At 36.6% G+C, this 144,179-nt stretch overlaps 1 pseudogene; it reads right to left on the minus strand.

Annotated features, from left to right (window-relative positions):
* Positions 1 to 45,926: 45,926 nt before the first annotated feature.
* Positions 45,927 to 48,593, minus strand: LOC130841953 (ATM interactor-like; annotated as a pseudogene).
* Between the last annotated feature and the right edge of the window lie 95,586 nt (positions 48,594 to 144,179).

Raw genomic sequence — 144,179 nt, forward strand, 5'->3', positions numbered from 1 at the left:
TCTCAGATAGTCACATGGGGAAGATAACTTTTTGGATGTTGATTTTTCCACATGCATTATTTGATATGACCATCCTTACCCTACTTGTAGTTTACTATTTATTTACTAAGAGAAAAAAACCCTACTTTTCAAGGATAAAATGGATCAAAAAAGTATTATCTACTGTGCCAGTTAATTATGCCAACTCATTGAAATAAGATCAGGAATTATGTCCCTAGTGGCATCTCTAGTCACCTTTGATTTAGGATTTTACTGACATTCCTAAAACTCTGTAGCATGTGAAATAATAGAATCCTTAACAGTGATTGGAATAATCAATTACTCTTCTTGGTGATTTCATTTTCTTCTTTAAGTATTATTTTTATGTAAGTTTTCTAACAATCAATCCAAAATTATTAGGTTTGGGAGTGTTCCTCCCTCTGCAGTTTTTTGGAAGAGTTTGAGAATAGGTGTTAGCTCTTCCTCTAAATATTTGATAGAATTTGCCTGTGAAGCCATCTGGTGCTGTATTTTGTTTGTTGGAAGACTTTTAGTCACCATTTCAATTTCATTACTTGTGATTGGTCTGTTTATATTTTCTATTTCTTCCCAGTTCAATCTTGGAAGGCTGTACCTTTCCATTTCTTCCAGGATGTCCATTTTATTGACATATATTTGCTTATAGTAGTCTCTTATGATTCTTTGTATTTCTGCTGTGTCAGTTGTTATTTCTCCTTTTTCATTTCTAATTTTATTGATTTGAGTTTTCTCCCTTTTTTTCTTGTTGAATCAGCCTAAAGGTTTATCAATTTTGTTTATCCACCATCACCCTGATAACAAAATCAAATGAAGATGTCACAATAACAAAACCAGATGAAGATATCACAAAAAATAAAATTACAGACCAATATCACTGATGTACATAGACGCAAAAATCCTCAACAAAATACTAGCTAACACAATCCAACAACACATTAAAAGGATCATATACCATGATCAAGTGGGATTTATCTGAGGGATGCAAGGATTCTTCAATATAGGCAAATCAATCAATGTGATACAGCATATTGACAAATTAAAGAATAAAAACCATATGATCATCTCAACAGATGCAGAACAAGCTTTTGACAAGATTCAACACCCATTTATGATAAAAGTCTCTAGAAAGTGAGCATAGAGGGAATCTACCTCAACATAATAAAGGCCATATATGACAAACCCACAGCAAACATCACTCTCAATGGTGAAAAGCTGAAAGTATTTCCTCTAAGATCAGGAACAAGACAAGGATATCCACTTGTATGCAGAAAACTATAAAACACTGATGAAAGAAATCAAAAATAACACAAACATTTGGAGAGATATACCATGCCATTGGATTGGAAGAATCAATATTGTGAAAATGACTATACTTCCCAAAGCAATCTACAGATTCACTGTAATTCTTATCAAGATAACAAAGGCATTTTTCACAGAATTAGAATAAAAAATTTTAAAATTTGTATGGAAACGCAAAAGATCCTGAATAGCTAAAATAATCTTGAGAAAGAAAAAATGGAGCTGGAGGAATAAGGCTCCCTGACTTCAGACTATACTACAAAGCTATAGTAATCAAGACAGTATGGTTATGGCATAAAAACAGAACTAAGGATCAATGGTACAGAGGGCAGAAACAAGAGGAATTACTACTAAGCAGCATAGGGAAAGGAGACAGCATATCCTATAAATTAGACAAAATGAGAAAACAAAGAAACACCATGCAGGCAAAGGAGAAGGGAAAAAAACCACAAGACCAAATAAATGAAGAAGAAATAGGAAATTTGCCTGAAAAAGAATTCAGAAAATGACAGTGAAGATTAACCAAAATCTCAACAACAAAATAGAGAAAATACAAGAAACAGTTAATACAGACTCAGAAGAACTAAAGAGCAAACAAACAATAATGGACAACAAAATAACTGAAATTAAAAATACTCTAGATGGTATAAACAGCAGAATAAGTGAGGCAGAAGAACGAATAAGTGAGTTGGAAGATAGAATGAGGGAAATAACTGCCACAGAGCAGGAAAGAGAAAAAAGAAAAAAAAGAATGGAAGACAGTCTCAGAGACCTTGGTGATAACATTAAGTGCACCAATATTTGAATCATAGGCCTCCCAGAAAAAAAAGAAAAAAAGAAAGGCTCTGAGAAAATATTTGAAGAGGTTATAGTGGAAAACCTCCCCAACATGGAAAAGGAAATAATCAAGACCAAGAAGCACAGAGGGTCCCATACAGAATAAACCCAAAGAGTAATACACGGAGGCACATATTAATCAAAATAAAGAAAATAAAACCCAAAGAAAAAATATTAAAAGCAGCAAGAGGAAAGCAAAAAATAACATATAAGGGAAAACCCATAAGGATAACAGCTGATCTTTCTGCAGAAACTCTGCAGGTCAGAAGGGAGTGGCAGGATATACTGAAAGTCCTGAAAGAGAAAAACCTACAGCCAAGAATACTCTACCCAGCAAGAATCTCATTCAGATTTGAGGGAGAAATTAAAAGCTTTAGAGACAAGCAAAATGAAGAGAATTCAGTACCACCAAACCAGCCTTACAACAATTGCTTAAGGAACTTTTCTAAGTAGCAAACACAAGAGAAGGAAAAGACCCACAAAAACAAACCCAAAACAATTAAGAAAATGGGAATAGGAACACACATGTCAATAATCATCTTAAATGTAAATGGATTAAATGCTCCCACCAAAAGACACAGCCTGGCTGAATGGATACAAAAACAAGATCCTTCTATATGCTGCATACAAGAAACCGACTTCAGACCAAGGGACATATATAGACTGAACATAAGGGGATGGAAAAAGATATTCCATGCAAATGGAAGTCAAAAGAAAGCTGGCGTAGCAATACTCATATCAGTCAAATTAGACTTAGTAAAGACTATTACATGAGACAAGGAAGGACACTCCATAATGATCAAGGGATCCATCCAAGAAGAACATATCACAATGGTAAATATCTATGCACTCAACATAGGAGCCCCTCAATACAGAAGGCAAATGCTAACAGCTATAAAAGGGGAACTCGACAGTTACACAACAATAGTAGCAGACTTGAACACCCCACTAACGTCAATGGACAGATCATCCAAACAGAAAATAAATAAGGACACACAAGCTTTAAATGACATATTAGACCATCTCAACTTAATTGTTGTTTAGAGGACATTCCATCCAAAAACGACAGAATACACTTTCTCTTCAAGTGCACACAGAACATTTTCTCAGATAGATCACATTTTGGGTCACAAATCAAGCCTTGGTAAATTCAAGAAAATTGAAATCATACCAAGCATCTTCTCTGAGCACAATGCCACGAGACTAGATATCAATTACATGAGAAAAACTGTTAAAAATTCAAACACATGGAACCTAAAAAATACACTACTTTTTTCATTTTATTTATTTATTATTTTTTTGAGGTAAACCAAGTTCAATCATCTGTATTTTTACACATATCCCTGTATTCCCTCCCTCCCTCGACTCCTCCCCACCCTCCCCAACCCAGTCATCTAAGGCATCATCCATCCTCTCGTTGAACTCCCTTTGTTATACAGCAACTTCCCACTGGCTATCTATTTTCCAGTTGGTAGTATATATATGTCTATGCTACTCTCTCACTTTGTCTCAGCTTCCCCTTCACCCTCCGCCCCCCCAAACCGCGAGTTCTCCAGTCCATTCTCTGCATCTGTGTCCTTGTTCTTGTCTTGTCCCTGAGTTCATCAGTACCATTTTTAGATTCCGTATATATGAGTTAGCATACAATATTTGTCTTTCTCTTTCTGACTTACTTCACTTTGTATGACAGACTCTAGGTCTATCCACCTCATTACATATAGCTCCATCTCATTCCTATTTATAGCTGAGTAATATTCCATTGCATATATATGCCACATCTTCTTTATCCATTCATTTGTTGATGGGCATTTAGGTTGATTTCATGTCCTGGCTACTGTAAATAGTGCTTCAATAAACATTATGGTACATGTTTCTTTTGGGAATATGATTTTCTCTGGATATATGCCTAGCAGTGGGATTACTGGATCATATGGTAGTTCTATTTTTAGATTTTTAAGGAACCTCCAAATTGTTTTCCATAGTGGCTTTAACAACTTACATTCCCACCAACAGTGCAGGACAGTTCCCTTTTCTCCACACCCTCTCCAACATTTGTGGTTTCCAGATTTTGTGATGATGGCCATTCAAATCAGTGTGAAGTGATACCTCATTGTGGCTTTGACTTGCAATTCTCTGATGACTAGTGATGTAGAGCATCTTTTCATGCATTTGTTGGTCATCTGTATGTCTTGTTTGGAGAAATGTCTATTTAAATCTTTTGCCCATTTGTGGATTGGGTTATTTGCTTTTTTGGTATGAAGCTGCATGAGCTGTTTGTATATTTTGGAGGTTAATCCTTTTTCCATTGTTTCATTGGCAATTATTTTTTCCCATTCTGAGGGTTGCCTTCTTGTCTTGTTTATCATTTCTTTTGCGGTGCAAAAGCTTTTAAGTTTCATTAGGTCCCATTTGTTTCTTCTTGATTTTATTTCCATGATTCAAGGAGGTGGGTCAAAAAGGATCTTGCTTTGATGGATGTCAAAGAGTGTTCTGCCTATGTTTTCCTCTAGGAGTTTTATAGTGTCTGGCCTTACATGTAGGTCTTTAATCCATTTGGAGTTTATTTTTGTGTATGGTGTTAGGAAATGTTCTAATTTCATTCTTTTACATGTAGCTGTCCAGTTTTACCAGCACCATTTATTGAAGAGGCTGTCTTTTTTCCATTGTATATTCATGCCTCCTTTGTCAAAGATAAGGTGCCCATATGTGTTTGGGCTTACTTCTGAGTTCTCTATTCTATTCCATTGATCTTCCTTTCTATTTTTGTGCCAGTACCAAACTGTCTTGATCACTGTGCTTATTCCTAGGTATTTTATTCTTTTTGTTGCAATAGTAAATGGGAGAGTTTCCTTAATTTCTCTTTCGGCTCTTCCATTGTTAGTGTATAGGAATGCAAGAGGTTTCTGTGCATTAATTTTGTATCCTGCTACTTGACTAAACTCATCAATTAGTGCTAGCAATTTTCTGGTAGAGTCTTCAGGGTTTTCTATGTATAATATCATGTCATCTGCAAAGAGTGACAATTTTCCTTCTTCTTTTCCAATTTGGATTCCTTTTATTTCTTTTTCTTCTCTGATTGCTGTGGCTAAAACTTCCAAAACTATGTTGAATAATAATGGTGAGAGTGGACACCGTTCTATTGTTCCTGTTCTTAGAGGGAATTCTTTCAGTTTTTCCCCATTTAGAATGATGTTGGCTTTTGGTTTCTCATATATGGCTCTTATTATGTTGAGGTGATTTCCTTCTATGCCCATTTTCTGGAGAGCTTTTATCATAAATGGATGTTGAACTTTGTCAAAAGATTTTTCTGCACCTATTGAGATTATCATATAGTTTTTATCCTTCAATTTGTTGATATGATGTATCACATTGATTGATTTACATTTACTGAAGAATCCTTGCATTCCAGGGATAAACATCCCTTGATCATGGTGTATGATCTTTTTAATGTGCTGTTGAATTCTGTTAGCTAGTATTTTGTTGCGGATTTTTGCATCCATATTCATCAGTGATATTGGCCTGTAATTTTCTTTTTTTGTGACATCTTTGCCTGGTTTTGGTATCAGGGTGATGGTGGCCTCATAGAATGTGTTTGGGAGTGTTCCTCCTTCTGCAATGTTTTAGAAGAGTTTGAGAAGGATAGGTGTTAGCTCTTCTCTAAATATTTGATAGAATTCGCCTGTGAATCCCTCTGGCCCTGGGCTTTTGTGTGTTGGGAGATTTTTAATCGCTGCATCAATTTCCATACTTGTTATTGGTCTGTTCATATTTTCTATTTCTTCCTGGATCAGTCTTGGAAGATTGTATTTTTCTAAGAATGTATCCACTTCTTCCAGGTTATCCAATTGATTGGCATATAGTTGCTTGTAGTAGTCTCTCATGATGTTTTGTATTTCTGAGGTGTCCGTTGTTACTTCTCCTTTTTCATTTCTAATTCTGTTGATGTGCATCTTCTACCTTTTTTTCTTGATTAGTCTGGCTAATGATGTATCGATTTTGTTAATCTTCTCAAAGAACCAGCTTTTAGTTTCATTGATCTTTGCTATTGCTTCCTTCCTTTCTTTTCCATTTATTTCTGATCTGATCTTTATTGTATCTTTCCTTCTGCTCACTTTGAGGTTTCTTTGTTCTTCTTTTTCTAATTGTTTGAGGTGTAAAGTTAGGTTGTTTATTCGATATTTTTCTAGTTTCTTGAGGTCGGACTGTATTGCTATAAACTTCCCTCTTAGAACTGCTTTTGCTGCGTCCCATAGGTTTTGGGTTGTGTTTTCATTGTCATTTGTTTCTAGATATTTTTCAATTTCCTCTTTGATTTCTTTAATGATTTTTTTTGGTTGTTTAATAGTGAATTGTTTAGCCTCCTTGTGTTTGTATTTTTTGCAGTTTTTTTCCTGTAATTGATATCTAGTCTCATGGCGTTGTGGTCTGAGAAGATGTTTAATATGATTCCAATTTTCTTGAATTTGCTGAGGTTTGATTTGTGACCCAAGATGTGATCTATCCTGGAAAATGTTCCGTGTGCACTTGAGAAGAAACTGTATTCTGTCGTTTTTGGATGGGATGTCCTACAAATATCAATTAAGTCGAGATGGTCTAATGTGTCATTTAAATTTGTGTGTCTTTATTTATTTTCTGTTTGGATGATCTGTCCATTGATGTAAGTGGGGTGTTCAAGTCTCCCACTATTATTGTGTTACTGTTGATTTCCCCTTTTATGGCTGTTAGCATTTGCCTTCTGTATCGAGGGGCTCCTGTGTTGGGGCATAGATATTTACCATTGTGATATGTTCTTCTTGGATGGATCCCTTGATCATTATGGAGTGTCCTTCCTTGTATCTTGTAATAGTCTTTACTTTTAAGTCTAATTTCTCTGATATGAGTATTGCTACGCCAGCTTTCTTTTGACTTCCATTTGCATGGAATATCTTTTCCATCCCTTTACTTTCAGTCTACGTGTATGCCTTGGTCTGAAGTGGGTATCTTGTAGGCAGCATATAGAAGGGTCTTGTTTTTGTATCCATTCAGCCAGGCTGTGTCTTTTGGTGGGAGCATTTAATCCATTGACATTTAAGGTGATTATTGACATGTGTGTTCCAATGATCATTTTCTTAATTGTTTTGGGTTTGTATTTGTAGGTGTTTTCCTGTTCTTGTGTTTCCTACTTAGAGAAGCATTTGGTGTAAGGCTGGTTTGGTGATTCTGAATTCTCTTAACTTGTGCTTGTCTGGAAAGCTTTTGATTTCTCCCTCAAATCTGAATGAGATTCTTGCTGGGTAGAGTATTCTTGGCTGTAGGTTTCTCTCTTTCAGGACTTTCAGTATATCCTGCCATTCCCTTCTGGCCTGCAGAGTTTCTGTAGAAAGGTCAGCTGTTATCCTTATGGGTTTTGCTTTCTTTGTTATTTGTTGCTTTTCTCTTGTTGCTTTTAATATTTTTTCTTTGTGTTTAATTGTCATTAGTTTGTTTAATATGTGTCTTGGTGTATTTCTCCTTGGGTTTATTCTGTATGGGACTCTCTGTGCTTCTTGGACTTGGTAAATTATTTCCTTTCCCATATTGGGTAAATTTTCCACTCTAACCTCTTTGAATATTTTCTCAGACCCTTTCTTGTTTTCTTCTTCTTCTGGGATGCCTATGATTTGAATGTTGTTATGCTTAATGTTATCACTAAGGTCTCTGAGACTGTCTTCCTTTCTTTTTATTCTTTTTTCTTTTTCCTTCTCTGTAGCAGTTATTTCCCCCATTCTATCTTCCAACTCACTTATTTGTCCTTCTGCCTCAGTCATTCTGCTGGTTATACCATGTAGAGTATTTTTAATTTCAGTTATTTTATTATCCATTGCTGTTTATTTTTCTGAGTTCTTATAAACTGTTTCATGTACCTTCTCTATTTTGTTATTGAGATTTTGTATCATCTTTACTATCATTTCTCTGAATTCTTTTTCAGGCATTTTTCCTATTTCCTCTTCCTTTCTTTGGTCTTGTGTGTTTTTTCCTGCTCCTTTGCCCACATGTTCTCTGTTTCCTCATGGTAGTCCAAACTTCTGGGGGTGCTTGTCCTGGTCTTAGAGGTGTTTATAGAAGACTGTCCAAGGCCCAGACTAGTGTCTGAGTGTTGGGTTAAATAAATATTAAGTCTAGGAAACACATACATGTATGAGACACACAGTTACTGAATCCATTATGACATAAGGCTCTGCAAAGACCTGACAGAAGAACCCCAGTATGCTATCAGATATTCAAAGAGAAACCAAACAGAAATTGAAAACCAAAACCGAACAAAACAGAAACAAAAGCAAAACAAACAAACAAATAATACCTTACATGTACAAACACTAATCCAGGGAGATATTGTAAACTAGGATCAAATATAAAAAAGAGCTAGAGTACCACCAGACAGAATGGAGATTCTCAGAATGAAATTAGAGAAGTGTACTAAGAACTAAGATAAAGACAAAAACTTAATATTAAATACCAAGGCAGTGCATCATCTGGAGAATAGAGCAAGTAGTCTGAGCAGATCAATAGAGTTGCTTATAAGTATGTTAAGATAAAATACACTAAAAATGAATGGAAGACAGGGGAACAGAAGAGCATAGTGTGACTGGAAATATGCAAATAAAAAAAAAGAATAGAAATGTATAAAAGATAGAGATGAAAGGAAGGTAGGAGACATATATTGTCCATACTACTAAAAACTTAGCTAGAAATAGAAGTATATAAAAAGGCAAAAAAAATATAGAATAAAAAATATCATTAAAAAATTATGTTATAAAACTTGTAGATCCCTTAGGACTAAGATCATAATTAATAAAGGAAAAAAAAGAGAGAAAAAAAAACAGAAGTGATCTCAGAATGGACCAGTTCAATAGGAATTGATACCAATATTTCTGTTTCCTTAGAGTCTCAGCTGTAAGTGTCCTTCTACTCACCTTGAGTTTTTTGTAATATTCTGTGACCAGCAGAGCTTCCTTTATTGTTCATCTGTAAGCATTGGTGTCTGGGGAGGGAGAGGGTACAATAGTGGCTCCTTCCCCTGGGAATGAGTGAGCAGTGGCGTGCTGTTTTTTCAGTTGGGCTTGGAGGTGCCTGTTGCAGAGGTACGCCGGTGGCTCTGGTGTAAACAGAGAGTCTCAGAGTTGGGCCTCTCTTTGGTTTTTTGTTTTCTTTTTCTCGGCAACCTCCCTGCTGCTGGTGTTCCAAGGGATTTTAAGCTAACCCTGCCCGAGGGCCTGGGGGTCCCTGTTATCCCTGAGCACCTTAGGTGGCCCACAGCGGATCTCTCCATTGCCTGCTGCAGGCACCAAAAGAGAGAGAGAGGCTATGCCCATGGCTCCTCCCGCCCACCCATGAGCCTGCAGCATCCAGCTGCCATCATGGCCGGGTAGCTCTCAGGGGCAGGCACTCCTTGCTGCAGACCTCTTCCCTCCTGTTCTCTTGGTCCGTCACCTTACTGGCAACAATTTTTCTCACCCTGAACCAGCTCTCCGGTTCCCAGGCTCCCACTCCCGGACCCTCTGTTCAGCTGTGAATCAATTTCTCAGTCCAGGAGGGCTGAGCTGTGGTGCGGACCCTCCATGTGTTTCTCACTCCCTCCCGTCTGCCACAGCTTTGCAGCCTCACGCTCTTTGAGCCATTGTAGATGCCTCCCTACTGGTTATGTTGGGATCCTTGTTGTCCTTTCTGGTGTCTGAGGTCATCTGCTGGTGTTCAGTTGGTTCCATGTGGGAATTGTTGCATCTTTTGGTGCATTCCCAATGCATCTGTGGAGAGGGATGCATTCGACATCCCTCTACTTTGCCACCATCTTTTCTTCCCCGTAAACAATACACTATTAAACAAACAAGAAATCACTGAAGAAATCAAAGAGGAAATAAAAAAATGTGCAGAAACAAATGGAAATCAAAATACAACAACCCAAAACCTATGGGATGCAGCAAAAGCAGTTCTAAGAGGGAAGTTTATAGCAATACAGTCCTACCTCAAGAAACTAGAAAAATATCAAATATACAACCTAAACTCACACCTAAAACAACTATAAAAAGAAGAACAACAAAACCCCAAAGTGAGTGGAAGGAAAGAAATCATAAAGATCAGATCAGAAATAAATGAAAAAGAAAGGAAGGAAACAATAGCAAAGATCAATGAAACTAAAAGTTGGTTCTTTGATAAGATAAAGAAAATTGATAAACCATTGGCCAGACTCATCAGGAAAAAAGGGAGAAGATGCAAATCAACAGAATTAGAAGTGAAAAAGGTGAGGTAACAACGGACACCTCAGAAATACAAAAGATCATGAGAGACTACTACAAGCAACTGTATGCCAATAAATTGGATAACCTGGAAGAAATGGATACATTCTTCGAAAAATACAATCTTCCAAGACTGAACCAGGAAGAAATAGAAAATATGAACAGCCCAATCACAAGTATGCAAATTGAGACTGTGCTTAAAAATCTCCCAACAAACAAAAGCCCAGGGCCAGAGGGATTCACAGGCAAATTCTATCAAACATTTAGAGAAGAGCTAACACCCATCCTTCTCAAACTCTTCCAAAATATTGCAGAAGGTGGAGCACTCCCAAACTCATTCTACGAGGCCACCATCACCCTGATACCAAAACCAGGCAAAGATGTCACAAAAAAAGAAAATTACAGGCCAATATCACTGATGAATATGGATGAAAAAATCCTCAACAAAATACTAGCTAACAGAATCCAACAGCACATTAAAAAGATCATACACCATGATCAAGGGGCATTTATTTCTGGAATGCAAGGATTCTTCAGTAAATGTAAATCAATCAATGTGATACATCATATCAACAAATTGAAGGATAAAAGCTATAGGATCATCTCCATAGACGCAGAAAAATCTTTTGACAAAGTTCAACATCCATTTATGATAAAAGCTCTCCAGAAAATGGGCATAGAAGGAAATTACCTCAACATAATAAGAGCCATATATGAGAAACCAAAAGCCAACATCATTCTAAATGGGGAAAAACTGAAAGAATTCCCTCTAAGAAGAGGAATAACAGAACGGTGTCCACTCTCACCATTATTATTCAACATAGTTTTGGAAATTTTAGCCACAGAATCAGAGATGAAAATGAATTAAAAGGAATCCAAGTTGGAAAAGAAGTAAAACTGTCACTCTTTGCAGATGACATGATATTATACATAGAAAACCCTAAAGACTCTACCAGAAAACTGCAAGCACTAATTGAGGAATTTAGTAAAGTAGCAGAATGCAAACTTAATGTGCAGAAATCTCTTGCATTCATATACACTAACAATGAAAAAGCAGAAAGAAAAATTAAGGAAACTCTCCCATTTACCATTGCAACATAAAGAATAAAATACCTAGGAGTAAACCTGCCTAAGGAGGCAAAAGACCTGTATGCAGAAGATTATAAGACACTGATGAAAGAAATCAAAGATGATACAAACAGATGGAGAGACATACCATGTTCTTGGATTGGAAGAATAAACATGTGAAAATGACTGTTACTACCCGAAGCAATTCACAGATTCAGTGAAATCCCTATCAAATTACCAATGACATTTTTCACAGAACTAGAACAAGAAATCTTTCGATTTGTATGGAAAGGCAAAAGACCCAGAATAGCCAAAGCAATCTTGAGAGGGAAAGACAGAGTTGTTGGAATGAGGCTTCCTGACTTCAAACTATACTACAAGGCCACAGTGATTAAGACAGTATGGTACTGGCACAAAAATAGAAAGGAAGATCAATGGAACAGAATAGAGAACTCATAGGTAAACCCAAGCACATGTGGGCAACTTTTCTTTCACAAAGGAGGCAAGAATATACAATGGAAAAAAGACAGCCTTTTCAATAAGTGGTGCTGGCAAGAATTGGACAGCAACATGGAAAAGAATGAAATTAGAACACTTCCTAACACCATACACAAGAACAAACTCAAAATGGATCAAAGACCTAAATGTAAGGCCAGACACTATAAAACTCCTAGAGGAAAACTTATGCAGAACACTCTATGATGTACATCAAAGCAAGATCCTTTTTGACCCACCTCCTAGAATCATGGAAATAAAATCAAGAATAAACAAATGGGACCTATTGAAACTTAAAAGCTTTTCTACAGTGAAAGAAACCATAAACAAGACAAGAAGAGAACCCTCAGAATGGGAGAATATTCTTGCCAATGAAGCAACGGACAAAGGATTAACCTCCAAAATATACAAGCAGCTCATGCAGCTTCATACCAAAAAAGCAAATAACCCAATCCACAAATGGGCAGAAGACCTAAATAGACATTTCTCCAAACAAGACATACAGATGGCCAACAAACACATGAAAAAATGCTCAACATCTCTAATCATTAGAGAAATGCAAACCAAAACTATGTGTTGTCACCTCTTAGCAGTCAGAATGGCCATCGTGAGAAAAATCTAGAAATAGTAAATGTTGTAGAGGGTGTGGAGAGAAGGGAACCCCCTTACACTGCTGATGGGAATGTAAGTTGGTACAGACACTATGGAAAACAGTTTGGAGGTTCCTTAAAAAACTAAAAATAGAACCAACATATGACCCATCCATCCCACTACTGGGCATATATGCTGAGAAAACCATAATTCAAAAGGACACATGTATCCCAATGTTAATTGCAACACTGTTTACAATAGCCAGGTCATGGACACAACCTAAATGTCCATCGACAGATGAATGGATAAAGAAGATATGGTACATATGTAGAATATAATATTACCCAACCATAAATAGGATTGAAATTGGGTCATTTGTTGAGATGTGGTTCAACCTAGAGTCTGTCATAGAGACTGAAGTAAGTCAGAAAGCAAAAAGTAAATATAGTATATTAATGCATATATATGGAATATGGAAAAATAGTACAGATGAACTCATTTCCAGGGCGGAAATAGAGACACAGATGTAGAGAATGGATGTGTGGACACATTGGCGGGGAGGAAGAGGAGGACGGGTTGAATTGAGAGATTGTTTGATATAGCTAGTGGGAACATGTGGTATAGCACAGGAAGCTCAGATTGGTGCTCTGTGATGACCTAGATAAGCAGGATGGGGGTGATGCTAGGGAGGTCCACGCGGGAGGGGATATGCATATACATATAGCTGATGCACTTTGTTGTACAGCAGAAACTAACACCACATTGTAAAGCAATTATAATCCAATACAAATGTTATTATAAAATAAAAAAATAAAACTTGCAACTCACAAAAACAGAAACATAAAAAAATTAGGTTTTTCCAAGTTCAGACTTCCACCTTTGAATCATATTTTGGTCTTTCATTAGTGTAATGATTAATTTTACGTGTCAACTTCAGTGGGATACAGGGTGCCCAGATAGTTGGTCAAACACTATTTGTGTCTGTGAGCATTTTTGAATGAGATTAACATTTGAATCAGTAGACTGAGTAAAGCAGATTACCTTGCGTAATGTGAATGGACCACATCCAATCAATTGAAGACCTGAGTAGAACAAAGAGGATAAGTAAGAGGGAATTCCCCCTTGCCTACTTGGCCTGGGACATTGGTCTTTTCCTGCCCTTGTACATGCACTGAAACATCAGCTTTTCTTGGATCTTGAGCCTGCTAGATTTTGGACTGGAATTTACACCATTGGCTCTCCTGGATCTCCAGCTTACTGACTATAGATCTTAGGACTTCTTCCTTATAATAAATTTCTCTCTGCCTCTGTCTAGCTCTCTCTTGGAAACAAGATTATCAATCTTTCTATCTATCATCTATCATCTATCTATCTATCTATCTATCTATCTATCTATCTATCATCTATCTATGTATCATCTATCTATCTCAAATCCTTGGAAACCTCTTCAGCACCTTGATATGTGGCAGTGTGGTGTTACTTTCAGCAGTATATAGATGTTGCAAAAAGGCTGACTTGCAAAGTGATTATAATAAGTCTTTTTATACATTTTTCTGTAGAGGTCAGGAAAAATATAGTAAATTTTATAGTTTTAGAGGAATTTTAACATTGGCTAGGTTATTTTTTCTTGTATTTTAATATCCTTAGCATGTAGATTGTGTATTATCCATTTTACATATTCCATGACATACTTATTAGGTAATGAAGAAATGTTTATTAACAGAATAGATATCCTCAATTATATAATATTTTCACAAGCCTTGAGTGGGTGGTGACTCAAGGAGACATACAACATGGCCTTATGGGTACAGGTCTTTTTCACTTGGGTCCCCTGTTGGCAATTAAGGAGTGCTACTAGTTGTCACGTGATTTAGAGAAAGCACTTGCTCAGAGACTTATGCATCTGTTAACAAAGTATCAGCCACTTATTGGCATTTTAATAAACTCTATTTCTTGGTACTAGTTTCACATAAGATCATGTGATCATTTTTGTGTTGCTGAACATTTATTATAAAATACAGGAATTGAGAAAATTAGCAATAGAGAAAAATTATTGTTTTGTGGGTGAGGTGAGGTAGGCTAAAGACCCACATTGTAGGAATGTAAAGTATTAAATGTATTTATGATTACCTTCCTTTCATTTGAATATCCTATCTTCTTAGCCCTCTGAGATTCCTGCAGCAAAATTCTATAAGGAAATAAATGAAATCCCATACAGAATGACAGTAAGGAGGAATGAACTGGGTCAGGGGACTTTAGCTCTAGCCTGATAATTTCAATCTGACTCAAGTCAGTAATGAAAGTTGCTTGATGCACTATGGAAAGTTTGATGGTAGTCTAGGGCCAAATTTAATGGGCAAGTACATCTATCAGCACAACATATCACAACTGAGCAATCACATTTATGATCTCAAAAGAATTAAGAAGGCAATGAAGGCAAAATGCTTCTCAAGGAAAACAGGTAGGTTCTTCTCTGTCAAGGCTGAGATTAAAATCCTCTGAGCCAAGGTTCTATTTGCCACCTTTGGTGCTAGTGCTGCAGAAGCCAAGTTATGGACTTTTAATTTGATTAAAAACTTAAGTGCCCTCAGTTCTACTGCTTTAGATTTGTATCATGCATCATTGAGTCGTAAGATAGGAAACATCTGTTTGAATTTGCAAGAAAGTCTCAGAGACTTCTTAAGACAGCTTATAAAGACCCAGCCAAAGCAGAACAACAAGCAGGTCAAATGGTTAATATTATGACCATCTCCAGGTTCAGAAGGTTCTAGGAATGTCTTGTAATCAGGAAAGTTACCAGGCTGCTAATCATTACAGTGCAGGCACTAAGGTCATGGGAGGAAAACTGAAGCATATATCAAAGATCTCTTGTTCAGATGTAATTAGGATTGGATATCAATTATAAATAAAGCATTAATACAGATGGTGGGCAAGAGATAATGGTGAGGCTACCAGAGGACTCTTGGTTCTCAAATCAATAAGCAGGCAAATATTACAGTGTTTTCATTGTGGAATGCAGTGCAGCTGGTCAAGAGGAATGGATTACTTTTTGCAAAAATTCAAATAAAAAAGCCCTGAGTTTCCCACTTTTACTTTGTTAATCAGGAAGAGTGTGTGAGGGAGTGTCTGCTTGCCGAAACTCTCAAATGCTCTAAAGCAGTGATTCTCAACCTTGACTACATGTGAAAATCACCTGGGGAGCTTTAAAAACAGAATCTACTGCCTGGGGCACCCCCCTACCTCAGCAACTTTGATTTAATGGCTCTAGGGTACAGTCATGGTATACCCACATTGAAAAAATTTTCAGCTTTCTAAAAGCCAGATGTTTGAGAGTGAAACATAATACCATCAGGCCCAAGTATTAGCTCTGCTTATAGGCCAAGTAGGTGGCACCCAAATGGTAAGATTTCAGGTGCCCTAAAAGTCTCCTGAATCCCTTGCTATATTTCTGGCATCAGCCCTGCTACACTGCCTAAAATTACTATGTTTGAATTTGTATACCCTAGCTAAAATACAGATGTTATTTGGGAGAGGTGATGTTTATACCTTATTTTGAATTTGTTTATCAGATTAACTAGCAAAGGGAGTGTGCATTTTAACAGGGGAACAGCAGCTCTAAAACATGGAGTGCTAAGGAGGAAAGTTATGCCTTCCCTGTTTGTCTAGGCTTGAGGAGTCTCCAGGGATGTAGCACTTTTAGTTTAAAAATCAGAATTGTCCTGGGCAAACCAGTATGAGTTGGTAACCATAGGCATGGGTGGAACATTAAGACCTTTGAGGACTCTGGGCACCTGGGTAGGATTAAGGGACTCTAAAGGAGAAGTAGAGAAGAATGCGAAATGAAGGACCTGTTTCAATTACTTTACCATTTTGCTTGGAGATGATATAACAACAGTGGGCCAGGATCATTTATTAGGATATTAAATAGTATGGATTATTTATTTTTATAATTGCTAGAAGAAACACAAAGAATAAAAGAATAAGTTATATGTGTTTTGTTCTCTGTATTCTCTTCTATTTCTAGAAAGTAGTTAGGCCACTTTGTGCCTGGGAGTGGGGTGTAGTTTATGTTGCCAAAGTTACCACAAACAAATAAGCAAACAAACAGTAAAACTTCTGATATTTGGAAAGCTTTAACCCATTGGAGTGAAAAGTCCTGAGAAGAAATCTTTGAAAATGGGTAGGAGAAGCAGGAAGGTAATGAGAGAATAGACCTTGAAACTAGGGAGGTGATGGTGGATCAAAGTATTGAGAAAACTGGGGTGCTTGTGCTGTGTGTGTGTGTGTGTGTGTGTGTAGAATTCTGGGTGGCGTACCTCGGGATGCGAAATATGGGACCTGTTATTTGCTAAGATTTCTATGCCCAGTATTTTATAGAACCTACTGAGTTTTCCAACTTCAGAAGACCAATGTGAGCTTGTCAGTGGTGACTGGTATAAAACTACAATCAAAGTCTTTCTCCAATGTTCTGTGCTGTGTAATACTCTTGGGATGTCCAGTAATGAAGGAGATTTAATTTACTACTGGACCAGTAGGATGGGGGCTTAAAGTAAAATTTAATTAATTTTAAACAAAAAGTGACATTTCTAATATACACAAAAGTGTGGATAAAAATCCATACTCACTGCAATATTTGCTATTGAAAGCCTATTTTATGGCAGGTTCTTTATTATATGTACTAATAATGTTTAGAATTGATGATGTCTGTGTGTATACACACATAAGTTGTACCTAACATATATATGTGTGTATACATATATACATAAACCTATATTTATATAGTATATATTCATGTATAATATACACATTACAAATGAGGATCAGAGAGGTAAAGTTGACTTATCACACAACTTGTAGAAAGTGTAACAGCAAAGAATTTTAATCCTTGCCTTTCTAATTATAAACCTTGTCCTCTCACCACTTACCATGTTACTTCTGTATTGGTTAGACAGAATAAAAGGAAAATAAAATGCTGAAATACTTCTCTGGTTATTCATTTCCTTTCTCTAAAAAAAAATGTGTAGATACAGATTGGATGAGCAAATGTGTTGACATGTTCTATGGAGCTGGCCTCACTTCCATGCATGATTTTTTGACTACACTCCAAACCTAAGGATTGAATTTAGTCTCTGGAATAGGCAGTTCTGTGATGGAGTTGTTTGGCACAGCTGTTTTGGGGTGCGTCTATGTATAGCTGGAACAAGCCCACCTCTATTTCCAGACACTTTTAAATGTGTTTCTCATGGCTTTTGACCACAATTCATCACCAAGTAATTTTTCTCTTGGCCAGTTTTTATTTATCATTCAACTGCAGCAAGAGAAAGGAGAGCAACTCTAGAAAGTGGCAAATAGCCTGGTAATTATTTTGCTTTCATATCCTAACTGGGAGCAATTTTTAGATAAATGGTGTCTCTTTTGGCTTCCTAAGTTTACTGCATATAATTTAGACAGGGTCTGAGCAGCGAAAAATTCATGGAGATGGTCCAGCTTTAAACAAAGGTGAAACCATTAAAGATTTGAACATGAGAATGAGAATGAAAGTGGATCTGGTCACTAGTCATGTTAAGGATTCTCGCTATGGTATATCTTTACAGGAAAATTTGTTGACAATAATGTCTTCAAAAGTATCATTAGCATATGTTAGGAGTCAGACCTGAATTTGATTCAACTCCAGTACTTGCTCTGAGACTTTAGGTAAGTCACACGGACTCTCTAAGATGTTATTTTCCTCATCTTTAAATGAATATGATAATACATAACTCATGGGGTATAAATGAAATAATTTATGTAAAACAATTAGCACAGTATCTGGCATGTAACAAATGCTCAATAAATGTTAGCTATCACCATCATCATCATCATTATCATTTTTCTTCTGTGCTAAGCACATCACATTTGCTTTTTTTTCCCCCAGAGCTTTTAAAAAATGCTTAAAAGCTATGTCTATATAGCTGTGCAATTTAAACAATTTAGTCCAACTTTTTCTTAGGTATTGTGTAAACATATAGAGACAATGAAAAGCATGTGTGAGCCTGATATTATTAGAATTAAAATATTCCTCCTAATAACTTGTTAATAGGTTGGAGATAATAGGACAACTTTTCTTATAGGTCTTTAGTTTAGCTTGCCTTGCATTCTCTTTAAAACGTGTTTGATCTTTAATTCTACCTTTTTTTTGGTTCTTTTGAAACCCATACTTAACTCAACCCAAAATATTTGACCTTCATCTAATATGAGTCAGGGTCACAATAATGAATTAGACATAGTTTTTGCCTGAAGAGAGTTTTAAATCTAATAACCATGCCACTACAGTAGCATACTGTAGCTTTCATGTGGACTTAACTATGTTTATCATCTGAACAATTTGTGATGGTCAAGGTAAGCTTCAATCTCTCTCTCTCTCTTTCACTCTTTCTCTTTTGCACACTCTCTCTTTCCATTTTACTTTACTTATCTATGTGAACCCAATGTATGGGATTTTTGAATCTTTACCAGCTGGAAAGGCAATGTCAGTGAACTTTCCTGTATTTTTAATCATCAAGGACTGTTAGATGGAAGAAGGATTAGATTTCTATTTAAGTGGCTCCAAAGAGCCAAACTCAGATAGAAGAATGAGTTATCAGGGAAGCAGATTTTGGCTGGAATATGAAAACTGAAACCTTTGGAAAACTGAATGGGAACCTCAGCTCTGGAAATATTTAAATAAATGCTGAATGACCAGAGGTCTGGGTGGTTGTAGAGTTCATTATTGTATTAAGCAGGAGATTGATCTGGATGGTCTTTCTGGTTCCTCTTAGCTCTGAGGGTCTATAAGACATGTAGAATTCTCTAATGAGTTAGATTTCCATGCTGCTAACATCTCAACATTACTCTAATGGCATTACAAAAAAGTACATAGCTTGTTGGGCAGTTTAATCCCTTAAATTTATCATTTTAATCTTGCAAATTATAACTTGGATAGCTTCTTATCTAAAAGGTACACATGAATTTTTGAGAATCTAATATTGTTTTATTGTCAAAAGGACATGTGTACAACGAAGCTCAGCTCACAGGAAAAAGGAAGATAGTAATTGCATACTGCTATGTGCAAAGCACTTTTGCTTACCAAGGCACATACCCTCATCTTAGTTCTTGCCAAGGGAAGATAGTAGCCCCCACCTCATTTCTCCTGCTTTTGCTTTCTTGAATTATCTGTTTGGCCTAGCGAAGTGCCCACCTGTAGGCTCAGCTTTGTCCTAGTTCACAGTCCAATCCTGATTGAAACTTACAATCTTACAGCTCTTCTGCTGGTCTGACTCAGGACATGACATCTTAGCACTGATTTCTGGGCTCCTATTTTGTTCTTAAGTCATTCTGCATTAGTGTGTACTATGTAGACTAGAGGCCTATGTAATCTATGATTGGCCATTCTGGTGCTGACAACTGTTCTTCTCTATGGACTCTTGAGTTCCAGCTCTTCCTGGGTATCTCGATGTGTAAATTTAAACTTTTGTTTTGGATTATGTGCTGATGTTATGTTCCTTTTTAAAACATTTTTAAATTAAAAATGTTTTTATTAAAGTATAGTTGATTTACAGTGCTGTGTTAATTACTGCTGTATACTGGTCATTCAGATATATATATATATATATATATATATATATATATATATATTTAAGCTCTTTCTTGGAATATAATTGCTTTACACACTTGTACCAGCTTTTGAGGTACACCAAAGTGAATCAGCTGTATTTATACACATATCCCCATATTCCCTCCCTCCTGCGATGCCCCCCCACCCTCCCTGTCCTGGCCTTCCAAGGCATCACCCATCATCGAGTTGCTCTCCCTTTGTTATACAGCAACTTTCCACTAGCTATCTGTTTTACGGTTGGTAGTATATATATGTCTATGTTACTCTCTCACTTCGTCCCAGCTTCCCCTTCGCCCCCCGCCACCCCCCACCCTGTGTCCTTCAGTGCATTCTCTGCATCTGCATACTTATTCTTGTCCTCTCACTGGGTTCATCAGTACCAATTTTTTTTTTTTAGCTTCCATATATATGAATTAGCATACAATATTTGTCTTTCTCTTTCTGGCTTACTTCATTATGTATGAAAGACTCTACTCTCTCCATCTCATTACATTTAGCTCCATTTCATTCCATTTTATGGCTGAGTATTATTCCATTGAATATATATGCCACATCTTCTTTATCCATTCATCAGTTGATGGGCATTTAGGTTGCTTCCTTGTCCTGGCTATTGTAAATAGTGCTGCAATAATCATTATGGTACATGTTTCTTTTTGGATTATGGTTTGCTCTGGGTATAAGCCCAGGAGTGAGATTACTGGATCATATGGTAGTTCTATTTGTAGTTTTTTAAGGAACCTCCAAACTGTTTTACGTAGTGGCTGTACCAACTTACATGCCCACCAACAGTGCAGGAGAGTTCCCTTTTCTCCACACCCTCTCCAACATTTATTGTTTCTAGATTTTTTGATGATGGCCATTCTGACTGGTGTGAGGTGATACCTCATTGTGGCTTTGACTTGCATTTCTCTAATGGTTAGAGATGTTGAGCATCTTTTCATATGTTTGTTGGCCATCTGTATGTCTTCTTTGGAGAAATGTATATTTAAGTCTTCCGCCCATTTGTAGATTGGATTATTTGCTTTTTTGGTATGAAGCTGCATGAGCTGCTTGTATATATTGGAGATTAATCCTTTGTCCGTTGCTTTATTGGCAAGAATTTTCACCCATTCTGAGGGTTGTCATCTTGTCTTGTTTATGGTTTCTTTCACTGTGCAAAAGTTTTTAAGTTTCATTAGGCCCCATTTGTTTATTCTTGATTTTATTTCCATTATTCTAGGAGGTGGGTCAAAAAGGATCTTGCCTTGATGGATGTCATAGAGTGTTCTGCCCATGTTTTCCTCTAGCAGTTTTATCGTGTCTAGCCTTACATTTAGGCCTCTGATCAATTTTGAGTTTATTCTTGTGTATGGTGTTAGGAAGTGTTCTAATTTCATTCTTTTCCATGTCACTGTCCAATTTTCCCAGCACCACTTACTGAAGAGGCTGTCTTTTCCATTGTATATTCGTGCCTCCTTTGTCAAAGATAAGGTGCCCATATGTGCTTGGGCTTACCTCTAAGTTCTCTACTCTGTTCCATTGATCCATATTTCTATTTTTGTGCCAGTACCATACTGTCTTGATCACTGTGGCCTTGCAGTATAGTTTGAAGTCAGGAAGCCTCATTCCACCAACTCCATCTTTCCTTCTCAAGATTGCTTTGGCTATTCTGGGTCTTTTGCCTTTCCATGCAAATTGAAAGATTTCTTGTTCTAGTTCTGTGAAAAGTGCCGTTGGTAATTTGATAGAGATTGTGTTGAATCTGTAAATTGTTTTGGGTAGTACAATCATTTTCACAATGTTTATTCTTCCAATCCAAGAACATGGTATGTCTCTCCATCTATTTCTATCATCTTTGATTTCTTTCATCAGTGTTTTATACTCTCCTGCATACAGGTCTTTTGCCTCCTTAGGCAGGTTTATTCCTAGGAATTTTATTCTTTGTGTTGCAATGGTAAATGGGAGAGTTTCCTTAATTTCTCTTTCTGATCTTTTGTTGTTAGTGTATATGCATGCAAAAGATTTCTGTGCATTAAGTTTGCATCCTGCTACTTTACTAAATACATCGATTAATGCTAGCAGTTTTCTGGTAGAGTATTCAGGGTTTTCCATGTATAATATCATGTCATCTGTAAAGAGTGACAATTTTCCTTCTTTTCCAACTTCGATTCCTGTTATTTCTTTTTCTTCTCTGATTGCTGTGGCTAATACTTCCAAAACTATGTTGAATAATAATAGTGAGAGTGGACACCGTTCTGTTATTCCTGTTCTTAGAGGGAATTCTTTCAGTTTTTCACCATTTAGAACAATGTGGGCTTTTGGTTTCTCATATTTGGCTTTTGGTTTCTCCTATATGGCTTTTATTATGTTGAGGTAATTTCCTTCTATGCCCATTTTCTGGACAGTTTTTGTCATAAATAGATGTTGAATTTTGTAAAAAGTTTTTCAGCATCTATTGAGGTTATCATATGTTCTTTATCCTTCCATTTGTTGATATGATGTATCACATTGATGGATTTGCATATATTGAGGAATCCTTGCATTCCTGGGATAAACCCCATTTCATCATTGTGTATGATCTTTTTAATGTGCTGTTGGATGCTGTTAGCTGGTATTTTGTTGAGGATCTTTGCATCTATTTTCATCAGTGATATTGGCCTGTAATGTTCTTTTTCTGTGACATCTTTGCCTGGTTTTGGTATCAGGGTGATGGTGGCTTAGTAGAATGAGTTTGGGAGTGTTCCCCCTTCTGCAATATTTTGGAAGAGTTTGAGAAAGATGGGTATTAACTCTTCTCTAAATGTGTGGTAGAATTCACCTGTGAATCCCTCTGGCCCTGGGCTTTTGTTTGTTGGGAGATTTTTAATCACAGTCTCAATTTGCATACTTGTGATTGAGCTGTTCATATTTTCTATTTCTTCCTGATTCAGTCATGGAAGAATGTATTTTTCTAAGAATGTATCCATTTCTTCCAGGTTATCCAATTTATTGGCATACAGTTGCTTGTAGTAGTCTCTCATGATCTTTTGTATTTCTATGGTGTCTGTTGTTAATTCTCCTTTTTCATTTCTAATTCTGTTGATTTGCATCTTCTCCCTTTTTTCCTGATGAGTCTGGCCAATGGTTTATCAAATTTGTTTATCTTCTCAAAGAACCAGCTTTTATTTTCATTGATCTATGCTCTTGTTTCCTTCCTTTCTTTTTCATTTATTTCTGATCTGATCTTTATGATTTCTTTCATTCTGCTCACTTTGGGTTTCTTTGTCCTTCTTTCTCTAATTGTTTGAGGTGTAAGGTTAGGTTGTTTATTTGATATTTTTCTTCTTTCTTAAGGTAGGACTGTATTGCTATAAACTTCCCTCTTAGAACTGCTTTTGCTGCATCCCATAGGTTTTGGGTTGTTGTGTTTTGATTGTCATTTGTTTCTACATATTTTTTGATTTCCTCTTTGATTTCTTTAATGATTTCTTGGTTGTTTAAGAGTGAATTGTTTAGCCTCCATGTTTTTATATTTTTTATGTTTTGTTTCCTGTGATTGACATCTAGTCTCATGGCATTCTGGTCAGACAAGATGCTTGATATGATTTCAATTTTCTTGAATTTACCAAGGCTTGATTTGTGACCCAAGATGTGATCTATCCTGGAAAATATTCCATGTGCACTTGAGGAGAAACTGTATTCTGTCGTTTTTGGATGGAATGTCCTCTCAATATCAATTAAGTCGAGATGGTCTAATGTGTCATTTAAAGCTTGTGTGTCTTTATTTATTTTCTGTTTGGATGATCTGTCCATTGATGTAAGTGGTGACTTCAAGTCTCCTAATATTATTGTGTTACTGTTGATTTCCCCTTTTATGGCTGTTAGCATTTGCCTTCTGTATCGAGGGGCTCCTATGTTGGGGGCATAGATATTTACCATTGTGATATGGTCTTCTTGGATGGATCCCTTGATTATTATGGAGTGTCCTTCCTTGTATCTTGTAATATCTTTACTTTTAAGTCTAATTTGTCTGATGTGAGTATTGCTACTCCAGCTTTCTTTTGACCTCCATTTGCACGGAATATCTTTTTCCATCCCTTTACTTTCAGTCTACATGTATGCCTTGGTCTGAAGTGGGTTTCTTGTAGGCAGCATATAGAAGGGTCTTGTTTTTGTATCCATTCAGCCAGGCTGTGTCTTTTGGTTGGAGCATTTAATTCGTTTACATTTAAGGTGATTATTGACATGTGTGTTCCTATTCCCATTTTCTTAATTGTTTTGGGTTTGTTTTTGTGTGTGTTTTCTTTCTCTTGTGTTTCCTACTTAGAAAAGTTCCTTTAGCACTTGTTGTAAGGCTGGTTTTGTGATGCTGAATTCTCTCACCTTTTGCTTGTCTGGAAGGCTTTTGATTTCTCCATCAGATCTGAATGAGATTGTTGCTGGGTAGAGTATTCTTGGCTGTAGGTTTTTCTCTTTCAGGACTTTCCGTATATCCTGCCATTCCCTTCTGGCCTGCTGAGTTTCTGCAGAAAGATCCGCTGTTATCCTTTTGGGTTTTCCCTTTTATATTATTTGTTGCTTTTCTCTTGCTGCTTTTAATATTTTTTCTTTGTGTTTAATTGTCATTACTTTGATTATATGTGCCTCAATGTATTTCTCCTTGGGTTTATTCTGTATGGGACCCTCTGTGCTTCTTGGACTTGATTAATTATTTCCTTTCCCATGTTGGGGAAATTTTCCACTATAACCTCTTCAAATATTTTCTCAGAGCCTTTCTTTTTTTCTTCCTCTTCTGCAATGCCTATGATTCAAATATTGGTGCACTTAATGTTGTCACCAAGGTCTCTGAGATTGTCTTCCATTCTTTTTATTCTTTTTTCTTTTTCCTGCTCTGTGGCAGTTATTTCCCTCATTCTATCTTCCAACTCATTTGTTCTTCTGCCTCAGTCATTCTGCTGGTTATACCATGTAGAGTATTTTTAATTTCAGTTATTTTGTTGTCCATTACTGTTTGATTGCTATTTAGTTATTCTGAGTCCTTATTAACTGTTTCTTGTATTTTCTTTATTTTGTTATCGATATTTTGTATCATCTTTACTATCATTACTCTGAATTCTTTTTCAGACAATTTTCCTATTTCCTCTTCATTTATTTGGTCTTGTGGGTTTTTTTCCTGCTCCTTTGCCTGCATAGTGTTTCTTTGTTTTCTCATTTTGTCTAATTTACAGGATTTGCCAACTCCTTTCCCTATGCTGCCTAGTAGTAATTCCTCTTGTTTCTGCCCTCTGCCCCCTGTGGTGAGGTTTGTCCAGTGTCTTGAGTAGACTTCCTGGTGGGGGATTCTGACATCTGCTTTCCAGGTTGTGGCTCTGTGTCTTTTGTCTCTGATGAGCAGGGCCGTGTCAGGAGGTGTGTTTTTGGATATCTGTGAGGTTAATATGACTTTAGGTAGTCTGTGTGCTGATGGGAGGGTTTTGGTTCCTGTCTTGTTTGTAGTTTGGTTAGAGGTGTCCAGCACTGGCAGTTGCAGACAGTTGGATGAAGCCTAGTCTTAGACTCTGATACGAGGTTCTGTGAGAGCTCTCTGCAGTTTATCTTCCCTGTGTCTGAGGACTCCCTAGTAGTCTAGCATCCTGGATTCAGTGCTCCCTCCTCAGAACCTCCTGCTTGACTTCTGATGGAGTAGTACAGACTTCAGAGGTTGCTTATCCTGGCAATAAAGGGGTTTAAAGAAGACTGTCGAAGCCCCAGACTAATGGAAGAGCATTGAGTCAAACAAATGCTAAGTCAAGGAAACACATACATGTATAAGACACACAGATACTGAATCCAATAGAACATAAGGCACTGGAAAGACCTGATGGAAGAACCCCAGTATGCTATCAGAGAGTCAAAGAGAAAACCAAGAGAAAATCAAAACAAAAACAAAAACAAAAACAAACAAACAAACAAAATACCACACACACACAAACACAAATCCAGGGAGATTTTGAAAGCTAGGGTCAAATATAATAAAGAGCAAGAGTACAATCAGAGAGACTGAAGATTCTCAGAATGAAATCAGACAATTATACTTAGAACTATGATAAAGACAATACCTAATAATAAAAACCAAAGCAGTGTGTCATCTGGAGAACAAGGCAAGGAAACAGAGCGGACTGATAATATTGTTTATAAGTATATTAATATAAAATAAACTAAAAAAGAATAGAAGACAGGGCAACAGAAGAGCATAGTGTGACTGAAAATATGAAAAGAAAAACAAAGAAATAGAAATGTATAAAAGAGATGAAAAGAAGGTAGGAGAGATACAGTCAGCAGTACAAAAAACTTAGCTAGAAATATAAATATATAAAAAGGGTAAAAATGAAAATAGAATTAAAAAATGTTATAAAATGTGTAGATCCCTTAGGACTAAGATCATAAATAATTAAAAAAAAAAAGAAAAGCTAGAACTGACCCCAGAATGGACCAGATGAATAGAATTAACAATAATATTTGTGTTTCATTGGGGTCTCAGCTAGAATTGTCCTTCTATCTGCCTTGGACTTTTTGTATTATTCTGCAACCAGCAGAGCTTCCTTTATTGTTCATCTGTAAGTGCTGGTGTGTGGGGAGAGAGAGGGTGCAATAGTGGCTCCTTCCTCTGCAAGTGAGTGAGCAGTTGTGCCCTGCCTGGGTCATGGCGGCTTGGGCAGCTCAGGCCAAGAGAACGACTCCAACCATGGCTCCTTCCCCCCACTATGACTCCACCGGGGTGCCCTGCCTGGGTCATCGTGGCTCAGTCGGCTGTGGCAGTGCCTGTTGCAGAGAGACACCAGCAGCTCAGGTATAAACAGAATGTCTCCAGAGCTGGGCCACTCTGTAGGCTTTTGGCTCTCGGCTGCAGGCACTCTAGGCCAGCTCCACCTGGGGGCCTTTGTTATCCCTGAGTGCTTTAGCTAGGCCCACAGGGGTCCCTCCTTTGTCCAATGCAGGCACCTAGAGAGAGGCTACACCCATGGCTCCTCTCTCCTGCTTGTGAGTCAGCAGTATTGAGCCACCACTATGGCCACATAGCTTTCAATGGTAGGCACTCTCCACTGTGGATTTCTTCCCTCCTGTCCTCTCAGTCCATCTCCCCACTGCCAGCAATATTTCTCACCCTGAACCAGTTGTCCAGTTCCCATGTTCCAGCTCTCAGACACCCTGTTCAGCTGTGAATTGACGTCTCAGTCTGGACATCCTGAGCCATGGTGTGGACGCTCCATGTGTTTCTCACTCTTTCCCATCTACCACAGATCATCTGCTTCACCCCCTTTGAACAGTCCCAAATGCCTACCTTCTGACCCAGGGAAATTCGCCATTGGAGAAGGAGTTTCCCCATCAGATAAGGGACGTTTCCCTGAATTCAGCAATTTCCCCTCTGTTTCAGATCACTCCGCCCCAAGGTGTGGGACCCCTCCCTTTCCCTTATTCTCCTCCTCTTTCTCCCCTCTTTTTTCCCCCTCTGTCCTACCCAGTTATGTTGGGATCTTTGCAGTCCTTTCTGGTGTCTGAGGTCATTTGCCGGTGTTCAGCTGGTTCTCTGTGGTAATTATTGCATCTTTTGGTGTATTCCTGATGCATCTGTGGAGAGGGATGCTTTCCACATCCTTCTTCTTCACCACCATCTTCCATAGATTTTTAGATAATCTTTTCCTTTATGGTTTATCATAGGATATTGAATAAAGTCCTCTGTGTTATAAAGATGGACCTTGTTATTTATTCATTCTGTATATAAAAGCATACATCTGCTAATGCCAACCTCCCACTCCATCCCTCCCCCAAACCCCTCCCCCTTGGCAAACACCAGTCTTTTCTCTATGTCTGTGATTCTCTTTTTGTTTTGTTGATAGATTCATTTGTGTCATATTTTAGATTCCACATATAAGTGATAATATATGGTATTTTTCTTTCTCTTTCTGACTTAATTGGCTTAGTATGATAATTTCTAGTTGCATCCATGTTGCTGCAAATAACATTATTTCTTTATGGCTGAGTAGTATTTCATTGTATATATGTACCACATCTTCTTTAATCATTCATTTGTCAATGGACATTTAGGTTTTTCCATGTCTTGGCTATTATGAATAGTGCTGCTATGAACATAGGGGTGAATGTATCATTTTGAATTATAGTTTTGTCTGGATATATACCCAGGACTGGGATTGCTGGACCCTATGGTAATTCTATTTTTAGTTTTCTGAGGAACCTCCATACTGTTATCCACCGCAGCTGCACCAATTTACATTCCCACCAACAGCGTAGGAGGGTTCCCTTTTCTCCACATCCTCTCCAGCATTTGTTATTTGTAGACTGTTTAATGATGGCCATTCTGCCTGGTGTTAGGTGGTACCTCATTGTAGTTTTGATGTGCTGATGTTATGTTCTAACAGTTGCTTTAGTATATCTTCCTTTTTCTTCTGATATAATAATAGTCATAATAGTAGTTATCTTATCTTGGTGTTTACTATGAAACAGCCTCACCATACTTTTAAAATCCATATGGAAAACTGTGGAAAATTCAGAGCAAAGTTGTAAAAAAAATTTAGAGTGTTTTTTTTTTTTCTTTTCATATGAGGACAAACTACTGGGGTTGAGATTTTGTTTTAAAGACGAGGTACTTGGAATCCCTTTTTCAATTATTGCTGTAGCGAGAAATAATAGATTTTTTTGTCATTCAGAGATTAAAAAATTGGAAAAGTGGTTAAAACAGAAGCAGTAGAAACTTCTATTGAACATAATGAAAACCTTTATGGTTATCAAGGTGTAGAAAACTCACTATGAGCAACAAAAGACTACTGATTAGTCTGTTCCTGGTTTAACAATCACTTTAAAGCTGGCTATAGAAGCTTATTCAATTAAAAACAATCTTGTACAACTGGTTTTTAGATACTGTGTAGATACAGAAAAAAATGTGGGAAAGATTGATGTTATTAAAGCTAACGTGCTTTGCTGATTGACTTTAAGAAGAGCTTAGATAACTTGTCCTGGAATGTTTTGCTATCCAGCTGCCTGAAGGCTGGAAAATTGACCATCTGAAGTACAATCTAATTGTCAGATTCTCATCAGTCTCTGAAGTTTCAATTGAGAATGAAATTGTTTTTGATCAGGTAGAAACATTTGTTTCTTTTTCTCTCTCCTACAGAACTTAAAAATACACATTTTTCATGATCTTCGTGATGAACAGGCAATTGTGTGTTTTGACTTATTTCTTTTAATGATCATAATTAAATATGATTCATCATTGTATTTTCATCAATAAATCAAAGTAAATCATAAGGCAAAATCATCTGTCCTATAAAACTATGCACACATTGAGGAAATAAAAGGAGAAAAAAAAAAAAAAGAAAAGATTATCCTAGGGAGAAGGAAAAGATTCCTGTGTAACAACTCCTCACTCTCCAAAGTGATAGTAGCCATTTTCTCAACATCCACCCAGTATTAAACAGACATGAATTCAGACAGGTCTACCATCTTAGAATAAATATTTTCGACGACACTGTTAAAAGTCTAAACCTATCAGTGCATGCCATTTGTCCATAGTAAAACAGGTAGATTCAATCTCATGAAGATTGCATATTCACCTGCAGGAGAAGCCCCAGTTGCAGGAGCTCAGAGCTCAGTCAGGCAGACACAACATACTGACTAAGTTTGCAGGGCAATCTACAGGCGTGGTAAAATAAACTGTGAATGTGATGGGAGGAGAATGGTCAATAGTTCAAGATGAAGCCACATGATGCCTCAACGGGTAGATAGAGTGAAAAAACAGGACATCTGGGAGCAAACATATACTTCAGGAAAGTGTTCAGAGAAATCTGGGACCTCACTTTTCTCATCTGTAAGTGGGGCTAAATATATTACCTATGGGATAGGATATGGGAGGATTGAATGAGATGTTTAGCACACTGCCTGGCACTTGAAAAAATCCTAATAACTGTTAGTTCTTATAAGACTATGACTAGTAGAGAGTGTGAAATAATCCCTTGCTTAGTGTATTATTTTTCAACACATTTCTGAATCATTTTGCAATATTGCAGTGTTTGACTCCTACTTAGTTTACAGTCAGTTATGAATTCCAGGTCTCTTGAGCTGTGCTTATTTTTAATGAGATCTCTTCTATCCTGGATCTGTGGTTCTCTCTTTTTTTTAAATCTTCAAACTTGTTCCTAATAGTTTGTGCTTTCTCCTATTGACATTCCTGCTTCATAGGACCAGTGTATCAACATTCACTTTACGTGTTATTTCTGTGCCATAACCCTGCCAGTTTTAACATCATGTGCACATTTGATTAGCACATTCTTAATTTCTTAGTTCTGTAGATTTGACCAAAAGCCCTATCTTCTTGCCTTTGCCCACCAGTAGAGGTCCATAGATAAACTCAGAGGTCCATAGATACCAAATAAGGGGCTATCAAAGAAGATGGAATATATTAAATTGTTTTGTAACTTGAATTTTTATTTGAACTTCTTTTGGTCCCTGGAACACCCAGTTCCAATCTTACTTCCATGGCTGAATTAGATTATCCATAGATAGCTTCTGTTTCCCGGCAACCCAAGATTTATTAATGGAAATTTTACTCCTGCACCACGGGGACAACAACATTCTTTGGGATGTGACTTATCACAATTAAATTAAACCCTCTCATAAATGTACAATAAAATACAAAATAAAATTGGATGAAATTTAGCTCTTTAGTTTTAATCTGCTGGTTGAAGAATTCAAAGAAATCAATTTGGCATTTTTTCTAGTTTCTGTGAAAGGTAAATATTTTAAAAAAACTATCACTCATTGCAGATTGCTTGTGTTTAGCTTATCTTCTATAATACAAATTATTTTTATGGAGACAATTGAAAGAAATTAAGAATGAAACATTGAGTTTAGCTATAGGATGAGGCTGTCCAAAAGTTCATCAATTCATATTACATGAAGAAATTGAAAAACTAAATGGGCATCATTTGGTCTAGTCTTCATCATAATTATTCTTCAGTTGATTTAATATACTAAATAAAAATGAAAGTTAATGCCTATACTAATTAAGAAAATTTTTGTTAGCTTTTTTTGAGTATTGACATGCACTAAGATTAATTCTAAGTTTATTACATTGCATTCAAATCACTATCATATATAAAATCCATAGATCAGAAGATGTCAAAATTTAGCTATAATATGGAATAATGCAAGACACATTTGATCTCTGTTATAGAAAAGAATTTCACTGGAGAATAATAAATAATGGGTAGATTGCTTCTGAAATATTATTTAGGTTTATTAGGAGCCACAGGCAAAGAAGAGGTGGTGGCAGTCCTACTTCTCCCTTGTGTTAATGAGAAAATAATTGTTTGAGGATGTCTTTGGTTCCAAGCAAAATCCCATCAGGGAGGGCTCTGAAGATTTGTTCTTCATACTCTTTGAGAGAAGAGAGTGCTAGAAAAGACCTTAGAAAGATGTTAATCAAAATTGTTAAAGTTCCAGTATTCTAAATCTCTCTCACTGCAAGAAAAAAAAATATTCAAATAAGCTTTTCTTTTTTTTTTTTTTTTTTAATTTTTTTTTGGGGGGTACACCAAGTTCAATCAACGTTTTTATACACATATCCCTGTATTCCTTCCCTTCCTTGACGCCCCCCCTCGAGTCCCCCCCACCCTCCCTGCCCCAGTCCTCTAAGGCATCGTCCATCCTCGAGTTGGACTCCCTTTGTTATACAACAACTTCCCACTGACTATTTTACAGTTGGTAGTATATATATGTTGGTGCTACTCTCTCGCTTCTTCTCAGTTTCCCCTTCACCCCCCGCCCCCTCCCATACCTCGAGTTCTCCAGTCCATTCTCTGTATCTGCTTCCTTGTTCTTGTCACTGAGTTCATCAGTACCATTTTTAGATTCCGTATATGTGAGTTAGCATACAATATTTGTCCTTCTCTTTCTGACTTACTTCACTATGTATGACAGATTGTAGTTCTATCCACCTCATTACATATAGCTCCATCTCATCCCTTTTTATAGCTGAGTAATATTCCATTGTATATATATGCCACATCTTCTGTATCCATTCATTTGTTGATGGGCATTTCGGTTGCTTCCATGTCCTGGCTATTGTAAAGAGTGCTGCAATAAACATTATGGTACAAGTTTCTTTTGGGATTATGGTTTTCTTTGGGTATATGCCCAGCAGTGGGATTACTGGATCATATGGTAGTTCTATTTGTAGTTTTTTAAGGAACCTCCAAATTGTTTTCCATAGTGGCTGTACCAACTTACAGTCCCACCAACAGTGCAGGAGAGTTCCCTTTTCTCCACACCCTCTCCAACATTTGTGGTTTCCAGACTTTCTGATGATGGCCATTCTGATTGGTGTGAGGTGATCCCTCATTGTGGCTTTGACTTGCATTTCTCTGATGATGAGTGATGTTGAGCATCTTTTCATGTGTTTGTTGGCCATCTGTATGTCTTCTTTGGAGAAATGTCTATTTAGGTCTTCTGCCCATTTGTGGATTGGGTTATTTGCTTTTTTGGTATGAAGCTGCATGAGCTGCTTGTATATTTTGGAGGTTAATCCTTTGTCCGTTGTTTCATAGGCAATTATTTTTTCCCATTCTGAGGGTTGCCTTTTAGTCTTGTTTTTGGTTTCTTTTGCTGTGCAAAAGCTTTTAAGTTTCATGAGGTCCCATTCATTTATTCTTGATTTTATTTCCATGATTCTAGGAGGTGGGTCAAAAAGGATGTTGCTTTGATGTATGTCAAAGAGTGTTCTGCCTATGTTTTCCTCTAGGAGTTTTATAGTGTCTGGCCTTACATGTAGGTCTTTAATCCATTTGGAGTTTATTTTTGTGTATGGTGTTAGGAAGTGTTCTAATTTCATTCTTTGACATGTTGCTGTCCAATTTTCCCAGCACCACTTACTGAAGAGGCTGTCTTTTTTCCATTGTATACTCGTGCCTCCTTTGTCAAAGATAAGGTGCCCATATGTGTTTGGGCTTACTTCTGAGTTCTCTATTCTATTCCATTGATCATCCTTTCTATTTTTGTGCCAGTATGATACTGTCTTGATCACTATGGCTTTGTAATATAGTTTGAAGTCAGGAAGCCTGATTCCACCAACTCCATTTTTCCTTCTCAAGATTGCTTTGGCTATTTGGGGTCTTTTGCGTTTCCATACGAATCGTAAGATTTCTTGCTCTAGTTCTGTGAAAAATGCCATTGGTAATTTGATTGGGATTGCATTGAATCTGTAAATTGCTTTGGGTAGTACAGTCATTTTCACGATGTTGATTCTTCCAATCCAGGAACATTGTATGTCCCTCCATCTGTTTGTGTCGTCTTTGATTTCTTTCATCAATGTCTTAAAGTTTTCTGCATACAGATCTTTTGCCTCCTTAGGCAGATTTATTCCTAGGTATTTTATTCTTTTTGTTGCAATGGTGAATGGGAGAGTTTCCTTAATTTCTCTTTCTGCTCTGCCGTTGTTAGTGTATAGGAATGCAAGAGATTTCTGTGCATTAATTTTGTATCCTGCTACTTTACTAAACTCATCAATGAGTGCTAGCAGTTTTCTGGTAGAGTCTTTAGGGTTTTCTATATATAATATCATGTCATCTGCAAAGAGTGACAATTTTACTTCTTCTTTTCCAATTTGGATTCCTTTGATTTCTTTTTCTTCTCTGATCGCTGTGGCTAACACTTCTAAAACTATGTTAAATAACAGTGGTGAGAGTGGACACCCTTGTCTTGTTCCTGTTCTTAGAGGGAATCCTTCCAGTTTTTCTCCATTGAGAACAATGTTGGCTTTTGGTTTGTCATATATGGCTTTTATTATGTTGAGGTAATTTCCTTCTATGCCCATTTCCTGGAGAGCTTTTATCATAAATGGATGTTGAACTTTGTCAAAAGCTTTTTCTGCATTTATTGAAATGATCATATGGTTTTTATCCTTCAATTTGCTGATATGATGTATCACATTGATTGATTGGCATATATTGAAGAATCCTTGCATCCCAGGGATAAACCCCACTTGATCATGGTGTATGATTTTTTTAATGTGCTGTTGCAGTCTGTTAGCTAGTATTTTGTTGAGGATTTTTGCATCTATATTCATCAGGGATATTGGTATGTAGTTTTCTTTTTTTGTGACATCTTTGCCTGGTTTTGGTATCAGGGTGATGGTGGCCTCGTAGAATGAGTTTGGGAGTGCTCCACCTTCTGCAATATTTTGGAAGAGTTTGAGAAGGATAGGTGTTAGCTCTTCTCGAAATGTTTGATAGAATTCGCCTGTGAATCCATCTGGTCCTGGGCTTTTGTGTGTTGGGAGATTTTTAATCACTGCCTCAATTTCTGTACTTGTGATTGGTCTGTTCATGGTTTCTATTTCTTCCTGGTTCAGTCTTGGAAGATTGTATTTTTCTAAGAATGTATCCATTTCTTCCAGGTTATCCAATTGATTGGCATATAGTTGCTTGTAGTAGTCTCTCATGATGTTTTGTATTTCTGAGGTGTCTGTTGTTACTTCTCCTTTTTCATTTCTAATTCTGTTGATTTGCATCTTCTCCCTTTTTTTCTTGATGAGTCTGGCTAATGGTTTATCAATTTTGTTAATCTTCTCAAAGAACCAGCTTTTAGCTTTATTTATTTTTCTTATGGTTTCTTTCCTTTCTTTTTCATTTATTTCTGCTCTGATCTTTATGATTTCTTTCCTTCTGCTCACTTGGGGGTTTCTTTGTTCTTCTTTCTCTAGTTGTTTTAGGTGTAAGGTGAGGTTGTTTATTCGATCATTTTCTTTTTTCTTAAGGTAGGACTGTATTGCTATAAACTTCCCTCTTAGAACTGCTTTTGCTGCATCCCATAGGTTTTGGGTTGTTGTCTTTTCATTGTCATTTGTTTCTAGATATTTTTTGATTTCCTCTTTGATTTCTGTAGTGATTCCTTGGTTGTTTAAGAGTGAATTGTTTAGCCTCCATGTGTTTGTATTTTTTGCCGTTTTTTTCCTGTAATTGATATCTAGTCTCATGGCGTTGTGGTCTGAGAAGATGCTTGATATGATTTCAACTTTCTTGAATTTGCTGAGGTTTGATTTGTGACCCAAGATGTGATCTATCCTGGAAAATGTTCCGTGTGCACTTGAGAAGAAAGTGTAGTCTGTCCTTTTTGGATGGAATGTCCTATAAATATCAATTAAGTCGAGATGGTCTAATGTGTCATTTAAAGCTTGTGTGTCTTTATTTATTTTCTGTTTGGATGATCTGTCCATTGATGTAAGTGGGGTGTTCAAGTCTCCCACTATTATTGTGTTACTGTCGATGTCCCCTTTTATAGCTGTTAGCATTTGCCTTATGTATTGAGGGGCTCCTATATTGGGGGCATAGATATTTACCATTGTGATATGTTCTTCTTGGATGGATCCCTTGATCATTATGGAGTGCCCTTCCTTGTCTCTTTTAATAGTCTTTACTTTCAAGTCTAATTTGTCTGATATGAGTATTGCTACTCCAGCTTTCTTTTGACTTCCATTTGCATGGAATATCTTTTTCCATCCCTTCACTTTCAGTCTATATGTATCCCTTGGTCTGAAGTGGGTTTCTTGTAGGCAGCATATAGAAGGGTCTTGTTTTTGTATCCATTCAGCCAGTCTGTGTCTTTTGGTGGGAGCATTTAATCCATTTACATTTAAAGTGATTATTGACATGTGTGTTCCAATGACCATTTTCTTAATTGTTTTGGGTTTGTATTTGTAGGTGTTTTCCTGTTCTTGTGTTTCCTACTTAGAGAAGTTCCTTTAGCACTTGTTGTAAGGCTGGTTTGGTGGTGCTGAATTCTCTTCACTTTTGCTTGTCTGGAAAGCTTTTGATTTCTCCCTCAAATCTGAATGAGATTCTTGCTGGGTAGAGTATTCTTGGCTGTAGGTTTCTCTCTTTCAGGACTTTCAGTATATCCTGCCATTCCCTTCTGGCCTGCAGAGTTTCTGTAGAAAGGTCAGCTGTTATCCTGATGGGTTTTCCCTTATATGTTGTTTGTTGCTTTTCTCTTGCTGCTTTTAATATTTTTTCTTTGTTTTTAATTGTCGTTAGTTTGATTAATATGTGTCTTGGTGTATTTCTCCTTGGGTTTATTCTGTATGGGATTCTCTGTGCTTCTTGGACCTGGTGAATTATTTCCTTTCCCATGTTTGGGAATTTTTCCACTAGAACCTCTTCAAATATTTTCTCAGACCCTTTCTTTTGTTCTTCTTCTTCTGGGATGCCTATAATTCGAATGTTGGTACGTTTAAGGTTATCACTGAGGTCTCTGAGGCTGTCTTCTAGTCTTTTTATTTTTATTTTCTTTTTCCTGCTCTGTGGCGTTTATTTCCCCCATTCTATCTTCCAGCTCACTTATTCGTTCTTCTGCCTCAGTCATTCTGCTGCTTATAGCATCTAGAGTATTTTTAATTTCAGTTATTTTGTTATCCATGACTGTTTGTTTTTCTGAGTTCTTATGAACTGTTTCTTGTACTTTCTCTATTTTGTTATCGAGATTTTGAATCATTTTTACTATCATTACTCTAAATTCTTTTTCAGGCATTTTTCCTATTTCCTCCTCATTTATTTGGTCTTGTGGGTTTTTTTTCCTGCTCCTTTGCCTGCATGGTGTTTCTTTGTTTCCTCATGGTTGTCCAAGCTTTTGGGGTTGCTTGTCCTGGTGATAGAGGTGTTTATAGAAGACTGTCCAAGCCTCAGACTAATGTCCAAGTATTGGATTAAACGAATATTAAGTCTAGGAAACACATACATGTATAAGACACACAATTATTGAATCCGTTAGGACATAAGTCTCTAGAAAGACCTGACAGAACCCCAGTGTGCTATCAGATATTCAAAGAGAAACCCAGCAGAAATTGACAACTGAAACAGAACAAATCAGAGACAAAAGCAAAAGCAAACAAACAACAAATAACACCCTACACATACAAACATCAATCCAGGGAGATTTTGTAAGCTAGGATAAATATTGAAAAGAGCCAGAGTACCACCAGAGAGAATGGAGATTCTCAGAATGTAATTAGACAACTGTACTAAGAACTAAGATAAAGACAAAAGCCTAATTTTAATACCAAGGCAGTGCCTCATCTGGAGAATAGAGCAAGGAGTCTGAGCAGACTGATAGTGCTGCTTATAAGTATGTTAAGATAAACTTAAAATGGCTGGAATAAAGGGGAACAGAAGAGCCTAATGTGGTTGGAAATATGCAAAGAAAAAGAAAGGAATAGAAGTGTATAAAAGATAGGGATGAAAGGAAAGTATGAGAGATATTTTGTCCATACTACCTAAAACTTAGCTAGATATAGAAGTATATAAAAAGGCAAAAAAAAAAAAAAAAGAATAAAAAATATCATTAAAAATTATGTTATAAAATTTGTAGATCCCTTAGGGCTAAGATTGTATTTAGTAAATCAAAAAAAAAAAAAAAAAAAAAAAAAGAGAGAGAGAGAAAGAAAAAAAAAAATCCAGAACTGATCCCAGAATGGACCAGTTCAATAGGTATTGATACTACTATTTCTGTTTCCTTAGAGTCTCAGCTGTAAGTGTCCTTCTCCTTGCCTTGGGTTTTTTTTTGCGTTATTCTGTGACCAGCAGAGGTTCCTTTATTGTTCGTCTGTAAGCCTCGGTGTGTGGGGAGGGAGAGGTTACAATAGTGGCTCCTTCTCCTGGGAGTGAGTGAGCAGTGGCGCACTGTTGTTTCAGTCAGGCTTGGAGGTGCCTGTTGCCGAGGGCGCTGGTGGCTCAGGCATACACAGAAAGTCTTAGAGTTGGGCCTCTCTCTGGGTTTTTTCTTTTTGATGCTGGTTTTTTTTTCTCTTGGCAGCCTCCGTGCTGCTGGCGTTGCAAGGGGTTTTAATCTAGCCCCGCCCGAGTGCCTGAGGGTGCTTGTTATCCCTGAGCGCCTTAGGTGGCCCAGGGGCATCTCTCCACTGCCTGTTGCAGAGGCATGGAAAGAGAGGGAGAGGCTATGCGCGCGGCTCCTCCCCCCCACCCGTGAGCCTGCAGCCTCCAGCCGCCATCATGGCCGGGCAGCTCTCAGGAACGGGCACTCCTCTCCGTGGACCTCCTCCCTCCTGTCCTCTCGGTCCGTCACCCTACCGGCAACAATGTTTCTCACCCTGAACCAGCTCTCCGGTTCCCACGCTCCCGCTCCGGGACCCTCCGTTCAGCCACGGATCAATGTCTCGGTCCGGGAACGCTGAGCTGCGCTGCGGACCCTCTGTATGTTTCTCACTCCCTCCCGTCTGCCACAGCTCCGCCGCTTCACCCTCTTTGAGCCCTCATAGATGCCTCCCTACCGGCTATGTCAGGCTCCCCGCAGCCCTTTCTGGTGTCCGAGGCCGTCTGCTGGTGTTCAGCTAGTTCTCTGTGGGAATGACTGCGTCCTTCCGTGCATTCCCAATGCATCTGTGGAGAGGGATGCACTCCACGTCTCTCTACTTCGCCGCCATCTTTTTTCTGTAAGCTTCTTTCTTGATACAGAAATTGCTTGTTGAATTTGTCATTTTGGGTGCACCATAATATATTTAATTAGTCCATCTTGAGTTCCCTAAGAACCTTGATTCCACTTCATAAATCAGTCAATTGATTTTTGCAATGGGAGTGATTTTCACTTGACCCATGATTCTCAATTCATTTACATTTTGTTTAGTCTGGTGATTCTCAATATGTCAAAAGGGAGAACAATTTACACTGAAAAATATTTATATATTGAAGTAAAACTCCAATCCATCAAGACCTCTAACAGAATTTTTTTTCTTGAAATTGACTTCAGGGAAAAAGAAGTAACTAGACAATAAGCTCTCATCAGTAATTTATTCTAATAACTTCTTTGGCATATCTTGAAATCAGTTGAAATTTAGTTTAGAACCCTATATTTTTACTTACACTCCTGAACAATCATAATTAATGACCAGAATTCTGGATTTGAGGCTCTGCAGGTTGTCAATCAACAGATTTTTTTTAGATTACTATGTAAACCACTAATCAATTATTTTCCCTATTCCTTATTTATTATGCCATAAAAATGGATGAATACACACTATAAAGATGGGAAACAAAATTGTTGAAATAAAAAGGGATTTCAATAATTAGAAGGCCCCATTTTTTCTGAGCATTTTAGTTACATTTCCTTGAATCTAGAACCCTCACTGGTCAAATTACCCATCTTGCTGTTCCATAACTAGTTTAGATGAAGACTTATTCTTACTGATCAAATTTATAATCAACATGGTAATTGAGATGTAGGAACTGGACCTGGCATCCTAGGACCTAAGTTCAAATCCAAATTTTGCTATTAATCAACTGTATGACCTAGTTATGAATTTCCCCAAACCTCATTTTTCACATTTATATAATAGGGTACCTCAATGTGCAAGGCTGCTGAAAATGTTAAATGAAATAACGTAGACTGTAAAATGTCAGATATAATTTTGATTATTCACACAAATGACACTTTAAGAACTGGAGAATTGTTGTGTAGATCTTACATTCTCTGGAGTATCCAAATCACTTTGGTGCTTAATTCTTATTTTTTAAAGCATGTGAGAGTGTTCCTTTCTACTGAAAGTATTGGTACCAATTTTCCTAGACTGAAAGATAAGGGATAAATAAAGATATAAGAATACTTTGGCATTCGGCACTGATTAACAAAAAGTATAAAAGATAATGTATTTGCATGTTGCAAAGCCTCATACCTCATAAAACTGCCCTCTTGGCTAGATATCCAGATACAACATATGACGGTTTAATTCCACAAATTCAGATTCCCCATGTAGTTTATTTATTATTTTTTGCTTACTCTGGAGGGGTAGGCCAGTCTGCCTGCTTTTAATTTATATCTATCGAATATGTTATCTGGGTAAATAACATATAGACATTCTTTTCCTTTATATAGTAAGTCCATTTGGGCTTTCCAAGGGAAATTGGTTAATTTTCTGAGGAGAACAGAAACTCCCATGGCTCGCACCTACCTGTCTCTATGCAAGAGACATAAACATTTCCATCTGAGCACTATTAGCTCATTGGATAGTAGTCTAAAAGAAGTGGGGAAGACATTTATTGTCCAAATAATTTTAATCTAACCAGGGCCAGACTCTGGAGAACGTCCTGGAGGGAATAATGCTATAACATTGCTTTCACACCAAGAAGTAAAAATGCTCTTTAAATGAGCTTTTATTTTGCTTTCTCTCTGCTATAATTTTAAAGTACACTTTCACACTATTTGTTTCCACTTTTTGCAAGTAATTTATGATATTAAATTGTCAGTTATCTGCAGGAATAGAGCTAACCTGTATAATTGAAATCCACTGGTAACCATAACACTTTGTTTTTAGCTTATATCTTCAATCTTCTTTCTCTTAAATCCACTTGAAATGAAAAAGACAGAGTTGCTAATAAGCAGCAAAATGCTGTGCTTTTGCTTTCCTCCTTCCCTTCTCACCCTACTTGGAGTTATTAATGAACAAAGACATGCATTAGAAACCAGGCAGTCAGAAGGAGGAGAAATGGAGGTCACAGATAATCTGGAAAATGAACAATCAGTGCCTAGATAATGAGAAATGACTACACTCATGTTTATGTAAGATTCTTCTCATGTGACACAAGCATCTTCCATCCCACCTTCTACTCTAGGGATCTGATTTACTGTGTTCCTTAAGAAAGGGAGTTACCTAAGTAATTAGGGAGTTACCTAAAGTAGAAACTGTCTTCCTTCTTGTCTCAAAATCATCCATAGAGCCCTAGAGTGACAGAGGTGAAAGGGATATCACAAGGCATCAAGCAACTCCTTACATTTCAAGGATGAGCAATTGGGATCCAGAGAGAGAGAGAAATGACTCCTACAAGGTAACATAACTAGTTAATAGCAGAGTTGGGACTAAGAGCCAGGTTTTCTGACTCTTAAGTCTAACACATCACTCTTGTCAACCTCAATACTTAATTGCTATAAAGTAGTTACTGACAAGTTAGTTCTGTTGATTTTATCTCTTCCTTTTCTCCCTGGGATGGAAAATGCTGGACATTCTCTCCACTGACTTTCTTCTACTATGTTTGTTTCCCTATTCTTCATCCTCAATGCTATTTTTTTTATTTGTACTTTTCTGTTTATTTAATTGTATTTCAACACGTTTCATTTTTTCACCTTGGTCTCAATGCTTCATTTTTAGTTCAGGCTGTCATTACCTCCTGTGCAAACTCTTGTGTTTATCTCACAATGTATGTCTTTGCCTTCAATTCTCCTTTATTCTGTTAGCCACACTGCTATTAGAGTGAGTTTTTATAAATAAGATATAATGATAGTGTTCTTCTGATTAAAATCATTCAAAGGTTCACCATCACTTATTTCACTTACTAGAGCATGAAGTCCAAACAAATCTCATCATGGTCTAATCCTAAATACTCTTGAACCTCATCTTTCATTGCTCTTCTCAACCTCCCATCAACTCTTTTCACTGACACAGCTATACCATATGCTAACATATATATATATGGAATCTAAAAAAATGGTACTGATGAACCCATTTGAACCCAGTGGCATGGCAAGAATAAAGATGCAGATGCATGAAGAGAATGGACTTGAGGACATGGAGGGGGGCGCTAAGGGGAGGCTGGGATGAAGTGAGAGAGTAGCATTGACATATGTACGCCAACAAATGTAAAATAGATAGCTAGTGGGAAGCTGCTGTATAACACAGGGAGATCAACTGAATGATGGATGATGACTTAGAGGGGTGGGATAAGGAGGGTGGGAAGGAGTCGTGGGAGGGAGGGGATATAGCGATATATGTATAAATACAGCTGATTCACTTTTTTGTACAGCAGAAACTGGTACAATAGCATAAAGCAATTATACTCCAATAAAGATCTGAAAAAAAAAAATAGTACTCGCAGTGTCCCTAAGGTGCTGTGTTGGTTCTTGTTTCTAAGATTTTGTATATATTATTCCCTGAAGTAGTCTCCCTTCCTTTGTCTACCACCTAGTAAAATGCTCATGCTTCAAGATCCAAAGTTTTCATTTTGATGATGCCTTCTCCATCACTCCAACAAAATTAATTGCACTCTTTTTATGACATTACTGTGCCATTTACAGACTTTCAATATAGCAATGTATGATAAATATTTGTATGTAACTCCTGTATTGTAATGTAAACTTCTTGAAAGAAGGAATCTTGTCTAATTCCTGCCCCCTTACTTCTGTACACAGTGCCTGAATGTGGGGTTCAATAAATAAGCTCTTGATGTAGCCATGTCCAATATACTTTGTAGGTCACAGAGATGACCAGACACCTAATTTAATAAATATTGAGGATCCACTTTTTTTCAAGTTGGGCTCTGTCATTCTGGTTAATATAACCTTCATGTTCACTCTAAAAAGTGTCAATCAATCATACTTTCAAAAATCTCATATAGGAGGCAGAAGATAATGAATTTGTTTGGAAAGCACATTTACAAGGTAAGCCCACAGCAGAAAACTGTCCATGTAACATATTGGTTTTTAATAAAGTAAATATATAAACATTAGAGCTGCCTTTTCATTCCTTAGTATCTAAACCTTATATCACCATCAGGAGCAAATATAATTAGATATCCAAAATATGAAAAATTCTACTACATTAACACTGAAATGTAACTCAATACATTGTTTTTCTTGACACATAATTGACAAACATTAAGGGAATACACTGTTGTATATTCATACCAAAAGCTGTAAACAAACCTAATGCCAATAGCATGATTTTCTATGCTTTAACAGCTAAACATGATAGTTAAGAACTAATGCTTTGGCATTTTTGTTTGTTTGTCTGTTTGTATTTTTGTCTGAAAGTTTACATGACTGAAAATTTTTTAAGTATTGTAAATGTAAAGCCATTGCATCTGGGCAGAAATTTTAATCTGTACCACTGCTGCCTCTGTTTCTCTACTTCCTTCTCTACCTCCTCCATCTGCTTTCAACATCATTTTCTTTGTGAGTTCCAACAATTACAGAAAGAACTGTGTCTCTCATGGCTCTTTTAGTGCTAATCTTGTGTATACAGCTGAGGTTCAGGTTTGGGCATCATTCCCTAGGAATCTAGGATCTTATCTCCTTATCGCACAGAGGTTGCTGCATCTCTGGAGGACTCACAGTTTTGCGTAGGAAAATCAGAAATGCGTCCATGTACCCATTTTTTTTCAGAATCATAGCCAAAAGCACATCAATGGGGAATCAGCACCTCCAAAGAAGCAAGTTTGTCTTCTATAGTTTAGAAGGAATACATGCTCTAAGAATAACTGTTACCCACATCATTAACTCATGATGTAGTCTTCATTTTTGGAGTGGATTCCAGCTACTAACATTTGATGATGTCCCAGTGATCATTCATGTGTATTCTCAAGATGTTAAAAACCCCAAGACTCATTTATTGGAAGAATGTAACGAAGTCTTAGCACATTGCAGTGCCATGCCTATTGGATTTGTGACTCTCGTATAATATCTGTATATAAAAATAAAAAATATATATGATATACATAGATATCAATTATATTAAGATGTCTATATCTATATATCTATATCTATTATTTTCCCTTATAAGGTTATGCATTTCATATGCTGGGGTATATGCAACCATTAAGCACTGTGCACTCGGTGTTTTGTCAGTCAAATCATAGCTTGGAGCAATTTGAAAACAGATTAGGAGACAGCTCTAAGCTATACTGCAAGCAAACAAGAATGTGTTATTTGTCTAATTCCACAGCCTAGTTCTGGTTAAGGGACGAGATGGAGTTTACTTAGCCTTATTTTCTAGAAATAAATGACCTCATAGATGAAACAATAAATGAATAAATAAATGAATTAATGAATGATGATCATAATAAACTTTTATCCAGTGCCAGGGTGATAGAATAGCACAGAATGTGGGGTCATTTAACATTAACAGGGATGAAAAATAAAGATAATTAGATCTTTTGAGGGGAAAGAATAGCAGTGCCTAGCCATACTTAAGGCAAGCCCTGAGCATGATGGGGATGTTGATACAGTTTGACTTGAATTCCTCTTTCACAGTTTTCTGCATTATTTCCATATTTTCCCCAGATCTTGTATACTTGGTCTTGGGAAGTCTTCTAGTTCGCTGAAAGCTATGTGCACTGACCTTCTTTAGCACACATCAGTTCAGTGCTTTAGATATTTCCAGATTACTTTTCATTACCTACATGCTCTCAGCTCCAACATTTTGGAACCTTGCTCTGTGTTAGGGCTACTGAGATGTTTTAAACAATTAATAGCTGAATGGATAATTTTTCTTCAAAAGTAATGTTTCATTTTCAGCTGAGACCTTCCAGGCCTTAACCTTAAGTAATGATTAAAATAGTAAATATTTCAGCAAATGTGTAGCAAAAAACTTCTGTGTCTTGGCACAACTATGGATGTAAAGATATGAAGAAGACATGGTCCCTACACTTCAAGTTTAATGGAGAGATTGGTTCAAGATGGCAGAATAGAAGGATGCATGCTCACTCTCTCCTGTGAGAGCACAAGAATCACAACTAACTGCTGAACAATCATCGACAGGAAGACACTGGAGCTCACCAGAAAAGACACCCCACATCCAGAGACAAAGAAGCTGCAATGAGACAGTAAGAAGGGCACAACCAAGATAAAATCAAATCCCATAACATCTGGGTGGGTGGCTCACAAACTGGAGAACAGTTAAACCACAAAGTCCACCCACTGCAGTGAGACTTCTGAGCCCCACGTTAGGCTTCCCATCCAGCAACAGGAGGAGGAATCCCCAGAGAATCATACTTTGAAAGCCAGTGGGGTTTGATTGCAGGACTTCCACAGGACTGGGAGAAAGAGAGACTCCACTCTTGGAGGGCACACAAAAAGTAGTGTGTGCACCAGGACCCAGGGGGAGGGAACAGTGACCCCATAGAAGACTGAACCAAACCTACCTGCTGGTGTTGGAGGATCACCTGCAGAGGCAGGGGCAGCTGTGGTTCACTGCAGGGATTTGGATGCTGGTCGCAGGGGTTCTGGGAAGTGCTCATTGGCATGAGCCCTTCCAGAGACTGCCATTAGTCCCACCAAATAGTCGGTAATCTCCAGTGCTGGGTAGCCTCAGGACAAAAAAACAACAGGGTGGGAACTCAGCCCCACCCATCAGCAGACTAGTGGATTAAAGTTTTACTGAGCTCTGCCAACCAGACCAACACCAAGCTCTACCTACCACTAGTCCCTCCCATCAGGAAGCCTGCACAAGCCTCTTAGATAGCATCACCCACCAGTGGGCAGACAGCAGTAGCAAGAAGAACTATACTCCGTGATTGAAAATCTTTCAACAAACAAAAGTCCAGGACAAGATGGCTTCACAGGTGAATTCTATCAAATATTTAAAGAAGAGCTAACACCCATTCTTCTCAAACTCTTCCAAAAAATTGCAGAGGAAGGAATACTCCCAAACTCATTCTAAGAGGCCACCATCACACTGATACCAAAACCAGACAAAGATACTACATAAAAGAAAATGACAAACCAATATCACTGATGGATTTAGATGAAAAAACCTCAATACAATACAAGCAAACAGAATCCAACAACACATTCAAAGAATCATACACCATGATCAAGTGGGATTTATCCCTGGAATGCAAGGAGTCTTCAATATATGCAAATTAATCAATGTGATACATCATATTAACAAATTGAAAAATAAAAACCATATGATCATTTCAATAGATCAAAAGCTTTTTTTTTTGTTAGATCAACATCTTACACTTTATAATATACTCACAAATTTTTACACAGATTTCATGTTTACAAGTACAAAAGGCAAAGACCTCAAAGAATCGAAGTAACTGTATCATCAACTACATTCAATAGAGTTAATACTGTTGTCCCCACTCTCCATCTTCTAAATCCAGAAGGGAACCTCAAACGCCATCCCCCATGTGGACTCCACTTTCAGAAGTTGGAGACTGGGTGTAGTTCTGCACACGTCTGGGTTTCAACGGAGCTGAATTGAGATTCCACCGTGTTCCAGGCCAAATCAGCCAGAAGAAAGTCATCCATTGCTGTCTGAGTTTCATTGCTGGTGAAGAATAAGCTCCCCAAAGTCTCAAAGCCAGAATTCATGGTCTGTGTTTCTGCACTGTTCAACTGAACTTTGCTTTCTAGAGCAGGCAGGTTTTTAGCAGCAGAGATTCCTTCAGTTTGGGTGTCTGTGTCAGATGAATCAGTACTCATGGAAAAGCTGGAGTGTTTCAGAATACTCCCAAGAGGCAGATGAGGGCTACTGTCTAAAAAGAAGTTCAAGTCCGTCTGTGTCTGCGTGTCAAACATTTCAAGGCCTAAGAAGTTAGAATTTCCCCTACAACTGTAGGACTGGGCAGAGGTATCTGCAAGTAGGAAGTCAGTTTGGGTCTCTATGTCCAGTGATTCCAAGACTGGCTCAGTGGTCATGGTGCTAAGCTCACTCTCTTCAGTTTGAGTCTGGATATTTGAGGCTGAAAAGAACTCTTCAATATCAAAATCAATTGCAGGATTCTGGGTTGGGCCAGATGGGAGCTGGGTGTCAGGTCCAGTATTTGTGTCAGACAAAAGACTACGACTGTCCAGTGTCTGACCAGGCAGATTACTTGACAAGATGTTTTCTAGATCACTTAATAAATCTATGGTTTGGGTCTGATTATCTGTCATGTTCTGTGAAGAAAGCACACTATTCTGTGCACTGAAATTTATAATTGGTGGAGATTTCTCAATATCCGGATTTAAAGTTTTAGGGTGGTTCTGAGGTAACAAACCATGAGTCACAGTCTCTGCTACTAAGCTGCTGCTTATAATACTGTCTGTAGAAACACCATATGACGAATGCACACTCTCAAAAATGTCTCCACACATTACAGCTTGGTCCATCTGTACTCGATCATCTGCTGGACTCTGCATTCCACTGGTCTGAGTTTCTCTGGAGACCCCACCTGACTGAAAACTGGTATCTACAAACGCATCAGTCTGAGCAGCTATAGAGGAGGTTACCTTAGAATTGGGCAAAAAGGTTTGAGTATGAACACTAATGGGAAGGGAAACTTGAGAGCCAAACGTCAAATCAGTTTGAGAACAAGACGAAACAGAGGAATCAGGGCTAGCCCACTCTGTGGACGGTATAAAGTGTTGTGTGGTGTAAGACAGATCTGTCTGTACATTGATTGAAGAAATGCTGTTCTTTTGACATGTGTCCCCTAGTTCTTGTAATGGGTTAGATGGACTTTTACCCAAGTTCACTTGAACACCTGTGCTAATTGGCTCAACAGCAACAGGATTTACAATCTTTGAAAGAGGGAGGCTCTCCTTGAGAGAGCAAGCCTCTGAATCTAGGCCGAGGATCAGGGTTCCGATGGACAAGGGCAGTAAGTGCACAGCACCCGGAGCAGAGCCCTGATGATCAACACCCAACACCACAGGCTGGGCTGAGGCGTCGGCTGTAGGCACAAAGACAGGCACAGGAGAAAACTGCATAACAGGGAGTTTAACCAAAGCCACTTTGGGCTTTGGTAAAAGCAACTTCTGAGGATACCTTGGAGGTGCTGGAAGAGTCTGCTCTCTGGCATTTGAGCTGCAAGAGTCTTCAAAAGAAGCCACTAGCTTTATTTCTGAAGCTTCTAGTACTTGAGCGTCTGGTCTTGGGGTTGGTTGGTTGCTCAGTGATTCAACAGTCTTACCGGACAACTTCTGGTTGTGCAGGCAGTTTTCCATTTTCCTTTTCTTATGAGGTGGATCCCTGTGTTCTGCAGGGATCTCATGGCCAGTTCGGTATATGTGGGACTGCAGTGCAGTCCTGCTGGCATAGGGGCAGCCACAGGTGCACTGGAAGGTCTTGCCACAATCCTCTGCATGTCTTTTCAAGTCCCACTCAGTGCCATACGAATTGCTGCACTTACTACATTGATGCTTCTTTTCGGCATGCATTTTCATAAAGTGCTGCTTCACAAGAGAAAACTGAGAAAATGGTCTGTCAGGGCCTCTAGGGCATCCTTCCATTGGACAGCAGTAGAATTTCGGTACAGTTTTCAAATCTTTTCTTATTGTTGGATTCACTATGCCATCCTGCAGGCGGTGGCTCTTGACCAGGTGCATGTTGAGCGCGGGGCTGTTGGGCAGGATCTTGCCGCAGCCGCGCACCGTGCAAAGGATGTTGGTCCGCACGGCCCGGGACAGCTCGCTCACCGAGGGCTGGATGAGCTCCCGGGCTGGAGGCGCCGCGCCCGCGGGCTGCTGCCTCGCCCCCGTGGGTCGCGGCCGGCTGCCCCTCAGCCGCCCGGGGGGGGGGCCCGCGGGCCCGAGGCGGTGGCGGCTCCCCTCGCGGCCGCCTGGACGGCCGGGGTGCCCGAGGCCAGAGCCTCGGGCCCCGCCGCCGCCGCCTCAGAGGCCGCCATGGCTCCCCAGCAAAAGCTTTTGACAAAATTCAACACCCATTTATGATAAAAACTCTTCAGAAAGTGGGCATAGAGGAAATCTATCTCCACATAATAAAGGCCATATATAACAAACCAACAGCAAACATCATTCTCAATGGTGAAAAACTGAAAGCATTCCCTCTAAGATCAGGAAGAAGACAAGGATATCCACTCTTGCCACTACTATTCAACACAGTTTTGGAAGTCCCTGCCACAGCAATCAGAGAAGGAAAAGAATTAAAAGGAATCCAAATTGGAAAAGAAGTAAAACTGCCACTGTTTACAGATGACATGATCTATACATGGAAAATCCTAAGGATGCCATCAGATAACTACTTGAGATAATCAATGAATTTGGTAAAGTTGCAGGATACAAAATTAGCACACAGAAATCTCTTGTATGCCTATACACTAACAACAAAAGATCCGAAAGAGAAATCAAGGAAACAATCCCATTCACCATTGCAACATAAAGCATAAAATACCTAGGAATAAACCTAACTAAGGAGGTAAAAGACCTGTACTCAGAAAACTATAAGACACTGATGAAAGAAATCAAAAATAACACAAACAGATGGAGAGATATACCATGTTCTTGGATTTGAAGACTCATTATTGTGAAAATGACTATACTACCCAAAGAAGTCTACAGATTTAATGCCATCCCTATCAAATTACCAATAGCATTTTTTTTACCGAACTAGAACAAAAAAATCCTAAAATTTGTATGGGGACACATAAGAACCCGAATAGCCAAAGCAATTTTGAGGGGAAAAAACAGAGCTGGAGGAATCAGGCTCCCTGACTTCAAACTATACTACAAAGCTACAGTAATCAAGACAGTATGGTACTGGCACAAAACCAGAAATATAGATCAATGGAACACAAAAGATAGCCCAGAGATAAAACCACGCACCTACAGGCACCTTATCTTTGACAAAGGAGGCAAGAATATACAATGGAGAAAAGACAGCCTCTTCAGTAAGTGGAGGTGGGAAAACTGGACAGCTACATGTAAAAGAATGAAATTAGAACACTTCCTAACACAATGCACAAAAATAAACTCAAAATGGGTAAAAGACCTGAATGTAAGGTCAGACACTATAAAACTCTTAGAGGAAAACATAGGAAGAACACTCATTGACATAAATCACAGCAAGATCTTTTTTGACACACATCCTAGAGTAATGCAAATAAAAACAGAAATAAACAAGTGAGACCTAATGAAACTTAAAAGGTTTTGCACAGCAAAGGAAACTATAAACAAGATGGAAAGACAACCCTCAGCATGGGAGAAAATATTTGCAAATGAATCAGCAGACAAAGGATTAATCTCCAAAATATATAAACAGTTCATCCAGCTCAAAATCAGAAAAATGAACAATGCAATCAGAAAACGGGCAGAAGACCTAAATAGGCATTTCTCCAAAGAAGACGTACAGATGGTCAAGAGGCACATGAAAAGCTGCTCAACATCACTAATTATTAGAAAAATGCAAATCAAAACTACAATGAAGTCTCACCTCACACCAGTTAGGATGGGCATCATTAGAAAATCTACAAACAGTAAATGCTAGAGAGGGTGTGGAGAAAAGGGAATCCTCTTGCACTGTTTGTGGGAATGGATATTGATACAGCCACTGTGGAAAACAGTATGGAGGTTCCTTAAAAAACTAAAAATGAAATTACCATATGACCCAGCAATCTCACTACTGGGCATATACTCTGAGCAAACCATAATTCAAAAAGACATATGCACCCAATATTCATTGCAGCACTATTTCTAATAGCCAGGTCATGGAAGCAACCTAAATGTCCATTGACAGATGAATGGATATAGAAGCAGTGGTACTTATATACAATGGAATATTACTCAGCCATAAAAAAGGAATGAAATTGGGACATTTGTAGAGACATGGATGGACCTAAAGACTGTCATACAAAGTGAAGTAAGTTGGAAAGAGGAAAACAAATACTGTATGCTAACACGTATATGTGGAATCTAGAAAAATCATACAGATCAAGTGGTTTGCAAGGCAGAAATAGAGAGACAGATGTAGAGAAGAAACATATGGACACCAAGGGGGAAAAGTGGGGGGTGGGGGATGGGATGAATTGGTAGGTTGGGATTACCATATATACATTTCTAATAAGAAAAAAATATCAAATTGTACACTTTAAATATATGCAGTTTATTGTATGTCAATTATATCTCAATAAAAGCTGTTAAAAAAGTTTAATAGAGAAATATATATGGATTTAGATGCATAACAGTGTGATATATTAATGGCTACAAGAGGGAGATGGACACAGAGAGAGGAGAAGGTTAACTTTGCCTGAAGAATTGGGGTAAACCTCATAAGGAAAGTGAACTCTGAATTAGTATAACATTTAGTAACTAGCACATTCATATTTAAAAAATTACTTGGCAACAGAGGAACAACTGTAAGAGGCAAAGACTAGAAACTTTTTCAGTGCTTCAGAGATAGGTGACAATAGCATGAACTAAGAAAATAACAGGAAAGCAAAGCAGAGTTGAAAATTTTCATTCTAAATTTTCTAGGTAGAATCAATAGGACTTGATTGGTGACTCTTTTGTAATATGAAGTATGAGAAAGAAGGAAGTACCTAGACAAGCCCCAGGTTTCTGTTTTAGGGGTCTATACGAATGGTAGTGTTGTCAAGAAATGCAAATTATACAAGAAGGAGCACGTTAAGGGTGTGTGGGACAGTAAGACATTAGCTTGTCCCTTTCTGTTCAAAGGAGGAATCATTTAGGATAACCACAGTGGGTGGGCACACATAGGTCTGTTCTCCATTTCTTTTCCAATTAGGAAGTTTTGACCAAACTACTCAATATGGATGGCATTATCCATATTGTTCGGAGCCTTGCATTTGCATTCTTGACTGTTATAATAATCCTATATGTTTGCAGCATGAATACCTCCAAAAGATCTTTGACAGTATGGAGTTGGGGAAAAACAAAACAAAACAAAATAAACTTCTTTACCAAGAAAAGATCTTGTCCACTGTTCTATCACAGTGCATGAAATCCTCTGCCATTTACTGTAACACTTTAGGCTTAAGTTATGTTCTCTGGTAACAAGTTAGACAGAATTTGTTAACTTTTGTAAATGAATACTACTACCCTCAGGGTTTAGGCTTTGAGATGTCAGAAAAAGAAATTTGAAAGCATAGGATGGTCCTCTTCTAGGTCCAAGAAGGGCCTCTATGGTAGGAAAACAGGCTGTATGGCAGTAGTTTGTAGGCTTTCAGTGCCTGGCAGAGGAGGGGCACAATCTTTGTCCATTTCTCAGTTTTGCCTTGGGCCAAGCCTCTATGAATGTTTCATTTTTACTAGAAAGCTACCTACAAGAGTATCATGAGATTTAATTAATGGTTGCCAAATGCTTTGCAACGATAATGTCATGTCAAATGATTTATAATTGCAGCAGAAAGCAACTAAGAGTCTGTTAGGGAATGCACCCTGAAATATTATTTTCTGCTATAGAACATGGGAGCATATATGACATGAGTCTAAGTGAGAAGCAGAGGTATAGATATAGTTTGATGAAGATCTTACACATCCCTTCTCAGAGGGTAAATTTCCTGTCAAGAAAAGTTTGAGGAGTAATTGAAGGAGGGCTTGGTCTTATTTCCTAACCTCATAACATTGATGTTCCAGAATTTGGCTGGTCTCAGTTTACCATTGTGTATAAACTGGGTCCTCAAACATTGGGTCCATTCAAATTGGCTACAAAATGCTGGACCAGAACCAGGACAGGTTTCTTGGCTCAATTCTCCTAAATTAAAAGCATTTCATTTACTTTCTTTTTAAAAAAATGTCAATTCTCCAAAATCAATTCTTGTAAGTCTATAAATTCAACGATCAGATTGTTTCTCTTATCTGTCTCTGCTTTGCAATTCCTCTTCAACTTTCCTCAGGACCTCAGAATGTTTTGTTTGACATATGGTGAGAGTTTCCTAACTGTTTTTTTCTAATTATCTGCAACTTTTTTCTAATTATCATTTTTAGGAGAAGCATATTAAGTATTACATAAATTTGTCTTTGACTTTGCACAGAGGAATAGGCTATAAGTTAAAAGCATGAGCTCAATATAAACCCTTAAATATTGGTATTTATACAGAACCTTACCTTAGTACTATTCTGGAATTTGATAGGTAGGAATGGCATTTTGATTATTAAGATAATATCTAGTCGGGATAAATTAAGGCTGCACAAGATAGTTTAATATCACTTACTATTCTTCCCCTATTGAGAACAGAAAGATAAAAATTATCCAGTATGAAGATGGCATAGCTTTGAGTAGCTATCCTGGATATACCCCATTTTTCCCTGCATATCCATCCTCCTCCAATCTCCATCCTCTTTGCGCCTTGGATAATGGGCCTCAATGGACTGTACTAATAGTCTCCCTTCTGCTCTGGCTTCTTAAGGGATATACCCAATGAGATGTATTTACAAATCAGAAGGCTGAGAAAAGAGAGATCAGGCTACAAGTTGGCTGTTGTTTCATTTCTATCCCAATGGCTTGACATCCTTCTCTACCTGAATTCTGGGAACCATATTATCCTCTTTACCCCTTTAGCTCTAATGATGGTGATGTATCTGTACTCTTGCTAGCCTGGGATATTAATGAGAACTTATTTGTTTTCCTTACCCTGTTATTTTACTTTAACTGAGTTAACACTTTAAACAAGTTCCTTTATTAAGTTATCCTTAATTATCCCATTTGATTATATGCTGTTTCTTGCCAGCACCCTGACTGATACAGTGTCTTTACTGGATGCTGACCTATTTACTGCCAGAAAGAAGGAATTCACAGAATACTCCAAAAGCAAAGCTATGATTTTCTTTTACATTTGGTACTGTATATATGTCAATACTACTCTCTCAGTTTGTCCCAGCTTCCCCTTGGCCCTCTGTGTCCTCAAGTCCATTCTCTATATCTGCATCTATTCTTGTCCTACCACTGGGTTCATCAGGACCATCTTATTTTTTATTCTTTTATTTTTTTTAGATTCCATATATATGTGATGGCATACAGTAGAAGGCTAGTGGGAAGCTGCTGCATAACACAGGGAGATCAACTCAATGCTTGGTGATGACCTAGAGGGGTGGGATGGGGAGGATGGGAGAGAGGCTCAAGAGGAGGGGTTATGGTGATATGTATAAATACAACTGATTCACTCTGTTGTACAGCAAAAACTGGCACAACATTGTAAAGCAATTATACTCTAATAAAGATTTGAAGAAAAAAACAAACAAAAAAAACTATGATTTTTTATGGTAGGTTTTCCCAACATTTACTGACAATAATAAGGATCCTATAGAGTAAGTAGGTCAACTGCTTCAGTGAATTAGAAGTACGTTTTTGTAACCAGTTTATCTGGGAGTTCATATGGGAGATACAATTTATAAGGATGTTGTAGTAGTTATAGATTAAGCTTACACTGCAGTAACAAATCTCAGGAGGTTAACACAACAAAGTTTATTTTTCACTTCCGGGGGTGCAGGTAATTTTGCAGGGGTGGCTGTCTTTCATGCAATGACTCCACAGTCTAGTGATCTTGATTCCATGATCCCAACCTAAGGTCTTCTCCCAAGCATCCTATTAGAAGAAAGAAACTGTTGAATTGTCCTGGGACTTTTTACTCCTTCAACACATAATTGACACAATCACATTTCATTGATGAGTGCCAATCATATAGCCCTCCCAAACTTCTAGGCAGCTAGGAAGAGGTTTTTGCATACCCTAGAAGGAGGATCTTATGCCCTAGGAATGAGATTTGGTAAACATATGCGCTGCAGGTGCTATAGTAAGATGTTTTATAGTTGAGGTGGGTATTTGGTTACACATACTTAAATTTTTTCCAGGCTAAAATTATTATAGCTTTGGTTTTCCATTTGTTTCTTAGGGCAAAGGAAAAATTTTTTATGGAGCAGAACCTTTGACTTGTCCTTAGTACCTTCTTCGCATGCTTTCAGACAGAGTTAGGGTTTTCTTCTAATAAGGTAGGTGTCCTTGTAGGATTCTTAGTATGCACCTCTCCACTTAAAACAGCAGAATAAAACAACTCCATATTTTCATTCCTGCTAATCATCAGAAAGTATAAAGCCTTGAAGACTTTGCATAAGGAATCTTATAAGGAACTAACCTTTGAAACTGGCTGTTGTATTTCATGTAAGGTTGCTATTTAGCTTACTGTTTACCACATTTCACAGCCTCCTTATGAGAACCGATGGATAAATTCTTCTCTTGATGACAAAAAAGTAGTACTTTTTCTGAATAGCTTAAAATAATCTCAAGGACAATGCAAATTGAGTAGACGGCCATATTTCCCTTTAATGTTGGCTGCTAATTCATTAGGAGCCAAATTTATTGTTTCCTTCCAGCAAATATATCTTGCTTAACAATATGCATTTGGTTTCACCCCTCATTTTATCTTACTTTTCCTGCAATTGTTTTCCTTTGTCCTTATTTTATCACAGTTTTATTTCCACTTTATCTTACTATGTTGTTTACATGTTTCTATGTTCTCTTACAAAATAGCATATAGCTACACGTAAAGCCACATTCTGGTTCCTATAGGAGACCCTAAATACTAAATTTTGCCACTAGCTAGTGTGATTTCAGTCTCTGGAAGATTTCTTTTTGCAGTGGAAATTTAGTATTTTGAGATAAGAGCACAACATAGAGTTCCTAGATGTGTGCTTTTTAAACCTAAGTAAGCAAACTCACTGTAAACATCAAGTCAGTATTTCATGCAAGGTTAACAGGAGTAGCACCCCAAGTTTACCCCATTGTCTAGAATAGTATAATTATATAGACCAATCAGCAAATGTTGCAAAATACATGAAAGGATGTTCTCATTTACTTTGTGCTTGGGGGTTATCTCAATAATGAGTCATTTTGCTCAGATGTTGAAAGCTGAGGTATCTATAGCAATCAGCAAGTTGAGGTTCAGGGCTGACTAATTTATCTGACTCCTAAATCTCTGATTCAGAGACTGGACAAATATTTCTAGGGGTTTTGGACATTGCCTCATTGAGAGAAGCCTGCTTTTCTTTGTTGCTATTACTCTGAGGAAAATAAAAGATACAAATGTTTATCTATATAAATGTCTCTATTTGTATGTGTTTATCAATCATTCTCTCTCTCTCTCTCTCTCTCTCTCTCTCTCTCTCCAGCATTCTTTTGCCTTTTTTATTCCCTTCCTGTTTTCTTAGTTTGGTCTCAACCTCCTCTATTCTGTCTCTCTTACTGATATCTTTTTCCTCCCCCTCTGTTCACAATTTCTTTCATTTTCAGCCTTCTCTCTTTGTCTGATATTTATTTCATTATTTTCCCTTTAAGTTTCTTGGCCTTTCTTCCATCTTCTCTCTCAAACTTCAGAGAATGGGCTGCATGTGGCTTGGCTTCTACCCTCCACCCCTTTCCCTGTGCATTTTTACAGTGTTGCTGCCCAGCTGAACTGGTTACTGCAATAGTGTTTTCAAAGTCAGAGCCATTTGATGCACAGAGATAGTGAATTGTGTGAAGGGAAGGGAAATGGTGTCACTGTTCTCACTTCATTTTTGAAGGGGATGTCCTATTTGCTATTACTTTCCTATACTGGGTAAAATTTAGCCTATGTATTTTTCTTCTGAGAATAATTTAAAAGAGATTATTAACATTTTTTCTTCTTACCATGGAAACAGATAGACCAATTAGGAGAATACATGCCCCCCTTCCTCATGTAGCAGTTGCTTTTTATAATCATCTGACCTCTTTCTACCCCCTGCTATTCTTTTCATGTAAAAGCATCCACATTCATAATAGTTTTCTAATTTTTGGCTTTGAGAGAAAAGGTATACCCATCATGAATGAAAAATTTACTTTTTTGTTGGAATTAGTATCTTGGGGAACTGGCCAAATTCCAGTTTGCTGCCTAAAAATGACTGAGCCAGTTTTGTTTTTCCTCACCTCTTGTTAAATCTGCTAAGCTGTGCGGCAGCCTGGTGGTTTGCCTGTCATATTGCTCTTTAAACATGGCTTAATTCCTGAGGAGAGTGAAAGTACAGGAAGTTGATTTATGATGTTTAGAGATTCTTGAAGTTACAAAGCACTGAGTTACCCAATTTAATGGAGCAGTGGATTGCCCATTCCAAACTTCAGTTCTATCCTTAATTTTATTTAACTGAAAAATTGTTAGTTCATCCATAAGTCATTTACTTTAGCACTTACAGCATGCCAGGCACTTGCCTAAGTCTAAGGCAGAGAGCATGCCTTCCCAGAGATTACAGGACAAGAGTTCTCAGTCTAAGCCACATATTGGAATCACCTGCGGAGTTAAAAATGTACTTAAATCTGAGTTTCACCCTAACAATTCTGATTGAATTGGTCTAGAGGAGATGGACCTATCAATTGTTAAAAGCTCTGTAGATGATTCTAATATTTAGCCAAGGATGAGATCCATTGGTCTAGGGTAGCAGTTTTCAGGCTATGGTCCCAAACCAACAGCATCGACACCAGTATCACCTGGGAACTTGTTAGAAATGCACATCATTAGGTCCTACTCTTATCTTACTAAATCAAAAACACTAGGAGTGAGGGCCAATAATCTGAATTTTAACAAGCCCTCTAGGTCAGTGATCTGCAAACTTTTTCTATTAAAGGCCATATTGTACATTTTTTAGGCTTTGTGGACCATAGGTCCCTGTTGCAGCAACTCAGCTCTGCTGTTAGAGCACTAAAGTAGCTATAGACAACATATAAAAAGATGACTGTGGCTGTGCTCCAATAAAACTTTATTTATAAAACAGGGAATTGGGATGGATTTGGTCCTTGAACAGTCATTTGTTGACTCCAGCTCTAGCTGATTCTGATACATGCAATGAATAGTCAAAAAATGTTATAAGATATGATAGATTATTTGTTAGGGAAGTAAAAGATGACAACACAGCACATTAGAAGACACCTAACTTGATTTGCTTGATGAGAAAGAGATAACAAAAGGTATCAGCTAGTAATAGTTTGATAAAAAGGCAAGGATAGAACATTCTTGGCAGGGGGAGATTTCATGCCACATTTCCTGAATATGCACCCTCTATTCATTCATACCTGCCTCCTTATTGCCTTATTGATCTGTCAGGGACACCCCTGCCTCCATGAATTTTTATACTACTTCCCTTAGAATGTCCTTTCTCTTCTTCCTCAGACCTTTAAGTCTTACATATTCATCAAGGCTCTGTTCAGATTGCAAAGGAAATTTAGAATGCCCTTCCTGTCACCATACATGTGAGATGTCAATATGTCAGATGGAGTCCAGCTGATCATGAGAAGGCAGATACACAGCTTTTAGAACAAAGAGAGAGCTGCTGAAATCAACTGCAAATTTGCAGGTCATACTGGAAGAAGTCAAAGACTTTGGATGAAAGTGATGGATAAATATTTAGTATTCAAAGATCTTAAGCAAACGACAAGAAATTTATGATTTTGTAATTAGGAATTGCAGTAAGAAGGAGGTATTCCAGAAAACAAATTACATGGGATGAGATTAATGTTGGACACACAAAAGAGAAACCAGATGACTAAAGTAGTCCAATAACCACTTTAAACCATGATAAGGATTATTAGCTCTTCCTTAGTGAAGAAAACTGAAAGCTGATATCCAAACCCTTTATGGATATTGGTATTTGTCCATTTGGAGTAAATTGTTTTTATTTTTCATTATAGATAGTGAATTAATATTTTCAGTAAGTATTTTTATTACCCCAAAGTATTAAAAATGTTAAAGTTCTATGTCAAAATACCTTTCTAGATACTTTCAAATCAATATGCCTACACTGGACAGACCCTACCTGACTATTAAGGACTTGGTTGCTTGCATTGGACAAAATCAGATAAGCAGCCCCCCTTATAGGATTCTGTCTTAATGAGACACTTTACTTTGGGTCTGCTATAAGTTACACAAAAGCATAGAAGAGACAGAGAGAGAGAATGAGAGTGAGAAAGAGAGAGAAGAGTATGTTTATAAGATTAATTAAAAAGGATTTTGATAGAGGCCATAAGAAATTGATGGGAGTTATGTTATGGCTGGAGAGGTAGGCAGGAACCTGAAAATGTAAGACTTCATAGTCTATGCTAACTTCTTTGGAATTTATCCTGACAGATATGGTGAGCCATTTACATTTAAACATTTAAGTGGAGTTACATGATTAATTTTGTATTGTATAAAGATACTCTAAAAATTATGTGGAGTAATAAACTGGAGAGAGGTAATCATGCGAAGGGAGAAGATAGGGAATTCCAGTTTGGGTATGTTGTACTGAGCTACCTCTGAGACTTAGTAAATTTTTCCTCACCATCCCAAAGCTTCTTGCATCAGTTTAACTGGAGTCCTCTATTCAACAACTCACCTAATGAAAATTAACTATTGATAATCACATATGCAAAAAGACAGAAATATTAAAACAAAAAGGAATTTTAGTGAAATCAACTAGTCCAGCCTCCTCGTTTTACAAATAAGAGTTATAACTGTAGGAAGTATTATGTAAGCTTCTGGTAATTGCAAAGAAAAAACCTGTAATAGAAAAGCTAAAAGAGAAAGAAATCAAAGCCTACTGCTAAAAAATCATTAAATCAGAAACTAAGACAGCAAGAGAGGAAGAAAAGAAAAAGGAACTATAAAATATCCAGAAAATAGTTTCCAAAATGGCAATAGTAAAATCCTTACCTATCAGTAATTACTTTAAATGTCAATGGATTAAATTTTCCAATTGAAAGACAGAGTGGCTGAATGGATAAAATAGAAGATCTAACTAAATGTGCCTGCAAAAGACTCACATTAGCATTAAGGATGCACAAAGACTGAAAATGAAGGGATGACAAAAGATAATCCATGCAGTAATAATCAAAATAGAGCAGGGGTAGCTATACTTATATCAGACAAAATAGACATTGCATCAAAGTTGTCAAAAGAGACAAAGAAGGTCATATACAATGGTAAAGAGGCCAATTTGTCAAGAGGATGTAACACATAAATATATAATATATGTACCAAACATCATAAAACCTAAATATATAAAGCAATTATTAACAGAAATGAAGGGAAACATAGCAATGCAATGAGAGTTGGGGACTTCAACACACCACATTTATCAATCACCTAGACAGAAGAGTACTAAGGAAGCAAAAGACTTGAACAACACTGTAGACCAAGTAAACAAAACAAACATATACAGAACATTCTACCCAATATCAGTAGAATACACATTCTTCTCAAGTGCATAAGGGATATTCTCCAGGATAGATCACATGTTAGGCCACCAAACAAGATTGGAATCATATCAAATATCTTTGCCAACCACAAAAGAATGAAACTAGGAATCAATAATGGGAGAAAAATTGGAAAAGTCACAAATGTGTGGAAGTTAAATAACACTTTCCTGAACGACCAATAGTTCAAAAAAAGTCAAAAGGGAAATCAATAGCATCTTGAGACAAATGCAAATAGAAACACAGTGTACCAAAATTTATAGGATTCATCAAAAGTAGTTCTAAAAGGGAAGTTTATAGCACTAAAAAGCTATATTAATAAAAAAGAAAGATCTCAAATAAACAACCTAAACTTACACCTCAAGGGACTAGAAAAAGAAAAAGAAAATAAGTATTTTTCCTTTTGAGTTTATTTTTTATTATAACACCCTGATTTGTGTGTGTGTGTGTGTGTGTAGCAAGAAATATGTAGATACACATTACAAATACACTATTTTATACAGAAAACATCATAGGTAATATTCAGTTAAATATAGATTTTATTCATAAAAATAGCTAAAATTCTCTTACATTAACCAAAACTGAACCAACAGAAAAAAATTATCTCATATATTTTTATGGCTATACTTTTCATAATTGGTCTAATTGGACTGATTTTTACATCCAAGGTAAAGAATTGTTTTATGAGTTTCAGATTACATTGAATATTATCCAGTGTCTTTAACGAACATTAGCCATTAATCAATCATTGAACATTGGCTGTAATATCTGTAGAGGTTTACATATAATCATTATATAGATAAATCTATAAGCATTATGGAGCATTTGAGAAGCTCTGATTATACATAAGTGTCCCCCAATTTAAAGAAAACATTTAAAAATTTTTGTCAAAATAAAGACTTTTAAAAAAAATTAACCTTACCTTATATAGACAAATAATTCTACAGAATTATAAGAGTTAGTTTGGATTTGTTCAAGTTATTTTCAAATGGGTTGTGCATTTACCAATGAATACATCTTTGCAATTGGTTGTAATATATGTGAGTTGTCTATTCAAAATCAGCATTTAGAGCAAGTACCTTTAGATTCAATGTGGAAGAAAATGAATTCCCAAACACTTGTGGTATGTGTAAGGGAGGAGATTGAGAAAAGCAATAGAAGAAAATAAAAGCATTTATATAGGTGTTCCTGAAATTAATAAACATTGCCCAGTCTGACATTTCCTTAGTATAGTGTCTTATTTAACTGACAGTTTTTCTATTCCTATTAGAAGGCCTTACAATATCTGAACTGTGTGGATATTAATTCTAGGGAAGTGACACATTCTGTCTACACTTATTATTTTGCCTCTAAGGCTTACTTTTAAAAGCACTTTTCAGGTTATATTAAGAGCTCTAAATGACACCTATAAAATTTTAAAAATAAGTATAAAATTGGAATATCAATACTGGTGGAATTTATTATATGCAACATATTATTGGGTATTTATCAGGGCATGTATAATATGAGCAGTTATGTAGAGAGGTTCATTTCATCTTTGAAGCTGTTAGATGTTTTTCTATTAATTTTTTATAGCCTCAACAAAGATGTTCACCTCATTTTCAAGGTACCAAAATTAAGAATAAACCATATTGTTATCTCTTGGATCCTCTTTCCAGTTAATCTCTCAGTATGTACCCAGTTGCAAATGGGATTGCCTTTCACTGTAATTTTCCTTGATTCCCGAAGTCATAATTTCTTTGGGTTCTTTCTTCATCCTGTGGCAGAAAATATTCTTTCTGAGACCCAGTTTGTTCCTCCTTCTTTGCTTGCTTTCCTGCCTCACTAGGTTCAGTTCTTCTTCCTCCTCCAACATGGCTGTTTTCTTCATGTTACATCCTCCTTTGCAATTTTAGTTAGTCACTATTATTACCAAAGCATGAAAATGATTTTTACTCCCAAAGAAAACACTATTCATAATTTTGGTCAGTCTTCTAGAGAGAAGGATTCAATGAAAATATGACTAGTCTTTTGTCTCAATCTTTCTGGCTTGAATTAGCTTACAGAATGACATTTGAAACACATGCTGTGTTTTAAGTATCTCTTATTTATCAAGTAGTTTCAAAGAAGAAATGAGCAACCCATGTTATACCTAACCTTATTTAGTTCAAGAAAAGGATAGAACAGAGACAAATAAGATTTTTCAAAAGTTCCCTTCCCTTTGTTCTTAAAAATGTCTCTAATTTCTTCTCTGGTTCCTAGTAGAGGGATACGCTGCCAGCTTTTTTTCTTGGCCTGGAACACAAGGTTTCAAGTAAAATCCCTTTTTGGTTCAGGTTTGCTTCATCTACAGGAAGACTGAAGGGAAAAAACCTATTTTGTCTTTAAATAACTTTAAACTGGGCTTTAATGGCTTCTTTAACCAGAAAATACTGATTGTGCCAATCTGGAACTGAGCTAAGAGCATATCTAACTTCCTTTTCATTTCTACTTTGTATGGTTAAGACAAGTTAAGTTAAATTCGTGGGATTTATCAAGATAGTTGGCACAAATAAAAACTCATTTTGGCTTTTATACAATGTGGAAGTTACTAAATATTTGTTAACACCCATACAGCAGTTGTCTAAGAAAAATATTTTCAAAGAAGATAACATTTTCCCTAAAAATTCTTCCTTTGTTTCAAAACTAAGGATGTTGAATTGCACAGAGAAAGCTTCAATTTTCCATAAAGGGATGTAACTTTCACAGTCAAATAGTCTTTTTTAGAAAGTTATTTTTAAGAAAATATTCTGATGAGTTTTTGGTTCTCTTCTATTAAATCTGTAGTGATTATACTTTTATAGGCTTATTCAATTAGATACACCTCTTAAGGGAGTTCAGGATAACCATTAATTCATGCTCAGTATCTGTGGCAGTGACACCTAAATTATGCCTTATTTTAAACCACAAATTACTGACCATCTGGTCTTTACAAATATCCATATTTTTAGGAGGTGAAAAAAGGTTTGACAAGGATATTCTGAAAATATTTCTCCCAATATGTGAAAATCTAAAAATTTTCTGCTATCACTTTTCATATCTATATCATTTGAATACTTTGCCTCACATGATTCTGTGTTAGTTGAGTCCTCAGGCTTAATTTGTTTCTGTTGCATTTACCTTGTGAGAGGTGATGAGTTATGAAGTAATCAAAACTCTTCCATAAAAGATGTTTGTTTAATTCAGCTCTGATCTTTTTCTTCGGTTATAAATTGTGCTTTAACCCAAGAGTATGTTTCCTTTTTTTTAAATTCATTCAACAAACATTTATTGAGGACTTATTTTGGTTAGGTACAGTACTGTCATAATGGGTGTGACAATGTCCCTAATTTCATGGTGCTCATATTCTTTTTTTAAAGAAATTTTATTGAGATACAGCTAACATACAATAAACTGCATATATTTAGGGTGTACAATTTTAACCCAAGAATATGTTACTTTTTATTTCTAGTCTTTCTTGCTTTCCCTTCAAGGCCTTTTGTTACTCCTTTTAGGCAAAGCAGTACTCCAGTTGATTATAAGAATGTTAAGGGTAAGAGGGGAAATGGTATATTTTCCTAACAGAGTTGAGAGAGATGAGGCTAAGGTGGAAGTGAAATGAAAGTACTGGGCTTACGAGGAGTTGGATAAGCCTAGTAGGATAGGGGTTATCTGAAGAAAGAGGAAAATTAGTGGTAGGCAAGATCTTGGTTTTCAATACTATTCTCTAGTAAAATTAGATAGCACTCTTTGAAGAAATAGCTAATTCTATGGTGGGGCCATAGGATATATAAGATGAACCTGGTACATTTGTAGTGCCATAAATAAAGGAAGTGCTCAAAAATACAAAATACTGGGGGTATGTAAAAGAGCACAGTCACCAACCTGAAAGTTTTCTCAATGGCCAAAGCTAAAATAATTTGTTTAACAAAATAAATAACATAGTATTGGATTATAACCCTAAGTATAATATAAATATGTGTCCAAACTGATATAAATAAATTATTAAATAAATAAAGGAGAATAGACAAATCTCCCATGAACAATTCATGTAGATAACTTCCCTTCCAGGAGGTGGAGCTTAATTCTCCTACTTTGAATGAGGGCTTGACTTAGTGACTCATTTCCAAAGAACAGAGTATGGAAAATGACTGAGGGAAGTAATTTTATATGGAGAAATTTGACATACAATACCTAAGTCAGGTGATCAAGACTAACATCATCAGTGATAAGACATGGTGATAATATGTATCCTTTATGTGACGGGATGAAAATGGGAATTCTCCTCTGTGGTCTTCCTCCCTCAAACACATAACCTCAATCCAACCATGAGAAAAACTTCAGAAAAACCCAAATAGATGGACATACTACAAAACACCAGACTAGTACTCCTCAAAATTTTTAAAGTCATGAAGAAATGCAAGCAAAAATGGAGAAACTGTCAGAGACCAATAGAAACTAAAGAGACATGATTATAAAATGTGATATGGGATCCTCAAACAGAAAAAGGACATTAAGGAAAAACAAGTGAAATCTGAATAAATTCTCAAATTTGGTTAACAGTAATGTGACAAAGTTATTTCCTTAGCTGTGATAGTGGAGCATCATTATATATGATGCCATCAATGGGAGAAACTGGGTGAACAGTAAATGAGAATTCTCTGAACTATCTTTCCCACTTTTCTGTAAATGTAAAATTATTCCCCCCAAAAAGTTTGTTTAAAAAAGTAAATGGTAAGGAAGACTTCCAAAATGAATAGGCCATAGATATAAATTTTGCACATCATAATTTTCACTTTGAGCTATATCTCAGTTTGTTTATATGTGAAAGAAGCTTGATTATGTTAAGTATTCTCAAGCAAATACCTAGAGAGGATGATGAGATTCCAACCTAATGGATGTTGTTGAGATGATGGCGTGTATTTTGTAATACTTGTAGCACGTGAGAGGAGAAAAGAGAGTCTCAAATGGAATGAGGCCCTCGATAAGCTGGAAGATTATTTGTAGACTAAAATTCAAGTATAGGCTCTATTGGAGATAAAGAAAAGAGGAAGAGAGGCAGAAAGAGAGAGAGAGAGGGAGAGAGAGAGAATGAGAATGAGGAGAAGGGAGAGATGGGAATAGTCTCCTTCCTCTAGGAATAGTCTTGGCATTGTGCTATGTTTATAATTAAATAGGAGACAGAAAAAGCTGGAATTGGAGGTCAGTTGCTGTAGGCAAGAGATTGGAGAAAGAGAACACAGTTTTAAAAGGTACATATACAGGTGGGATAGGGGAGAAAAGGAAAACTGATGATACTTTAATTTCTTTCCAGACTGAAAGAAGGAGAAAGGAAAAAGGGGATGGTGTAGGTATATCAAAGCGGGGGCGGGGCGGTTAGGTGGAAATGATTAGTGAAGCTATAGTGAAAAGCCAATCAAGCAAACACTGTTACACCAGACATTTAGGCAAATGATTCCTTATTTACAAGAGTCGAAATGACTGTCATCTTGGGAATGATCCCAAGGTGTATGTAGTCATCTGGATACCAGATCTGGAGGAGATTGAGACAAATTTAGATCTGTAGTGATTTAAGAGGAAGAATCAAAATTGTTGTTTCGTCATTTTGGTAAAGTCTCTGAATAGATCTACTGGCTTTATTTAACAGTGTAGTAGTGATATTCGGAATGCTTGTGATTGAGATGGTACTGAAAGATATTGGCAGAGCATTTGGATTAAGGAGTAAAAATAAAAGAGAGAACAGAGGTCAGAGGAGGCCAGACTTCTTCCTTGGGAGTTGGATTTATGAAAATAATGGACACTATTACATATTTTAGTATGATTCAAAAGAATAAAAATCATGTCTTATAGCCAGCTTTCAGATATGGGAAGCAACAGCAGAATGTGAGGATAATACTTTTATTACCTTTTCTTTGCCAGAAAAAATAGACTTAGGAATACAAATTTTTCTAATAGCACTAAAAATTTGTAACAAAAGTAGAACAATGTCTGCTGAAACAACAATATTTTATCTGAAGATGAGAGAAATCTGCCTCAACTTTTGATATTGCATTGGCTAGTTGTACCAGAACCATGATTAATTTCAGAGTAGAATTAACTCCAAGTCCACACATTTGTTGTGATATTTTTCAGCAACTATGCCATGGTTGATAATAATTGTGAATTGGTGAGTTCAGTAACTTAGTCTGAATTGTCTATAATCTTTTTTTTTCACATTTTAAAGCTCTTTATTGGAATATAATTGCTTTACACTGCTGTGCCAGTTTTTGCTGTACAACAAAGTGAATCATCTCTATTTAAACATATATCTCCATAGCCCCTCCCTCCCGCAACTCCCTGCCACCCTCCATCCCATCCCTCCAAGTCATCACCCATCACCAAGTTGATCTCCCTGTTTTATGCAGCAGTTTCCCACTAGCTATCTGTTTCATATTTGGTGGTGCATATATGTCAATATTATTCTCTCCCTTCGTCCCAGCTTCCCCCTCACCCCCCACCCTGTGTCCTCAAGTCCGTTCTCTACAACTGCATCTTTATTCCTGTCCTGTCACTGGGTTCAACAATACCATTTTTTTTAGATTCTATATATATGAGTTAGCATACGGTATTTGTTTTTCTCTTTCTGGATTACTTCACTCTGTATGACAAACTCTAGGTCCATCCACCTCAATAAAAATAACCCCATTTCATTCTTTTCTATGGCAGAGTAATATTCCATTGTATATATGTGCCACATCTTCTTTATCCATTCATCTGTTGATGGGCATTTAGGTTGCATCCATGTCCTGGCTATTGCAAATAGTGCTGCAATGAATATTGTGGTACATGTTTCCTCCTGGATTATGGTTTTCTCAGGGTATATGCCCAGTAGTGGGATTTCTGGGTCATATGGTAGTTCTATTTTTAGTTTTTTAAGACACCTCCATACTGTTTTCCATAGTGGCTGTACCAATTTGCATTCCCACCAACAGTGCAGGAAGGTTCCCTTTTCTCCACACCCTCTCCAGCATTTATTGTTTGTAGATTTTTTGACGGTGGCCATTCTGGCCGGTGTGAGGTGACACCTCATTGTGGCTTTGACTTGCATTTCTCTAATGATTAATGATGTTGAGCATCTTTTCATGTGTTTGTTAGCCATCTGTATGTCTTCTTTGGAGAAATATCTATTTAGGTCTTGCGCCTATTTTTGGATTGTGTTATAATGTTTTAAAGAGTAGTTTAAAAGCAGTTTATATGTTGTGCTAAGCTGCTTCTATTAAAAGTTCTATTTTTTCTTTTTAAAAAGAGTAATTGAGTAATAAAGCATATTATAGTCTCTTCTTCTCATGCATGGAGGCTGTTCAGATCAAATTCCCAGTCAAGGTATACTGCAGTTGCTGACAGTATGTCTGAATTGATAGCAATCAACTCATATGGAAATAGTATCCAGAGTATTGGTCTTGCAAATTGTAAAGTCAGAACAAACACAGGGATCTTGCTAGAGTGTATTGAATATTCAGAATATGAGCAGAAGAAGGAAATGCTTTGAGAAGAGACCTATAAATAGCAATAATTGCAAGAGCTTAACATAGGAATGAAAGAGAAAAGGAGAGAAAAAGATGAAAACAGAGGCAAATGAGAGAAAAAAGCTGCAGGAACTCAAAGTGGAATCTTTCCCTGTCAAAAGCAGGATCACAAATAGGAGGAAAGAGCTGAACTGCCACTGATGGCAGAAGGATGAAGATGGCACTGAGTGAGGAAATGTCCAGGTAAGGAAAGTTTGGTCACAATCCTCAAAGGATAGTGTGAGCCACTTCAGGAACATTCTTCTTAAAATTGAAACCATTTTTGTTTGAATAGGCCTTTAGGGCCAGTTTTGAGGGAAATCCTTCAGAGGTACAATTGAGAACAAATTGCAAATGCATTTTGGATGTTTCATCTTCTGCACCTGGTTGATGCTGGCTGAATCTCACAGTGCCCATCTTTCTTTACTGCTTGTTTCAGATTCCCAAACTGCAATACTGTTTAATGAATATGAGGCAGCAAGGTAAAGGAATTGCAGCATTTTGAGATTTATGTAGAGACTGTGTCATCAAGGCTTTTGTTCCCTCTTCCACCTTCACAAAGGATATGGATTACCAGACAAAGATCTGTGTGATCTGTAAATCAGTTCAAGCATAACAGTGATGTTTGGAACTTGTACTGAGTTTACTGGAGTTATTTCTTTCAATCTTAGAGCTTTATGTAACCCTTTCTTGCATGCATTGTGATTGCCTTTGTAGATAGATTCATAAATTACTCCTGGTATACAGAATACATGAAAGACTGATTGTTTGCATTGCATGGGACCAAGACCCGAGTGTTCCAATATTGGAAAACAGCTGTAACACAATCTGTGCAAAGACAATCAGAGCCTCCAGGTCCATTTAATAGTAGCTTAGAACATCTAGCGAGAACTGGGAAAATCTCACTGAGTTATACATTTACAAATTTAGTAACCTGGTATCCTCCCCACTGTTTCCCTCTCTTTCATATATTTTATTCTATAACATTAAGTTTACTAGAGCAATTTGTCTTTGATATGCTGAGCTGCAGTTCCAGGATATGGTAAGCCAAATTTGACTTTGCAAGAATTGTGTACATGTGTCTCTTCTGTGAGGAGGAGGAAATCTTAGAGAAATTTTGGTTTTCATTTGGGTTTGTCTCCTGCTAACAAGGGGTAACAGAGACTGAATACTGCAGTATCTAAATTAAACTAATCTTTGTGTCTCTGTGTTTAAAATGGTCTTTCCAGAAGTATAGATTTACATTACTTGCTTTCATATTATTAATGGTTTCTCTTAGTGTATTAATTACTCTATGTGTAAAGGATAAATTATGGTAGAAACTGTAATAATTACTTTGCCTCTTCAAAGGACTATATACACTAAGAACTTCATGGGGCTGCTTCTTATCCCTAGAGAAGGCCTCAGAGTTCTAGGTTATTACAGATCTGCCTTAGGATTGTTCTGGTGAGGGGTGATCACAAGTCTACTCCCACTGTTTGGTGGCTCTTTGGCTTGGGCCTAATTGGCTACTGATAGAGCTTCTGAAGTGATCCAGGTTGTTGGGACCTCAGATGCAAACTCTTAATGAAGTTGCAGAAGTCCTTGTTAAATGGTAAATTGCCAGACCAAAAAGGAAAGGTGGGGGAAGGGATATATTAGTAGATTAACATATACACACTACTATATATAAAATAGATAATTAACAAGGACCTACTGCATAGTACGGGGAATTATATTCAATGTTTATAATAACCCATAAGGGAAAAGGAGGTGAAAAATAATATATATATACACTAAATCACTGTGCTGTACACCTGAAACTAACATGACATTGTAAATCAACTATACTGCAATAAAAATTTTAAAAATAAATTAATTAATTAAAAAAAGAAATCAGGTATGGAGGACTGGGTGTTTATTTCAGAGTAAAAGCAAATCTGAAATCTAGAAAATTTACCCTTAACCTCTAAACTCTTCATATAATTTTCAGCCACAGACCACCCTCATTGAAAACTCTCTTTTAGACGTCAGCTATCTAGAATTAATGAGCCAATAAGATACACCTACATGTTCCTGAGGGTTATTGTCTTTTGGAGGGAATTTTTTACTATAGATGCATCTAGCGTACTAATCATAGAGCTTAAAATAAGATTTAGAGTGTTTAAAAAAATTCATTTTCACTCTCTAGTCTATCCAATTTGTTTGGCCTCAACAAGATGAGATGTTTCTAGTCTATCTGATCTGTTTGGCCTCATCAAGATGAGATGTTTCAGAGCAAATGACCAAAGGTAAGGAAATAGAAAGTTTCCAAACACAGGATTGCAAATATTTTCATGTGACTCTCCAAATAAATGTATGAGTGGGGAAATACCCTAAAATTAAAGCTAATTAGCTGTATTGTTCCCAAGAGCTGATGCTTTTAGTTTGCCAAACGTCCATGAGTCCCTAAGGATTGGTTCATCTAATCTTTTTCTTTGCTAGATTACACATATGGTTCATTTACTGTGTGTAAAACTACAAAACTGATTAATGAATTTGCTGCACATGTATATATATATGAATGCATACATACATACATATGAGTATACACACATATCCTTTCTGTACTACAGTTAACTCAGAACTGCATGTTTTTATACAGTGTAGTTAATACAATGTGACATCTCTACTGTGAATACTAAATGCTATATGCTACATATAATCCACATGGTCATGACCTCAACATATACTAAAAAAATTATGCATGTGAATTGAAGGTTACATGTAAAACCCATCAATGCTACATTAGGTAAACCATTTGGAATTTTTTCTTTGCTTTGGTGATGGTTTGAGCAAGCAGCCATCGTGTCTCTATTGAATCACAGTGTTGTATAGTGGCCCTATGGGCTATTTACTTTGTCTTTTGAGGAGTATCAGTCCAGTTATCTCATCTTGTTGAATGTGATATATTTGGAAGACATAATATTACATATGCTCTTTCATGTTTGTACCATGACTAGATTGTGGAAATGGCCCACATAGCTTAGGCTCAACCAGTTCAGCTTATGTTCAATATCACTCCTTTAATGTTTGACTATAATACCTCCACACTTCATACCAATCTATAGTTAAGTGTGACTTCTAGTCCTTATCAGGATACAATAAATATTTGCTTCTATTGACTACTGCTGAGAGGTAATATCTGGGCATTTCATAAAACCAGCATGATTGTTTTGTCTGGAGGGCTGCATTTGTTAAGTGTTTTAATGTGCTATATTCTTTGGTTAACTTTTCATTATTTATAGATATCCATATCCAGGGTTGGAAAGGACTTGAGAGGGCATATATTCCACACAGCAGCCATATCAGCCCTGTTCCTGCCTTTAAGTAGCACCACAAAACTTCCAACTCCTGAGGAGCTTATCTGTTTTCTTAAAGATCCTTGCTAAAGGAGATTCCTAACTCCCATGTATCACTCATTTCTGTAACAATCTTTGCTGTCAGGGAATTATTCTTTAGGTTGAACAGGCTTGTCAAGATTTCTGGCAAAAGTAGTTCCTTTTAACCTGCCATTGTAGATACAGGGAATTGTGACTTTTCTGGGGAAAACAAAACAGCAATCCTGAAAACTATTATGAGACCACTCAACGCTTACTTCTATGGGCTGAAGAATTTTATTTCCTCTTTAGACCTTATCTGAATACATTTTAATCACATTTTTTCATCCTTCTCCAGATGCTACTCAAGTTCTTTATATCTCTTTAAAAAAGTGTGTTTCAACATTGGACATGGTACCCTGAATTAATGTATGCATGAGAATGAATTCCACCTCAAAATCTCAATTCCCCAAAACATTTTTCCACTTATACCAACCCCAAACTCTTGATATTCAATTATATGGAGAAAAAAAAGGAGTTTCTCTCAATACCACTTCTTGCTTCAGTCCTCCTCATTACCAAATCTGTATTTAGGTCATTTTTTTTCCCATTTTCATTTTTAAAAACTCCTTTACACATTTTCTTAATTTATTCCATTTTGCACAATATTCAAATAACTCTTAACTGTCTGCCAAGTCAGTGATTCAACAAGGATTTTTAAACTCCAAGCTATGTATATGTCACTGTGCTTAGTGTATCCCTATGCTTGCTTAAATTGTATGGCTACCTCATGGCTTGAGCTTGGCTTCCAGTCTTGGCAAATTTTTAGGTAAGCTTGCTGCTGTGATCAGATGCCATTCTGGACATGTAGAGTATTTATACAGAGATAGTATTCTGTATCTCTGAATCCTTATATATAAGAAGTATAGGGTCATTCATTCACTGACTTATTCATCATTATTTAACAAATATTCATTAATCATATACTATGTTCTAGGCACTATGTTAGGTGATAGTATTCAATGGCAAACAAAAACACACGTGAGACCTTCCATCATAGGACTTTCAACTTAGTAGAAGAGTTAGATGTTAACCAGAGAATCACACAAGTGCACATAAAATCAGAAGAATGAAAATGCTGTAAATGTAAGGTGTCCTGAAAGCATGTGGGAGTGGGACATGACAAATCAGATAGGGAAGGGAAAGCATCACTTAGGAAGGAATGCTCAAACTGAGACCTGACAGAAGAGTATAGGTCTCCACTAGATTTTCACTAACCTCCATAATGCCACCATACCTGCCTCCAAAAGTCATTAGAGTCTGGGGAGAAGGTGGGGCCAACTACGGGAGGGTAGAGCCAGGGTGGTAGTTGTATGTAATAATGCAGGTTCAGTAGAACTGAAGGGCCAGGAAGGAAGTAGCAGTTATGTAGACAAATTGCTACTTATATTAAAAAATAATTAGAGAAAAGAAAGAAAAATATCACCCACCTCAGATTTTCAATCTAGAGGGAAAGTGGAAGCAATTAAACACTGGTACATAGGTGTGAAGACTAGTAGTATTGCTTGGTGTTGGATTTTGTGATGACTTTTTCTCTTCTTCTTAAATGGAAGAGTGGACATTGTCTATCAATTTTGAGGAATGTGATTTTTAATAGTGAAGTGATCTCATGGTTCTTACTAGCTAGAATCCAACAGGATGCTTGATCTATAGGTGAAAGTTAAAGCTAAAAGTGTTTCAGAATGAATAAAATAATTATATAGTGAGCCCTAGAACATTACAACAGAATGTTGAAAAAACAATTGATTAGAGAGTAGTCTCTTAGAAAGTTAAATTTGAAAGTTGTGTAACCAGTAGTGTAATAAGGTAGCATGGAGTGTTTCATTTGGTAAATTGAGCATCTGAAGTCAAACGGTGCAAAAAGACTAGCAAGTTGTCACAAGAGGTTTATAAAATATTCTCCTGAAATGGAAAAATCAAAGAAGGGACATGACAAATCTAAATAAGGTAGAAAAGTGAAACCAAATTTGTTTGTCAACTTTTGGGATGCCTTTAAAGCGTAAGGAAAAGTAAGGACAACAAGGAATGCTTCTTTAGTTTGGACAACACAGATAAAACTCATTATTCAGAAAATATGGTACAGAAAAGGATTTAAGGTTGTTTTTTAAAAGATTCAGACAAATTTTAGTTTTTTTTTTAAATTCTTACTCTAGGTAGGTGTTAAGCTATATTTTTCCAGTTTTATATCTAGTTTTGCTTTTAATTAATTTTTTTCCAGACCTTTCTTGGAGTATAATTGGTTTACACTATAGTGATAGTTTCCACACTACAACAAAGTGAATCAGCTGTATTTATACATATATCCCAATATGCCCTCCCTCTGGAGCCTCCCTCTCATCCTCCTTATCCCACCCCTCTAGGTCATCACCAATCATCCAGTTTATCTCCCTGTGTTATGCAGTTGCTTCCCACTAGCCATCTATTTTACATTTGGTAATGCATATATGTCAATGCTACTCTCTTACTTTGTCCCAGCTTCCCCATCCACCCCTCCCCATGTCCTCAAGTCTGTTCTCTACATCTGCGTCTTTATTCTTTCCTGCCATTGGGTTCATCACTACCATTTTTTTTTAGACTCCATGTATATGTGTTAGCATACAGTATTTGTTTTTCTCTTTCTGAGGTACTTCACTCTGTATAACAGTCTCTAGGTCCATCTCTACAAATTTCCCAATTTCATTCCTTTTTATGGCTAACATTCCATTGTATATATGTGCCAACATCTCCTTTTCCATTCATCTGTTGATGGACATTTAGGTTGCTTCCATGTCCTGGCTATTGAAAATAGTGCTGCAATGAACATTGGGGTACATGTATCATTTTGAATTATGGTTTTCTCAGGGTATGTGCCCAGTAGTGGGATTGCTGGGTCATATGGTAGTTCTATTTTTAGTTTTTTAAGGAATCTCCATACTGTTTTCCTTAGTGGCTTTACCAATTTACATTCCCACCAGCAGTGCAGGAGGGTTCCCTTTTCTCCACAAAGTGTCCAGCATTTATTGTTCCTAGATTTTTTCATGAAGGCCAATCTGACTGGTGTGAGGTGATACCTCATTGTGGTTTTGATTTGCATTTCTCTAATGATTAGTGATGTTGAGCATCTTTTCATGTGCCTCTTGGCCATCTGTATGTCTTCTTTGGAGAAATATCTCTTTAGGTCTTGTGCCTATTTTTGGATTGGGTTGTTTGCTTTTTTGATATTGAGCTGCATGAGTTGCTTGTATATTTTGGAGATTAATCCTTTGTCAGTGAATTCATTTGCCAATATTTTCTCCCATTCTGAGAGTTGTCTTTTAGTCTTATTTATGGTTTCTTTTGCTGTCCAAAGCCTTTAAGTTTAATTAACTTCCATTTGATTATTTTTGTTTTTATTTCCATTACTCTAGGAGGTGGGGCACAAAGAATCTTACTGTGATTTATGTCATAGAGTGTTCTGCCTATGTTTTCCTCCAAGAGTTTTATAGTGTCTGGCCTTACATTTAGGTCTTTGACCCATTTTGAGTTTATTTTTGTGTATGGTGTTAGGGAGTGTTCTAGTTTCATTCTTTTACATGTAGCTGTCCAGTTTTCCCAGCTCCACTTATTGAAGAAGCTGCCTTTTCTCCTTTGTATATTCTTGCACCCTTGGTTGATGATAAGGTGACCATATGTATGTGCATTACCTCTGGGCCCTCTATCCTGTTCCATTGATCCATATTTCTGTTTTTGTGCCAGTACCATACTTTTCTGATTACTGTAGCTTTGTAGTATAGTCTGAAGTCAGGGAGCCTGATTCTTTCAGCTCATTTTTTCCTTCTCAAGATTGCTTTGGCTATTTGGGGTCTTTTGTGTTTCTATATAAATTGTATAATTTTTTTTTCTAGTTCTGTGAAAAATGCCATTGGTAACTTGATAGAGATTGCATTGAATCTGTAGATTGTTTTGGATAGTATACTCATTTTCACAATGTTGATTCTTCCAATCCAACTCTTTGTGTCATCTTTGATTTCTTTCATCAGTGTCACAATTTTCTGCATACAAGTCTTTTTCCTCCTTAGGTAGGGTTGTTCTTAGGTATTTTATTCTTCTTAATTTCAAGCTATGTCTTTGTTTTTTGAAGTTTGTTTTCTTCCATTTTAAAATTATGTAAACAATATTGAAAGGACTTTTAAATCTCTTGTTTTAATTTTGCTTTGTTAAAAAATAATATGATTCTCAACAAATAAACTTATTTACAAAACAAAAACAGAGTCACAGACTTGGAGAATGAACTTCTGGTTACCAGTGAGGAAGGGTGAGAGGGAGGAATAGATTGGGAGTTTGGGATTGACATATACACAATGCTATATTTAAAATGGATAACCAAGAATTTCTACTGTATAGCATAGGGTACTCTGCTCAATATTCTGTAATAATCTAAATGGGCAAAGAATTTGAAAAAGAATGGATATATATGTATATGTATAACTGAATCACTTTGCTGTACACCTGAAACTAATACAACATTGTTAAGCAACTATACTCCAATATAAAGAGTAATATTTTCAAGTACTCATTTGTGTATATCTCATAGTATAGCATAATGGTTAATAGTATGGACTCTTGAGTCAGACTTGTCTGGGTTTGATTTCTCCCTGTACTTATGTGACTTCAGCAAGCTGCTTAATGTATTTGTTCCTCAATTTCCTTATCTTTAAGATGAAGATATAAATGGTTTCTACCTCATAGGGTTGTTTTAAGGCATAAACATGTTAATATATATACAACCCATAGAACATGCCTAGCTGACAATAGGTACACTGTGAGTATTAAGTGCCAAACATTGTTCTAAATCCTTTACGTGTACCTTCTCATTAAATTCTTAAATTTATCTCATTTACTAAGTATAACCTTCATTTTAAAGATGAATACGATGATCACAAAGAAGTTCAGTGACTTGTCTAAAGTTATACAACCAGCAACGGTGCGTTTGAAACCCAGGACATTTGACTCAAGAACTTATACTTTTACTATACTGTACTTGATCACTTCTAAGTTTCATCCAAGTATGAAACTTTGTATTCTATGTACTCTTAATTGGAGTACATATGTGAAATTTATTTTTTATATTATTAGTAAATGTTATTTTGTGAATAATTTTTATGATGCTACATTGTGGTTTTAATATATGAAAAATATCCCCTCATGTTGATGTGCCCTAATTCATCTTGCCATTACATTGTTAGACTTTCAGGTTGTTCACAGAATTATGCTTTTATAAATAGCATTATTATGTGTAAATTTGTAATATAGCTTTTTCTTCTTTTGAATTATGTTATTAAGATACATTCTGAGGGATTGAATTACTAGGTCATACAGTACAAACATTGTACATATTTAGGAAATTGAAAGATACGAAGCACACACGCAAAAGTAAAAATAACCTATAATTCATCCTTCTTTCTTTTTTATTGTATGTTAATTTTAAAAATTCTCTTTTCTCATCTCTGGACCCACAACATATAGAAAATCACTAAATGTTTAGTGTATATTCTTTTCAATACACATACATATCATACACACAAACATACATGCAGACAAATATACACACATATATACACATATATACAAGTTTTAGTTTTTAAACTAAAAATGGGATATTGCTAAATGTTAAAATATATATATGAATATTTAATTTTATAATGATATACTGGGTCAAATTGCCTACTAAGATGACATTATTAATTGATGATACCATTAGCAACATATAAACATACTTACTATTCTAGTATTGGATTTTCATCTTTATTTTTTATTTTATTTTTGTTTTTAAATTTTATTTTAAATTTTGTGCAGTTTATTTTATGAACCTAAGACTGCTTTGTATTTCTTTTGAATTTGTTTTCTTTCACATCATTTGATTCTCCTAGTCTATTGAAGTGGTCTTTGATCTTGACTTTGACCTCTGTTTTGGGTAAGTAAGGCTTTGGTATCTGGATTTGACTCTTGCCTCTACTACTTAATGGATTCCATGAACAAATAAATAATTTTTCTGAGTCTCAGTCTCTTCATCTGTAAAATTGGATTGTGAGATTAAAAGGTAATTGATAATTTATATAACTCACATAATGCCTTGCATAAAATAAGTTCTCATTAAAAGTTCACTATCAACCCCTCTTCCATATTTCATCAATTATTAAAGAAAATCTGTGAGCATATTCATGACTCTATGTCAGAGGTATTCAACCCTGGTGGTGCATCATAATTATATATGACATTTTAAAACATACAAATATCTAGGCTCTAAACTGAATTTACAGAGTAAGAATCTCTGGATAATGGGACCAAAGTGTCTCTTTAAGTTTCCATACATGATTTTGAGTACCCAAGGTTGAGAACCAATCACTTACCTAATAATATTATTCAGCTTGCATTTCATTACTTTGCCCATAAATATACCATTCATTCAATAAGCATTTACTGAACCATATTGTATAGATAAGGTTCTAGGCACGGGGACTGTGAAGATGAAAATAGCATATACTGTATTCTTGAGGAGCCCTCATTCAGTCATAGAAGACAGAGAATTGATCAGAAAAATTAAAATATATTGTAGTGACAAATAAGAGCAAAGCACTCTGGGAATACAGAGACTAGAATAACCATGACTGACAGAAGTGGAGAAGACATAATTGAGGGACTGGCATTTGAGATGGATCTTGAAGTAGGGGTTTATGAAAAGTAAGATGTCCCTGGCAAGGAGAATAGTCATCCAAAGTATGGTGTTAAGAACAGACTAGGTATATCCAGCAAATGTTGATAATAAAATGTGAGAGAAGTGTATAAAGTGTGTAAGTTCTGAAAGGTGGACTGAGTCACAAATAAAAAGTGATAATTATAGAAAGAAAAGCTGATGGCAGTTTGTGAAAGGCCATCCATCTAGGTCCCTAAGTAGGACAATCAGATGGTTATGTCCAAAAGACACTTGCATGTGAAGGTGTAGAGCTCATGGAAGAAATTTGAACCGTAGGCATCAATTTGGGCATCAGTGACATGTAGATGTTAGTTGAAGATATGATAGTTGATGGAATCCTCCAGAGAGGTCATGTAGACAACCAAGGACAGAGTTTAGGAGAAAACCCACATTTAAGGCGCCAAAAGAGGAGTCAAATACTAACAGAAAAGGAATGCTTAAAAGAAGAAAGAGGATAATACAGAGAAGATGATGTTGCCATGGAATTCAAAGGGGGAAAGCATAGGAGAGCATTTTAAGAAAGCTCTTTTTTCAAAAAAAAATGCTTTTGTTTTCAGAATAGGAACAAATTGAACATAATTGTAGGCACAGGGAAAGAAGCCAGTGAGGTGACAGATATTGAGGACTTTCAAAAATGCCTTCTGAAAATCCAGATGTGCTGTGTGTAAAGCATATTTATGAGCTACCAGCCTAGTAACACTATATTTAAAAAGGAAATAAATATAAAAAGTAAAATAACAAAAGGACAGAAATAAAGGTTTTTTTCCCTTGATCTTTGAATAAGGAATTTTGAAGTATAAAGGCAAAGGGAAAAATAATAAAGGAAAAGACCGATAGATTTGATCACAAATTTTTAAAGCTTTCATATACCAAAAATATAGAAACAGAATACAAAAACTAATTGAGGAAACATTTACAACCAATATGACTGGGAAAATATTATTTTCATTCTTGTGTTTTGAGCTTATATGAATCAATAAGAAAATATTGAGCTTAGAAGAATCAATAAGAAATTATTAAGACCAAATAAAAATGGTCAAAAATATGACCAGACAGATCAAAGAAATAATTGTATGTAATGATTAAATATAGAAAAAGATGTACAATCTCACTGCTGTTCAAACAATAACAAATTTTGAAATGAATACATTATTTGTTTTAATCCATCAATTTGTCAAAGAAATAAATCCTCAGTATTGGCAAGGGTACAGTGAGTTGGACACCCACTTAACGCTAGTGGAAATAGGCATTGGTAATACTTTCATGGGAGGCAATTTGGCAATATTTATAAAGGATATTAAAAAGCACATATCCCTTAACTTTATTTTAACAGCATTGTTGAGGTGTTAATGACATACAAAAGCTGCACATATTTAATGCGTAGTTTGATGAATTTGGACATATGCAAACACCTGTGATAGCATCATCATAATTAAGATAATTGACATACACAATGTCTCAAAGTTTCCTTTTGTCTTCCTTTTTTTGTGGTAAAAACATTTAACATGAGATCTACTGTCAAATTTTGAAGTGCACAATACCATATTGTTAATTATAGGCACCACGTTGAACAGCAGGTCTCTAGAACGTATTCATTTAGCGTAATTGAAACTTTATTGTTTTTCACCATTTCCCAAGTCTTTTAATAGGTGTTTTTAAGAATGCTATTTTTAGCAGTTACATATTATTTTGTTTAATACCGATGTTACAAGCATCGGGAAACATTTTCTCTAAAGGACCAGGTAGTAAATATCGTTGGCCTTCCATATGTGTTGGATTTACATTTGTGGATTCCAGCTGCCGTTGGTTGAATCCGCAGATGTGGAACCCATTGATATGAAAGGCCAACTATACTACACCACGTTATTTTATTTTATTTTTGGGGGGTGCCACAGTGCATGGCATGTGGGATCTGAGTACCCCGACCAGGAATCCAACCTGTACCCCCTGCAGTGGAAACATGGATTCTTAACCACTAGGCTGACAGGGAAGTCCTCTGTACTGCACCATCTTATATGAGACAAACATCCATGGCTTTGGTGTCCCCGGGATCCTGGAACCAATCCCCCTACAGATGATGAGGGACAGCTGTATTTGAGGCTTAATGGCCATATAGTCTATGTTGCAACTGCTCAACTGCCTATGTAGCATGGGAGCAACCATGTACAATCCCTAAACAAACAGGCATGGCTATGTTCCAATAAAACTTGATTTTCAAAAACAATTTTTGGGCCAAATTTGGCCTGTGGGCAGCAGTTTGTGATGCCTGGTGTACCATAATGATCTATTGATATTTCCTCCTCTAGGGTCTTTAGGTTATTACCAGATTTCCTCAGCGGTATTTTATTTTATATTTTATTTTATTTTTATGTTAAATTTGTCTTCTCGTACCTTTAAGAGCCAGCCCTATTCTTTATTTATTTATTTATTTAAATTTTATTTATTTATTATTTTGGGGGTGTACACCAAGTTCAATCATCTGTTTTTATACACATATCCCCGTATTCCCTCCCTCCCTTGACTCCCCCCCACCCTCCCTCGAGTCCCCCCCACCCTCCCCATCCCAGTCCTCTAAGGTATTTTCCACCCTCGAGTTGAACTCCCTTTGTTATACAACAACTTCCCACTGAGCCAGCCCTATTCTTAAACCGGTGACATAAATGAAACTTTATCTTCATTGAAGAAAAATTGCCCATTTTCCCCACCCCCTGGCAACCATGACTATATTCTCTGCTTCTATGAGGTTGACTATACAAATATCTCACATAAGTGAAATCGTGCCTCCTTTGTCTTTCTGTGACTGGCTTATTTCACCTAGCATCTGTTCACAGTCCATTAGAGTTGTCTTAAGTGGAAGGATTTTCTTCTTTTTAAAGGCTAAATACTATTTCATTATTCTATAAAGAAAATACCACATTTTCTTTATCCATTCATGTATTGAAGGACAAGTGGGCTGTTTCCATATCTTGGCAGTTGTAAATAATGCTGCAATGAACTTGGGAGTGCAGGTAGGTATCTCTTCAAGATCCTGATTTCAATTATTTTGGATATATACCCAGAAGTGGAATTGCTGGATAATATGGTAGTTCTAATCTTAATTTTTTTGAGGAATTTCCATACTATTTTCCATAGTTGATGAACCATTTAACATTCCCATCAGCACTGTAGATCGTTCCAACATATACACACTACTATATATAAAATAGATAACTGATAAAGTCCTACTGTATAACACAGGGAACTCTTCTCAATACTCTGTAATGGCCTATATGGGAAAAGAATCTAAGAAAGAGTGGATATATGAATATGTATAACTGATTCACTTTACTGTACAGCAGAAACTAACACAACATTACAAATCAACTATACACCAATAAAAATTAAAAAATAAAAAATAAATAAGAGATGAAAAACAACACCCCCCAACAAACACAATGTACATGAGTCCAATTCCTCCACATCCTTGCTAACACTTTTGTTTTTGTTTGTTTTGAAAATAGCCATCCTAACAGATGGGAGGTGATGCATCATTGAGGTTTTGATTTACATTTCCCTCATAAGTAATGACATTGAGCATCTTTTTATATGCCTGTTAATCATTTGTATGTCTTCTTTGGATAAATATCTATTTAAGTCTTTTGCCTGTTTTTCATTTAGGGCAGTGGTCCCCAACATTTTTGGCACCAGGGACAGGTTATGTCGAAGACAATTTTTCCACGGACTGCGGTGCAGGGGTATGGTTCAGGCAGCAATGTGAGCAATGGGGAGTGACGGGGAGTGGCAGATGAAGCTTCGCTAGCTTGCCCACCGCTCACCTTCTGCTGAGCAGCCCAGTCCCTGACAGACTACGAACTGGTACTGGTCCATGGCACAGGAGTTGAGGACCCCTGATTTAGGGTATTTTTTTGGGGGGGAGGGGGTGTTTGCTTTTTGCTATTGAATTGTACGTGTTGCTTATATATTTTGGATATTAACTTTTTATGATAGATGGTTTGCAAATATTTTGCCTTCTCATTCTGTTGATTGTTTACATTCCTTTTCAGAAGTTTTTCATTTGATGTATAGGCATACCTCTTTTTATTATGCTTTGCTTTATTGGACTTTGCAGATATTGTGTTTTTCACAAATTGAAGGTTAATGGCAACCCTGCATTAAGCAAGTCTATGAGCATTATTTTCCAACATCATTTCTTGCTATGTTTCTTTGTGTCATATTTTGGTAATTCTTGTAATAGTTCAAACATTTTCATTATTTTTATATTTGTTACAGTGATCTGTGATTAGTGATCTTTGATGTTACTACTATGACTTGCTGAAAACTTATATGATAGCTAGCATTGTTTTTAGTAATTAAGTATTTTTAAATGAACATATGTACATTTTTAGACAATGCTATTGCACACAGTAGACTACAGTATAGTGTAAACATAATTTTTATATTCGTTGAGAAACTAAAAAATTAATGTGACTCACTTTTTGCAATATTACTTTATTGCAGTTGTCTGGAACTGAACCTGCAATATTTCTGAGGCATGCCTTTAGTTCCACCTGTCTATTTTTGCCTTTGTTGCCTGTTCTTTTGGTGTTATATCTTAGAAATAATTGCTAAGGCCAATGTCAAGAAGTGTTTCTCTTATGTTTTTATCTAGGAGTTTCAGAGTCCCAGGTCTTTAGTCTTTAGTCCATTTTGAGTTGATTTTGTGTAGAGCATAAGGTAAGGATCCAAATTTTTTTTTTTGCACATGGATATCCATTTTTCCCCAGTATTATTTGTTAAAGAGACTATCCTTTGCCTGTTGTGTATTCTTGACATCCTTGTCAAAGATCAGTTGACCATATATGTGTGGATTTATTTCTTATCTCTCTATTCTGTTTCATTGTTCTGTATGTCTGTCTTTATGCCAGTACCACACTGTTTTAATTACTGAAGCTTTAATACATTGGAAGTCTGGAAGTATGATGTCTCCAACTTTGTTCTTTTTTCTGAAGATCACTTTAGCTATTCTTGTTCCATTAGAACTTTAGGATATTTTTCTATTTCTGTAAAAAATGCCATTGGAATTTTGATGGGGATAGTATTGAATCTGTACATTGCTTTGGATAGTATGAACATTTTAACAATATTAATTCTTCCACTTCATGAGCACAGAATGTTTCCATTTATTTCTGTCTCAATTTTTTTAATCAATGTTTTGTAGTTTTCAGTGTACAGAACTTTCACCTCCTTTAAGTTTATTTGTATGTATTTTGTTCTTTTTAATGCTATTGCAAATTGTTTTCTTAATTTCCTTTTTGGATAGTTCATTTTTGGTGTATAGAAATGCTGCTGAGTTTTGTATGTTACTTTTGTATCCTGCAACTTTAATGAATTCATTTTTTAGTTCTAACAGTTTTTTTTTTTTGTGATGGAATCTTTAGTGTTTTCTACATATAGGATCATGTCATCTGCAAAGAGAGATGATTTTACTTCTTTTTTTTTTCAAGTTTGGATGTCTTCTGTTTCTTTTTCTTAGCTGATTGCTCTGGCTAGGACTTCTAGGACTATGCTAAAGAGAAGTGGCAGGAGTAGGCATCCTTGTTTTATTCCTCATCTTAGAAGATTTCTTGACTTTATAATCACACTTAGAAACTATCCCAAGTATATGTTCAAAACTCAGAAAAGGCCTTATTACCAGGATATTTATTATAACATTGCTTATGATAATAAAAAATAGAAAGTGATTTAATAAATCAATAAGGGAAGGACTGATGAATAATGGCATACATACATAATACACTATCATTCAATTATTAATTTATGATTTTGGATAAATTTAATAAATGGAGGAATGGCATATAATTGAATATTTTGTGCTCAGAGTGAGCATGTTACCTGACACATAATAAGAATTAAATACATATTTATTATATGAACACTGAGGAAAATAATGTTAAATAGAAAAGCAGGGTATTGAATTGTAAATTTGTAATATATCAACTATGTAAAAATATAATTTAAAAAGTCTTAAGTACACCAAAATATTAATAAGTGGTTATTTATATTTGGTAATAAGGATAAATTTGAGTTATTTTATTGTTCTTATTTATCATTAGTATTTCCTGAAATAAACATATTTGTATAATCAGAAAAATGTTTGCAAAAAGAAAAGTAGGTTGTGTAGAGTTGGCATGACCTGTTCTTGGTGAATCCATGTTGGCTCTGAATAATTACAGCCTTCTTTTCTAAGTACCCACAAACTGTTCATTCAATAATCAATTTTAGAGTCTTGCCAAGAATAACTATCAAACTCATAGTGTGTCACATTTGACATATGTCTTTTCGAGCACCCTGAAATTGAGGATTGTTGCCTGTCTTCCACCTCCAGGATATATCTATCTGGGTCTCCATGATTTCTCAAAATTAACAACAGTAATTTTTGATTATATGGAAGTTACATGGTCACTCAGGTCCCTCAGATGTAACTTTCCTGGGCCAGGAGATTAAATTCGTTTAGAGCAACTTGTTTTCATTTATTATGGACTTCAATTTTCTCTTAAAGAGTTTTATTCTACCTGTTTCTGTTGGAAAGTCATGATCCTTGATGGGTAAGACAGGAGTGGTGCAGTTCTTTCTAATCTGATCCAAGTAGAGGGTCTATCCAGTTTCTTCATCTTGTTCTGAAAAACACAAAAAGAACAAAAAATTCCTTTTTTCTCAGCCTAAATTCACTCTTATCTTTACTTTCCTGACTCCTCTCTCATAAGTCCATATAACTTCATTTTCTTTTTCCTGTTAAAGAAATAGAAAGAAAACCTGGGCTGAAACTTGATTTTGCCATTTGTAAAGAAGTTGCTTTCTATCCTAACCTGAGCCTTGGTTTTCTTTGGCTGTAAAATGTTGATCATAATAATCGCCTTACTTTTTTCTCAGGCTTATGATGATGATCAAATGGGGCAATAGATGTGCAAATACTTTGTAAATCTTGTGTTAGAGCACATGCAGTATCCTCTTCATGAAATGATTTTCAGATGTTTTGTTGAACTGCTCCCTCTTGTTAGTCTCATTGTTTCCTAATTATCATTCAAGAAAGCGTCATCTCTTTGAAACTTTCCCAATCATTTGCATGTGTCTTACCCTAACTTCCTTCAAGGAGCAGTTATTACTTTTCCTCTGTGTTCTTATTACTTGGTACATATTTGATTAATTATGTAGCTACAGCTTATAAATGACAACATTATTTCATTGTGTTATAATTGTTTGTTTCAATGTCTCTCATCCCTCCCCAAACCCCCACTTCTAGCCTAGGCTTTGAGTTTCCCGAGACAAATTTTATTCATTTTTGTAACTCTGGTCAAATGCTTCTTTTATGGAAATGCTTGCTGAATAAGTCAATCAATGAATCAATTAATGAGCAACAGTACCAGCTATACAAACATAAACAACTGTTCTTGGTTGCTTCTTTTCCCTTTTTGCATTCTTCCTTTAAAATATAGTAAGTCACACCATATTATCCAGGTAATTAACATATTTCTGTGTGTCCTGTTCTTTCTTGATTACTTTGATTTTATTTCAGGTATCTTCTAACACACTGAGCCATATTCCCCCTTAGAATCTCTGATCATGGGATCATACATAATTTGTTAAATATGCTCACTTCCTTGGCCATTACAAAACCTTAAAAATGATAGGGTCATTTTTCCTCTCAAAGATTCATTTCCATTTCACTGATCCTTGTTGGTAGAATTGGATTTGGAGTAACAAATCCTCTCTTTGGTACTTTAAGCTTCCGTCATTCCTTTCAGTAACCAAATAACATTTCATTTTGGTTATTGAAATATTGACTTGGCTATACCACATTTTGTTTATTCACTCATCGGTTGATGGACATTTGGGTTGTTTCTATCTTTGACTATTATAAATAATGCTGCTATGAACATTCAGGAACACATTTTTGCATGAACGTATGTTTTGTATTCCCTTGGGTATGTACCTGGTGGTGAAATTCCTGGGTCATATGGTAGTTCTATGTTTAACTTTCTGAGAAACTGCTAAATTATTTTCTGTGGTAGATGCACATTTTTACATTTCAAGTAGCAGTGTGTAGTGGTTCTAATTTTTCCATATCCTTTCCAACAAGTGTTAGTTCTGTCTCTTTGATTATAGCTATGCTAGTGGTTGTGAAGTTGTGTCTTATTTTGGTTTTGATTTGCATTTTTCTGGTACCTAATGATGTTAAACATCTTTTCATATGGTTACTGGACATTTGTGTATCTTCTGTGGTGAAAAACCTTTTCCTATTCTCTGCCCATTTTCAATTGGGTTATTCTTTTTCTTATAATTGAGTTTAAGTGTTCTTAATATATTCTAGATACTAGTCTGTTATCAGATATGTTTTGCAAATATTTTCTTGTAGTCTATTGACTGTCTTTTCATTTTCACCACAGTATCATTTCAAGCACAAAACTTTAAAATTTTGATTAAAATTATTTAATCTATGTTTTTCTTTTGTTGCTTGTATTGTGCTGTTATATCTAAGAAACCATTACCTAATGCAAGGTCATGAAAACTTACTCCTATGCTTTTTTTCTCTAAGTGTTTTATAGTTTTAGCTCTTACATTTAGGTCTTTAATTCATTTTGAGTTAATTTTTATATGGTATGAGGTAGAGTTCCACCTTTATTCTTTTCAATGAGGATATCTTGGGGTTTTCTTTTTGTTGTTGAAAAAACTATTTTTTGTTGAAAAGCACTTTTTGTTGAAAAGACTTTTCTTTCTTCAATTAAATTGTCTTTATATCCTTCTCCAAAGCAATTGACAAAAGTAAATTTAACAGTTTATTTCTAGACTGTCAATTCTATTCTACTTATCTGTATTCCCATTGTAATAGAGTATCACACCATCTTGATTATCGTTGTGATTTAGGAAGTTTTGAAATTTAATATTGTGAGTCTTCCAACTTTGTTCTTTTTTTTTAAGATTTTTGACTATTTGGTCACCTTTGCACTCCATACTAATTTTAGGATTAGCTTGTAAATTTCTGCAAAAATCCGCCTGAAATTTTAATGACTGTATTAGTCAACTTGGGGAATACTGCCATTTTAGCAATATTAAGGCTTCCAATCTGTGATCATGGGATGCATTTTTAGTTACTTATATATTTAACATATCTTTGTAAAGAACTAATTTTCAATTCATTAATTTTCTCTAATGTTTTACTATTCTCCATTTCATTTATTTCCTCTCTAATCTTTATTATTTACTTCCTTCTGTTGGCTTTGAGTTTAATTTTCTCTTATTTTCCAGTTTATTAAGGTGAAAAGTTAATGCTATTTATTTTTATTAGGTATTTTAAATTTTTTAAAAAAACTTTTATTGAGATACAGTTAACAGACAGGAAACAGCAAATATTTAGAGTGTACAATTTGGTATCCCAATCTCCCAATTCATTCCCCCCAACCCTCCCCGCTTTCCCCACTTGGTGTCCATATGTTTGTTCTCTACATCTGTGTCTCTATTTCTGCCTTGCAAACTGTTTGATTTGTACCATTTTTCTACAGTCCACATATATGTGTTAATATATGATATTTGTTTTTCTCTTTCTGACTCATTTCACTCTGTTTGACAATCTCTAGGTCTGTCCATGTCTCTACAAATGTCCCAGTTTGTCTACTAACTTTGCGTTTTGTTTGCTCTTCTTACTCTAGTTGCTTTAGGTGTAAGATTAGATTGTTTATTTGGGATTTTTCGTCTTTCTTGAGGTAGGATTGTATCGCTATAAAATTCCCTCTTAAACTGCCTTTGCTGCATCCCACAGGTTTCAGATTGCTGTGTTTTCATTGTCAATTGTCTCTAGGTATTTTTTGATTTCCTCTTTGATTTCTTCAGTGATCTCTTGGTTATTTAGTAGCATATTGTTTAGTCTCCATGTGTTTGTGTTTTTTAAAGTTTTTTTCCTGTAATTGATTTCTAATCTCATAGTGTTGTAGTCAGAAAAGATGCTTGATACAATTTCAATTTTCTTGAATTTGCCAAGGCTCGATTTATGACCCAAAAAGTGATCTATCCTGGAGAATGTTCCATGTGCACTTGAGAAGAACGTGTAATCTGCCATTTTTGGATGTAATGTCCTATAGATATCTACTAAATCAATCTGATTTATTGTATCATTTAAAGCTTGTGTTTCCTTATTAATTTTCTGTCTAAGTGATCTGTCCATTGGTGTAAGTGGGGTGTTAAAAGCCTCCACTATGATTGTGTTACTGTCAATTTCCTCATTCATAGTTGTTAGCATTTGCCTTATATATGGAGGTGCTCTTATATTGGGTGCATATATATTTATAATTGTTATCTCCTCTTCTTGGATTGATCCCTTTATCTTTATGTAGTGTCCTTTCCTGTCTCTTGTAACTTTTTTAATTTTAAAGTCTATTTTATCTGATATGAGTATTGCTACTCCAGCTTTCTTTTGATTTCCATTTGCATGGAATATCTTTTCCTATCCCCTCACTTTCCGTCTGTATGTGTCCCTAGGTCTGAAGTGGGTCTCTTGTAGACAGCATATATATGGGTCTTGTTTTTGTATCCATTCAGCCAGTCTGTGTCTTTTGGTTGGTGCATTTAGTCCATATGCATTCAAGGTAATTATCAATATGCATGTTCCTATTACCATTTTCTTAATTGTTTTGTATTTCTTTTCATAGGTCCTTTTCTTCTCTTATGCTTCCTGCTTAAAGAAATTCCTTTAGCATTTGTTGTAGGGCTGGTTTGGTGGCACTGAATTCTCTTAGCTGTTGCTTGTCTGTAAAGCTTTTGATTTCTCTGTCAAATCTGAATGAGATCCTTGCTGGATAGAGTATTCTTGGTTGTAGGTTCTTCCCTTTCATCACTTTAAATATATTGTGCCAGTCCCTTCTGGCTGGCAGAGTTTCTGCTGAGAAATCAGCTGTTAACCTTATGGGAGTTCCATTGTATGTCATCTTTCGTTTTTCCCTTGTTGCTTTTAATAACTTTTCTCTGTCTTTAATTTGTGTCAGTTTGACTACTATATGTCTTGGTATGTTTCTCCTTGGGTTTATCCTGCCTGGGACTCTCTGCACTTCCTGCCCTTGGGTAGCTATTTCCTTTCCTATGTTAGGGAATTTTTCAACTATAATCTCTTCCAATATTTTCTCCAGTCCTTTCTCTCTCTCTTCTCCTTCTTGGACCCTTTAATGCAAATGTTGGTGTGTTTAACATTGTCCCAGAGGTCTCTTAGCCTGTTTTCAGTTTTTTTCATTATTTTTCTTTATTCTTTTCTGCATCAGTGATTATCACCATTCTGTCTTCCAGGTCACTTATTTGCCCTTTTGCCTCAGTGAATCTGCTATTGGTTCCTTCTAGTGTATTTTTCATTTCAGTTATTGTGTTGCATATCTCTGTTGATTTGCTCTTTAATTCTTCTAGGTCTTTGGCAAACTTTGCGATCTTCGCATCCAGTTTTTTTTCAAAGTCCTGGATCATCTTCACCATCATTATTCTGAATTATTTTTTCTGGAAGGGTGCCTATCTCTTCATTTAGTTGTTTTCCTGGGGTTTTATCCTGTCCCTTCATCTGGTACAAAGTCCTCTGTTTTCATTTTCTCTATCTTTCTGTGGCTGTGGTTTTCAGTTCAACAAGATGAAATACTGCTGATACTGCTTGATACTCTTGTCTGCCCTCTTGTGCAGGAAGCTGTCTAGGAGGCTCGTGGGTGCTTCCAGATGGGAGGGACTGATGGTGGGTAGGGCTGGGTGGGTGGAGCTCAGTAAGACTTTAATCTGCTTCTCTGCCAATGGGTGGGACTGTGTTACCACCCTGTTGGTCATTTGACCTGAGGCCACCTAGCACTGGAGCTTACAGGCTCTTTGCTGGGGCTAATGAAGGACTCTGGGAGGGCTCACACCAATGAACACTTCCCAGAACTCCTGCCCCCAGTGCCCCTATCTCCTCCATAAGCCACAGCCACCCCCCACTTCCACAGACAACCCCCCAACACTAGCAGGTAGGTCTGGTTCAGTCTCCTATGAGGCCACTGATCCTTCTCCCTGGGCCCTGCTGAGCACACTTTTTTGTGTGTCCTCCTAGAGTGGAGTCTCTGTTTCCCCCAGTCCTGTGGAGGTCCTGCAATCAAATCCCACTGGCTTGCAAAGTCTGATTCTCTGGGGATTCCTCCTCCCGTTGCTGGATTCCCAGGTTGGGAAGCCTGATGTGGGGCTCAGAACCCTCACTTTGGTGGGTGGACTTCTGTGGTATAACTTTTCTCCAGTTTGTGAGTCACCCATCCAGCATTTATGGGATTTGATTTTAACACGATTGTACCCCTCCTACCGTCTCATTGCGGCTTCTCCTTTGTCTCTGGATGTGGGGTGTCTTTTTGGTGAGTTCCAGTGTCTTTCTGTCAATGATTGCCCTGCAGTTAGTTGTAATTCTGGTGCTCTTGCAAGAGGGAGTGAGCGCACGTCCTTCTACTCTACCATGTTGATCCTCTTCTATTATGTATTTTTAAATACAGGTATTTGCAGCTGTAAATTTCCTCTAAGCACTGCTTCACTGCAACCTGGAAGTTTGGGTATGTTGTGTTTTTGTTTGTACCCATCTCAAAGCATTTTCTAAATTCCCCATGATTTTTTTTTGGACCCAGTGTCTAGTTAGGAGTATGTTGTTTTATTTGCATATATTTGTAAATTTCCCCAATTTTTTTCTGTTGATTTACAATTTCAATCCATTGTAGTCTAAGAACATACTTTTTTATTATTTCAGTTCTATTAAATTTCTGAGAACTGCTTTATGGCCTTATATATTTATTATCCTGAAGAATGTTACAAATACACTTGAGAAGAATGTGCACTCTTCTGATGTTGAGTAGGGTGCTCTATTGACTTCAAATCTGCTGTTGAGCTCTCTAAATAACTTTTTAATTTTAGTTATAGTACTTTTCAATGCTAAAATTTCTATTTCATTATTTTTGAAATTTATATCTCATTGATATTCTTTATTTGGTGAGACATTGTTCTCATATTATTCTTTAATTATTTGTTCGTGGTTTCCATTAACTTTTTGAAAATATTTAAGACAGTTGATTTAAAGTCTTTGTCTGTAAGTCCTTTGTCTATAAGTCCAATGTCTTGGTGTCCCAGGGACAGTTCTATTACCTGTTTTTAAATCTGTGTATGCACCATACTTCCTGTCTCTTTACATGTTTCAAAATTTTATTGAAAACTTGGCATTTAAAATATATATGTGGCAACTCTGGGAATCTGAGTCACCCCCAATCCATGGTTTTTTGTTGTTTTTATTTGTTGTTGGTAATGGTTAGTTAGTTTAGTTTCTTTCCTGAACTAATTCTTCAAAGTCAGTATTCTTTGTCATGCATGGCCACTGAAGTCTTTCCTTGGTTATATTAGTTGTTAGCTAATGAGTAGACAGAGATTTCTTTAAGTGCCTTGAACCAACATGTCTACCTACTCTTGTCAAGGGACTCTGTATGTGTTTTTGGGCATGCTTCCTCTTGCACAGAACATCAATGTCAGAATGATTAGGGTCTTTTCATATCTTTCATGGATTGCACACAGCCCTAAACATGCACATGGCTTTCTAAATTCATTGACATATACTGGTGGTTTATCAACGCCCCCAATAAAATTTTGTTTCCAGTTTTTCCTTTTTGGTTTTTCTTTCTTTCTTTCTTTCTTTCTTTCTTTCTTTCTTTCTTTCTTTCTTTCTTTCTTTCTTTCTTTCTTTCTCTCTTTCTCTCTTTCTTTTTTTGTCATACTTTTGTTACCCCCAACTTATATTGCCACCTCAGGCAGCTGCAATGTTAAACAATTGCTGCTGATTGTTTTTGACAAACACCTTAGGGACAGGGCTGTTTGCACAGAGTGAACTCTGAGTCTGATCATGTAAAGATAAACCTTGAAAATGAAGCTTTTCAGGCAGTCTCCAGACAGATAAAATTGTGAAAATTATTTTGGGATATGGCTTTTAGGAGATCCAGACCACCTTTCCCTCCTGCAGTGTCTGCAGCACTGTTGGTTTCCACAGCTTTGATCATTGTAAAACTGTCAGTTTTCAAGGTTACTGCAGAGCTGGAGAACATGGGAATTGAGCAAGTTGAAATGCTATAGAATTCACTGTTCTTACTAACATTCAGCCACTTTTCTTGAATAAACACTCTTTGGATTGTTGCAAACCTTTGATTAATTTCTATTGTTCTGAAAAAGTTGACTTTTTTTTTTTTTTGCCAGTGTTCAGGTGCTTTTATGGAAGGACATATTTCCAGGAGTTTTGACTTCACCATCCCAGAAGTGTTTCTTCAGGAAAGGAAACTGCTGTTTCTAGAAATCAAATAAAGTATTCTTAAGGTGTCATGGCTGTGTAAAAATCATAGGTTTTGAAATTAGACACACTGTAGATTAAATGCTAGCTCAATTACCTGCTTGTTGTGTGATCTTAGGCAAGTGACTTATCCTTCTTGAATGTCAGTTTTCTAGTTTATTCAGTGAGGGTGATAATATCTACTTCATAGGATTGCTGTGAGAATTAAATAAAATAATGGATACAAAACTTCTGGTACTTAGAAGTATTAGTGCATGTTAAATTTGCCACTTGCTTTTCTGCTTAACTGAAAACTCAGTAATTCCAATCTCATTAGGTTGGTATGCCTGACACTGGAGCTGCCCAATGTATTTAGTACAGGAATATGTAATAATTGTTTTAGGATGCTCAGCCAGTGGATACCACCCATTAGCTGTTACCTTTTAGCTACAGACTCAATTGCAAGGTGCCTTTAGGACTTGGTTGTTACATTACCAATGCAAAACTCCATTTTCATTTGTGTCTCCCAGCACTGGGTTGGTTTTACTAACAGTAATACTGCATTGTTGACTTTTTTTCAACCTCTATTTATCACCATGCCCCATAGATCTTTTTTAGCCCCACTCACACATAGCCAGTTATTTCTCTTATTTATTATTTATTTATTGTTAGATTTATATAGTGCTTTCCTCCCTAAAAGCTTAAGGCACTGTACAGAGAATTTAAAAACATGGCCCATCAAACATTACACATCTAAAATAAAATTGAAAGTGGGGAAAGCAGGCAAGCAAACAGGAATGGAAAACCTGAGGGATAATGAATGATCAAGAGAAAGGGAAGAAGGGTGTGCTGGGCAGTTCATTTTTCTTTTTTTGGTATGCCACTTTGAGAACTTATCCACGGTGAGTTTTTTTTTTTTTTTTAAGGTCTCTGATCCTGTCTCAAGATGCCTGAGGTCATTTACAGTTCAAAAGAGATAGGTATGTTTTATCTGTACAGATTTGGGTGAAAAGAAAGCACAACTCTATGTGTATTCTCTTCAATTGCCTAAATCATAGATTTAAATGGTAAATAATGTTAGCCTCAGAATCAATTTCTTTCTTAATAGGGGGATGTGCTAATGAAGTGTGAACTGTTAGCAAGAAAATTGTATCTTGCATGGACAAGTTTGTTGTATTCCATATTTGATGGCAGACAGTGCTAAAAGTAAGAACGTACTTCATGGGCTGTGAGTCATTAAGAGCATCAAACTGGTGTAAGGTACAGTGGATTACAAATATTACTGGGGGTGAAGTTGTAAGGAAGAATGATAATAGAATCCTTGCTTGTTATCCCTCAAACCCTGGCATCCCACGGTATACACATTCAGTTTACAAGTGTAAATCCAAATGGGTTTGGTGTTTAGTGTACAGATGTGATATTATGGAGGGTATTGAGGGGGTGTGTATGAATGAATATTGGCCTACTACCTCTCATATTGATTGTTGAGAAATCACCATTTGAGATCACCTACAAGACATTCTTTGTTTAATATCACTGTTTTATACACACACACACACACACAAACACCCATAAACACACTTTCCCTCTGGTGAATTAAAGTGTGGTTTGTGTGATCAGAGTTTATTATTCACTTTTGTTATTTTTATTACCATTAATATTTATCCCAAAGGAGCTAAAATCAACTCAGATAATTCACTGGCTCCTTAGCAGATTAGTAGAAGAAGCATTTGAAATTAATTTTTCCTGTCTCCTCTTACCATGAATGAGGGCATGTTGACTTCGACTTTTTTCACGATTTGCAATGGGTTAGGGGCTCCAGGGTTTTGCCAATTATTTCATTAAACTGCAACTGGGGTGATATTTTTTGTGAATTTAACTTAAAAGCGATGTGTCAGAAGATTGTCCAGAAAATATAAATTCATTTTCAAAAACCAAACAGATTTTCCACAAGGCTTCTACTGTGACAAAAACCCTGGATAAGGATCTTTATACGGATGTCTTAGATCCAGGCCTATTTCTGTCTTCTCTCTGTTGAATTCCAGTTCCCTTGCTATTGTTCTCTGTAGCATCCTACTCCTTTATGAAAAAATCATTGAGGCTCTTAGAGTTTTGTTAAAATCCCAAGGGACATCCTGCTCCAAAACAATCATGGTAGCTGTAATTGTGTTTCAAAGGCTTGGCTGTTTTCCTGGATTTTGGTTTTGATCCCTTTTTTCAAGGAAGTTGAACCATGTCTTGCATAACAGTTTAATATTATTGTGAAGTGTCTATAACATTTAATATAGTAGACTTACAAAATATTTTGGTTAAGCCAAAAGAGTTTATTCCCTTCCCTTCCTCCAACAGCATGCAACTAAATAGCTTCACTTTGAGAGAGACAGGATACAGGGTGCTTGGTACAGGGTAAAATCTGATTACTTAATATTTGTGATGAGTGAATGTTTTATACTGTCATCAGTATAAACATCTGTCATATACCTTTGAAAAGGACATTAATGTGGTCTCAATTCTAAGTGAAAAACAAAATTAGTGAGTTCTAGTGAGTTTCATTAGTAAACTATGAACCAATTTACAAATCATTTAAAAAAATCTTTTCACCTGACATTTTTTGCTGTTCCAAAGAACTTTTATTCTCTCTCTCTCTCTCACACACACACAGACACACAGACACACACACACACACACACACACACACACACACACACACACACACTGTCTCTTGATCTCTTTTTCTCACCATTGATTTGAAAGTGAGTGACAATCTCCTTAGGAAGATTTTCCCCCTATTTTTGATAGCTTTTTCCTTGTCCTGATTGATTTCATTTCAATCCGGCCTAATTATATTCAGGTGTAAGATGTCAGACTCTGTTGTAATAAGCCAGTTTGGAGGGCTGGGAGAGAATTGGCTGTTACATTCCAAGCTAGGCTACAATAAACTGTATTCTTTTCTAGTTATTGCCGCATATCCTGGAGTTAGATTATTTGGTGCCTAGGTGCTTTGCTAAGTGATCTACAAAGATCAACCTGAGTTTGTAATGAAATTCTAAGAGACCAACCTCTTAGACAATAGAGATAGGGACATTGACTGTGAAGATAGGGGCACTGTTTTGCCCTTCCTTTCTCCCAAAGCAGGTTACCACTCAGACACAGAACTGCTATTTGAGTGAAACAAGCAGGTAATAATGGGAAATGTCTCCTGGTTTGGTAAATAAAATCTAATTGCAGTTGACACATACTTGCCCCATTAGTACTTTTTATTTTTTAAAAAGGAATTATATTTTTATATTTTCTATCAGCATATCCACAGTTAATCTGTGCTTTATCTCATAGAAAAAAAATTTCTAATAATTGCCGTGAAGACTTTGAGTTTAAAATGGCATCTGGCTAAGCAGAACTTAAGATGACTCTCCCAATTACTTCTAAAATGAAACAAACTAATAGAAGCTCAAGAAATTTTGGAAAACTGAGACTGAAAAATGATTGCTGGAACTAAAGTGAAATTCTAGTAATGTTAAGAACAATAAAGCTGGTTTGCACCTGTAAGTTCCTGAACCAGGAGTCTTAGTCATGTAAATAAGAGCAGGAAGACACTTTTCTCCACCTTTACTGTCTGACACAATGATCCAGGGTTTGTACTAACCAGACCACTAGACAATTGCCCTGCTATCTTTAAAAAGTAAATGGATTGATTTGTAAAATCCTTACTATAATGTCCAAATTATGTAGTACAAATAAGAAAGCCCAAATAACCCCTAATCTCAACTCCAGATATAAACACTCAATCGATGAACAGCCTTCCAAACATCTTTTATGCAAATATATGCATAAATGTTAACAGAAAATTTTACTTAAATGATATCATGATATACATGTATTTTTTTCAGAAGAAAAGCTTTGTGGATTTTATTTAGGCAAAGATTTTTTAGATATGACAAATAGCATGAACCATTTATTTATTTATTTATTTATTTCTGGAAAATCTTGATATATTTTACTTTTGTTGTTGGTTTTTTTTTTGCTTGATTGTTTTTGTTTTCTTTTTAAAGCTCTTTATTGGAATATAATTGCTTAGCACTCTTGTACCAGTTTTTGAGGTACACCAAAGTAAATCAGCTGTACTTATACACATACCCCATATTCCCTCCCTGCCGCGACTCCCCACCACCCTCCACATGCTGGCTCTCTAAGGCATCATCCATCATCAAGTTGATCTCCCTTTGTTATACAGCAACTTCCCTGTGGCTATCTATTTTACATTTGGTAGTATATATATATCTATGCTACTCTCTCACTTTGTCCCAGTTTCCCCTTAGCCCCTGCCCTCCCAAACTCCTGTCCTCCAGTCCATTCTCTGCATCTGCATCCTTATTCCTGTCTTGTCACTGGGTTCACCAGTACCATTTTTTTTTTTTAGATTCCTTATATATGAGTTAGCATACAATATTTGTTTTTCTCTTTCTGCCTTACTTCACTCTGTATGACAGACTCTACTCTCTCCACCTCATTACATTTAGCTCCATTTCATTTCTTTTTATGGCTGAGTAATATTCCATTGTATATATATGCCACATCTTCTTTATCCATTCATTTGTTGTGGGGCATTTAGGTCACTTCCATGTCCTGGTTATTGTAAATAGTGATGCAATAAACATTAGGGCACATGTTTCTTTTGGGATTATGGTTTTCTCAGGGTATATGACCAGTAGTGGGATTGCTGGATCATATGGTAGTTCCATTTTTAGTTCTTTAAGGAACCTCCAAACCGTTTTACATAGTGGCTGTACCAACTTACATGCCCACCAACAGTGCAGGAGAGTTCCCTTTTCTCCACATCCTCTCCAACAGTTGATGTTTCTAGACTTTTTGATGATGGCCATTCTGACTGGTGTGAGGTGATACCTCATTGTGGCTTTGACTTGCATTTCTGTGATGATTAGTGATGTTGAGTATCTTTCCATGTGTTTATTGGCCATCTTTATGTCTTGTTTGGAGAAATGTCTATTTAGATCTTCTGCCCATTTGTGGATTGGGTTATTTGCTTTTTTTGGTATTAAGCTGCATGAGCTGCTTGTATATTTTGGAGATTAATCCTTTGTCCTTTGCTTCATTGACAAGTGTTTTCACCCATTCTGAGGTTTGCCTTCTAGTCTTGTTTATGGTTTCTTTCTCAGTGCAAAAGCTTTAAAGTTTCATGAGGTCCCATTTGTTTATTCTTGATTTTATTTCCATTATTGTAGGAGGTGGGTCAAAAAGGATCTTGCTTTGATGGATGTCATAGAGTGTTCTGCCCATGTTTTCCTCTAGCAGTTTTATAGTGTCTAGCCTTACATTTAGGTCTTTGATCCATTTTGAGTTAATTCTTGTGTATGGTGTCAGGAAGTGTTCTAATTTCATTCTTTTACATGTTGCTGTCCAATTTTCCCAGCACCACTTATTGAAGAGGTTGTCTTTTTTCCATTGTAGATTCTTGCCTCCTTTGTCAAAGATAAGGTGCCCATGTGTGCTTGGGCTTACCTCTAAGTTCTCCATCCTGTTCCATTGATCCATATTTCTATTTTTGTGCCAGTACCATACTGTCTTGATCACTGTGGCCTTGTAGTATAGTTTGAAGTCAGGAAGCCTCATTCCACCAACTCCATCTTTCCTTCTCAAGATTGCTTTGGCTATTCGGCATCATTTGTGTTTCCATACAAATTGTAAGATTTCTTTTTCTAGTTCTGTGAAAAATGCCATTGGTAATTTGATAGGGATTGCGTTGAATCTGTAAATTGCTTTGGGTAGTACAGTCATTTTCACAATGTTGATTCTTCCATTCCAAGTGCATGGTATGTCCCTCCATCTGTTTGTGTTGTCTTTGATTTCTTTCATCAGTGGGTCAAAGTTTTCTGCATACAGATCTTTTGCCTCCTGAGGCAAGTTTATTCCTAGGTATTTTATTCTTTTTGTTGCAATGGTAAATGGGAGAGTTTCCTTAATTTCTCTTTCTGCACTTCCATTGTTAGTGTATAGGAATGCAAGAGATTTCTGTGCATTAATTTTGTATCCTGCTACTTTACTAAATTCTTCAATTAGTGCTAGCAGTTTTCTGGTAGAGTCTTCAGGGTTTTCTATGTATAATATCATGTCATCTGCAAAGAGTAACAATTTTCCTTCTTCTTTTACAATTTAGATTCTTTTTATTTCATTTCCTTCTCTGATTGCTTTGGCTAAAATTTCCAAAACTATGTTGAATAAAAATGGTGAGAGTGGACACCCTTGTCTTTTTCCTGTTTTTAGAGGGAATGCTTTCAGTTTTTCACCATTTAGAACGATGTTGGCTTTTGATTTCTCATATATGGCTTTTATTATGTTGAGGTGATTTCCTTCTATGCCCATTTTCTGGAGAGTTTTTATCATAAATGGATGTTGAATTTTGTCAAAAGCTTTTCCCGCATCTATTGAAATGATGATATGGTTTTTATCCTTCAATTTGTTGATATGATGTATCCCATTGATTGATTTGCATATATTGAAGAATCCTTGCATCCCAGGGATAAACCCCACTTGATCATGGTGTATGATTTTTTTAATGTGCTGTTGGAGTCTGTTAGCTAGTATTTTGTTGAAGATTTTGCACCTATATTCATCAGTGATATTGGCCTGTAATGTTGTTTTTTTGTGACATCTTTGCCTGGTTTTGGTATCCGGGTGATGGTGGCCTCATAGAATGAGTTTGGGAGTGTTTTTCCTTCTGCTATGTTTTGGAAGAGTTTGAGAAGGATAGGTGTTAGCTCTTCTCTAAATGTTTGAAAGTATTCACCTGGGAATCCATCTGGTCCTGGGCTTTTGTGTGTTGGTTGATGGTTAATTACAGTCTCAATGTGCATACTTGTGATTGGGCTGTTCATATTTTCTGTTTCTTCCTGGTTCAGTCTTGAAAGAATGTATTTTTCTAAGAATGTATCCATTTGTTCCAGGTTATCCAATTGATTGGCATATAATTTCTTGTAGGAATCTCTCATGATCTTTTGTATTTCTGTGGTGTCAGTTGTTACTACTCCTCTTTCATTTCTAATTCTGTTGATTTGCGTCTTCTCCCTTTTTTTGTTGATGAGTCTGGCTAATGGTTTATCAGTTTTTTTTTCTTCTCAAAGAACCAGCTTTTAGTTTTATTAATTTTTGCTATTGTTTCCTTCCTTTCTTTTTCATTTATATCTGATCTGATCTTTATGATTTCTTTCCTTCTGCTCACTTTTGTGTTCCTTTGTTCTTTCTCTAATTGGTTTAGGTGTAAGTGTAGGTTGTATATTCGATATTTTTCTTGTTTCTTCAGGTAGGCCTGTATTGCTACAAACTTCCCTCTTAGAACTGCTTTTGCTGCATCCCATAGGATTTGGGTGGTTGTGTTTTCTTTGTCATTTGTTTCTAGATATTTTTTGATTTCCTCTTTGATTTCTCTAATTGTTTCTTGGTTGTTTAATAGTGTGTTGTTTAGCCTCTATGTGTTTGTATTTTTTGTAGTTTTTTCCCTGTAATTGATATCTAGTCTCATGGCATTGTGGTCTGAGAAGATGCTTGATATGATTTCAATTTTCTTGATTTACTGGGGCTTGATTTCTGACCCAAGATGTGATCTATCCTGGAAAATGTTCCGTGTGCACTTGAAAAGAAAGTGTATTCTGCCATTTTTGGATGGAATGTCCTATAAATATCAATGAAGTCGAGATGGCCTAATGTGTCATTTAAAGCTTGTGTGTCTTTATTTATTTTCTGTTTCAATGATCTGTCCATTGATGTAAGTGGGGTGTTCAAGTCTCCTATGATTATTGTATTACTGTCAATGTCCCCTTTTATAGCTGTTAGCATTTGCCTTATTTATTGAGGGGTGCCTATGTTGGATGCATAGATATTTATCATTGTGATATGTTCTTCTTGGATGGATCCCTTGATCATTATGGAGTGTCCTTCCTTCTCTCTTGTAATAGTCTTTACTCTCAAGTCTAATGTGTCTGATATGAGTATTGCTACGCCAGCTTTCTTTTGACTTCCATTTGCATGGAATATCTTTTTCCATCTCCTCACTTTCAGTCTATATGTATCCCTTGGTCTGAAGTGGGTTTCTTGTAGGCAGCATATAGAAGGGTCTTGTTTTTGTATCCATTCAGCCAGGCTGTGTCTTTTGGTTGGAGCATTTAATCCATTTACATTTAAGGTAATTATTGATATGTGTGTTCCTATTCCCATTTTCTTAATTGTTTTGAGGTTGTTTTTGTAGTTGTTTTCCTTCCCTTGTGTTTCCTACTTAGAGAAGTTCCTTGAGCACTTGTTGTAAGGCTGGTTTGGTGGTGCTGAATTCTCTTAACTTGTGCTTGTCTGGAAAGCTTTTGATTTCTCCCTCAAATCTGAATGAGATTCTTGCTGGGTAGAGTATTCTTGGCTGTAGGTTTTTCTCTTTCAGGACCTTCAGTATATCCTACCATTCCCTTCTGGCCTGCCGAGATTCTGCAGAAGGATCAGCTGTTATCCTTATGGATTTTCCCTTTTATGTTATTTGTTGCTTTTCTCTTGCTGCTTTTAATATTTTTTCTTTGTGTTTAATTTTTGTTAGTTTGACTAATATGTGCCTTGGTTTATTTCTCCTTGGGATTATTGTGTATGGGACTCTCTGCACTTCTTGGACTTGGTGAATTATTTCCTTTCCCATGTTGGGAAAGTTTTCCACTCTAACCTCTTCAAATATTTTATCAGTTCCTTTCTTTTTTTCTTCTTCTTCTAGGCTGCCTAGGATTCGAATGTTTGGTGCACTTAATGTTATCACCAAGGTCTCTGAGAGTGTCTTCCATTCTTTTTATTCTTTTTATCTCTTTCCTGCTCTGTGGCAGTTATTTCCCCCTTTCTATCTTCCAACTCACTTACTCGTTTTTCTGCCTCAGTTATTCTGCTGTTTATATCATCTAGAGTTTTTTTAATTTCAGTTATTTTGTTTTCCGTTGCTTTTTGTTTGCTCTTTAGTCCTTCTGAGTCCTTATTAACTGTTACGTGTATTTTCTCAATTTTGTTATCGAGATTCTGTATCATTTTTCCTATCATTACTCTGAATTCTTTTTCAGGCATTTTTCCTATTTCCTCTTCATTTATTTCGTCTTGTGGATTTTTTTCCTGCTCCTTTGCCTGCATGGTTTTTCTTTTTTTTCGCATGGTATTCCAAACTTCAGAGGTTGCTTGTCCCGGCAATAAAGGGGTTTAAAGAAGGCTGTCCAAGCCCCAGACTAATGGCAGGGTGTTGAGTTTTGAGTCAAGCAAATAGTAAGTCAAGGAAACACATACATGTATAAGACACACAAATACTGAATCCAATAGAACATAAGGCCCTAGAAAGACCTGACAGAAGAACCCCAATATGCTATCAGACATACAAAGAGAAAACCAACAGGAATTCAATACCAAAACAGAACAAAACAGAAACAAAAGCAAAAACAAACAAACAAACAAATATCACTACAGACACACAAACACAAATGCAGGGAGATTTTGAAAGCTAAGGTCAAATATAATAAAGAGGTAGAGTACCACCAGACATACTGAAGATTCTCAGAATGAAATCAGACAATTATACTAAGAACTAAGATAAAGGCAAAAACCTAATAATAAATACCAAAGCAGTTTGTCATCTGGAGATTAAAGCAAGGAGACAGAGCAGACCAATATTTTTGCTTGTAAGTATATTAAGATAAAATAAACTAAAAAAGAATAGAAGACAGGGCAACAGAAGAGTATAGTGTGACTGGAAATATGAAAAGAAAAAGAAAGAAATAGAAATGTATAAAAGATAGAGATGTAAAGAAGGTAGGAGAGATACAGTCAGCACTACAAGAAACTTAGCTACAAATAGAAATATATAAAAAGGCTAAAAATAAAAATAGAATAAAAAATAGAATGAAAATATATGTTATAAAAGTTATAAGTCCCTTACGACTAAGATCATAATTAAAAAAAAAAAAAAAACTCTAATACTGACCCCAGAATGACCAGTTGTATAGAATTAATACTAATATTTCTGTTTCCTTGGGTTCTCAGCTATAAGTGTCCTTCTACCCACCTTGGGTTTTTTTTTATTATTCTGGGACCAGCAGAGCTTCATTTATTGTTAGTCTATAAGAGCCAGTGTGTGGGGAGAGAGAGGGTACAATAGTGGCTCCTTCCCCTGGGAGTAAGTGAGCAGTGGCGCCCTGTCTGGGTCACGGTGGTTCAGTTGGGTGTGGCGGTGCCTGTTGCAGAGGGACGCCTGTGGCTCAGGTGTAAACAGAATGTCTCAGAGTTGGGCCGCTCTGCAGGCTTTTGGTTCTTGGCTGCAAGCACTCTAAGCCAGCCCCGCCCAGGGGCCTTTTTTATCCCTGAGTGCATTAGCTTGGCCTACAGGGGTCCTTCCACTCTCCATCACAGGTGCCAAGAGAGAGGCTCCACCCACGGCTCCCCCTCCCTGCTTGTGAGTCAGCAGTATCCAGCCACCACTATGGCCTTGTAGCTCACTGCAGTAGGCACTCTTTGTTGCTGATTTCTTCCCTCCTGTCCTCTCGGTCCATCTCCCCACTGCCAACAATGTTTCTCACCCTGAACCAGTTCTCCAGTTCCCATGCTCCTGCTCCCAGACACCCTGCTCAGCTGTGAATCAACATCTCAGTCCAGGCATGCTGAGCTGTGGTGTGGACCCTCCATGTGCTTCTCACTCCCTCCTATCTGCCACAGCTCAGCCACTTCGCCCTCCTTGAACAGTCATAAATGCCTCCCCACTGACCCAAGGAAATTCCCCATTTATTAAGGGGTTTCCCCATCAGATAAGGGATGTTTCCCCTAATTCGGCAATCTCCCCTGTCTCAAATCCCCCCACCCTATTGTGTGGGACCTGTCCCTTTCCTGTCTTCTCCTCCTCTTTCTCCTTTTTTTTTTTTTTTTTCTTTCCTCCCTCTGTCCTACCTGGTTATGTCAGTATCTTTGCAGTCCTCTCTGGTGTCTGAGGTCATTTGCTGGTGTTCAGCTGGTTCTCTGAATTATTGCTGGGAATTATTGCTTCTTGTGGTGTAATCCTAATGCATCTGTGGAGAGGGATGCACTCCATGTCCTTCTACTTCACTGCCATCTTTCTTCTCCCCTAAATGTTGTTTTAATATTCTTCTTCCACTCAGTATTATATTGTAGAGTAGATACATTTCTATGTCAAAAAGTAACATCTCTATCAACACTCTAATAACTAAATTAGGTTGAATAAGCCGTATCTGTGTCACCCATTTACTCCCTGTTGTCTCCTGTCCCCTGTTCCCTCTTGCCTTCATCCTGTGCCCAAGATTTTTGCTTTTTCTCTCTTTTCCTCCTTCCTTCCCTTGTTTCTTCCTTTCTCTGTCCCACCCTCTTTCTTTTTGTCTTTCCTTCCACCTCCTTCCTTTCTCCTCCTCCCCCTCCCCCTCCCAATCCCCCTTCTCCTTCTCCTTCTCCTTCTCCTCCTTCTCCTTCTCCTTCTCCTTCTCCTTCTCCTTCTTCTTCTTCTCTCTCTCTCCAATGAGATGGGGCTCTCAGGGCTAAGCCAGTCTTACCATGGCCAACACTTGCTTCTTTCTTCACTTTCATCAAGTGATGAATACTAGATGGTACTGAATGCTGATGTTAAACAATGTAGAAACCACATGCAAGAAGGAAAATCCAACTTTTTTGTAAGTAAAATTATGAGTTTGATTTTAACAAATATCTTTTAGCTGTTAAAAGGAAATTACTGCTTCCAGATGGGGAAGATAATTCAGTTAATATTGTGGTGTTTTTATTGGCTTGTAAATAATTCTTAAACATTTTAATACATTTCAATTGAATTATTTTTTTATCTACAATTTGATATATTTTTTGCTTATTAGTAATGTATATATGACAGTCACAATCTCTCAGTTCATCCTACGATCCCAGCACAATGCCCCCTCACCCCGGCTTTTCCCACTTGGTGTCCATATGTTTGTTCTCTACATCTGTGTCTCTATTTCGGCCTTGCAAACCACTTGATCTGTATGACTTTTCTAGATACCACATATATGTGTTAATATACAATATTTGTTTTCTCTTTCTGACTTACTTCACTCTGTATCACAGTTTCTAGGTGCATCCATGTCTCTTCAAATATCCCGATTTTGTTCCTTTTTATGGCTGAGTAATATTCCACTGTATATATGTATCAGTGCTTCTTCATCAATTCATCTGTTGATGGACATTTAGGTTGCTTCCATGACCTGGCTATTGAAAATAATGCTTCAATGAACATTGGGGTGCATGTATCTTTTTGAATTATGGTTGTCTTTGGGTATATGCTCAATAGTGGGATTACTGGGTCATATGGTAATTCTATTTTTAGTTTTTCAAGGAACCTCCATACTGTCCTCCATAGTGGCTATCTTGATTTACATTCCTATCGACAGTGAGAGGGTTCCCTTTTCTCCATACCTTCTCTAGCATTTATTGTTTGTAGATTTTCTAGTGATGTGCATTCAAACCAGTATGAGGTGATACATCATTGTAGTTTTGATTTACACTTCTTTAATAATTAGTGATATTGAGGAGCTTTTCATGTGCCTCTTGGCCATCTGTATGTCTTCTTTGGAGAAATGCCTATTTAGGTCTTCTGCCCGTTTTTGATTGGGTTGTTTTTTTTTTTTTTTCTAATATTGAGCTGCATGAACTGTTTGTGTATCATTGAGATTATTCCTTTGTCTATTGATTCGTTTGCAAATATTTTCTCCCATTCTGAAGTTTGTCTTTTCGTCTTGCTTATAGTTTCCTTTGTTGTGCAAAAGCTTTTGTCTAATTAGGTCTCACTTATTTATTTTTCTTTTTATTTCCATTACTCTTAGAGGTGGGTCAAAAAAGATCTTGATGTGATTTATGTCAACGAGTGTTCTTCCTATGTTTTCTTCTAAGAGTTTCATAGTGTCTGGCCCTACATTTAGGTCTTTAATCCATTTTGAGTTTACTTTTGTGTATGGTGTTCAGGAGTGTTCTAATTTCATTCCTTTACATGTAGCTGTTCAGTTTCCCAGTACCACTTATTGAAGAGGCTGTCTTTTCTCCATTGCATATACTTGCCTCCTTTGTCATAGATTAGTTGACTATAGTTTATCTCAGGACTTTCTATCCTGCTCCACTGATCTATATTCCTGTTTTTGTGCCAGTACCATATTGTCTTGATTACTGTAGCTTTGTAGTATAGTTTGAAGTCAGGGAGTCTGATTTCTCCCGCTCTGTTTTTCCCTCTCAAGATTGCTTTGGCGATTGAGGGTCTTTTGTTTCTCCACACAAATTTTAGCCTTTTTTGTTCTAGTTGTGTAAAAATTACCATTGGTAATTTGATAGGGATTGCATTCAATATGTAGATTGCTTTGGGTAGTATACTCATTTTCACAATGCTGGTTCTTCCAATCCAAGAACATGGTATATCTCTCTATGTGTTTGTGTCATCTTAGATTTCTTTCATTAGTGTTTTTTTTTTCTGAGTACATGTCTTTTACCTTCTTAGGTTTATTCATAGCTAGTTTATTCTTTTTGTTGCAATGGTGAATGGGACTGTTTCCTTAATATCTCTTTCTGATCTTTCATTGCTAGTGTATAGAAATGCAAGAGATTTCTGTGTGTTAATTTTGTATCTTGCAACTTTACCATATTCATTGATTAGCTCTAGCACTCTTCTGGTGGCATCTTTTGGATTTTCTATGTATAGGATCATGTCATCTGCAAAGAGTGGCAATTTTACTTCTTCTTTTCCAATTTGGATTGCTTTTAATTCTTTTCTTTTCTCTGATCACTGTGGCTAAAACTTCCAAAACTATGTTGAATAATAGTGGTGAGAGTGGACATCCTTGTCTTCTTCCTGATCTTAGAGGGAATGCTTTCAGTTTATCACTATTGAGAATGCTTGCTGTGGGTTTGTCATATATGGCCTTTATTATGTTGAGGTAGGTTCCCTTTATGCCCACTTTCTGGACAGTTTGTTTTTTATTATCATAAATAGGTGTGGAATTTTGTCAAAAGCTTTTTATGCATCTATTGAAATGATCACGTGGTTTTTATACTCAGTTTATTAATATGGTGTATCACCTTGATTGACTTGCATATATTGAGGAATCCTTGCATTACAGGGCTAAATCCCACTTGTTCATGGTGTATGATCCTTTTAATGTGTTGTTGGATTCTGTTGGCTAGTATTTTGTTGAGGATTTTTGCATCTAAATTCATCAGTGATATTGGTCTGTCATTTTGTTTGTTTGTAGTATCTTTGTATGGTTTTGTTATCAGGGCGATTGTGGCCTTGTATAATGAGTTTGGGAGTATTCCTTCCTCTGCAATTTTTTGGAAGAGTTTGAGAAGGAAGGGTGTTAGCACCTCTCTAAATATTTGGTAGAATTCACCTGTGAAGCCATTTTGTCCTTGACTTTTGTTTATTGGAAGATTTTCAACCACAGTCTCAACTTCATTAGTTGTGACTGGTCAGCTCATATTCTCTATTTCTTCCTCATTCATTCATGGAAGGTTATACCTTTCTAAGAATCTGTCCATTTCATCCAGGTCGTCCATTTTATTGGCATATAGTTGCTTGTAGTAGTCCCTTGTGGTGGTTTTTATTTCTGTGGTGTCCATTGTAACTTCTCCTGTTGCATTTCTACTTTTATTGATTTGAGTCCTCTCCCTCTTTGTCTTGATGAGTCTGGGTAAAGGTTTATCAATTTTGTTTATCTTCTCAAAGAGCCAGCTTTTAGGTTTATTCATGTTTGCTTTTGTTTTCTTTGTTTCAATTTCATTTATTTCTGTTCTGATCTTTATGATTTCTCTCCTTATACTAACTTTGGGTTTTGATTGTTCTTCTTTGTCTAGTTCCTTTAGGTTTAAGGTTAGATTATTTATTTGGGATTTTCCTTGTTTTTTGAGGTAGGATTGTATTGCTATAAACTTCCCTTGTAGAACTGCTTTTGCTGTATCTCATAGGTTTTAGATCGTTGGGTTTTCGTTGTCATTTGCCTCTAGATATTTTCTGATTTTCTCTTTGATTTCTTCAGTGATCTCTTGGTTATTTAGTTGCATATTGTTTAGCCTCCGCGTGTTTTTGTTTTTTTTACAGTTTTTTTTTCCTGTAATTGATTTCTAATCTCATAGCATTGTGGTTGGAAAAGATGCGTGATATGATGTCAATTTTCTTAAATTTACCAAGGCTTGATTTGTGACCTAAAATGTGATCTATCCTGGAAAATGTTCCATGTGCACTTGAGAAGAACGTGTAACCTGCTGTTTTTGGATGTAATGTCCTATAAATATCAATTGAATCTAGCTGATCTATTGTGTCATTTAAAGCTTGTGTTTCCTTATTAATTTTCTGTCTGAGTGACCTGTCCATTGGTGTCAGTGGGGTGTTAAAGACCCCCACTATTATTGGGTTCCTGTTGATTTCCTCTTTCATAGTTGTTACCATTTGCCTTATGTATGGAGGTGCTCCTCTATTGGGTGCATATATATTTATAACTGTTATCTCTTCTTCTTGGATTGATCCCTTGATCATTATGCCATGTCCTTTCTTGTCTCTTGTAACATTTTCTATTTTAAGGTCTATTTTTTCTGATATGAGCATTGTTACTCCAGCTTTCTTTTTATTTCCATTTGCATGGAATATATTTTTCCATCCCCTCACTTTCAGTCTGAATGTGACCCTAGATCTGAAGTGGGTCTCTTGTAGACAGCATATATATGGGTCTTGTTTTTGTATCCATTCAGCCAGTCTGTGTCTTTTGGTTGGTGCATTTAGTCCATTCACATCGAAAGTAATAATCTATATGTATGTTCCTATTACCATTTTCTTAATTGTTTTGGGTTTGTTTTTGTAGTACTTTTTTCTTTTCTTGTGTTTCCCACTTAGAGAAGATCCTTTAGCATTTGTTGTAAGGCTGGTTTGGTTGTGCTGAATTGTCTTAGTTTTTGATTGTCTGTAAAGCTTTTTATTTCTCCATCAAATGTGAATGAGATCTTTGCTGGATAGAGTATTCTTGGTTGTAGGTTCTTCTCTTTTGTCACTTTAAATATATAGTGCCACTCCCTTCAGGCTTGCAGAGTTTCTGCTGAGAAATCAGCTGTTACCCTTATGGGAGTTGCCTTATATGTTATTTGTTATTTTTCCCTTGTTGCTTTTAATAATTTTCTTTGTATTTAATTTTTGTCAATTTAACTACTATGTGTCTTGGTATGTTTCTCCTTGGGTTTATCCTGCCTGGGACTCTCTGTGCTTCCTGGACTTGAGTGGCTATTTCATTGCCCAAGTTAGGGAAGTTTTGAACTACGATCTCTTCCAATATTTCTCAGGTCCTATCTCTCTCTCTTCTTCTGGGACCCCTATAATGCAAATGTTGTTGCATTTATGTTGCCCCAGACGTCTCTTAGGCTGTCTTCATTTCTTTTCATTCTTTTTTCTTTATTCTTTTCTGTATCAGTGATTTCCATCATTCTGTATTCCAGGTCACTTATCTGTTTTTCTGCCTCAGTTATTCTGCTATTGGTTCCTTCTATTGTATTTTTCATTTCAGTTATTGTATTGCTTATCTCTGTTTGTTTGTTCCTTAATTCTTCTAGGTCTTTAATAAACTTTTCTTGCATCTTTTCAATCTTTGCATCCAGTCTTTTTTCAAAGTCCTGGATCATCTTCATTATCATCATTTTGAATTCTTTTTCTGGAAGGGTTCCTATCTCCACTTCACTTAGTTGTTTTTCTGGGGTTTTATCTTGTCCCTTCATCTGGTACAAATTCCTCTGCCTTTTCATTTTCTGTATCCTTCTGTGGCTGTGGTTTTCAATTCCACAGAACAAAACACTGCTAATACTGCTTGATACTCCTGTCTGCCCTCTTGTGGAGGAAGTGATCTAAGAGACTTGTGGGAGGGGACTGGTGGTTGGTAGGGCTGGATGTTGCTGTGATGGGTGGGGCTCAGTTAAACTTTATTCTGCTTGTTTGCCAAGGGGTGGTTCTGTATTCCCACCATGTTGGTTGTTTGGCCTGAGGAGACCCAACCCTGGAGCTTACAGCCTCTTTGGCAGGACCAATGGCAGACTCTGGATGACTCATGCCAATGAGCATTTCCCAGAACCTCCACCACCAGTGTCCCCAGCCCCGTGGTGAGCTACAGCCAACCCCCACCTCTGCAGGTGACCCTCCAGGACCAACAGGTAGGTCTTCTTCAGTCTCCTGTAGGGTCACTGCTCCTTCCCTCTGGGTCTGAGTGTGCACACTACTTTTTGAGTACCCTCCAAGAGTGGAGTCTCTGTTTCCCCTAGTCCTGTGGAAATCCAGCAATCAAATCCCACTGGCCTTTGAAGTCTGATTCTCTGGGGATTACTCCTCCTGTTGCCAGACCCCTAGGTTGGGAAGCCTGATGTGGGGCTCAGAACCCTCCCTCCACTCAGTGGACTTCTGTGGTATAACTGTTCTCCACTTTGTGAGTTGCCCACTCAGCAGCTTTGGGATTTGATTTTATCGTGATTGCACCCCTTCTACCTTCTCATTGCAGCTTCTCCTTTTTCTCTGGATGTGGGGTGTCTTTTTTTGTGCGTTCCAATGTCTTCATGTTGCTGATTTTTCAACAGTTAGTTGTGATTCTGGTGCTCTTGCAGGAGGGAGTGAGCACACATCCTTCTACTCCATCTTGAACTGTCTCCTCTGTTGAGCTATTGAGAAAGAAAGACAGGAATATAAAAAAAAAGTTCCAGTCCTAAGCCTAAAATTTCACTTCAGTGTCTGAGTTTAGAGGAAAGAATTTTTCTTCCTGATTATTTTCAGCTTGATGAATGAAATTAGGGGGTTATAAACACAGACAAAGATCAGGTAGACAATGCACTTGAGTACAGTGGACCTGGTGTTGGGGAAACAATAGAATGCTGGAGACTGCATAAAGCTCCAAAACATATGTCTATCTAAAGGGAATCACTGTTGTTCAGTTCCAGAGATGCCTAAGTGCGAACTTGCATCCATTGTTGCTAGATTTTCTGATTTTCAAGAAGCTTGGAAATCCAGATTCTCCTGTGTACTCTTTGATTTGCAAATGTTCGCAAACAAAAAAAATCACATCAAAATGTGTAGGTGTGAGGGGTGGTGTCTGTGCGAATTTTGCTACCTAAATGTTATACATGTGTGACATCTGATGTAGTCATTCCCTCTATAGTGAGTGAGCTGTTATTTTTGTATGGCTTTTAAAATTTACCCTTGTAAATTTATTTTTATTATTCAAGGATCATTGATTGAATGCTCTAGGTATTATGGGGAGAATATATATGGGAGGGTTTAAGTAATTTGCCAATATCACACAGCTAGGAAGGGGCAAATCTTGGATAAAAATCCAGGTATGCATGAATCCAAAGCCTCTTAAATTATTGTTCTTCTTATAAAATAATAAGTTTTATGTGGAGAGCTTGTAAAATGTAAGAGGCAAGTTGTAGAAAATTTCCCTTACAGAGTTAACTTACCATACAGAGATAACTACTGTTAATGTTTTGATGTACATGTTTACCTCTGGTCTTACAAACATAAACACGAACATATTTCAAACTTGGTATCACACTTCATGTATAATTGTATCTTGATTATTTTCTTTAGCATTATATCAAAAGCATATATTTCATTAGCAATTATTTAAAAGTAATATATTAATGGCTGGATAATAATCCTTTAAATAGATGTACCATTGTTTATTTAATTAGATGTTTGTCTCCAGTTTTTCTCTATTATAAATAATGGCTTAAAAACACTTTTCTATAAACCTTAAAGTTTCTAATTATTTTATAAGATATGTTTCTAAGAATAAAATCACTAGGGCAAAAGATCCAAACAGTTTTAAGGCTTTTAACACTATACAATTAAGTTTCAGAAAAGTTTTTATTGATTTATATTTCCATCATTATGTCTGTTTTCTTTTCTCCTTGCCAGTCTTAACCATTGGGTTGACCAAAAATTTCGCTCAGGTGTTTCCCTAAGATGTTACAGAAAACCAGAACAAACTTTTCGTCCAACCCAATATTATCATAAAACAATTGCTTGTAAACATGATAGACAATAATGTTATTTTTCTTCTGTGGCTAATTCTTCCCTTATTTTTGCCTTCTGAATTTCTTACAGTGTCAAATCAGTCCAAATTTTTCTTATTATTATTTTCTTTTTTAAAATTATTATTTTATATTGGAGGATAGTTGATTAACAATGTTGTGTTAGTTTCAGATGTACAGCAGAATAATTCAATTATATAAATACGTGTATCTATCCTTTTTCAAATCTTTTCCCTATTTAGATTATTACAGAATATTGAGCAATGTTCCCTCAGCTAAAGGGTAGGTCCTTGTTGCTTATATATTAAAATTTTAAATATAACAGTGTGTACATGTCAATTCCAAACTCTCATTCTATCCCTCCTTTTCACACCTCCCCGTGGTAACCATAATTTCATTCTCTAAGTCTGTGAGTCTTTTTCTGTTTTGAAAATAGTTTTGTTTGTATTACTCTTTAAGAGTCCACATATAAGCAATAGCATATGATATTTGTCTTTCTCTGTCTGACTTAGTTCACTTAGTATGATAATCTCCAGTCCATCCATGTTGCTGCAAATGGCATTATTTCATTCTTTTTAATAGTCGAGTAATATTGCATTGTATATACATACCACATCTTCTTTATCCATTCATGAATCGATAGACATTTAGGTTGCTTCCATGTCCTGGCTATTGTGAACAGTGCTGCAATTAACATTGGGGTGAATGTATCCTTTCAAACCATGTTTTTCTCTGGCTATATGCCAGGATTGGGATTGCTGGATCAAATGATATATCTAATTCTAGTTTCTTAAGGAAATGTCATACTGTTATCCATAGTGACTGCACCAATTTACATTCCCACCAACAGTGTAGGAGGGTGCCCTTTTCTTCACACCCTCTCCAGCATTTATTGTTTGTAGACTTTTTGATGATGGTCATTCTGACAGGTGTGAGGTGATATCTCATTGTAGTTTTGATTTGCATTTCTCTAATAATTAGTTATATTGAACACATTTTCACATACCTTTTGGCCATCTGGATGTCTTCTTTGCAGAAATGTCTGTTTAGGTCTTCTGCCTATTTTTTGATTAGATTATTTGTTTTTTTGATACTGAGCTGCATGAGCTGTTTGTAAATTTTGGAGGTTAATCCCTTGACAGTTGCATCATTTGCATTTTCTCCCATTCTGTGGGTTGTCTTTTCATTTTGTATATGGTTTCCTTTGCTGTGCAAAAGCTTTTGAGTTTAACGTGGCCCTATTTGTCTATTTTTGTTTTTATTTCCATTACACTAGGAGGCAGATCGAAAAAGATATTGCTGTGATTTATGTCAAAGAGTGATCTGCCTCTATTTTCCTTTAAGAGTTTCATAGTATCTCGTCTTACATTTAGGTATTTAACCCATTTTGATTTAATTTTGGATTATGGTGTTAGAGAATATTCTAATTTCATTCTTTTACATGTAGCTGTTCAGTTTTCTCAGCACATTTCATTGAAGATACTGTCTATCCTCCATTGTATAATCTTGTCTCATTTGTTTTAGATTAATTGACCAAAGGTGCGTGGGTTTATTTCTGGGTTTGTATCTTGTTTCACCGATCTATATTTTTGTTTGTGCCAGTACCATACTGTTTTGATGACTATAGCTTTGTAGTATAGGCTGAAGTCAGGGAGCCTGATTCCTCCAGCTCCATTATTCTTTCTTAAGATTTCTTTGACTATTCGGGGTCTTTTGTGTTTCTATGCAATTTTTAAGATTTTTTATTCTCATTCTGTGAAAAATGCCATTGGTAATTTGATAGGGATTGCACTGACTTTGTAGAATGCTTTAGAAACTATAGTCATTTTCACAATATTGATTCTTCCAATCCAGGAACATGGTATATTTTTCCACCTGTTTGTGTGGTCTTTGATTACTTTCATCAGTGTCTGATAGTTTTCAGAGTACAGGTCCTTTACCTCCTTAGGTAGGTTTAGTCCCAGTTTGTTTATACTTTGTGATGCAATGGTAAATGGGACTTTTTTTAAAAATTTCTCTGTCTCATCTTTCGTTGTTAGTAAGAAATGGGTTGTTTGTAAATGCAAGAGATTTCTGTGTGTTAATTTTGTATCCTGCAACTTTACCAAATTCATTGATGAGCTCTAGTAGTTTTCTGGTACCATCTTTAGGATTTTTTACGTACAGTATCATGTCATCTGCACACAATGACACTTTTACCTCTTTTCTAATTTGTATTCCCTTTGTTTCTTTTTCTTCTCTTATTGCCATGGCTAGGGCTTCCATAACTATGTTGAATAAAAGTGGTGAGAGTGGACATCCTTTACTTGTTACTGATCTTAGAGGAAATGCTTTAAGCTTTTCACAATTGAGTATGATGTTAGCTGTAGGTTTGTCATATATGGCCTTTATTATGTTGAGGTATATTCCCTCTATGCCCACTTTCTGGAAAAATTTTTTTTTATCATAAATAGGTGTTGAATCTTGTCAGAAGCTTTTTCTGCATCTATTAAGATGATCATGTGGTTTCTATTTTTCTATTTATTGATGTGTATCACATGATGGACTTATGACTTGAAAAATCCTTGCATCCCTGGGATAAATCCCACTCAATCATAGTATATGATTATTTTAATGTATTTTTGATTTTGTTTGCTAGTATTTTGTTTGGGATTTTTGCATCTGGGTTCATTATTGATATTGGCCTGTAATTTTCTTTTTTTGTGGTATCTAGTCTGGTTTTGATATCAGGGTGATGGTGGCCTCAGAAAATGAGTTTGGGAGTGTTCCTTCCTCTGTGAAATTTTAGAATAGTTTGAAAAGAATAAGTGTCAACTCTTCTCTAAATGTTTGATAGAATTCGCCTGTGAAGCCATCTGGTCCTGGACTTTGGTTTGTTGGTAGATTTTTAATCACAGTTTCAATTTCAGTACTTGTGATTGGTCTGTTCATATTTTCTTTTTCTTCCTGTTTCAGTATTGGGAGATTGTACATTTCTAAGAATTTGTCCATTTCTTCCAGGTTGTACATTTTATTGACATATCACTTCTTGTAACAGTTTTTATAATCCTTTGCATTTCTGTGTTGTACGCTCTAACTTCTTTTCCCTTTATAATTTTATTGATTTGGACCCTCTAACTCTTTTTCTTATCAATGTGGGCCCTCTACCTCTTTTTCTTGATGAGTCTGCCTAAAGGTTTATGAGTAATACCAAGAGACACAACAAAGTTTTAGCTTTCAGATACACTCTAGAATTTAAATCTCCATTGTTCTGAGCTCTGGTATTTTCTTGGTTGACATTTTTGACATGAATAAATCATTCAGCAAGTTTTTGATGCACATCTTCTATGTGCCTACTTTTGTGCTGGGAACTCTTGGAACATAAGGTCCTTTGTTAACCTCTGATGAAGCTCTTCTTTTTCATCATAATGATTGGCTTTTGATTTTGATGCTATGTGTGGGTAAGGTCACCAAGATTCAATTTAAGATCACAAGATTCAATTTAAGATCACAAATACCGTATATTAACACATATATGTGGACTATAGAAAAATGGTACAAATCAGCCGGTTTGCAAGGTGGAAATAGAGACACAGATATAGAGAACAAACATATGGACACCAAGTGGGGAAAGTGGGGAGGGTTGGGGTGGAATGAATTGGGAGATTGGGATACCAAATTGTATGCTCTAAATATATGCAGTTTATTGTATGTTAACTGTATCTCAATAAAGGTTCCAAAAAAAAGTAAATTAAAAAATTTACAATAAAAAAAAAAGATCACATGAGGAAAACTGGAACAAAGAACTTCTAAGATTAGGCATAATCATTATCATCATCATGACCAGCAACTACAAAGATTTATTAAGTGTTTAATATGTATCAGGTGCATAAATGAGTGGGAAAATTGTGACCATAAGGAGAATATAATCCATTTAGAAGACTAACATATTTATGATAGAATAAATAATAATACCAAATGACATATACTAGAAACTTTATGAGTTGAACAAGTGTGACCTTATATATGCTGGACTTCAAAGGAATGATCAAATACACATGGGATGAGTATGTGTTTGGAGCAAAAGTTGGGAGGAGGTGAAGAAGGCAATCCTGACAGGAAGATCAGTATAGATAAAAGGGCAGAGGTGCAATGTTCATGGCCTATTTCAGAAAAATTAATGTGAAAGGACTAGATGGCAGTTACTGTGAAAAGAGAACTAAAAATTAGAATCAAGCAGATAGAGGCTGGTTAAAATCCTAGATTAACCATGTATGTACTGTGGCTTTCATCTATCTGAGTCTCAATGCCTTCATCAAAATACTGACAAAATTTTCACTTCATAGAGTTGGTGAGAGGATTACATAAACTATGTGTAAAGTGCCTCACATCATTTCTGGTACTCATAAGCACTAATTAAATGAAAATTTCTTTCTTACTTATTTTAGCTGGAGTAGAGGTAGGTATAGGAGAGTAGAGAGAGGTAAAGTCGTATTGGGTCTAACTCAGATTAATGATTTTATCCTGTAGACCATGGGGTGCCACCGAAAGTCTATGAAGAGGCGGATAACATTTGCAGAATGCAATTTTAGGACAATTAACCTAATAATCCAGAATGTGGTTTGGAAAGGAGAGAAACTTGAAACAGAACGAATGTTACCATAATCTAGGCAGATGGTAAAAGGGGTCTGTTCCAGAGAGATGGTTGATTTGGAAAGGAAGCCATGGGCAGGAAGGTATCACAATGAAAGAATTGTTGCAACTTGGAGAATGGTTATAGAAGGAAGCAAAGGAGGAATAAAGAATGACTTTGAGATTTCAAGACCGGGTTACTGGGAAAAATAAAAGGATAAGGTAAGATGATTTGGGGGAAATATAATTAAATTGTTTTGATAAATAATAACAAAGATGTGATATTAAAGGGGAGAAGCAAAAATATTTGTGGTGTATCCAAAGACTGGACTCTGCTAAGGGGTTTTTTGAACTTTCAATGTACAGAGATCATGGTGATTTGTGACATGTGATCACTATGGGATCACTATGACTTCAGCAGAGCTCTTATGGAAACTCTCTACTATAATTCATAATTGAGGAATTCATCTACATGCCAGCCTTAACAAGAAGGAAATATTGACTTTTTTTCTATTAGCCTATTTCTCCACACTATGAAAAATCTGTATGTGAAGAGGAATTTAGGCACTTAGAATAGTAACAAGCTCAATGCGCAGACTGGGATAAAGGGAGCTGCAGTGACAGTGAGTCCACAGAGGTAGAAAAATAAAGAAAAAAAGGGACAAATCTTTGAGAGTTGTTTTATTTGTGCTGATTTGACAATGGCAGTGCAAACTGCTAGACAAATTTGAACATTGTACTTCCATGGATTCATTTGGGAAATGCAATGACTTTCTTAGAATCCAGAAGCCTAAATGCCATTCCTAGGTGTTAGGAAGTGTTCAGTTGTTGAGAAGGTGGCACCTGTAAAATGCTTTAGAAAATAACAGCCGTAGTGTGATATTTTGTGCTTTAACAATAAACCAAATATCCCAATCAAACTTGATTTGCATGATTTTTCTTTTATAGGAGACCAAAAAATTGAACAAAGCAAGCAGAACATGAAATGATTTTGCTCAGGGAGGTCAAACTTGACTGGCCCTGTATGTGTGTGTGGCAACGTGTTTAATAAAAGCCTCTCACACCTTTTGCGTGTTTAATGGCTTTGCTCTGCTTTGGCCTTCAAATCTGTAGCTCTTGTGTTAATTTCATAAAGGCTTTCTGATAATTCTTTTCCAATAGTTCACGTCCAAGTAAATTTATCTCCTTTTTATTTCAGCTGGTTTGGGTGCAGTAGTGGAATACATTTTTTTTCTAGGGTAGGGACGCTCAGTACTTCCAAAAAGGAAGCAGGTGTTCAGACAGCTGTTTTGAAAAGAAATATTGTTTTCCTCTAGATTTGCATCTATGGCAGTCAATTTAGGACTGATATTATATGGGATTGAAAAGAGACTGATTTTACCTTGCTGAATTATCTGTGTACCCTATGGATTGATCAAAAGGAAATGGGGGTTGTGACACTGCTACATATACTCAAACAATTTGCCTTAAGCCAGGGGTGTGACTACATGCCTAGGAAAGGCTGCAGAATACTTTCTACCTATTTTGATCTACTTAAAGAAATTGCCTTGTGTTGCTAGAGAATAGCTGACCCCATCATCCTAGTCACATTTTATCTTTGAATAATAAGGAGAAAATCTCCCTGCAGTAAATGCTCAGTTTATGCTGCTTTTTCCTCACATCAAAAAGAAAAAAAATCTTTATGAAATAATGATGCTATCCTCAGCCAAACGTAAGGGTTTGTCCTTAATATCTTAATCAATAGTTAGAGTTAGGAAGGTCACATAATCTCTAAACTAAAGCTGGAATCAGCTGTCCACCACAGAAATGAAATATGGCAAAGAAGGCCACAAGTTCATCTAGCAGCTCCAGATCTGCATCTCACATGCAAGAATTTAATAGTCGGTTTTTAGTATTTATTTTTGCCATCTTCACTAAGGGTCTTCAGAACTTGCATAGCCTACTTATAAACTACTCTAATTCCTTGTTAGTGTTTCCATTTCAATTATTCTGCTCAAACCTGTGAACAAGAGTTTGAAATATGTCCCTGTAAGAGCCCAGATAACAGTTTTTAAAAATCACTGTGGCATTTATTAATTTTTTCATGCAATCAGGCATTCCTTTAACAAATGTTTCTTGAGCCCCTGTTATTCTCCAGGCACTGGGATAGACACTAGGTGTACAAATCAACTTAACAGTCCTAACGCCCCCTGTGCAACTTAACTTCCATGCAAAAATCAAACTCAGGTTTTTTTTACCATTTTAAATTGACCTAAGAATGCTAAACTCAGGTGCTCTCCTCATTCTAAACATATTTCTTTCTTTCCTTTCTTTATTTTGAGATTGCTTGGATTTGAGTTTAAATTCAGTTCTGATATCTATCAACTGTATGATCTTGAGTACATCACTTAACCTTACCTGTTTTCTTATTTATTTTCATTATCTACATTTCCTTATCTGTAAAACATGGATAATAATAGTACCTGCCTCATGGGGTTGTTGGGAAGATTAAATTTAAATCTGACATACAATTACAACTCAATCAATATTAGATTAGACTAGTTGTTTTACTTTGAAAGAAAAATCTTTTTTCTTCTCTATTGTCTGTGGGAAATGTGGACAGGAAAAAATGAACACACTTAGAAAATGTTGAATTCTTATCTCCTCTCCTTTTAAGAAAGTCAAAGACTTAATGTACAAGAGCATTGAGGCCACTAAAAAAGTTCTGTTTACTTTAAAATAAGTAAACCTATGTCATCCAGCTCAATGACAGAACCACTCAGGTTTGATTAGAGGTTCAGTACATGTTATGTTTTTACTCTTGGTATATTGAAGCCAATTTCATAATGATTTCTATTTCAAAATCAGGTGGCTTGACCAATTACCTAATTTTCATTACTGGACAACTTACATGTACCCTATAAGCTCTGAGAGGCACATGAATAATACGTTTTGTTAAGATGGGAGCTGCTAGAACTTTGAGAACAGTTCTTTACTTTCCCCTCCTCCTCACAAAAGGATTTTCCTTTAACCAGATACTTTTGTTACCCATGATATTTAGGGATAAAAAAGGAGACTATTGTTAATTTTAAAAGGAGAAATGAAATTTGCCATTATTTCATATAGAAGCAATGACTTTTAGCTGCTGTCAACATAATTATCAAGGTAGGAATCTTCCCATGCCTTATAATCTGTATCACCTGTATTTCCGCAAGTCACAATCAGGTAGAGTCATCCATGCAGTATCCACATGAGATTGGTTCCAGGACAAACCGCCCCTCATGGATACTCAAATCCAAGGATGCTCAAGTCCCTTGTATAAAATAGGGAAGTACAGTTGGCCCTTTATATCCATGAATTCTGCATCTGCAGATACGGAGGGCCAACTGTACTGGAAAATAAAAGGTATTTTTAATGAAGTTGCTGGTTTATGTGAATGAATGTCAAATAGAAGGTAGTTTTCCCTAAAAATCAACACATCCTGAGAGTTGATATATGACCTTGATGTCTTAAGGTATTAATGAGCTCCCTTAAGGTAACACTGGTAACAAAAATTATGGATTTTTTCTTTCTGAAAATTTTATCATAAGATTCAACAATCACTCATGCACAATGTTCAATATAATTTCTTTCATTCTAAGTAGTTATTCTTGTATAGCTGGCTTTAGGTACATGTTAACACATATGCAAGCCTGTTATTGTCTATATTCAGAAACCAGCCTACTTGAAGACAGATATGTCTCATCTGCAAATGAAGCCAGGGGTCTTATCCTAATATGATGAAAAATCAAGGACTATTTAAAGCTTTCAGCACAGTTGTTTCTAACTTCAGATAAGAAGGCCAAACAAGTCTTTACTTAAGAGAAAATCATCGGTGTTCTTGGCTTCTCTAATTAACTTAGGAAAATTTCTCAAATCTTAGTTATCTCAGGTACCATTTTATGTGTTTCATTGTTTTGTTCACCATTCCTGATAACCTCAAATCTGCATCATTAATGCATCACTTTAACAAAGGTTGACATTCAAGTTGTTATTGGGTTAATAATTTTCTATATTTCAGCAGGACTCTCTGAAAATAGGCTAGTTTCCACATATGGGCTGTGGATAGTGACTGCAGTCATGAATGTCACCTTTGCAATTGATAGCTCTAATATTTTTTCCTGCTCCTTACATATTTATCTTTGTGTGCATGTGTCTGAGAACATTTAAGTTCTACTCTATTAGCAAAGTTCAATTGTATAGTATAGTGTTATCAACTATAATCACCATGTTTTACATTAGATCCTCAGAACTTATTCATCTTATAGATGAAAGTGTGTACACTTTTCATCAAACTCTCTCATTTCCCCCACCCCTCACAGTGTGACAACCAACATCTTGGAAAAGAAATATAATCTACTTGAGCCTACTTACATCATAGAACTCTTTTGGTGATTAACATGGGAATTTACATATAAAGGACCTAGAATGGTGCCTGGGAAATAATATGTACTCATTAATTAGTGGACATTATTATTATTATACCTTCAACCTGGCCTCAGACAAAATATTTATTATTAATTCTATCACATGAAAGATGAAATCAGGCAATTTTCCTTCCTGGAGAACTAGAAAAGTCTAAGATGTTCAGCATGCAGAATTGATAAAAAATCTGCACCAATGTGCATATCATGGAAGGGGTACAATCATTCTTTAGTAAGACAGACACCTACCTTCTGGGCCCACCAACACAAAGCAATGAGGCACAGAAACCCACAGACCAACTTCAGATACTTTGAAAAGCATCAGTCTCCAAAAACACTTTGAGGAGCTCAGTTACCTGGTTAAAATTTACAGTAAACAGCTGGTTATCATAAAGTTGGCTGTCCTGTGATAAACAGAGTTAAAAATTCCAGAAGCGGTGTAGTGTAAAATAAATGTTTTATAGGACTGTGTGACTATAGGTTGAGCACATCCACTCAATCATGTTTTTCACTCATTGTTAATTTCAAACCCTTGAAGCATTTTGTTTTATTATTTGCAAAGTTGTGGCTCAGAAAGAAAAAAATATAGAAAAGAAAAATGAAAGCAAAGGCTCTACCAATCCATTAAAATGCTGCAAGCAGTGGTGATGGTTAGCAGTTTCTAATAATCCATCATGGTACCCTACCTATCAGCCCTAAAACTGTCACTCCTAAAATGTTATCATTAGAGCAGAAATGTGGTTGATTGTTCACACCAGTGTGTTTGGGGAGCACACACAAATGGAACTTTCTATTCAAACCAAGCTGATAGGGCATTTTTGGCAAGGTTTTGAGTGAGGCTATGGCTGGTGAGAAAAACAAAGCAAACCTCTGTGTGTGTGTGCGTGTGTGTGTGTGTGAGAGAGAGAGACACACAGACAGACAGACAGAGAGACAGAGAGAGAGAGGGACGGAGGGAGAGGGAGATTTTCAATGAAAAAAATATCAAAAGATGAGAATTGATCATCTAAGAGACTTCCAAGGGCTAGAATAGTGTCTTATTAACCGCTTTAGTTTTCGCTGTTTTTCTAGAACCAAGCACAGTGCTTAGCCTATACTACGTAGTCAGCTATTATGCATCAAGCTGAATTTTATAAAAAGCTTGACTGATACACTCAGTGTTTCAAACTTTTGTCTAGGCTCTAGGGCAGAGGGATAGATAGTAGAGCTCTTCTTACTGGCATCTTTGGAATAAGCATTTCCTTACTAGTCTTCAGTCTCAAGGGAGGGATCAACCCTGCAGTTTCCCATGTCATCTCCTCTGCCAGCTTCTTGGAGGTCTTAAAATTCACAACTCTTAAATATCAGGAAAAGAAAAAGAAGCTGAAAGCTCAGATATAAGCTCTTCCTTCCACATTTTATAGATGAAATATTTAGTGTTTTAAATTAAACATGCCTAAAAATCTTATTCCAGAGAGGCTTTTGCAACCATCCTGCTTACAGAGCTCTAACCTTGGAACAGAATCTGCATATGAATCAAGGTCAGCCTGATGGAGTTTCTCTAACCAAAGTCTAAATTCAAAATCTTAACCTCAGGGAAACAGCAGGGGTTTGGGTAGAGAGTGGGAGTAGATAACACCAGAGAGATGACATTTACGGAACTAGTGGAAAATCTGTATATGTGGAGTTGATAAATTATTGCTTCTTCTGTCTTGTTTAGTACTTTCTAAAAATTCAGATCAAGTCATTAGAAATTAAAAAAAAATATTTCGAGGGGTTGTGAATAAAGCAAATAAAAACTAAGCCTGTGTTGATAGACATAAAATATCTATTTTAAGGAAATCTATCATCCTATTCTACTCTGTAGTTGGTCAGCTTATATTTTTAGCATAGTATTCTGTTCTAGGTATCACATGTTTAAAATATTTTTTATTGGAGTATAGTTGATTTACAATGTTGTGTTAGTTTCTGCTGTACAGCAAGGTGAATCAGTTATACATACACATATATCCACACAGTTTTAGATACTTTTCCCATATAGGTCATTACAGAGTATTGAGTAGAGTTCCCTGTGCTATACAGCAGGTTCTTAGTTATCTATTTTATATATAGTAGTGTATATATCTCAATTCCAATCTCCAAATTTATCCCTCTGCCCCATTCCCCCTGGGTATCACATTTTATGTGGAGATTTGATCAGTAAAGGTGTATTCAGACAAAGGGGACCAGGATGAGGATGGGTTTGGGAACCAAACCTGAGAAGAACTGTTGGGCATAACAAGAATCATTCACCCCGTTAACACTCTGAAAAGGCTTCTTATTGCATTTAGATCAAGATCAAGATCAAGATTAAAATCTCACTTATAGCCTAAGTGCCCTTAAAGGTGAGGAAGACAGAAAACAAGAAAACCAGTATTATTTTTAGCAAGACATTCTGCTCCACTGTCCTACATACTTTTACTTCCCACATTCCCCACCTCCTGCCACACCCTCCATCGAATCTCTGCACAGCTCACTTAGAATACAATACCATATGATACAATATAACACAATATAACCCTGCTTTTGTATGATCTAGTTTCTGCTTACTTTTCCAGCCACATTGCTTCTCTCTTTTCAGTTACTCTCTCTTAGGTTGCAGTGACCCTAGCCCTATTTCAGTACGTGGCATGTACCAAGCCATTTCTTGTCCCAGGAAGAAGCTTTATATTCCAGTATTTAGTGTGTTTGCTGAGAAAGTCAGCTGTCAGGAGCGATAATTGTTCTTATGAATATGTTTTTCCTCCTCCTAACCTCTGGCTGCTTTTACTAGTTTTAATTTGTCATTGCTTCTTAGTTTTATTATGATATGACTAGGTGTGGTTTTCTTTGCATTTCTACTACTTGGGATTCAATGAGCTTCTTGAATCTGTGGGTTATTTATAAGCTTTAGAAAATTTCATCCATATATTGCTCCTGTCTGATTCTTCCTTTCTTTCCCTTCAGGGCCTCCAGTAACATGGTATAGAATTTGCTCTGGAAAATCCAGATTCCAATTTTTGTCTCCCCAGCCCATGAAATCATGAAAATTCTCTGTTGGCAACTTTGATTCTTAGCCATTGTCATTTGCTTAGCTTCTTACTCTCATAGTTTATGAAGGAGTGGCAAATGCCATTGTGAGGAAAGCAGTGTACAGAGAATTGGTCTTATCTTGATGAGTTTTCTTTCTGGAATTTTAAGCCTTTAGTCCTGGTTGACTAGCAGCAACCTATGCTGTAAAAAAATTTCTTTTTTGGTATTTTATCCTGTTTTTTTTTTTTTTTAAATAGTTTATAGTTTTTCTTGGTAAGTGTGTTTGGCAAAATATTTCTCTTGAAATTCATAGCTGGAAATAGAATCATATTGTTATTATTATTAGTTTAAATTTAATTGTTGCCGGCATAATGGATGATTCTCTGTGCATTTTGATCAGGCAGCTACCTTCATGCCTCAAGCTGAAGGGTTCCCAAAGTTTTACTGCCTTAATGTATTTTCTCTGTGACAGAGGTGTCATAATATCGCAGTGATGCCTGAAATCTCTCCTGCTGGAGACATTCAATTAGGTTAAGGCATTATACCTTCAGTTTATAATGATGTGATCTTGTTACTGAGTCCAAGCTTGCTCTGCTCACCGCACAACAGGCCAATGAATTGGAGAAAAGGTGTTGAGGCAAGGAATACAACTTTATTCAGAAATTGGCAGACTGAGAAGATGGCAGACTAGTGTCTCTAAAAAAGCCATCTTATCGGGGTCTGGATGCCAGTTAATTTTATAGAATCAGAGAGGGAGATGCTGTGAGGAAGTAAAGTAAAAAGGTAGAATAGAGAGGGAGAGGCTGTGAAACATCTCCGGGAATGACCAGCCTAGGTGAGGGGATGTGTTAATTTCTTCTTTTCCGCAGCCATTCACACAGGTGGGCAGGGCAGATTGTCTGCCTGTGAGCTGAACAGAGGCACTTCAGTTTAACATTCAGGCAGAAGGACAGGGTTCCCTGGGGCAGGCCATCATTTATAATTATAATAACAAAAGCAACAAAAAGCAAAGATTAGAGTCAAAGAAACAGATCCCACATGGAGTCCCATTTAGCCTTCCCTGCTACAATTTGATTGAGTTTTACATTTCCCACAGTGTGTTTCCTTAGACCATTCTCCCACAAGAGGTTCCACAAAGAAAGATATCTGTGGTCTCAGGCTTACTCATATGATGGCAGTGGTTGGGTAACCAGAATGGAAGAAGAAACTTGCAAAGTTTATTGAAGCCCAGGCTCATAGTTCTCAAAACATTGTTTCTGCTACACTCATTTGGCCAAAGAGGCTAAATCACAAGGCTAGCTCAGTCTCAAGTGGTAATGAAGTAGACTCTGTCTGTTGATGGGAGGAGCTGCAAAGAACTGTGGCATTTTTGTTATTTTGTGGTAACTGTTAGGCTGCAAGCCAGTTCTAGTCAGTGTTTGAGAAGTAAGTTAGTTTAGGTCCTGCAGAGACAGATACCAAAACAGGATAAGATATGCAAAGATTTATTGGGGGAAATGCTTGAAGATAAAGGAGAGGGAGCCAGAGATGGCATGGTGAACCTTTAGACCACATTGCAGACCTGACATCTATGAAGGAGAGGAGAAAGAAAGAAAAATTAAATAGAAATAGATTTAAGCTGCAGCAAAGTTCCAAAAATATGTCTGGAGATTGAGCAAAACATCATGACTTTTTATTGCCTTACTTTACTCCCTTAGCCTCCTGCTCATCTACCCTTGTCTTTTTCAGCTTATAGACATTGATCAGCACCCTTGTTGGCTGTTCGCCTATGTTGCTGTTAGGGGTACCAGGTTCCATCAACCATCTCTGCAACTCCTGTGGGTAAAGCCCTGTTGGCTGCCCCTGTATATTAGGGGTAGTTATTTTAACTGTAGCCTCCTGGCTTCTGGCAGTTAACTCTTATCTCTGTCCTCTGTTACTTCAGGGCCCTGTTATCTCCATGGATATTAATGAACACAACTCTGTGACTACCTCTCCTACCACCATCTCTGGTCTTCAGAGGACAGCCAACACTGAAATTATTAGTGATGCTAGTGCCCTTTTTACCAGTGCATTCCTGATGACCTCAGTGAATGGTGTAGAAATGGCTGGGGCCTCCTATAGAACACTATCCTTGACTGAGTCTTCTGGCCTCTCATAATATAGTAATTCCAGCCTGCCCACCTCTCTAAGACTTTGTATTTCTTTCTCTATTATAGGCTATGGTACCACAGGCATTTCCACTTCATTCAACACAGGGCTTTGCTTTCTCCAGGCTTCTAAGAACCACACTGCAATGAGTTTGCCCCATCCTTTGGAGTTCTTGCAAGAGTGTTAAATCCCATTTCCCCAGAAAGTACCACTAAGTCAATGAATTCTTGCTTACCTGGTTTTGTATTCTGGTAAATTAGACACCTTCAAAATCCAACCCCAGGAGTACTTCCCTGACACTTGATGGTATAAGCTAGCTAATTCTTAAAGCTCCTTCAGAGTATAATCTTTTTTTTTCTTCCTTATTAGGCTCAGCATGTCCTCAAACAGATTATCCTGGAATCTAACCCTAGTTATATCCTCACAGCCAGAAGAGGAGGTGGGAACAACTCCTGAGGGATGGGAGGGTGGGAGGATAGATGCTGTAATCTTGCAGGAGAGAGACCTCTACAGCACTTTCTAGCACAGCAGAAGGGCTAGCCTTTATAGAAAAGAGTGGGATATATAGAAAATGGTGCAAGTTCTGGGGATTTGAGAGTCTGGAGAGTAAACATTTTGAAGGGAATTCATCCAGATATCCCCCAGGTTTTCTACCCAGGGTCCTAACCTAAACATAAAAGACTTGCCTTTGCTTAGCTTTTAAATGTCTCTGGAGCTCTGTGACTCTGACTATAACATCCTGTGTCTGCTTCTCAGCAGTGTTTGTTCTTCCACTGCAGGAGATAAATGCCTCTATTAATCTACCAAAGCTACCAAAGAGGTTCTGTGTTTTTAACTCTTAGCCTTTAACTCTTTGTTAACAGCTTTCAGTTTCTCATTAACCTTCTTCAGGTCATTCATGTCACTTACCAAATAGCAAGTCTACTACATTGTACTTATAGACATATTCTTTGCATGTCTTTAAAATGCCTGAATCATTGTTCCTGCAGAAACATTCCCCTTCACTGGAACGTTTCTCCATGTCATCACCAGTGAAATTTATCAATTAGGTTTGTGCCAGGGGATATTTTTACCCAACATAAGACTCAAGTTAGCATTCTCTTTTCCCACCGGGTGGTGAGTGAGCCATTCTCTGAAGCCCGTATTACTGCCTATTTTATTGGACCTCTCCTGGATCCATTTGTGTTAGGGTCCTCTGAGAAGACACTAAATGGGATTATATGTACAATAATTTTATTGGGGGAAATATCTTTGAAGGGTCAAGGGGAAGGAGCTGGATAAAAAAAATGAGAGAGCTCTCAGATCTTGATGAAGATCAGACACTTGTGAAGGAGAGAAAAAAAGAAAGAGATTGGGTAGAAAGACTTCAGCACAGTTCAAATCAGTCTTGGCCAGGCCTGTAAGGAGTCCTTGAGTTAAAGTTACCCAATGGAAAAGTCCTACATTTCTCAATAATGGGTCTCTATTTGTACCCCTCCCATGCTTTCATTGGTTGGGACCAGCCCATGGGAAGAGTGACTTCTATGTAAACATTGCGATGGATCCAGAGGGGCAACAACTGGGGCCATCAGTTCGTTTGGCTCTGTAAAGTGGGAGATCTGTGGCAGAAATAAAAGCCTCACCATTTGTATTAACATGAACTGTACAAGTTTTCTAAATATTTTATATATTATTGCTTCATAAAGTGATTTATATTTGATGGGCTTTTTGTTTGTGTGTTTGTTTGAATCAACTATCCCTAAACTTTAGAGTTTCCTCTTTAATTTCATTTGCATTGACATCTGTCTTTTTTCAGTTCAAGAATATAAATATAGAATCACCCTAATTTGAAAATTTCATTTTGTGTTTTTCAAGGAAAGATTTAGGTAATAAAATGTTTGGAGGATGCAAGCAGTTTTTGCCCTTAACCTAGCCAGTATCTTTACAAAATTGATAGATTTCTGGGTAGCTAAGCAGCCTGAATGAGACAGTAGAGGTGACTCAATTTATCTCCTTTCTATAACAACAAAAACAACAAAAAACAACACAGAGTTCACATCCAATTGCTGATGGGTCGGTTTTGTCATTTTCACATCACATTGGTATCCACCTACACTTGCTTAGATGAATAGCTAAGTGCTGATGATGCAACTCTGATGGTGTTTTACTTTATGAAAGGCAAGAAATACCAGCATATGGTTCCCATGGGAACCTCACCTCTGTCCATTTATGCTACTCTAATGATGAGAAAATAGCAGGTAAATCAGCAATAATTGCTACTTTAGTTGGATAACACTGAAGGCTGTAGGCACAATGGATGGCACAAATATGTTAGGATCCATATTTGGAAGTTATTTTTAAAAGTCTTGATTCTGATCCATTTATGACCTGAACAGAGCTCTGAGGGTATATATACACTGCAGGCAAATTTGTAGGCTTTGGGCTTTGATGCTTTACATGTTGTTATGGTACAATGGAGCACATGCTGGGTTACTTGATTGCTCAAATAATTCTCAGTGATTACATCAGTACTTCCTCAACCCTAGGCACCATATAACATTATTCTCATATCTTTTAGTGGCTTTTGTTACAACTTGGCTAAATAGAGCACAAACCAGATGAGATAGTGTGAATTTTTCAAGATCAGATATTTCTAGTCAAATTGGCTGTCTTTCCAACTCTGGATCCTGATTTTTGATTCTGGGTAATCAGTCTCAATTTTTATTTGCAGAGCTAATAACCATTTTACATATTGGTATTCTCTGGTAAAGTGAATAAACTCAACTTATGACCAAGTTTAAATGTGAATGCACAGTACACAATTACCAAATGATGTTATCTGAGGGGTACTTAAGTGAAGTTTCCTGGAGTTAAACAGCTGCCTGTTTTTACTGCAACCCAGAATTCTACCACGTTAGAGTTACTTCTCAGGCTTCAGCAGGAATGGTATGGTGTAGGGACACTGTGAAAATGAATATGTTATTTGAAAGAGATATGTCTTAACACTGGGTCAATATCCTTGTGAGAGTTAGCATCCGAAAGCTTTCCCACCTTGAGGTCATTTAACAGTATCGTGTACAATCTGATCATTGTTTAAGAGGCTTGGCTCTTTAGTTCTTTGAATCCTTAGCTCTGGGAGAAGAGATCTAGCAGACCCGATGGTGGAGCGAGTTTAAAGTCACTTCCATTATGGAGATAATATTTAATGCATTATCATTACCATATACTAAATTAGCACTAATGAGTTAGCAGGTGCCATTACCATTGCCATCATACACTGAATTAAAAATTTTCAGCCCTGAATGGCTAATGTATTTTTAAGTTATTACTGGCAGAGAATACTCCAATAGGGAGAGAGCAGTTTATCACGTATTATAATAAATTCAGGGTGATACCGTATTTGTGAGTGTGCATGCTTGTTTATTTATTTGTGTCTTTAAGTATGTTGTATACGTACCACACATTCTGTCTGTTTTACACCATCTGACTCTGTAGGGCACAGCCAAACTTCTCAGAGACTACAGCCAACAGCTTTCATGAAAATAAGCCATTACCCTCTGTTCTGCATAGTATCTCTGGGTTTTCAAAGTGCATTCATACCAGTTACCTCATTTAATGCTGTCCACAAATCTATGATGTAGGCAAGACTATTAACTTTGAATACTTGAAAAAAAAATTGGGATTCAGAAAGGGTAAATAATTAATATAAGGTCACACAGTTTGTAAGATGTAGACCTGGCACTATAAACCTGCTCTTTGGTCCTGATATTCTTTTGGGTAGAAGTGAAATGATCAAGTGAGGTGTTACAGGGGAAAATGCTCATGGATGTGTGTGTGTGTGTCACTATGCACACCAAAAGTTGTAGGATGGGCTGTGGTAGAAAGAACCAATCTTTACCTGAGATTAAAGTCTAATGAAAATCATGCTTATTATATGTCATAATTCAATACTAAGATTTTATGTGTTCCTCTTTTCCTGTATTTTCAAAAAAAATCTCTTTAATGTCTCAACATCTTTTTCTAGGTTAACTTCACTTGGATCAAAAGAATACAGTAATGATTATATTTATCTGTGAAATTCTTCATTTCTTTAATTTTTATTATCAACCCTACGTGTTTATGATTAAAGGTTCAGGTTCAAACTCCCATAGAGAAATTATTTTGTGGAAAAGCCATAAATCTAGTCTGAATATAGAATTAATCTTTGCTAAGCCTTATAGAAGTTTTACTAGCACTGGTAAAGCAAATTTAGTGACAAAACTAAGAGGGATTTTAAAAAATTAAGCAGAAATATATAATTTTACTATTTCTCCATTAATATATTTTGGTTCTCTTAGAACCCAAAGTTCTTGAAAATTGTTAGATTATCACTCTTGTTAGCATTTCTTGGTTACAGATAGTAAGATAATTGCAAGACAATGAAGGAGGTGAAGCAGATGGCAGGTGAGTATTTCACCTGCAATTACCTGCAATCTAAACCTCTAACCTTTCCCAACTTCACCACCAAACATTTACTCCATGCAACTCCTTTTAATTTAGTACTCTTCAAGGCAGCAAGGATTTATGTGATCAGCTAATTTGGACCTAGCACTGCAATGAGTTTGGAACATTTCCAAGTATGTTTTCTTTACAACTCTTTTATTAGTATACTCAGTCTTTCATGAGCCTTCCCATAAAGATGCCCCTCCTCTATTCTATCTATAATAGACTCTATTATTTCTCTTTCCATTTTGTGACATAATTATTGGTGTAACTGTCATTTGTCTTAATCAGTTGTGAGCTTCATGCAAATAGAGACTGCATTTTACTCACCTTTGTGACCTATCATGTAGAATTGTACTAGAGTAATAATAATAAGAACTTAAATGTTTTTTTAATGAGTAGTTTAAAAGTGGGAAGGTTGGTACTAGGTTATCTGTGAACTGAATTGAAAGCACTTAGCATTTCTTTGTTTAAATCCTTCATAACTATCAACTTATGCTAGGACAGATGTTATCCTTTCAGAACAGATTCTTACAGATTTTTGTTTTCTATGTGTGTTCAATCTAATTGTTTATAGTTATGGGTCTTATTTCTGTGCTTTGTTTCAGTTACATTTTAAATATAACATTAATATATTTCATAGGACAGCACAAATACTCAGTTTTTAAATCTCTGTGTTTTTAAGTTACACTTGTGGTGAGTTATATATCAAGGTTAATCTGGGAATGCATGAATGAAACTTTTGCCTTGTTTATCTTCCCCAAACTTGAAAAAAACTGTTTATATTCATAATTTATTTGTGTAATACTTTTAAGCAAAATGTTTAATAAAAGGTACATTCTCTGGGAGTCCTTTTACTTTATATTTCTCTGCACCACGTTTTTATTGATTTATTTTATATCCTCTTTGTGTTCAATCAATTCAGCAGTGGTTATGCCTTCACTGAATAACATTTTGTTTATTAAATCATGAAAGATTCACGTTTGGGGGGAATAATTGAAGCATTTTATACTTTTTTCTTGGAACTAAGTCTTGGCAGGTGAATCTAGTGACTTGTCTCTTGTCTCAATTTTGCATCACTTGAGCACACAACAAATTAATAATAATAGTTTTGATGTCATATGTATGATTGTACTCCTTATGTCTCCCTTCAACCATTTGGGTTGCAGGCAAATAGTTTTGCTCTTCCTGAGGAAAATTTTGCTTTATTAATATCTTCAGAATACTAGAATATCCAGAGGAGTAACAAAATCGATTGCTAGATGTTTCATTTACAAAATGTCAACCATAAAGAAGTTTCCGGTATCCAAATGTTTAGTGTAGCAGAGAGAGGGTGAATGAAGAAGTTAACAAAGAAGAACCTCACTGGTTCTAAACAAAACTCTGAAGTGAAGATCCTTTGGTGACCTTTCAGCTCTTCTTTCTGTATTGCTCTCCCTCACAATTACCTCTCCACATAATATATTAAAGCTTCAGCTCTTCCATTTATGAAATATCTACCATATAGAATCAAGAATTAAATAAGATAATAAAGAGTTCATTATATACCACTATATTCTACAAAAATATAATTGATTACTTATTAATACTAAGTAAAACCCCCACTTTCTCAATATATTAGTTAAAGCTAGTTTTCATAAAAGCAGTCAGATAAATAACTAATAGCAGTCAGACATAATAACTAATAACTAGAATTGACCATATAAGTTGCATATGCATTACCAAACCAGAATAATGAATCTCCAGTAATGGAGATTCAGGTACATATATAAAAGGCATGAGGGGGGCATGGTGTAAGTTATTTTGAGGTAGTCTTTCTGGACTTCTGAAATCATAGGTCAGTAGTGGACATCTAGTTTTCCTATGAATGAGGCTTTTTGGAAGAACCTGAAACATTTAGGGGGATCTGCAGGCACTTCTATATTGTTCAAACATGGATTGCAGATGAAGAGGTAGAGAGCTATGTAGCTGGAAAGGCAGGTAGGCTCTTTTGTCATGGATGACCTATTTAATGCTAAGGATCTTGAATTTTTACCCTGAAAAAAAATGGTGAGCTCCTAAAGAAAAGTAATCAAGAATGTGACATAATGAAATATGTGTTTTTTGGAGAATGCCTTAAAAGATGTAACAGTAAGCAAATTAGGATGGAGTGACTATGGCTGCAGTCTGGAGAATGGATTGGAATGCGAAAAAATAGAGGTAAGGATTAATTAGGAGTCCACTAAACAAATCCAGGGCAGAGATGAGGTGGGCTTAAGCTATTTACTCGAGAGAAGCAGATGCATCTGAGAAGTCAGGATAAGAAGGACTATAGCAATTTGGGGAACTGAAAGAAATCCAGTAGAGCTGGATAGTTGAGTGCCAAGTGAGTTGTGTTCAGAGAACAGAGAAGTACTTAGTTATAAGATCATATAAAGCTATGCAAATTTTATGCTTTAGACAACATTTGTGTCATCCCCAAATCTGTACGTTGAAACTGAATTTTAATGTGATGGTATTTGGAGGTGGGGCTTTTGGGAAGTGATTAGGGCATGAGTGTGGAGCCCATATGAATTGGATCAGTGCCCTTATAAAGTAGACTCCAGAGTCTCTGCTTCTTCCTTCCACTATGTGAGGACATAGCAAAAAGACTGTCATCTATGAACAAGGAAGTAGGCCCTCCCCAGACACTAAATTTGCAGGTCCTTGATATAGGACTTCCTAGCCTCCAGAACTGTCAGAAATAAATTTCTGTTATGTTTATAAGTCACCCAGTCAATGGTATTTTGTAGTAGCAACCCAAGTGGACTAAGACATCATATTAAGGAATTTGGATTTAACCCGAGCTCCATGCAAAGCCAGTGAAAGATTTTAAGCAGGGGTGTAAAGTGACAGAGCAGAATTTGGAATGGCTTGAGTAAATGGATGGTAAGAAAAAACAGAAACAGAAGTGCCAAAGTTCTTTATTTTAAAGAATCACTTTGTTGTGGCCCCAGAACTTTATAGCAGAGATGGTTCTTTTTCCACTTGACATATCTAAGTTGATAAGGTCCAATGTTCCAATCATGTTCAGATTCTCACAAAAGAGGAAGGTAAGTACATGTTTTATTATTGATTTTTATTCATTGCAGAGAAAACGAGAGATGTTAGGTATGTTCATCTATAATTTTTTCTATCTCAAATAACAGTAAAATGGGCTGGCTTGCATTATTAGTATACAGAGGATAATATCCATATAGAATAAATTTTTATGGTTTAAATCCCCATTGTCTTTTTAACCTTCATTCATTTTCATTTGTTTTTACTTTTTGCTGCCAAAGGAGCTAGAGTTGATACAAAACAAAGGAAGACATCTGGTCTATTCAACCTATTCTTTTCCAATAATGAAAAAGGCTTTTAGACAGATATTGCTCATGTAAATGGAGCTGTTGTAGCCAGACTTTCTCCAACCTGGATGGCTCCTGTCTCATAATCAATGTTCCCTTGTGGTTAGTGTCTTCCATGCCCCAGCCAGGACGTATGAGACACCCGTTACGGTGAATTAGCTTCTTCGCCTCCCTGTAGCACCAGACTGGCTTTACATATCATCAAATCTTCCAGTTTCTTAGATGATGTGAATCAAATGGCTTGCTGGCAATGATTTTTACCCAGAGTATCTACTTCACTAGCTCTTCCTGGGGCTTGTAATCTTAGCAGTAATAACTTATTGAGGTTCAAATGCCAATGTGATCTCAAAGCATTAAGCTCTTAAATTATTATCAACATTTTATCACAAAATTAGTTTATTCTTTTAATTTCTGATCTGTAAGGAAATGGGACAAAATGTAAATAAGGTTCAATAGAAAGAGGAAGTCAGGAAGAATTTAGAGAAGGTATTATTGACAGAAAAAGCAAATGAATGGGACAAGGCAGTGAAGGCCCAGAGGCGGCAGAAGAGACTGTGCGTTTGTTCATGGATCCCAAAAGGGGGCGAGTTACTATAGATGGGAATTGGGGAGGCATAACAAATAGGTTTCCACTTTTTAACCAGTTTTGTAGATCATGGTTATGCTACAGAAGTATGTAATTTTTGATACAGAAAGAAGTATATCAAAGGAAAGAAATTTCTCTTGGTTAACTATTTTGTATGCAATCAGATGTTTAATGAGGCTGCTTGGGGACTCTCATTTACTATATCCACAGGTCAGTGACACTATACAGTGTCATCAAGCTTAGTTTATTTATTTCTACCATTAACCTGTGTTTTCTTTGGCAAAATTGGCCATGGAGGCAAAGAAAAGGATTATTTAGTTAATCTTCCATTATGTTTTGCTTTTTTTTTTTTTTTTTTTTTTTTTTTTTGGCACATGGGCTTAGTTGCTCCATGGCATGTAGGATCTTCCTGGAGCTGGAATTGAACCCGTGACCTCTGCATTGGCAGGTGGATTCTTAACCACTGCGCCACCTAGGAAGCCCTTCCATTATGTTTTATTTGGTTTTCATCTTGCTCTCAGAACTTCCCATACAACTCCAGTGCCATCCACTCCCAAGTCTGCAGTCAGACTGGAATGCATTTACAATTACATAATAGAGCATCCAAAGCACTCTTTAGTCTCATATAGAAAGGCACAGTGGTACAGGGATTGAAAGTAAGGGCTTTGGAATCAGATGGGCCTAGGTTAGCATCTTGACAAGTTATTTAAGCTTTCAGAATCTGCATTCCCCCCATTGTTATGTGAGAATATTAATAATACCTACCTTGTAAAGTTACTGTGAGAATTAAATGAGATTATATATGCAAAAGTTTTTCACAGTGCTTGATACATTATAGTCACTCAATAAGTGTTAGTCATAAGCATGGTATTTACATTACTTTAATTTTAATATCCCTACTGTAAACCAGGCAGCTCTTTTTTTTTTCTCTACTTCTCTCCTTCTACAAAGATAGGATAAAAAGGAGGAGCTTGAGTATGTTTGTAAAGAGGTAGTCTAAGGTTCTACATCACTGTCCTCCACTCTCCCTAGGCCTGAATCTTTAAGAGGAAGCAAGAGCTGGCTTAGTCATTACTATAAGTAGATAAATTTGGTCCCATCCTTTTGATTAATCCTAAACCCACCTCCTTCAGTCTTGGCTGCTGTGCACTGACCCACACAGATATCCACACTTCTGATACTATTGGCATATACCTTATGGCAGTGACTTGCCAATTGTAGAAACTGATCCATTGCCATAACCCTATTACTCTTCAAGGTCATTTCTCTATCTTCCCCTGTTCAGGGAAGAGTTGCCACTGACAATCACATCTGACCATTTAAACCTTATTACCTCTGAGAAGCTAACTGCTATAGTTCTTCTCTGCAGAGATTTTCTATGAGAGAGAAATACAAAGTAATTTATTTATAACTTCTGAGTGCCTACACTTGCTTCCAATTCAGATGGGGGATATTGTTCCTAGGTTTCATTTTCAAGGGTTGTTTCTTTAAGCAGAATATTTCCAAGACTGGTCTTTCTCTACTGTATTGGACAGGGGAGTTTTCTTTTTTGAATACTCTATACATGGATTTCCCTTCTATCCCTTGTCTGCTCTTTATACTTCCAGGGGTGTTGTGAGGGTTAGCTTATATTTTGAAAAACTCTGAGCTCCTTGGATGAAAGACATCACAGAGAATGAAAATATACAGGAAATAAATAAATCATGCTAATTGGTTGCAACAGATCTCTAAAGATATCTCAAGACTCTGTTTTTCCAGTCCAGCATAGTGCAATGTTTATCATATATACAAATTTAAGAAATCTCTTTGGAGGGGAGCAAACAAAATTAAGAGTTCTAAAAAGTAATGTACAAAGTCAGAGGGAAATGTCAGGGGAGTCAACCAATAGCCAAGCAAACAGCCATCTTGAGGCACACACACAAAAATTGAATTGTAGTGCAGTATAAGGCAAATGAGTTCTTTAAATGAGTGTATTTTGAACACACGAGGAAATACAAGTTTGTATTACTTCTAAGAATAACATGCCACATACAGGGTAAGTGCTACAGCTTCAGGGATCTCTATTTGACTATTAGGATGATTAGTAGATGACATGTGAAAGACATGGAGTAGATGTAAGAGAAAATAAAGAGGTCGAGTGGTTTTAGTCACATTGAATGTTTAAAAGTTTTATTTATGAACTAGTGTTTTGGCATTTGAGCTAAAGGACAGAGCATTTCTTTCCTCCATGCCCAAGACTCATACTTTCACAATGAAAATTTCTTTCAGCCATGGTGTTTATATAAAGATTGCAGATATGTGAGCAAATTTTATGTTCCACACCTTCTTTATCCTCGGTTTCGCCCTATAATTTTCCATGCACTCACTGCCCTTATTCCATTCTTTAGTTACCTTGACCATCCTGGGTAATCTCCCAAACTCCAAAACTTTCTTGCCTGCTCCAACTCCTTACACCCATTAAAACTTAGCTATCCATTGTCATACTCACTTCAGGCCATTATCTTTACTAAGTAAACTAATTCATTTTCCTTTCCAGAGCATACATTCACATTTGATCTGGGCCCTTCAGTTACTAAAGCCAACAGAGAGAGAGAGAGAGAGAGAGAGAGAGAGAGTTGAAATTCTACCAGGCTCAATAGAGGAGATTTCTTTTGGTGGGGTGACTTAAAGGTAGAGGATATTAGAGGCAGAGGGTATTAGAGCAAGTGTCACCTAACATCCTGAAGTTATCTGATGACTCTACATATTATTTACAGTTAGGGCAGCCCTAACTATATGCAAATAATATGTGCACAGGTATTATTGGACTAGCCTGATAGAACAGTGAGAGAAATCTTGGTTTGGTCATATGGAGGTTGGTGGCTCTGGTCATAGCTCTACACTGCTGCCAAACCATTCCAACCCTTGAAAAGAAAGGTTTATATAAAATCTTTTCTTCAGAATTTGAGTAATACCAGTAGGCTTAATGTCAGATAGAAGAAGTACAGGGAAGAAGGAGAAACAAATGAATGTTAGGGAGGTAATAGAGTGCAACAAAGATTTTCCTTACATTGTATACGAGTCAGCATTCTTTCACGTGCGGTAACAGAAAGAGAAAACACACACAAACACATACATCTGTATTTCAAGAGAGAAGGGAAAGGTATTGAGATGTTATAATGACTGGGGTTTTGAAGAGATAAGTGAATGAGGATGATTTTAAAGGGATTTTGTAGTGTGTAAACTTTGGAACCTCTTCTTGGCATTTCCTGACACCTCAGTAAGTATTTTAATAGTTTTGAATTATTTCTTGTGTATTGATTTTTCAGTTCTTTATGTGAAACACTGAATAGAAATTGGTCCACATGGTGGGTAAGCTTTATACGGATTATGCAAAGATATAAATTTATCTCATAGAATCCAAGGGCAGTGAGATGGGTTGACGCATGTCCCCCACAAAATTTATATGTTGAAGTTACAACACTCAGTACATCAGAATGTGACTGCATTTGGAGATAGAGATTTTAAAGAGTTAATTAATAAATATTGGCTGTAATACAATATGACTGGTGTCCTTATAAGAAGAGGAAATTTGAACACAGTCACACACAGAGAGGATATCATCTGAAGACACAGGAAGAAAATGACTATACACAAGCCAAGGACAGAGCCTCAAAAGAAACTAACCTGTTGACACTTTGATCTCAGACTTCTAGCCTCCAGAACTCTAATAAAATACATTTCCATTTTTAAAGCCATTGTTGTACTTTGTTATAGTAGCCATAGCAGACTAATGAAGGCAGAAACACATCTGGACCTCAAAAAGGGACTAGAATCAGGACATAGAAAGCTGCCATAAACCCAGGGAGTACTGTTTACTGCTTGATTCTCTTTCTCTGCTTTATTTTTCTCTTATACTGAAAACTAATTTTCCTTGCTTCTATGCCCATGTGGCAAAATATGGTTGCTCTAAAACTCTCAAATTTAGAGCCATATAAGAAGATTGACTTGCAATTTCTGAATCCTCGATTTAAATTTCCAGAAGAAAAAAAAAATTGATCAGCTCAGCTTGGCTCATGTGTCTGCTCCTTGCCAAACAGCAGTGACACAGTGCAGGGAGAGCAATGGCACATGGTGCAAATATGATTGCCAGAGCCCAGCTCTGTTATTACATTTTCTTGTCACTTCTAGCTCCTCCATTGATTTTCTTATTTTATCACAAGTGTTTTAAAAGGGATATCTAAAGATATTTTATGCAGCACTTTGTTATTCTGTATCGAGGTATTTTTCTGCTCATCTAATCCACTCTGTTGCCAGAAACATATAGATTATATGCATGTAACATGATAGGCAAGTACTGTGTTCTGTACCAGGACTCATTTCTCTGCACACATAGTCCACCGTATTGCCAGAAACATAAAATGTAGAGTATAAGATTGTAACATATTAGGATAGATCATTTCCTAGATGTATAGTAAAGGTGACATAGATCCTTAGGTTTGTGGTTGATGGAGTGAAGGAGGCAATAGGAGGAGGACAAAAATTTAAGAATACTATCAATAAAGAAATGAAGATCAGAATAATTCCATTGTAAAGTTATAGCTATACCATTCATACAGTCTAGGATAAAGGATGGATAGGTAAACCATTTTAAACATTCAGCAAATGGTTAAATAGGTAGCACTCTGGATATGGGGGAGGCATTGTATTTTTTCTCTAAATGGAAAGCAAAGTAAACATTTATTTTTAAAATTTCAATTTCAAGTGAGACATTTGCATAGCATCACCAGCATCTTAATCTTTTGAAAGGCTTTTTATAAGTCATTTCAAGGACTCTAAAATAACGTTCCTTTTTATAGTGACTGCTTGGCATTAAAAACAGAGCTGAATGTTGCCCTTTATGGTACTATATGAAAAAGAACATGGATTCTCTTTCTCTACTCTCAACAGCTCTGTGACCCTTCAAGCAGAAACTGTTTGAAGCTCAGATTGTGTAGTTGTGTTTGGCTCTCCTCCTGTTTGACAAAACTTTCCCCCTTTTCATTATTTTAATTTCAAAGTACATGGGAGTTAGATTTTCAGACCTTCATCTCTCTGTGTGAAAACCCAAAGTGCATATTTAACCAGGTCTTTTTCTCAGGGAAGCTAGTCAAGAGTTTTAAACCAAACAAAACCAAAAACAAAACATCAAACAAGCACATTAACTATGATTCTTGTTTAGCTAATATTATCTTTCCATTTCTTTCTAAGTAAAAGAGTGGCCTGACATGATACATATGTTTCTGTACATCATGTAAATAAACATATGTATATATGTCATATATGTGCATATATGCACAAGTTACTCGAAAATATATGTGATATCTGATGGCAGCACATACTGTAATACATAGCAGCACATGTAAAAATACTTTGGATATTCATTTTTTGTTTAATGGAAAAAAACACTAAGCAAAAATAGTTTCAATTATAATTAGCCCTATGTGGGTAAAATGAAATTTCTGACCTTCTCTCCAACTACACTGATCATTGGTGTATTTCTCAATGCCTTCTCTTCTGGACTCATCAAAACAAGTTAAATGTCCCATAAGAATCTTCTAGATTTATGTTATACCTCAGTTTTCAGGTGCTAGGTCACCAAAACAGAGTGAGGAAGTGTTAAACAGGAGTGGCTCACTGATGGGTGGATGACACTCTTGGGGCCAAAAAAGAAGCAAGTGAAAATTCATTTTGAAATGGAATTTGAAGGCTAACTAAACTTTGGCACTAATTTTTATTGACATTCATTGGCCTTAGCTACATCTATTAGCAAAAGAGACCTTTTGACCTCAAGCACAGGAAAATCTGGAAATAACTGATATTAAATTACCTTTACGCCTTGAGCACATTGTAAAAGATTAAATGGAGGCTGAAAGCAACAACTAACCCTCTGAGTTGGAATAAGTGGACTCTGATGACTAGTAAAGTATTTGTTCAGTGCTTCTAGTTTCATTTGCCAATGTTGTTCCATTCATTCATATACTTTTTCATTTATTCATGTTATTCATTCCTACAACAAATAGTTGCGGAGGGCCCACTGTGTGCTAGGCATTGTGTTAGACACCAAGAATCCAGTGGTCAGCAAGACATATATAGCTACTGCCTTACTTATCCTTTCTTCCTGACACAATAGCTTCATGGTATAAATCTTAGTTACAGTCAATATCTTTTTGTGGTAGAAGCTAAATCTCTTGTAAAAGGAAAATGTGGCAATTTTAAACTTAAAATCTCTTCTCTCTTTCTCTCACTCTAGCTCTCTAACAATATGGTCCAGGTGCCTATAACTGTATGAGCCAATCAAAGTCCATCTCTGGTTGTGGACCCATCTCTGAAGTTATCAATCCTCAGGACTAATTCATCAACCCTGAAAGTATCTACTAAAATGTGACAATTATTTCATAAGCACAAGAGGGAAGAAAGCTGTGGGAAAAGATGTATGCGCTATAAGAAAAGGGTTTTAAGGTCATTGACAGAGGATAATTTTTTTCCTTAGAAAGTATAGCCACAAACTCTTAGGAAACAGAGTATTTAACCAAAGGTAGGAAGTCATTAGTATCTACCATCTACACATTTTTGGAGGTGTTAATGTAACCATAACATATACAGTGTACTAGTTTCATGAATTTTATTCATTCACTTCACAAATATGAGCTATATATTGAAATTTCAAAAATAAATCTTCATCTTCTCTATGACTATATCTTAGCTGCTAGAAACAACCTTCTGATACAGAGATTATTACTTTTAGAGAAGAGAAGATTGAAGAATAAAGAGGTTATAGTCCTTGAAAAATCAATGATCACATAGCAAATTAGATACTACCTAGGACTCTAATTCAGGCCACTGGACTCAAGAACTGATTATGTCGCAGGCACTATGTTAGGTGTGGGGATGCAGTAGTGAACTATTCTTTTTGACTAGTGTGGAAGATATAGCTGTATTAAGTACCCAATGAAATAGACGTGAAATTACAAATGAGAAATGTGTTATAAAGGAGAGGCCTCTGGTCAATGAGGTTCTACAATATGGAGATTTGAATTATTCTAGGTGGTTAGAGAGGGCTTCTCTGAGCAAGTGATGCTTAAGATAAACTCATAGTTTGAGTCAATATTAATTTGGATACGAGAGAAGGGACAGACAGTCCATGGAGACAATAGTATGTGCAAAGATATTAAGGTGGGATGAAGAATCGTAAGTATGAAAAATCCATAGAAGATCAATGTGGCTAGAGTATAGTGCATTGCAAGAGAATACTGGGTGTATTGATGGAGAGAAGATGGCCCTAGAATAAGAGGTAGTAGAATAAGTAGAATAAGAGGGCTTAGAATGAAGAAGTATATAGTTCCAGGCTCACCCACAAAGGGTTTATAGACTGGTTACACTGATGAATTCGTTTGTATCCTAATGGCAATAGATAACCAATGGAGAGTTATAAGCACAAATGGGTTGAGACAACATGTTTACCTCTACGTTTCAAAAAGATTACCCTGGCTGTAGTATTGAAGATATGGGATGAAAGTAGATTAATGTACAGTACTGAGGAAGCAGTTCTATTTGTTTAGATAGAGGACACAGGGTTGGGGGGCGGGGGGTGAAGGGGAAGCTGGGACGAAGTGAGAGAGTAGCATAGACATATATATACTACCAAATGTAAAATAGATAGCTAGTGGGAAGTTGCTGTATAACAAAGGGAGATCAACTCGATGATGGGTGATGCCTTAGAGGGCCAGGGCAGGGAGGGTGGGAGGGAGTCGCAGGAGGGAGGGGATATGGGGATATATGTATAAATACAGCTGATTCACTTTGGTGTACCTCAAAAGCTGGTACAAGAGTGTAAAGCAATTATATTCCAATAAAGAGCTTAAAAAAACATAATATATGTATATATATATATATATAAATAATGGTGGTTTGAACCAGGCTAGAGAAAAGGTAGTGCACATCTTTGAAAGATATTCAGGTTGTAAAACTGACAATAAGGGTGAATTGGATATGAAGAGTAAGGGAGATGAATGTATTAAGGGGCAGGAAACATGATTAGAAGATTTGATCTTAAAAAGGTGATTTCTGAGCCAGTGACCTTTTTTCTTCATCATGGTGACTCTATTATACTTTCAAAGGTCTTTAAATTGGAAAGCTGAAGTAAACCTTGGAGAGTCAGAAAACTGTTTCTTTTTCATCCCTTTACAAGAAGACAGAGAGGTTATAGCTTTCAAGTCAGACAGCTAATAAGTGACAGAACCAGAACTGGGTCCAGATTCCACAACCTCAATACACAAAGGCAGCTCACTCCAGAATCAGTTTCCTATCATAGTTTACACCAGTTGGTGTAAGGAGTTTGGGATTGGAAAGAGAGTCTGGTTTTGGAGATAGGCAAGATAATTATGAAAAAATCTGAGGCAGAAGAAACAAATGGTGGAAATTCTATAAAACATTAAATTTTATGTCAGAGTGAAGATGAATATGTTTGAAATATATCCTATTCTTGATGCAGCTGATGATTGAGCTATAACTACCCCCTACAGTTGGTTATTTCTACTTACTGGAGACAATTAAGATCAAATTGTTTCTAGACCTGGTGTATCAATGTGTACCACTCTGCAGTGATGATTACCAGCAATGGATTTGAAGTCAATGGGAAAGAAACATATTTCTTATCAAAACCATTTCAACACCTTGAACTGCGGAGAAGAGTACATTCTGACATATGTACTCTGCCTATTTTTATAACTTAACCACTTTATCATTCCATTTTCCAAGGAGGAACTGAGAGACAAGCAATTGACCATTCAGCACATTGCTGTTGTTGCCAGACTTTTGGTGATCTACATAGAAATTTTGACCTTTATATTAATGATTGTAGTGAAAATGAATATCTGCTCATGTGGGGCATTTTTGGGTGGTGTGTGGTGTTTAGCGGGTTGAGGGAATAGAAGTGTTTTTAAAAAAACCCTCTTCAGAAAATTTTCCATAATGAAGCATTACGGTTGTAAAGTGCAAAACAGTGATAATGGAAGCATATGTACTTATGCTGATTCAAAATAAATTTAATCATTTTAAATTAAAATAGCCCAGCCTTCTTTTCCCTTTTCCTTTCTCTTTCTCTACCCATCCATTGCATTGCCCTTTCATTTCCTTCTCTTTCCTTTCCTTCTTCAAAAATTCAGTCCTGAATCCATTAGGTAGGGCACAGCAATATTAGTGTCTGAGCCTGACTGGATAGGGGCTGCAGTGGTGCTGAGGAAGGCATGGGAGCCTAGAAGGGTAATAAAGACATCTGCATAGGAAGGATGTGTGGGAAGTTAGAACCTGAGCAGGGTGAAGAGGGCATTCCCAGGGAGGAGTGGGGTAGAGTGCTGTGTCAGAGGTAGGTCGGGCTGAGAAGAGCATCCACTCAGAGGGACAACACAGTGGGATGGCATAGGCTGATTGGAGTAAATTTGAAGTCCACACATGATTGTTGGCTTAGTGCATGGTGTCAAACATGGCTGGAATGAGGAAGTTGTTCACATATGAAACAGTAGTGGCAGCCCAGCAAAGAGATCAAATGGGGTGAGATTGGAATTCATTTGGGGTGACGAGAGCAGCTGAATGTGGAAAGGTGTAACAATGGTAATGGGGGATTGGTCATATACAGGGGTACGGACCAAATAAGTTATTATATTAAGGATAATGGAAACCAGGTTCTTCCTCTTGAAGAAGGGAGTTACAAATATGGAAAGGGAGAAAGCTAAGATGAACACTGTGTAATTGCATTGGAATTGGAGTTCTCAGTGTGAATTCATGGTTTTAATATACACAGAGAGATATGAAGTGTAGATGTGTGTGTTTGTGCATGTTTTTGCACTTGCACATGTGTGTATATGTGTGCATGTGCGCATGTGTTCATGTTCTGTTCACCGAAGGGTCTGGGAACAGTGACAATCTAATGTTAATGAGTACAACCATTGCCCAGAACGTCACTTCTTCTAAATACAATTCTTCCTTAAAAGGAGCCAGAACTTTTTGGGGAAATGCCTGATTCCAGGACTAGGGCAAAGAAAATATAAGATAAAGCTGGAACAACTTGTTCATCAGAAAGCAAGGAAATTCTCAAATAATGATGGGACAGGATGGGGACATTTCAAAAGGATACTGCAGGTGGATTCAGTAGTATTCTCACTGGTTAAGTCAGGAACAATTTCAGTGTAGGAATAAATAATGATAATGATGGATTATAATCCATTGAATAAACTAAGGAACCATGAATCTATACTAATAAATATTGATGAAATAAATAAATTGAAAGTGTGAAGGCCCTTATATTTACATATATTCAAAGTGTCTCTCACAAAATAATTATTAATTACAAAATATAAAAAAGAGTAACTTTACAATGGAAAAGCTTTGCAGGCACCACACTAAATGAATGATCAATGTGAACACCATCCATAATGAGACAGGTTGAAATTGTGCACCACCTGATAGGTTGCAATGAGAAGAATGCAGCTTCACTTCTGTGATAATCCTGTCGAAGGTGTATCACCTGAATTTTTCATAAGACCACATTAGGCAAACCCAAATTGGGATATAGCCTACATAATAACTGACCTATAATC

The sequence above is a fragment of the Hippopotamus amphibius genome, chromosome X (genome assembly GCF_030028045.1).
Source record: "Hippopotamus amphibius kiboko isolate mHipAmp2 chromosome X, mHipAmp2.hap2, whole genome shotgun sequence".
NCBI classification, from domain to species: domain Eukaryota; kingdom Metazoa; phylum Chordata; class Mammalia; order Artiodactyla; family Hippopotamidae; genus Hippopotamus; species Hippopotamus amphibius.